At 45.8% G+C, this 126,471-nt stretch overlaps 14 protein-coding genes and 2 long non-coding RNA genes across 29 annotated transcripts in view; 8 read left to right on the top strand and 8 right to left on the bottom strand.

The window, feature by feature from the left end:
- Positions 1-5,647: 5,647 nt before the first annotated feature.
- Positions 5,648-14,138, bottom strand: taf4a (TAF4A RNA polymerase II, TATA box binding protein (TBP)-associated factor). 3 transcript variants are annotated; one of them, XM_029150823.3, is made up of 16 exons: positions 13,589-14,138; positions 12,519-13,447; positions 12,049-12,167; positions 11,732-11,806; positions 10,861-10,950; positions 10,643-10,765; positions 10,433-10,522; positions 10,099-10,311; positions 9,826-9,967; positions 9,669-9,744; positions 9,326-9,495; positions 8,844-8,974; positions 8,521-8,646; positions 7,769-7,825; positions 7,549-7,671; positions 5,648-7,027 (listed from the first exon to the last, which is right to left on the bottom strand). In XM_029150823.3, the coding sequence occupies exons 2-16, from the start codon at positions 13,309-13,311 to the stop codon at positions 6,863-6,865; spliced, it is 2,493 nt and encodes an 830-aa protein (XP_029006656.1). In that variant the 5' UTR covers positions 13,312-13,447; positions 13,589-14,138; the 3' UTR covers positions 5,648-6,862. The 3 variants fall into 3 exon arrangements, with proteins under 3 accessions (XP_029006656.1, XP_029006655.1, XP_029006657.1); XM_029150822.3 differs by having other exon boundaries at positions 13,686-14,138; XM_029150824.3 differs by having other exon boundaries at positions 13,774-14,138.
- A 578-nt stretch (positions 14,139-14,716) lies between these two features.
- Positions 14,717-17,638, top strand: LOC114855568 (protein LSM14 homolog B-like). Of its 3 annotated transcripts, none has more exons than XM_055509043.1 (8): positions 14,717-15,037; positions 15,159-15,322; positions 15,401-15,530; positions 15,626-15,793; positions 15,883-15,960; positions 16,056-16,196; positions 16,281-16,404; positions 17,015-17,638. In XM_055509043.1, exons 1-8 carry the CDS (start codon positions 14,911-14,913, stop codon positions 17,166-17,168), a joined length of 1,086 nt encoding a protein of 361 aa, XP_055365018.1. In that variant the 5' UTR covers positions 14,717-14,910; the 3' UTR covers positions 17,169-17,638. The 3 variants fall into 3 exon arrangements, with proteins under 3 accessions (XP_055365018.1, XP_029006660.1, XP_029006659.1); XM_029150826.3 differs by having other exon boundaries at positions 14,751-15,037; positions 15,608-15,793; XM_029150827.3 differs by lacking the exon at positions 15,883-15,960 and having other exon boundaries at positions 14,723-15,037; positions 15,608-15,793.
- cdh27 (cadherin 27) lies at positions 17,309-22,687 on the bottom strand. The gene is made up of 16 exons (XM_029150825.3): positions 22,237-22,687; positions 21,469-21,591; positions 21,104-21,250; positions 20,886-21,027; positions 20,648-20,811; positions 20,442-20,573; positions 20,161-20,343; positions 19,755-20,071; positions 19,538-19,680; positions 19,244-19,462; positions 18,936-19,157; positions 18,726-18,841; positions 18,544-18,657; positions 18,272-18,382; positions 18,084-18,167; positions 17,309-17,958 (listed from the first exon to the last, which is right to left on the bottom strand). Exons 1-16 carry the CDS (start codon positions 22,255-22,257, stop codon positions 17,755-17,757), a joined length of 2,442 nt encoding a protein of 813 aa, XP_029006658.1. The 5' UTR covers positions 22,258-22,687; the 3' UTR covers positions 17,309-17,754.
- A 148-nt stretch (positions 22,688-22,835) lies between these two features.
- Positions 22,836-29,918, bottom strand: LOC114855375 (dysbindin-like). Its single transcript, XM_029150515.3, has 4 exons — positions 29,734-29,918; positions 23,835-23,987; positions 23,624-23,764; positions 22,836-23,558 (listed from the first exon to the last, which is right to left on the bottom strand). The coding sequence occupies exons 1-4, from the start codon at positions 29,774-29,776 to the stop codon at positions 23,221-23,223; spliced, it is 675 nt and encodes a 224-aa protein (XP_029006348.1). The 5' UTR covers positions 29,777-29,918; the 3' UTR covers positions 22,836-23,220.
- A 2,028-nt stretch (positions 29,919-31,946) lies between these two features.
- On the top strand, positions 31,947-36,867 carry LOC114856061 (uncharacterized). Of its 2 annotated transcripts, XM_029151677.3 has the most exons (4): positions 31,948-32,324; positions 32,596-32,704; positions 33,329-34,417; positions 35,575-36,867. In XM_029151677.3, exons 3-4 carry the CDS (start codon positions 33,467-33,469, stop codon positions 35,938-35,940), a joined length of 1,317 nt encoding a protein of 438 aa, XP_029007510.1. In that variant the 5' UTR covers positions 31,948-32,324; positions 32,596-32,704; positions 33,329-33,466; the 3' UTR covers positions 35,941-36,867. The 2 variants fall into 2 exon arrangements, with proteins under 2 accessions (XP_029007511.1, XP_029007510.1); XM_029151678.3 differs by lacking the exon at positions 32,596-32,704 and having other exon boundaries at positions 31,947-32,324.
- Positions 36,868-37,224: 357 nt separating this feature from the next.
- On the bottom strand, positions 37,225-43,794 carry LOC114856062 (bone morphogenetic protein 7-like). 2 transcript variants are annotated; one of them, XM_029151680.3, is made up of 8 exons: positions 43,655-43,794; positions 43,152-43,547; positions 39,570-39,750; positions 38,475-38,623; positions 38,142-38,348; positions 37,974-38,056; positions 37,794-37,904; positions 37,225-37,705 (listed from the first exon to the last, which is right to left on the bottom strand). In XM_029151680.3, the coding sequence occupies exons 2-8, from the start codon at positions 43,534-43,536 to the stop codon at positions 37,556-37,558; spliced, it is 1,266 nt and encodes a 421-aa protein (XP_029007513.1). In that variant the 5' UTR covers positions 43,537-43,547; positions 43,655-43,794; the 3' UTR covers positions 37,225-37,555. The 2 variants fall into 2 exon arrangements, with proteins under 2 accessions (XP_029007513.1, XP_029007512.1); XM_029151679.3 differs by having other exon boundaries at positions 43,152-43,783.
- A 1,189-nt stretch (positions 43,795-44,983) lies between these two features.
- Positions 44,984-49,259, top strand: rae1 (ribonucleic acid export 1). Of its 2 annotated transcripts, XM_029152056.3 has the most exons (13): positions 44,984-45,140; positions 45,752-45,870; positions 45,948-46,052; positions 46,211-46,303; positions 46,399-46,485; positions 46,570-46,656; positions 46,882-46,953; positions 47,078-47,185; positions 47,274-47,380; positions 47,534-47,609; positions 47,805-47,999; positions 48,126-48,211; positions 48,734-49,259. In XM_029152056.3, coding segments are annotated over exons 2-13 (1,107 nt in total). In that variant the 5' UTR covers positions 44,984-45,140; positions 45,752-45,780; the 3' UTR covers positions 48,735-49,259. The 2 variants fall into 2 exon arrangements, with proteins under 2 accessions (XP_029007889.1, XP_029007888.1); XM_029152055.3 differs by lacking the exon at positions 48,734-49,259 and having other exon boundaries at positions 48,126-48,215.
- Positions 49,260-50,520: 1,261 nt separating this feature from the next.
- On the top strand, positions 50,521-58,801 carry LOC114855760 (RNA-binding protein 38-like). Its single transcript, XM_029151190.3, has 4 exons — positions 50,521-50,971; positions 52,955-53,078; positions 53,537-53,591; positions 57,123-58,801. Exons 1-4 carry the CDS (start codon positions 50,759-50,761, stop codon positions 57,463-57,465), a joined length of 735 nt encoding a protein of 244 aa, XP_029007023.1. The 5' UTR covers positions 50,521-50,758; the 3' UTR covers positions 57,466-58,801.
- Positions 58,802-62,352: 3,551 nt separating this feature from the next.
- Positions 62,353-64,512, top strand: LOC114856359 (uncharacterized). The gene is made up of 3 exons (XR_003786047.3): positions 62,353-62,939; positions 63,042-63,307; positions 63,686-64,512. It is a non-coding gene; the product is annotated as an uncharacterized LOC114856359 (long non-coding RNA).
- A 2,876-nt stretch (positions 64,513-67,388) lies between these two features.
- tada3l (transcriptional adaptor 3 (NGG1 homolog, yeast)-like) lies at positions 67,389-70,484 on the bottom strand. Of its 3 annotated transcripts, none has more exons than XM_029149932.3 (9): positions 70,138-70,484; positions 69,582-69,820; positions 69,257-69,504; positions 69,014-69,119; positions 68,769-68,904; positions 68,559-68,662; positions 68,372-68,478; positions 68,025-68,213; positions 67,389-67,938 (listed from the first exon to the last, which is right to left on the bottom strand). In XM_029149932.3, exons 1-9 carry the CDS (start codon positions 70,202-70,204, stop codon positions 67,746-67,748), a joined length of 1,389 nt encoding a protein of 462 aa, XP_029005765.2. In that variant the 5' UTR covers positions 70,205-70,484; the 3' UTR covers positions 67,389-67,745. The 3 variants fall into 3 exon arrangements, with proteins under 3 accessions (XP_029005765.2, XP_029005766.1, XP_055364722.1); XM_029149933.3 differs by lacking the exon at positions 70,138-70,484 and adding an exon at positions 69,939-70,086; XM_055508747.1 differs by lacking the exons at positions 67,389-67,938; positions 70,138-70,484 and adding an exon at positions 70,108-70,127 and having other exon boundaries at positions 68,021-68,213.
- A 146-nt stretch (positions 70,485-70,630) lies between these two features.
- On the top strand, positions 70,631-72,988 carry LOC114855107 (actin-related protein 2/3 complex subunit 4-like). Its single transcript, XM_029149936.3, has 6 exons — positions 70,631-70,769; positions 71,384-71,502; positions 71,755-71,866; positions 71,976-72,071; positions 72,218-72,388; positions 72,485-72,988. The coding sequence occupies exons 1-6, from the start codon at positions 70,767-70,769 to the stop codon at positions 72,488-72,490; spliced, it is 507 nt and encodes a 168-aa protein (XP_029005769.1). The 5' UTR covers positions 70,631-70,766; the 3' UTR covers positions 72,491-72,988.
- Positions 72,989-74,176: 1,188 nt separating this feature from the next.
- pfkfb4a (6-phosphofructo-2-kinase/fructose-2,6-biphosphatase 4a) lies at positions 74,177-85,777 on the bottom strand. 5 transcript variants are annotated; one of them, XM_029149930.3, is made up of 14 exons: positions 82,968-83,127; positions 79,634-79,750; positions 79,449-79,545; positions 79,279-79,345; positions 79,113-79,187; positions 78,966-79,022; positions 78,752-78,873; positions 78,241-78,448; positions 78,016-78,162; positions 77,838-77,942; positions 77,213-77,342; positions 76,925-76,987; positions 76,759-76,823; positions 74,177-74,815 (listed from the first exon to the last, which is right to left on the bottom strand). In XM_029149930.3, the coding sequence occupies exons 1-14, from the start codon at positions 83,020-83,022 to the stop codon at positions 74,756-74,758; spliced, it is 1,368 nt and encodes a 455-aa protein (XP_029005763.1). In that variant the 5' UTR covers positions 83,023-83,127; the 3' UTR covers positions 74,177-74,755. The 5 variants fall into 5 exon arrangements, with proteins under 5 accessions (XP_029005763.1, XP_029005761.1, XP_055364721.1 ...); XM_029149928.3 differs by lacking the exon at positions 82,968-83,127 and adding an exon at positions 80,554-80,869; XM_055508746.1 differs by lacking the exons at positions 74,177-74,815; positions 82,968-83,127 and adding exons at positions 75,467-76,174; positions 85,066-85,777.
- A 148-nt stretch (positions 85,778-85,925) lies between these two features.
- On the bottom strand, positions 85,926-94,705 carry mapkapk3 (MAPK activated protein kinase 3). Its single transcript, XM_029149934.3, has 10 exons — positions 93,462-94,705; positions 90,249-90,388; positions 88,940-89,004; positions 88,762-88,841; positions 88,554-88,680; positions 88,382-88,457; positions 88,183-88,307; positions 87,609-87,694; positions 87,382-87,462; positions 85,926-86,410 (listed from the first exon to the last, which is right to left on the bottom strand). The coding sequence occupies exons 1-10, from the start codon at positions 93,765-93,767 to the stop codon at positions 86,255-86,257; spliced, it is 1,242 nt and encodes a 413-aa protein (XP_029005767.1). The 5' UTR covers positions 93,768-94,705; the 3' UTR covers positions 85,926-86,254.
- An 80-nt stretch (positions 94,706-94,785) lies between these two features.
- dnah1 (dynein, axonemal, heavy chain 1) lies at positions 94,786-120,514 on the bottom strand. Its single transcript, XM_029149925.3, has 78 exons — positions 120,375-120,514; positions 119,863-120,038; positions 119,712-119,769; positions 119,411-119,585; positions 119,139-119,289; positions 118,918-119,050; positions 118,673-118,834; positions 118,316-118,568; positions 118,049-118,203; positions 117,729-117,940; positions 117,227-117,525; positions 116,896-117,046; positions 116,571-116,764; positions 116,265-116,490; positions 116,052-116,171; positions 115,878-115,960; positions 115,434-115,575; positions 115,015-115,170; positions 114,710-114,908; positions 114,361-114,614; positions 113,796-114,008; positions 113,529-113,693; positions 113,302-113,423; positions 113,055-113,160; positions 112,773-112,952; positions 112,543-112,683; positions 112,217-112,380; positions 111,990-112,103; positions 111,728-111,916; positions 111,507-111,612; positions 111,172-111,285; positions 110,923-111,072; positions 110,596-110,682; positions 110,310-110,496; positions 110,138-110,229; positions 109,905-110,059; positions 109,618-109,795; positions 109,330-109,524; positions 109,101-109,220; positions 108,843-109,001; positions 108,649-108,750; positions 108,417-108,557; positions 108,115-108,275; positions 107,872-108,029; positions 107,618-107,791; positions 107,205-107,383; positions 106,876-107,106; positions 106,575-106,771; positions 106,181-106,316; positions 105,779-105,987; positions 105,509-105,680; positions 105,216-105,407; positions 104,925-105,035; positions 104,639-104,824; positions 104,362-104,553; positions 104,041-104,208; positions 103,754-103,945; positions 103,415-103,546; positions 103,138-103,263; positions 102,887-103,006; positions 102,611-102,760; positions 102,317-102,477; positions 101,281-101,506; positions 100,952-101,147; positions 100,698-100,849; positions 100,397-100,593; positions 100,162-100,306; positions 99,837-99,995; positions 99,324-99,455; positions 98,959-99,129; positions 98,668-98,847; positions 98,211-98,387; positions 97,644-97,814; positions 97,380-97,510; positions 96,466-96,610; positions 95,831-96,037; positions 95,432-95,666; positions 94,786-95,061 (listed from the first exon to the last, which is right to left on the bottom strand). Exons 2-78 carry the CDS (start codon positions 120,025-120,027, stop codon positions 94,940-94,942), a joined length of 12,561 nt encoding a protein of 4,186 aa, XP_029005758.1. The 5' UTR covers positions 120,028-120,038; positions 120,375-120,514; the 3' UTR covers positions 94,786-94,939.
- Positions 120,053-123,992, top strand: LOC114855108 (uncharacterized). The gene is made up of 5 exons (XR_003785866.3): positions 120,053-120,175; positions 120,499-120,642; positions 121,971-122,028; positions 122,304-122,422; positions 122,753-123,992. It is a non-coding gene; the product is annotated as an uncharacterized LOC114855108 (long non-coding RNA).
- Positions 123,993-125,848: 1,856 nt separating this feature from the next.
- Positions 125,849-126,471, top strand: part of si:dkey-202e22.2 (netrin-4) — a 4,579-nt gene continuing 3,956 nt past the window's right edge. The window contains exon 1 of the mRNA XM_029151022.3: positions 125,849-126,471. This exon is cut by the window's right edge and continues 192 nt beyond it. The gene's annotated coding sequence lies outside the window, so the exon portion shown is untranslated.

The raw sequence follows: 126,471 nt of genomic DNA, 5'->3' as shown, positions 1-126,471 counted from the left end.
TGCATCATGGCTACTTGACATATGAAAAAAAAAACAGAAAGTGGGGTTTAACTCGTGGGTTTTACTCATTTATGTGTTCATGATGTGATTGGTTTGTATTTTTCCACCCAACAACGGCAGCCTCTTTACTTTTCTACAGTGCAATAGTGAACATTTAAATGTTAAAGAGTTATGAAGCGCCAGAGGAGCGACTCCCTTTGGAATTGCGTGGTTAATCTTTGGCCCTGTTGTTTGGATACCGCTCCGTTTTCTAATAAAACACCTGCTATTCACGCCGTTATTGCGTTCCAGACAAAAGAGCGGCGAGCGGCGCGTGGGGTCAGGAAGTATATTTGTGTCCATCCCTGTGATTTCAATTAGTCAGCAGAAGCACCAAGAAAACCCCTCAGGGGATTTAAAGGGATTTAATCCTCTCCGGCTGTGTGTCTATCAATTAGCCACACCATTAATCCCCACGGCGTAATCTCATTAGATAGAGCGCCTTTAATGAGACACCCAGAGAGGAAGCGGAGAGCGGGCGTGAAGAGGGAGAGGGAGAAAAATGAAGCGGTGGCGAGATGCAGGTAGGCCGTGTGGAGAGGTGATTAGGAGGATGGAGGAGAGGGTCAACAGAGGGAGGGGGAGGCGGAGGAAGGGGGGATTCAGACACAGCAGGGTCGTCGCGCTACATTTACAAAACGGTTTGTCAGAAAGGTTAAATATGAGGAAGTGGTGGCGAGCGACGCTCCATCTTGCGTCGTCCACGTGGGGCCGGAAGTGAGAGGAGAGGGATGAAGGGAGAGGAAGGAGGGGACTGGATGATGGGGCCTGATCCAGCTGTTAATCCGCATTCCAGCAATGAGAGCGTGTGGTAGTAGAGCAACGTTACCCTTTGCTTTAACACGCTAATGAATTCTTCTGTTCTCAGAGGTGGGCTGGACCGCTCCGAAATCATAATCAGGATGGGGAAAAGTCACCGTGGTCGTAGCCCGTCTGACGATAAGGAGATTAACTTCACGGATGCTGCCTTTGATGGGCTTAAGTGAAGTTCACTTGGTTTCCCCGTGGCTGAGGAGAGAAGAAAGCAAACTCCGGTTGCCCCCTTGATGAATGAGTGGAGACCGAGGGCCTCGCCGCTGGCGCGCAGCCAGAGCCGCGTGCGCTGTAAATAAAGTTGTCCTCTTCAAACGCGTCCACGCCCGGATCCTTTCGTTTCCCTCCCTTGCAGCCGGCCGGTCTCCCGGGTCAGCGCTGGGAACAGTCCGATCTGGAGGAAACACCGGCGGACGCGGCTGCTGCTGGCGCCGCTCGGAGCCCCCTGCTGTTTCAGGGCTCGGGCTGAACCGAGATCAAAGGAGCAGAATGAATCTGATGATCCTGCTGCGAGTGGTGGGTGAAGGAGGGGAGGGGGGGTCTACTGTTTAACGACCGGCCATTTATGATATGGATGGTTGATCCAGTGGAGACGCGCAGCTATTACCAAGACAGGGAGCTCATATCAGTCAGGGATAAAACCCTGTCAGTGCGTTACATAGTGTCTGAAAACAGCGTTTGCTCCAAAGCCCGGACGGTTTGGAGCAAACGATCTTATAAATAAAGGAAGTGATCTGTGCACTGTGTTATTGCTTAGATCCATCTTAACTATTGTCAGGTGAAGTATAGCTAAGTGCAATTACTCATTTTAGACGTCCGTGTTGCTGATGAATATGTTTCATGTTTTAGTTTATGAAATTTGACGACTATAAGATACAAAGCGTGTGCTCTCCTCCGTGTCTGTTACGAACCATAACAAACTCGGTTCCCTTAACGTTTCACCCGGCGCCGGGTCAAAATTTTAATTTGTATCACATTGTGGTTCATTATGAAAAAAATGTGCACACTTGACATTCAATCAGCCTGGAACCTCAAGTTTGTGCTTATTAGCAAATATTGGTATGCTAATGTGGAAAATTAAAATGCAAACAAGGTCTTGTTGTGTTGTGCTCTCACATTTCATATTTGAAGGAAACAGAAAATGCTCAGTCTGGTGGGTGACGGTAAAGTCGTGGCAAAGAGCTTTTTCTGACTTCAGACCCTCTGATATGTTAGTATTTTACTTATTTAGTCTGCGTGAAGACGTCCAATGAATGACTAATGCACCACCTCGGTGCATTATGGGGAATGTAGGAGTCTTTTATTCACTATGTGACATGTTGTCAGTTTCCTATCATATCATTATTGTCCTCCATCACCGCCAAGTGACCCTCCTCCTACGAGACCATGTTTTGACTCGAATACATAAACATTTCTCATTTTCCAGCGAACGCATAATATAATCGCCACTAATGACCCTTCTTTTTGCATCATCACATTGAGCAGCTGCTGAGCCCTTCTGAGGAGAACAGCGCTTCTCTGTGATCGCTGCACCCACGCGCTTTCACCCGGATGCAGTTGTCACCTCAGCCGCTGAGTCGACGCCTCCTCTCCAAACAGTAGGACACAAATCCTTTAGCGCCGGCTCAGTCTCAGGTTTCCTCAGTGTTCAATCAAAGCGTCCTTCCCATCGCTCCAAGACGACAGACAGACACTTACCATGAATAATAGATGCACAGCAGAGGAATTAGTATAAATAAATAATTGACCACCACACGTGTAACAGCATTAGTCTTGTAAATGCAATGATAATATTACAATAACATCATGTGGAGGAATTGGATTATTTAGCCATGGGCCTAAGCTGATTAGTTACAGTTTTATGTCTCTGATCTTATGGGGAAGTATTAGTACAAGTCGGTTTTTTCCACCTCAAGAACACAATTTGCATACGTTTTATGGTAATTTCGCACTAAAGAGCTAGCACTTGTCATACATAATTCATTTGTGTATCTTTAAAAGTACTTCAAGGAGAGGTGAATGATTTGGCCTGGAAGTGTCTGGTGCTGGGTTTTATTTACTCTGCGTGACGGCTTGTACTTGTTTACCATTTCACTTTTTTAGATTAGAGAAAGTTATATGAAATGACACTGTAAATGTTGGATGTATTTGTCACTGCAGCTTTTTGGTTGAGAGGGTAATGCAGATGTGACGTGTCCCAGTGACAGAACTGCTATGAAACTTGGTACTGAGCGTTGCGGGATGAACTTGAAGCTGAAATTGTGCAAGACTTTGATCAGCCGGCTCAGTGCTAATTGGGCCGTATTAGCATGCTAGCATGGTAAACTAAGGCTGGCACCCTTGTGTAAGCACACACGGCGCTCACATATTCACTGCCTTGTACATGCAATATGTCACGGTCATATATTAAGATCAATAGAGAACAAAATGCTTTCAGGTTCAGTCTGAGCACCAGAGGAAACGTCTGTGGGTGTTCAAATCCACCTGAGTGGTGCCTCCGAGATCGCGCTGTCTCACCTTTCTTTGCTCCGACCACAGCTGTCTTCTTCCTCTGTGCCCGTCCCGCCTCGCGCGGGCGCGGGGTGACTTTGTAAATGGAGATGTCCCTCTCCGGCGGGCCGCCGCTGCCTGCTGCTTGGCCTGATTCAGCTCCATTAAAGAGGCCAACAGGCTATTAACCCCCGCATCGATACCTCACAGGTTCAGTCGTGCTTACAAACCCATTTCAGCAGCGGTCATAAACACCGGCCTTATTATAGCATCTCTGGGCCACAGCGGACCGCCCCGCTCGACCTCAACACAAAAGAGTCCTAAAGTCAGCACCGACCTGAGTGAAAGAGGGGCAGCAATGCACAGGAAGTCTAGGCAAATGAGCGGTTGTTGCATGTTATATTACAGGATTAGATTCCTCAGGAGAAGCTGAAAACAATTCCTTTATTTCAGAATAAAAGCGGTTATATAGCCTATTGGATTTGTGCATCTTAATGGATGATAAAGTGCACCGAGTGAATCACACGGTGCCACATCAGTTGATCCAAATCATATCCTCATGTCCCTCATAGGAGTTTTATTCATAAGCTCAAAGCTTAATCAACAATATGCAAGGAGGCGTTGAAAGGATAAAATTAATTAACCGACTTTTAGTATTGCATTTGTCTCACAGCATGAATATGGTGGGATTACAAGTGGAATTCTGGATTCACTGATTTGCAACGTAATGTCAGCGAACGAAATATTTTAGCATTCCTATTCCTCCAGCTATAGAGGTCTGAAGAATTTCACAACCTTCCGATTCATGTAAGAAGTGGGGGCTGGGGAAAATTTAATCAGCCTCTAACCATCATTAAATTTGATGTTCCTCCACGAGCGTAAACAAGCAAAAAAAAAATTAGACTGGAGACTTATCACAAAAGTGCAAGAAGAGGACCCTGCTGTGAAGCGCTATCAGAGCAGTCAAATCCCATCCTGGAATCAAACAAAAGCATCCACAGATAAGAAAAGATGAACAATCAGAGGCTTCAGCATGCCTGCACACACACACACACACACACACACACACACACACACACACACACACACACACACACACACACACACACACACAAATAAACTAGCTTCAGATATGGTTATTATATAATCTCACCCTGGGGTGAAAGCAAAAATGACAACAGTGAATGTAACAAATTAATAACAGCCCCCTTTAATAAATGTCAAGGAAGGAAATGGTGATGGTGCTTCTTTCTTCCTCCCTCTGGCAGGCTCTGGGTGTTTACCCAACACCCTCAGGTGCAGTAACTGAGATGTCGCTAGGCAACCGCACCATCCCTGTTGTTGCTCTGCCTCTGGCACTCAAGTGGGAGCTTATGTGGACTTAACTCTGAAAGAGCAGCAGTGTTGAAGAGTGGAAGGGGGATTACCAGGAAAAATATTGGATTGGGATGAGGCACAAGGGGCGAGGCCTTACCTGAATCATCCCCGCCACCAGAAAAAGACGCCTGTGAGGGACTGTCGGGCTGTGTTGGCTCTGTGCTCCGGGCTTTTATGTGCCTCTGCTTTCTCACAGCAGCATCATGGCCATTAACAAAGCCGAGAACATGTCAGGTGTTGCAGGAGGCCCACACAGGTTGGCCTAGTGCTAAACGGAGAAATACACCTCAAATGTAACCAGCCAACATTAACTATAATTATAAAACCCTAGGACGTAGTTTTAATTTATTTCAATTAAAGGTGAAGGGCTATAATGAGCTACTGCCACCCAGTGGCCACCAGAAGTAATTTCATTATAGAAGTTAAAGTAGTGGTTTATGAGAGAGTTCCAAATGTACACTCGTGTTGTTATATAGTTATAGTTGTTGGTTTGTGCAGATACAAAAGCTGCTCCCAGTCATTGTAACATCAGGCGTCCATCCCAGCAGCACGATGGCCTAATTATTTCAACCCCATTGTTGTCACAGCTGATGTTGCAGCTGTTGCAAATGCACTGTGTTTTGGGCTGATAATGGAGATGGACTCAAACGACACAGCTAATCATAAGCACAGACTGGTAAAGCACTGTGTATGTGTGTGTGTTGGAGGGGCTGGTTAGACCCAGGGGTCACAAACTGTGCACAATATGTGGCTTTGCAGATGGCACATGGTTGTTTAGACATATATGTGAAAAGGTAAGACGTAATTAAAGGCAGCTCAGCTCAGTCAGCTTATTCATGTACAAGAATCACTCAGTGGCCACAGTAGAGCTGGCTCATGATACAATTCTGCCCTCTAGTGTTTAGAAAAAGCATCACAAAGACTAACGTTGCTGTAAAACCGTTATTTATTCAAACTTTTAATAGACAAAATGTTTTATGCTGTATGGGTAAATTCTCAATTCTATACAAAACCATGTGTAAAACTTTAGGTGTAACATTTACAAATATACAGGAAGAAACTCCAGTCTCTTCTGTCCTAGATAATATAACCGCAAGGGGCTGCCCAGTAGCACACCAAAGTATAAGCATACAGAATGATTGGAGGGCACTGGCAGGCGCTATTAAAGAGTATAAACGTGTGAATGTGTTGGTGGGCAGCTACAAAAATAGAAATCAGTTTCAGGTAGATGTATGTTTGGTATAGCGATAAAGGTTAAATGCCACCTGACACCCATTAAACTTCTAAAAATCAATGTCAATGTAATTAAAAAATAAACAAATTAACAGTTTTTTTTAAACAAAACTAAAACCACACCTCTTCAAACTGTGATCGATACAACAAAAAATGCCAAAAACTGATTTTGAAAAATGTCCTATGCAGGTAAATGCACCTCGTGTTTTGGAACTGAAGCTACATGAAACAGCTGAGGTGTCGTGTAAGAAATTAAATAAATAACTAAAACATTAATTTAGGTTTGAGTTTAGTGAATAAATATGTGGAGGAGATTCGAGAAAGAGATGACAAAGCAAGTTCCTGCTTCGGGGATATGACGGGGTTAATAGCTTCAGGATGGCTATATGGCTTATTCGTCGTTAGGAAGGCAACTCAGTAGGATACACAGTTTGGAGTTCAAACTATCTTAATTTTTTAAAAAAGAAAAGAAAACGTGCTCTAATAAAACTTACATACGAAGCCTAATGCACAAACCAATAATCCAAAAATAAACTATGCTGTGTTACAGTGCAAAGTTGTACAAGTAGTTATTTGTTCATACAAAAATCCTTCCTCATAAAACATAATCCTTTTTTTGCACTTTCTTGGAAACAAAGTTACAGGGTAAGTAAGTCCATGATTGTTCGAAAAGAAAATAGGCATAATTTGAGGAGGGAGGTAGAGAGGCCATTCCATGTGGCTACTACTTTGATTCAGGTTATCAGGCATATCTGAAAAGCCTTTAAATGTGCGAAGTCACTGCAATCGTTCCCCTCATCTCCTAAGAGTCTCTTACTCTCCTTCTACAGTGGGAGCAGCTGATCTCTCCACACACTTCATTTACGCCCTCTTACCTCTCCTCCTCATCCTCTCATCTCTGACATCAAGTCTATTTGAGAAAGCCCTTGTAGAGGAAATGGGAGCGACTGGTAAATCTCTCGTTCTCCAAACAGAAGAGCAGGTCCCTGAGATTGACGCGCGTGATGCGCTGCCGCGTGGGTCTGGAGCCCGATGAGCCGGCTCCACCAGACTGAGAGGGACCCGATCCCGATCCCTGCAAGGTGAGGTGAAGTAGGTATGTGGTATCATTATACGGTCTTATAAATCAATCATTTTCAGGTTTAGATTTGCACCATTCAGAGATAAAGCTAAATAGCACTGTTTAACCCCATCTGGCTGCAGCCTTCCTGTGTGTTGCTCTAATAATCAGTGACTGAAGTCATCAACAAACAGCTGAATGCAACAGATAAAGGTGAGAACACTAATCACTTTGTATTAGCTGATAACATGTTTAAATGTTATCAGGTCAATCATTATCATGATTATAGGAGTCAGCTGTAACAATCCATGGGTCTAGTATTCTGCCTGGGCAAATAAAAGCTTTATATCGTCCATGTTTCAGTCGAGTACGGACTGATAAACGGATTCTGTCAGGACTGGGGACTCTCGTTGACACTTTGTGAATTTAGTTAGTCATTCATGGATGTTCGCTTAAGCTAATAATAATGAGACAATCGTTGGAAAGAGTAATTGTGAATAATTAAGCTACCAGGTCATGGTGTTGTTTAATGTTACCTCAGCTGCAGAAGAGGAGGAAGAAGGGTCCAGAATCTTCCTTTTCTTCCTTGGGCCTATGGCTGCTAGAGCAGTCAGGTTGGCCTCCCTCTGTCTCATCTGAGCGAGCTCCTGCTGCTGCATCTGCACAACACATACATGCCGACATTCATGTCAAGCATCTGGTGATTAAACATACAGAAAGTGAGACTTGTGGGCTCTCCTGCTGCTTCCAGCCTACCTCTTTTGCCTTCTGCTTCAGACGAAGCTGCTCTGGGTCTTCTTGACGAGCACGAGACTGCAAGACACATTCGAAAGTGTTGTTGCCAGAGGACAGACTATCAGAGATCGCATACTAAAGCAAAAACCAACAGAATGTCAGGGTGGAAACGTGGAAGCTCTGTGTGAGATTATTTCATTAACAGTGAAAACTGATATATATTTGATCAAATCTAAATTAGATTTTTAAAATTTGTCCCCCATTGTAGGTGGAAAAAGGAACAGAGACTAAAAGCTTCTGGAATGTGGGTAACATCAGCATGTATCAACAAGTGTCCAATATTAGAGCGTTGTGTGAGTGGTTGTTTGTCTACTGTATATGTGTGGCCCTGATGGACAGGCGACCTTTCCAGTGTGTAAATGACAGCTTAAATAGGCTCCTGCTTTACTGCAGTCGTTAATGGGTGGTACCGCAGCTGCATGAAGATTTATTTATTTATTTAACTGTTTTCTTAGTCTAGTCATTTAATGTCATAATTACGCTTGGTATAATAAATACATGTAATTTCACCTATGATATGTTTGTGAGACGCTATTCAGAGTTCCTTCCTAAAAGGGATCATGAGAGTGAGTCAAAATCAGTTGCCCAAATGCTTTTAACATAGCTTCAAACCACCGTGCAGACACACTGGATGAAGTACATTAAAGGTGGTTGTGGAGAGAATAAAGCACAGAACAGATTCTGTTAGAGAAGGTCTGTCTGTAACGCTGTACCTTAGCTGCCTTTAGAAGGATCTCTCTCTCCTGTTCCTCTTTCCGCTGTTTCTCTAACTGGTCCAGCTGCTCGAAGAACTTGAGCTGAACACGAACATCGCTGCTCTGCTCATAGTTGTTGTCCCCCTGGTACAAATTAAAGTTTTACAGTTAGAATCAAAAGCATGACAAAATGAGAAATAGACACATCTGTCACTTGAATTTTAAAGTAATAGACCCACCACTACTACTGTGTGTGCCCAAAGGAATCTGGCTTGTGCTACAGTAAATATAACTAAACCAAGGAAACACAGTGCAACTTCTTCCGTGGATGGAAAACAAACCTTAAAACTGACGTTTTTCTGCTGGGCCACTTGGGAGACCTTTTCAAGCAGCTTCTGAAGATGCTGCTGAGTAGCGTGGGAGACATAGTTTACCACCTCCGCGCCCAGGTCTGTTACGCCATACCTCCTACCTGGAAATGAAGCAGTGTGGAACCTCAGTGCTTTAAAGGTTGCAGTGTGTAGATTTAGAGGTGCCTGTCTCAGATTGACTGTGGTGACATATACGGGACCGCTTGGACGACTAGGAAGAAGGATATAAGGCTCTAAAGCAAACTCAACCTTTGCAGATTGCTACATTTTGACAATGAAGATGAGACATGGGAGAACTCATGCTTGAAATGGGGAGAGGCGGCGTGTGGGGGGTACTGAAATGTAATCTCCAGCAATCCTGCTAGATGTCACTAAATCTTACAAAGTGCACCTTGTCATAAACGGACGACAGGATGAATGTCATCCAATCCTTAATGTTATCAGCGTCTCACCAATCTCCAGCATTCTCCTCTGCAGCAAGGCGCAAGAGATGAAGGCCTCATCCTTACAGGAATGTGTCACCGCTCCCACAAGTCCAGAATTAGTTGCTAAGATGTTAGCACTTTCCTCTGAAAGGTTCACTCCGGCCATCGAGGCCACGTCATTGATATCATCATCATCTCTGTAAACAGAGATGCAGAACGGCAAAGCCAATCAATAGACTGATTATAATGTATCACATCTGCAGGGCTGAGTGTTGAGTTATGTATTTATTTGATTTGTAAAATTATGTTTCCTTTTCAGTTGGAGGTAATGCCTGTGTAATCTGATTTAAACTCATATTTTTATACTTACTTGAAAGTACCACCCGCCTCTTTCAACTTCTTTTGAGCCAAAAAATAAGCTGCAGTGGCTCCTGGCCTCACAGGAACTGGAAGAAAAATAAGACAATGGTCAGTACCGCTGGTCACCCACACACACCCAAGGGCAGGTGACAGACTGACTACCTCACCTGGCTGCAGCTCTTTAAGCTGAACCTGCTGCTGACCCAGAATGATGCGGCCGGGGGCCTGATTCCTGAGAGTCACAATGGGGGTCGTCGGTAATGCTACCTGAGGTCTCAACATTGCTCTCTGCTGCTGAGGCTGAAGAACCTGAAAATACAAACACCCCAATGTAGAAACTATTTCCTCAGTGAAATGCATCCCCTATGTTTTTAAGCAACATCATGCAGGTTTTCAAGTTAAGCGGAGCTGACACCTGTCAAATAAAAAGGTCAGCTTACCAGTGAGGGGGTCTGCCCTGGCTTGCTGACGCCCGGCTGGAGCTGAGGCCTGCTGACTGGAGCCGTGAGGCGAGGGGCTAGGCTGCTGAGGACCACTGTAGCGGGGGAGGGGGAGGTGGAGGACGCTAGACCTGAGGCTGACTGGGGGGTCTGACTCTGCTGGATGAAGGCATCTGAGTCTGGGGTGAGCTGCCTCAACGTCGGGAGGCTTCGCTACAGACAGCAAACAGGTGGACAAACCTTACTGGAATTCACAACATGACATTCCCTTTTCCTACAGTTGTAAAAACGACCCCACCCTTTATACTTAATAATAAAGCAAAACTTTTCTTACCTTAAGAAAAGGCACAAGGTAAGGTTGGGGTGAGGAGTTGAGCTCTTTGTACAATCTGCTGGTGAATTCCTCAGCTTCCAGTTTTCCCTCCTAGCACAATGTTATTTACACAAAGACATGTCTCAATTCTCAGTGGTAAAAGTGCAAACAATATGACATGTTGACATGTTAATATCATTATCGTGTGTCTCTTGGATGAGATTCACTCACCAGCAGGTCCTTGACCAGCTCCTTCACACTGGCTGCAGTCTCGGTTGATTGCTTCCCACTGGACGCAAGCTTTATGAGCGTAGCCAGGAAGTTCTTACACTTCTTCACATTCTCTATTGTCTCCTGCCAAGAACACGCAACGTGTCACTACATCTTTATTGTAACAGCACATACAGGCATCTACTCCAACTTGGTAATGTGGGCTCAACACTACAAACCTTGCTCACTGTTACTGAGGTAACCGTGGTCCCAGTAGCTGGAGCGACGGTTCTGGGTGTCATTCCTGGTACTGTGGCCCCAACTGTGCCCTAGAAAGAGTTAGAACATCATCAGAAAATGTTATTTTGGAGCTGTATTTCAAATATGCTTCTGGATTGTGAGAGGAAACAGGTGCACTTCCACCCCGCTGAATTTCAGATGGGTAATCGTTTGTAAAAAAATCACTTCATTGTGTTTGTTTTCCCCCAAAATACCATGTAATTACGCAGTGCTTCAGTGGTGTGCCATGATAGTTTGTGATCACTTAAAATCCAGCTGACAAATCTGCTGATGCCTTCTGACGTAAAGCCTTCATCAAGGCACGCTCTGATGGAGCACATGCAATATTAACACGCTGGAGGAAGAGAATCGACATAAGCCAGACTCCACGATGACATGCCTACACAGCCCTGACTGATCTCTACCTGCTCTGTCAACGGCATCACTGTAACACTGACACAGACCCATGGCAGCAGTAGTCTGCAGTTCCAACACTCAAACTACAGCAAACATGCTGAGGTAAATATGGTAAAAGCAAATAATCAGCAAATATCTTGCATTGCATTTTTAGTTTCGCCCCCTCTCACCCTTGTATAATAGTAGTATTATATAGTAATATAATATAATAGTATAACTCCTTTAAGTCTGGGTCTCAGGTCTTCTATAACAAATCTGGGAAACTGAGCATGATTATTAAGAAAAACAAACAACTGAAAAACACTGTTTCTACCATTTCAATCAACTAAACCCAGAGTGAGCAAGTTTGCAACTTGAGCAACTACTATAAGTCGAAAGATCAGAATCAGAAATGACAACAGCCAGTGAGTTTACCTGAAGGATTGGGGGTCTGTGAAGAGTAGTGGTGCTAGGAGCAACTTGTCTGGTGATGATGGTGTTTCCTGCAGACTGAGACGAGGCACAAACTATTACCTGATGACTAACACTGACTTCCCTCAAACCCAAAGAGGCACTAGGTCATTACACCGAACACACTGAATTAACTGTATCCAGCATTTTACTCAACAGGTGCTCTAGTATGTTAGCAGGAGCACAAGCAAAACATACTACATTGTAGTAATGTCAAGCTTAATACGAGACACTGGAGTTTTCAACATAATCCTGCTCCTTAGCAGGCTGTGAGATCTTACCGGGCTCGGAGGCACACCTGTTGGTGTAGCGCTCCGCGGTACCTGAGCCTGCATCTGGGCCAGCGCCTGCTGTGGAATCATCAGCAGCTGTCCACTCTCACTGCGAACAAGCACCATCCCTGACATCCCAATGCACACAACACATTTAGTTGTTAATAGTAATTTAATAGAAATACTATTTTAGGTTGATGCAGCATAAATGTTTACTATGAATATTACTATCAAGTATTAGTATTTACTATTTCATATTATTTGTTACAAAATTGTATAAATGAATAGCATCCATCAAGCCGGAAAAAGAGCAATTTATATTGCGAATTTTACCTAGACGCCGCCAGAACATAATAATCCAGGCCTGTATTATTTAAATATTTAGATGTGTTACTCTAAACACTCACTTTATGAGACAAATAACTTAAAGTTTTTGCACATAAGCATCAATTTTCGCTTTTGAACAAGGCTTCACCTACCCGGGGGGATGTGGATGTTATGCACGCTGGGCTGTCCGGGGGAGGTCTGGGGCAGCCTCGGTGCCAGCATCTGCGGAGCCAGGGCTCGGATTCCGCCCGGACCGGCGGCTGCCGTCGCCGTAGGCCGGGGAGCGCCGACCGCCGGCTGCGGCATCGACTGGATTATTGTGGCGGGGGGCTCCGCTTTGATAACGTGCGAGCCCGCGCTGACAGACACCGAGCTGGACGGCGGGCCATTGTTTACAAGTGGACTTTGTACGGTGATACCTGTCTGACCCGCTGCTGCTGCTGCTGCTGCTGCTGCTGCTGCTGCTGCACCGGCGACTACAGCGGTGCCGGCAGCGCTGCTCCCATTCAAAGTTGCGCCCGACCCCGGGGTTTGCATAGGCGGCCTGACGAGCGTCACCGTGGGTCCCGATGCCTGGCTCGCGGCCGGAGCTGGAGCGACAGCACTCTGCGAGTTCACGGGGGGCGTCTGGATTACACTGCTGGACGAAGGGGGCACGATCGCAGCGGGCAGCGCTTTCGACAACGCTGGCCCGCTGTTGACAGCTGTGACGGACGCCGCGGCACCGCTGCTGTTCCCAGCGCCACTTGTCGCTATCGTCCCCCCCGGAGGGGCTGCGCTTCCTGAATGTTGAGAGTTCATAGCTCGGCTCCCATTGAAAGTCTGCGCCGAGTATGAGTCTACTTTCCCTTGGTGATTAGGCGGAGAAGTTACATCGGCGCTAACAAGTGCTTTGCCGGGGTCGTGTCCTGCAGTGGAGTCCGTGCTGGCCGTCGATGCGTCCATAGCTGAACCATGGGGACTTCGTTATGCCGAGACCCCCTGCGCTTCAACTTGTTTAGGAAGAACACAGACACTCTTGGCTGTGATGGGACAAGACTCTGACACATCTAGGGCTTTTCTCTGTCGGCTCCGGTGCTTGCTTCTCGTGTATACCCGGAGAAAAAGAGGAAAAGAACATTAGTAATTACAGCGTACCTGCTTTAGCAATCGTCTTGACCAAGTCCCAGTTGGACATTAGCTCGCGCTACCCCTTGTCCCGGAACTATAGCAATGTAATTACCGGCTGCCTGGTGTTTAGCCAAATTGTTCTTGTGACACAAACCCGACAGTTGTGACGCTACAGACCGGACAGGATGACAAACTACCGCTTTATTCACCTCTGTGTGTAAAAACGGATCGTCCAGCGGGCCGGGACCAACCGCCATCTTCACACTCTTGCGAGTTTGTGAGGAGTGAGGTACTTACCAACTGACGTGCGCGTGCGCACAAAAACCAAACGTCTCCGCGCAGGGATTTTCGCGACCTGTGATTGGCTGTCCTTCATTCTAAAAGGCGGAACCAATGGCTTCAGCTGTCATTCCACGGGAGGCACGAGACGGCACAACGTCGTATCGGAGACGAAATAGTTTCATTAAATGCTACAACGTTGACAGCGAGTTTACTCAACCACGACGCATATTCCGCTTCACAGTCGTGTAGTGTGACTTTCGGTGGAACAATAACGTGGTTTACTACAAGCTAACAAACCGAATTTCAGAGTTTAAACGCTGTCGAAGCGCTGTGCAAGATGGCTGCAGTGTTTTAGCGACCAAGTGAAGTTGCTGTTGCTGTTGGTATGAGGCGTTTGAGGGCGCCCCACCCTCCTTGTAGAAAGGAAATACTTTGCTGTCAGTCCGTCACGGGATTTAGCGTAGTGAAACTCCCACAAGCGCCGGATTCAGCACTTATAAAATGTACTTCTTTGTATTTACCAGTACAACTCCAGACGTCAGACATTTAAATAAGTTGCACATACATGCCACAGGCAAGTCAAAGCACCGTTATAAAACGCTTGTGTTTTAATGATTTATATGCAGTAGGATAAATTTGGTCTGTAATTAAACAAATACAAGAAAAATGTGCTGTCATTTATTATCATTATTATTAAAGGTATTTGAGTTAAAATTGTCATTTTACTCTTTCGTAATTTAACGTGCATTTAATTACGTCTCATTTTTATTAATACAGTATATCATGATGATACGTTATATTGGATAAAGCTGCCTTCTATGGGCTACGAAGGTATATAAAATCTTACACGATTAAGGGTAATTTAATAAGTTGCTCCACATAAGGTGCTCAGCCACCACTGGCACAATATAAGGTCATTATCCAGTTTAAATCGGGTTCCGCGGTGTACGCCGGCTACCTAATGCAACGAACCCTGTTTAACCAGGCGAGCCTGCGGCACAGAGGCAGGGCCTACGCAGTGTTATAAAACGCGCAGGTGCTCGCTGATTGTGCGCTCTGCTAATTAACTGGTGTCCTACGTGTACGCTGTGCTGTAACGCTCTGCGAGTTAACGGCGACTTCTCGGTTGGAAAACGTGTTTCCACTGCAAACATGAGCGCAGGAGGAGGAACTCCTTACATCGGCAGCAAGATAAGTTTGATATCCAAGGCGCAGATTCGGTATGAGGGGATTTTGTCCTCTGTCGACACAGAAAGGTCCACGGTGGCTTTAGCTAAAGGTAGGCCCATAATGTGACCCACGGTATTTTCTCAGTCTTTCCACGCATGGCTTTATTTCCCTAAAATGTTTATATTTTATATGTTAATACTTAAACGCAGTGCTTGTTTAATTTCACCCAGTTAAATCCTATGGGACAGAGGACCGGCACACAGACAGACCTGTGCCCCCAAAAGATGAAATGTATGAATACATCATCTTCAGAGGCAGCGACATCAAGGACATCACTGTGTCGGAAGCACCAAAAATCCACCATGGGCTGCCTCGGGACCCTGCTATTGTACAGGTATCTGACTTGCTGACGCTAGAGCACTCTCTAAACCCTTCACTTTTATTTGCTTTTGGTTTTCCTGTGATCTTCTAGTCATCCCTTGGCAGCCCGTGTGCTGCCTATCACCCACGGTGGAGCCCATACAGGGACGTCATGCCCACCTACAACCAGCTGGCTGCAAGTTCTCTACTCAACCAGCAATACAATGCAGCTCTAGGACTAGGTACCGTTTAGAATACTGTTATTTGTGGCTGTACTTGCCCTCGTAAGTTTAAATAATTAGTTTGTCTTCATAATCAGGGCTCCATGGCATTCCAGTTAGAAGAGCACCCATGGTGGAGCAGGCAGTCCAGACTGTGCCGCTGACCAGTACCACTCAGAAAAAGGGGAAGACCTCCCCCCGGCCACAGAACCGGCAGCCAGCCCGTCCAGTCCAGCGTGCCGCCAGAGCTGGTTCCCAGCTTCAGAAAGAAAATCTGCCAACCAGTACTTGCCTGACTTAATATTTAACACACAATATTAACACAATATTCCATTATAGGCGCATTCCTAAGTTTTAACTTCCTCGCATTTAGGTCGGGCACCATCTCAGCCCAGTGCATCAAAGAATCAAGGCCTAAGTAGTGACAGTCAGAAACAAAGACAAAAACAAGGTGTTAAATTAATACAATGTGCGTTAGTCCTCGCTGGCAGACGCGTACAGTAGCAGTAATTTGTATGTTTGGCATTTCTTGGTGCTCGCACACAGGCAGTCGCAGATCCAGGAACAGAAGCCGAGGACAGCTTCTAGTGAAGAGCTCAAAGCCTACAACTCTGCAGTTTGAGTCGGACTTCGACTTTGAAACGGCAAACGCTCAGTTTAAAGACGATCTGACAAAGGAGGTTGTAGGTGCGTTAACGTCCCAGACCTCAACCAACCGTTTCAGTTGAATAACTAACGTTTGACATTGTATAAAACGGTGTTCTGCTTTAGTTGAGGAGGTTACTGAGGAGGCCCAGGACAACCAGAGCGTGCCGGAGGAGGAACCCCACGGAGATAAATACTACGACAAAGCAAAATGCTTCTTTGACAACATCTCCTCTGATTTTAAGCCCAGGTAATTGTGTGATGGTTCTGCAGCATATTTGGCTGGTATGATTTGTATGTTATTCACTAAAGAAGCGATACAGATTACGCAGTCCCAAATACAATTGCCTGTATGAATAGAGGGAGGGGGTCCTTTAGCTCTTAATGATGGTTGGTCAACAAAAACAGGTGTGTCAGTAAGTCCACATCAGATCTGCTTTGTCTAGATTTCTAAAGGGCTAAACTCTTGACCTCTTAGGGCTGTTAAGGTCAAGTTAATGCTGTAAAATGAAGAAATGTTGCTTCAGCTGCAAAAATAAGATGGGAAGCTTTATTTATTGAAGCACTTGCCTTTGGATGTAAGTTAAACAAACAGTATCTTTTTGTTGGCATAATTATATTTATATGGAGATTGACTGTAAAACTCCACAATCTATGCTAGCTTCAATGTAAATGTACACAGTGGATGCCTAATTAAAATAAATTCATATGGGTGTATGTTTATAAAAATAAAAATGCCGTCACTGGTTCTCTAAATAGCCCTGGTCCTTCTAGAAATCAACTGTGGAATCTGACTCTAGTGAACGGGTGCTGACAAGTTCTGTGACATTACATGTTTGAGTAATTGTTGTCATCCTCAGGAGAACCTGGGCGGAGGAGAAGAAGCTGAACATGGAGACGTTCGGCGTGCCGGGCCGCTTCCTGAGAGGCCGAGGCTTCAGGGGCCGAGGACGCACAGGGCCGAGCAACACGGAGCAGCGCCCCCTCCCTAAAATGGGTGCTGGGAGGGTGTGAGTTTTTTGTTTAATATTTGTTAACGCATGTAAATATTGTAGTTTTCTACTTATTTAAAAAAGAAATGCGCCCCTGTTTTCAGCTTTTGAAACTCTTGAAGCAAATTATGTTTTTTTTTTCCTATTGATGTACAGTTTAAAAAAATGTACTTCACACCCTTAATGTAAAATGGGAGAGCAATTTATTTTTAATCCAGCAGCTGTGCACTTAAGCCAATGTATTAATTGGTTGGTTTGGAAGCATGCAATGTGGATTCTGTTTTGAACAGGCTAGAGAGCATGTTGATTTGTTTTTGATTTTCAAATAGTCTTCTTGACTGTCAAAGTTTATGTCCAAGCTGAACTTGGATTATGATAAAATTGATAATGTCCCTGCTTTTTTTTCTTTTCCCCATTGTAAAGTCAAGCTGTAGAGAAATGTGCAACAGTTGCTATTAAAAAACAGACTCAACAGTGTAAATTGTCATTGAACTCAGTTTGGTACAGGTTTTGCTTCTCCGTTACCCTGTGAATGAGCTCCTGTAGTAGCTCAGCATTTCCTTTGACCCCCTGCTCACAGCAGTTGATGCTTACAGAAGCGCTTGTGTTCAGTTTTTAACTGAGGGCTGGCAAATCGAAGCCAGTTGGTTGAACTTGGAGCCCAAATTGCTCAGCGTTTTCCTGAACAACTCGTCCTCATCGGGTAAGGTGACGTCCTCCAGCTCTAAGAGGTCGTTGGCGTCGCCCTCCTCTGCGTAGACGTGGGGCTCATAGTCCTGATTATCCTCGTTTGCTTGTAGGGTCGAGAGCCTCTGCAGAGGAGGAAGAACCACAACTAGAGGCTTTGACTGCTGTGAGCTAATGAGTCCAACTATAAATTAACACAAGTCATGAGCGATATGCTACACATCACTACAGTATGTACTGAGCTACCAACCCAGTGAAGCAGCGCCAGGACTGTTGACTCCATCATGTAGCTCACGTCTGTTTCGTAAAGGAAATCAGTTGTGTTCATGTCCTCCTGTGCACAACACACACACTTTGATTTGCTCAGTCACTGCCTCCATGTAATGAGCTGTTGGCTGCTTTGGCTTGTCTGGGTTTAAAGAAAGGCGACTTACTAACCTTGACTGAAAACACATGCTGATGGTTCCAGGTGTCACTTGGCTGGAATTGGTAGCTTATGTTTTCTCTCCTGTAGTCCAAATAGTTTTCACAAATGCTTTTTTCCATATGCTGTTGAGGACAATGACAGAGGAAAAGTTTAAAGGTCACTGAGCAAAATGGAAGCTCTCTAAATCCTAAAACAAACATTTTGGGGAGGAATAAGCACCAACTGAACTTTGGGTGTGTCCAGACTGGTGCATTTTTTCAGTTTTACAGAAATTAGCCCCTACCGTCGTTCGTGAAACCGTAGTGCATTGCTCCTCGTTACTGAGATTGTGCCTCTTTGGTGGGTGTTTGTGCTCGACAGAGGACACTACAGGTGAGTGATGAACCCAGTCAGGTACCTTTATGTGGAGGGAAGACAGTCAGTATATATAGAACGGAGGAAGTCGGAGCAGCTGTGCCCTCTGACCTTGCAGTCTGTCCCCGGCGTCTCCGTGTTCGACTCCAGGAGCGTTTCCGAGTCGTCGATCTGCAAACTGGCAAACTCCTTTTTGCAGGAAACGACGACTGCCGTCAGCAGCAGGACTGTCGGTGACAGCAAACAGCGCCGTGAGTAACCGCAGGTGTGACAACAGCAGAGGCTACGACTTCATCTGTGACGGCGGAGGCCGGTGCTTACTGGGGAATAAGAACCACGAGGCCAACATTATGCCTAAAGCGCGAGGGGCTGCTTTTGGGCCGCCGCTCCTCTGGGTTCTGCAGGCGGACGTCCCGGAGCAGTCGCAGATGGTCACACTCAGGTTATAAACCACAAACTCTCCCTGCATGTCGGAGATCTTCAGAGTGATTATGTGTTGGCCAGCGAACACGCCAGGCTGCTTCACCAGTCCAGCCGTGTAACCTAGGCAACGGCCACAAGATGGGATCATTGTTCAGGCAAAGAGCTAAGGTTTGTCTGGCACGTTTACACTGCGTCGGCTCCTCTACCGTACGAAGGCTTCAGTTTCCATTTCCCCTTGACGTCTCCCAGGAGCTCGAATGTGAAAGGCCCTCCGAAGGGACTCTCATCCAGGTCGAAGGCCGTGATGTTGGCGAGGCCGTCGGACTCGCACACGTCCAGGCGCTCGGCTGTCAGCTGCGGCGCGTGGTCGTTCTGGTCGCTCACGTGGATGTGCAGCGTTGTCGTGCCCGTCGCCGGCGGCGAGCCTGGCACAGAGGAACAGTCCCAGCGTTAACCCCTGTTCAACGGGCGCCGGTGCGGCGGCGACCCCGGACTCGTACCGTCGTCTACTGCCAGCAGCACAATGGTGTAGATGCCGTCGACCACGTGGGGAGACTCTCTGTCGGGGGTTTTGATGGTGGTGACGTCGCCCGTGTGAGGATCTACCGTCACCCAGCCGGCTGGATCACTTCCAACCTTGTACCTGGAGACAAACTCGATTAACGTAGGAGGCCTCGGGGCACGTCTCGAATATGTCAGAGTAAACAAGCCACTTACAGGAAACTTCTAGACAAGGTGGCGTCGGCATCCACAGCCGTCACCTTCTCCACCCAGGTTCCGAGGGGCGAGTTCTCCTTCAGCACGGCCTCTTTGGCAGCCACGCTGAACACCGGAGGGTCGTTGATGTCCTCCACCTCCACCGTCACGTTCACAGAGTGAGGCTGAGGCACAGAGTGAGGACCCCCACTCCCACCGGTGTCCACCGTCCAGAGGGGTGACGCCGTCCTCTCCACCACTTTACAGGAGAAGTACGGTGCCTGGTTCTCCACTGTTATCGTCAGCTCCCTGCGCGCTCCCGCTTCAAAGTTTAAAGGCTGAAACCAAAAGCCTTGCGTCAATTGCATGTGTCAGACTAGACGAAGGCGTCCCTGCAATGCGAGGCATGCGTTCCGACAGCACCCACCCTCACTACTGTCAGGACGCCGTCGTTGGTGTTTGGGTCCGTCTCCATCTTAAAGTGCCCTCCCTCGTCACCTCGGATGATGAACCTTGCTCTCCACGCGGGGCTGTTCCGGGTATCCTCGTCGGCCACGTGCAGCCGCAGGGGAGAGGAGCCAGTCTCCTCCTCCCTGACTTTACCGGAGCCCTAATGCAGACGCCCATCAGTAACTGCTGCTGATCACAGTGAGGGACAACAAGGTGCATTTTGAAGCAGAGGTCAGAGGTCAACCCAGCCTCTCTTACCGTTTGACCCACAACAGTTGGGAGGTGGTTGTTCCCATCCTGGATATGGATGACTACGGTGGCAGAACTGGACAGACTGACCACGTCGCCATGGTCTTTGACCTCCACCAGTAACTTGAAGGTTTTAGCTGCCTAGTAAACACAAAGTCATAATCAGTGGCGTGCAAAATGGTAACTAGGCAGCTCACGGTGGATCCGTCGCTTGCCTCATAATCCAAACATCCCCTGAATGAAATGTTTCCAGCTGCGTCTACGAAGAATTGTGTGTCTGCGATGTTTGGAGACGCAGCTTTGATTTCGTAGTGGAAGGTGCTGTTTAGTGTCCCTCTCTGGTCTCTGTCATAGGCGTCAAGTCGCAGCAGAGAGGATCCTGTTGGGAAAGGATTCATAACTGTAGAAGGGAGTGTAGTTGACAAAGTCCCATGTTTTTGTTACTTTATTTACCCTGTTTGCTTCTCTCATTGACTCTGATTTCATAAACATCCCTGTTAAAGCGTGGCGGGTTGTCATTGATGTCCTTAATATGGATTTCAACTCCTAACTTGGTGTCAATTAGGTGATTCCCCTTTCGGACTTCAAATGTCAGCTGTGGAGTGAAGCGTATGATTCAGAGTGAGCCATGAGAAAAAGTACGACTTGTCGTAGGATGCGGTGAGCGTAACCTTAAGGAGCGTCTTCTCCTCGTAGTCCACAGGCTTGTGGACAAACAGAGTTCCTTCTTGGTCGATGGAGATCACTCCCTTTGGGCTCTCGTTCACTCCTTCACCGTAAATATCGTAGAATATCCAGTAGTTCCGCTCAACGTTTATCTGCAATGTTCATTCTTCAATCGTAAGATTTGATTTCACAATAACAGATCTAAATTAAATTTGGACATAAAGTGTCTCTAATCATGTCCTGTATAGTGTCCGGGGCCTCCTCACACATTTTTAATTGAATTTTTGCCTTGCTGTCTAACAAACAATGCTGTTAGTGTTCTTGTTCTGTCAGTAGTCGGACCCATTTGCTAAATTACAGGCTTGCTCACCTTTCCCAGTGCGTATGGGAAGGGCCCCGGGTGCCCCTCCTCGATGGTGAAGGAGTCTATAATCCAAGCCCGCCTGTAACGACCCAGCAACTCTGAGCATGTCGTGCTCGACAAATAGTAAATCTGAAAGACAAACACCACCTGAAGTGTCTTTAAACATCAGTATGCCGAGAAGGATTAAAGACCTTCTCACCTTTGTTTAAGACTAGTCATGCAGCAGAAACCAGAGTTGGTGAACCAGTTCCTTTTCAAAGTGCTCTGACACTTTTTTTCTAGAAACCATAGTATCAAAATCCTTCCTCTATCCTTGTTTTTTTATATGTTAATCTGCTTGGATATTGTTTGGAGATGTTAACCTATGGACACATGAACACAGCATGTGCCTGAACCACAGCAGGAGAATTGGTGGAAGCGCTTCTTTTAAACTGCACAAACAGGCATTATTTGTAAAATCTCTTGTGTCAAAATGTTTGCACTCATCATTTAAAACTATTAAACGAGAAAGACTTTTATTTTTATTTAGTTCATTTGCCAAGTTATAAAATAAACGTATGGAAACGTCACCTCTAGAGTTTGGGCTTGAACTTGAGTGGCGGAGCGCTATGAAACAGCAAGAACAGTCAAAAACACTGCTAAAAACTGAACCCATTACTGTGACTTTCCCCATCACAAAACAATATTCACCAGAAAGTGACACACATATAAAATGATTTCATGCCATTAATTGAATATCACAGAACTAGACATGGAGGTATTATTGCCACCTACCAGGAGCATGAAGCAGAACATGATGCCTCGTCACTGAGTCCAACTCCGAGTGTGAGAACTGTGCATTCTGGCAGCGAAGCAGAGTGAGACCCTGCCCCCTCAGCTCACACACACACACACACACACACCTGATATTCATATAGGTCAATATCTGTATGAACTTGTTCGGCTGCATTGGACAAACCAGGTTGGAGCTTTTGAGGAAGTAATGAAGAGATTTGGGTTTAATGAGAATAGTTCAGTCGGATCAGCAATTCTGACGTCTTCAAGAAAACTGCTCAAGGGCTCAGAATTACTATTATAGTATATGCATATGATATAAATATACACATAGTAAGTACATGTGGTTGTGAGTGCATGTGTTTGTTCCTTCAGTGTTTAAATCTTTCTGAAGCACCAACAGTACGTACTGTACTCGCTGACGCTGACCTACAGCGATCTCAGACGCTGCATACTTGACTTGTTTGAACATTTTTTTATGAAGCTGAACTACAGGTTGGGGCTGAGGCCGCCGTGAGCGTCCCCTGAAGCAGCCTTTTTAAAATCACTGTCTGAGAGCTGTTGGGCAAACAACCAAAAACGTGTTTGTTCACACGACACGTCTTCTGGTCTTTTATTGGTAAACAAGGAAACATGTTCAGTGAGTTAACAACAAAGATTTGCATTGTTTGGAAAATAAGCTTCAATTGGTTTAGAAATCTCATTTTGACTTGATTACTATAAGTATCACTCTTCATCTGTTTTGCTATCGCTAAATATGCTAATATGTTAATGTTATCGCTGCACCAGAGTTATCAGTCAATGATCCTGTGAGGTCAAAAAGAGGGGAACACATCACGTTCTCTAAAACATGCCGAAACAGGAGTGACACCAGATGAGAGTTTGAAGGAAAAGTTCAGTTCTCTGTGTCCAACAGCTACAGGCTAAACGTGAGCAGTCCTACGACGGGGGGAGGCAGTCGCAGAGGAGAGGCCTCTGTTGCTGCTACTGTCCTGCCGTCAGACTCGGCTGCATCTGCGTCTGCGGCTTCGTTTGCGTCTGCGTCTGCGGCTTCGTCTGCGACTGCGACTGCGTCTGCGTCTGCGTCTGCGTCTGCGGCTGCGTCTGCGGCTGCGGCTCCCTCTCTGGAGGCGCCGCTCTCCTCCTGGCTGTGCTGGTGTGTGTCTCGTCGTCATCGGACCCGGCCACGGGGGTGTGGCCTCCGTTGGCGGTCTGGCTGTCCAAGGAGGAGTGAGAAGATGCGGAGGACGTGCGGGACTTGGCCTCCAGACCCTCCAGGACGTGTCGAAAGAGGCCGCTGCTGTTGTTGTTGTTTCCTTTGCCTGTCGGATGAAAAGTGTCATCAGGCTGTGGTTTTGTTGGTGTGCTGTGCTTGGAGGTTTCGTACCCGTCAGCGGCGACGTCAGCACCCCCTCCTCTCCAGAACTGAAGAAGACGTCCAACGCGTCCTGGTCCGAGATGTCGATCAGCTCCATCTGGTCCAGCAGGTCCACGTTCACCTCCATAGACGAGATGCTGCCAATGGGGGCTGAGGGAAGAGAGCGAGATCTGTGAGTTCCGCACGTGAGCCCACGAGCGCTCGCAGAAGGGAAACTCACGCCTCTTGTAGTCTCTGATGCAAAGATGAGCGGACGACAGGTAAACGTCCACGTCGTGCTGGAAGACCTCCTCGAAGAAGCGCTGTCGTTCCCTCAGCTTGAGCTGCTGCGCCACGTCCACATCTGGCAGCCTCTGGCCGCGCTCCGTCTCGGCTGGGGAGCACAGCAAGAGACTTCACTACACAGACCTCACCTCACGCAGACCTCCCCTGTCTGACCTGCCGCACAGCAGGCAAACGGGTCAAACGCTGCTGCCACAAGGGGGCGACAACGAGCCAGGTTTGTTCTGCTAATAACACACCTACAGCATAATACACACAAAAGCTGTAGCATTTAGCCAAAATACACAGACAGACACTATACCTGTCCATTAGCAAAAGTTGAGTAATTAAGGAAACATTTAGAATATTCTACATTTTAAAATACATTCAACCATGGCTTACAAATCTGTTAACCGGCAACGTATCTTAGTAGATGTTGTGTATTTTGTGTTTAGCTATTTATTCCAAGAATACAGACACCAACTAAGCTACTTAGCTTCAGCTTCAGCTATGTTTTTTGTGTTATGAAGAGCCATTACCCACTGGAGTAGATCTGAGCTAATTGAATGAGGCTTTAAAGACACGTCCAAGCTGCAAAGATTATCTGGCCTGTGATGAGAGCGGCTCTATAAATACACCCGTGTGTGTGATGGAGGACAGACACCGAGGAAAGGTTCCAGGGACCGTCTCCGGCAGCATGAAGAGATTCCTGCTGGAGCAGCCTGGTTCTTACAACTCCAGAGGCTCTGAACGGCGCGAGAAGCCTCAAACAATCCACAGATTCCTTCCTCAGAGCCACAGCGGGGCTGCAGCTCTGCTCTCTGTTTGACAGCCTGCCTCCCATCACTCTGGGATCGCGTGGGTGTCGCACCCCCGGAATGGACAGATCTCACCGTGTCTGTTCCGAGGTTATTCCCCATAAACAGGAAAACGTGCCTGACAAAATAAGTCTTTTCCTTCCAGGCTCCAGGAGCAGGCCGGCGCTTCACCTGGAGCTTTCCTCACTCGGTTAAACCCTGATTGATCACAGCATCGACTGCTTCTCCTTAGAGGGGGATCCGGTGGAGGGTCGAAGGCAAAGCTACAGGAGCGTCTTCGCATCGATTTGCTTCCCTGGTCCGTTTTTTCTCCTGGATCAATAAGGCTCCCTCTGCCTGCAGGTGACCCCGGTGACCTCTGATCAGCTGAACCACTCGCACAGGAGAATCAGGCCCTGTACAGTACTCCAGCAGTGCCCATGTGTAGGACGTCACCCAGAGACTCTACTTTCATGCTAGAGGCCTGAAGGGGACGTGGCTGCTCAAGAAGGACGCCCTGTAAACAACCTGGAGTCATAGTTTGACCCAGTATCTGTTATTTCGTCTCTTTGTTTCTTTGCTGTCTCTCTTTCTGTGTTCTGTCTCAGAGTTTTAATTTTTTCCATCTGTTTTTTTATATTTGCGTCCCTAATTCTTTCTTTTAAACCTTGTTTTAGATTCTCTTTGTTTGTCCCTGTAACTGCTGGTGTTTTTTGTGTTTCTTTATGACTCCACCTGCATCTTTGTATTTTTCTACGCATCTTTCTTCTTCTTTGTATTTTTTTCTTCGCTTCTTTCTTCTTCATTTCTTCATCCCTGACCTCACACCAGCCGCTCTTCTGTCGCGCTTACGCTCCGTTGTACATCCTTCTCCTCTGTTCTCTCGTCTCCCTCCATCCCGACCTTCCTCTGTGGGACTTGAGGAAGGAAAGGTCGTAGATCAGGGCTGAGGACTGGCTGGACATGCAGAATGACGGGAACAGACAGAGCTGGCCGGATGCGTTTGTATGCCACTCTGCCTCCCCACACAAAAACAAGCCCGGATCCTCCGCTCAGGGGGCAGTCGGAGAAAGAGCCTATTCAGAGCCGCACAAAGGCAGACATACAAGGGCGCGGGACTGGCCTGCACTCCTTACACATGATGCCAGTTGCAGGAAATCATTTGGATGCAGTAGTGAGGTAATACTCAGCAGTTCATCAGATAATTTAGACGTCAGTGAAAAGCCAAAAGACGTTTCAACTCAATCAATAAAACCCAACCACTCAGCAAAAACAAAAAGAGATATATCATTATACACAAATTTAGTTCTCCAATAAGTTTGACGACATTTTTTAAGCGCGTTACTGTCTGTCTGTTTTGTAAGTGTGTGTCATGTGTTGTCCCCTGTCGCATCTCTAAGGACAGGGCCCTGAGAGGCTGCTTCAGAAGCACCAGTTGCACAAATGACAGAGGCGGCGCGTGAATCTCGGGGCTAGATGTGGAGATAGCATGGCTCAGTGTCAACGAGGGGCTCCCGTTAGCCCGTTACTGAGCAACGAGCAAATGTGAGCTCAGAGGCGCCGCCCCCCGGGATGAGGAAGAGGGAAGGTCAGGACAGAACCCAGAACCCAGCTAAAGAAAACGGCTCCTCCAGGACATCCAGTCGCAGCTAAACAACCCCCTGAGTGGAAGCCATCATTTCCTCTCCGCTGTGAACATACATCTGCTTAAATAGTTCTGACTGTGTCACACACAGGACATCCTTGTGTTAACTTAGCCATTGCACCTTTAGATTAAACACTACAGAGATAAATATATATATATATATATATATAAATGGTACTGCATAAACATACATTGGCATTAAATTATTAAAGAAATTGATAATTATATTAATGAATTCATTAATAACATAAAATGCTTAAATAAATAAAATTCAAATAATATTTTGACAAAATTAAGATAAAATAAACAACTAAATACAGAAAAAATAAAATCTGTAATAATTCTAAAAAAAATTTATATGCCAATATTTATTCACTATTTTTTTTCCTGTCTCAGTACTTTTCCTGGCCCTTACTCAAACACCCTCTGTGGCTGTATATTCATAAAAGCACCAGCTGACATCGCTGACCTTTGATCACCACGGCAGACCTGACGCCTGGAGGTAACAGTTGTTCTGGCCGAGGCCACACGACGTATGGACCGGTCTGCCGGAGCAGAGAGGTTTGATTTCACACGGGCAGCATCCAAACTGCAACGAGGAGGGGGCGCGCTTCGAACACACAGAGGTCAGGGAGGTCACGGATGCTGGCAAAATAAAAAGCTAGAAATGAGAGGAAGCACTTAGAAGCCTCAACGCAAGACTGTGGGTTGGAGAGAAGCTCAGAGGGAGAAGAACCCAGCACAGGTTCCTTAGTTAAGGGGGTGTGGTGTTATTTTTAGAGGGTCTCTCTTCCCTCTACCTTCCAGCACTGCATCGACCTCAGCGGGAGCCGGCTGTTCGCCGTCTGCAGCCGGTCATTAGGGAGTCAGCCGCTCCGCTACGGCTGTAGCAGTAATTAATGCCGTCTCGGTTCCTGAAGAGCAACTGGTTGGCTGCAGCGCTGAGGTTTAAACGCAGCGTTAATTCATTATTAAAACATGAGGCTGAGGACCCGGCGCTCCAACGCGTCCTGCTCAGCACATCCTGAGGCTTTTAGGACGGGAACGCCTCTAAAAGCCCTGCGATGCCAACGCGTGAGATCCGCTGAGCTGAGTGACACAGACAATAAGGAGCTCCAAGACGCTGCAGCTGCTCCGACTCACCGTTTTATTTTTGGTTCCTCTCTCGCCCTGTTTTGTCTCCAAAAAGCCTCCACTTACTGGGCTCCGGTTGCAAGTTGTGAATTATTTATGGCCGCCGTTGATCTGGCTGTTTATGCCGGGACAAAGCAACGTCCAGCACCGGCAGGACAACAGTGACATCAGCGTTAACCCTTTAGTCGCTCTCAACACAGCCACAGGGACAATGGGACGGTCTGTAGGTCAGCGGCCTGTCCCACTGCCCTCCATGAGCTCCAGGACCGTCACGGGTTCGGATCAGCACCGGTGAGCAGCCTCTTTATATCTTACAAAGGTCAGAGGTCAGAAAATGGCCTTTACTGAGAACTGACCAACACTAACAGCTGGTATTCTAATAATCACAGTCGAAAGCTTCACCGTTCCAGGTGAAGGATGATGAAGTGCGTTTCTCTGCCTTTAGGGGTAAAGACCAAGGTTCTCGCAGAGCGAAGCATTTTTTCCCCATGACGACGCGCTCATTGCTCCCAGTCGTTCCTGGAGAGGCTGCACAGCCGCTCCTCGTATTTGTGGAGGAGCTTTAAAGCGCTTCTTCCTTCAGCTGGAAGTAAACAGTGAAGACGTTTGTTTAAAGTCAACACCGTCTGTTGAGACCGAGGCAGCGCGCTCTGCAGATGCTGCACTAGTTTTAGACTGACTCACAAAAACAACAACATTCATTCTTGTTACAATGGAATAAACTCGTTATGGCCCCGCACGTCCACACAAGACTCATGGCTTAATAATAAAGTATGACTGAGCAGAGCTTCACTGAAATGACATAATCAGGTCAAAATCCTAATTGACTTCCTTCTTAGCGCTGATGCCTTACACATGATGAGGTTGTTACACGGTGTGTTCAGTGGGAATGGAGTCATGTTGTCTGTCTGCACCTGACTCTTTAGTTGTTACGTGCTTTGCCTTTTTGACTTCTGAACAGGTGTCAGCGCAAGCTAAACCCCAGAGCCCCAAGTTATTAGTTCTCAGCGAGGCAGGATTTTAAGCTCCAGCTACAGTGTAGTTTTCTAGTTAATCACTGATAGAATTCAAATCTGGGTTTGTTTGGACATGAGATCTAATACATGAAGCTGGTCTGTGTTCTAGTTAAACCTTATTCAGCTTGATCCCAGTTGCCTCCACTTGTGGCTCCGACGTTAAGGTCCAACGACCCGAGCGGAGACGTGAATCCCTTTGGCTGTTATTAATTTAAGGCTGAGACGGAAAATCATATGAACGTTTAGCCTTGAATTTGCTCATTAAACAGTACTTACACAGCATGTGGGTCACATCCAGGGGGACTGAGCTCAGAATACATGAGCAATAGAGACAATCTGAATCTGTGACACCCTTTCAACAGCTGGTCACTCCTTCACCCCATAAAGCACCAGTACAGTATACTGCTCTTTGGCACATTTTCAGCATAATCAAAAAGTGATTGTATAATAAAGGAGGTAAAGAAAGTGAGATCTTCATCCTTTATGAAATCACACACTGATCTCATTGGAACTAATGACACTGTCAGGTCCGATCTGGGTCGGTGTGTCACCGTTGGCCAATCCCATCAAAAATAGGAGATCTTTGTCTCGACCCACGTACTGGCCCTAATCCATGTGTGTGTGTGTGTGTGTGTGTGTGTGTGTGTGTGTGTGTGTGTGTGTGTGTGTGTGTGTGTGTGTGTGTGTGTGTGTGTGTGTGTGTGTGTGTGTGTGTGTGTGTGTGTGGCGACAGCGTGACCTATTCACTTGGAATTAGTGAAGAACATTAGCGAGGGTGATGACTCAACATTCCTGTCTGAGTAGTTTTGGCCGGCGCAGCACTTGGTCACTTCAGGGAACGGCACAAGAGCAGCAGCTATTCAGCGATGACTGAACTGTCACACCGGCTTCCACATTATGCAGGACACACACACACACACAGACAAAGAAGCACACACACACCTCACGCCTCATATAGAACCTAAGCATAACGATTAGAGAAAGCAGAGATTACTGGAGTATATGTGGGCTCGTCCCACAGTTTCTGACTCCAGTCTGTTTAGTTTAACAGAGTTGACACTAACAGAATTTGTGACTGGAAACAACCTCATTATAAGTCATTAAAACATTAAACATTGTGTGCTGTACGTCTGATGGTGAATATTATCCTCTGTGATGTCTTTCTCCACATCTAATAATAAAAACTCTGTAAATCACTCTCTTTCCATTCACAAGTACCTCAAACAGAGGAGTTCGTGCTGAAGGAGCGGTAGCAGAATTACTCACAGGGCAGTCGTTTGCCGTGCAGGTCGGCTGAGGAGGAGCTCATGTTGCTGCAGAGTCAGAGCGCACGGGCGACGGACCAGCGTGCGATGGCCAGACGATCATCTCCCGGCTCCTCTGCTCACTGGAGGCGGCTCCACCGTGGCCCACTGCGCTCAGCCGCCCCACCCCCCCCCCCTCCACCCCCGGAGGATTCCGAGCCTCTTGAATGAGGGACGTGAGCTCCGCGGAGTCGAGCGGCCGACCAATGACAGGGAGAAGGGAGGAGTCGAGGCCGGGGTACAAGGAGAGAAGGTGGGATTTTATGTAACGGAGTGGAAAACACCGAGGATGGACGGACACATGCCTTTGTTATTTTGGTCTCCTTCCACCCCCTCCCTCGCCCTCACCTCCTCCCTTGTGTCTCCCTCTCCCTGTCTCCCTTCTTCTAGTTGAACCCTTAAACGCTCTCTCTTCTGTTTCACCTTCGGGGTCAAGTGACGATCAACAGTTTTTTTATTGCGTCACAAAATATCTAAATAGAATTCTGTTCAGTTTAGAAATCTGGGCACAAGTTTAAAAAGATCTGATTTAGGATTTAATTGACTGAGAGCCAGGAGGTGATGTTTTGTTAAAGGAGAAACGCTTACTATCATTAATTAGTCCTGACTTATGTTCATTTAAAATCCTAATTAATCGCTTCAAGAATCAAAATACAAGCCTCACCAGACATTAGTTTCATCACTAATAAGGTGATTTGATTCATCATTGTCAAACATTATGCTTAGTAATGGTTTCATTTATTACGTTTGCACACTTTGGTTGATACACAAAGTCATTCTGGCACTGAACGACAGCCACGTTTTAAACCCCGCGCGTCCTTGACGCCATCTCGTGGAGAACGGACGTCGGTGCTGGCTCCTCTAAGCGGGACCTGCTGATTACACAATATTTGCATGCAGCAGCTTCACAAAGCAGCATTACATCACCGTCTCTCTTCACTTCATCAGCAGTAGACAAAGACTGTGAAACAGTGTAGTGTCGCGCCTTAGTTGTTAAAGTTGGTGGGAGTCTCCGCAAGAATCACATTCTTCAGTCATGCACAATAACGTAATTAAAATATATAGTGCACCTTTATGATTTTTCATAATTCAAAAGTCTATTTAAGACAGTAAATCTACAAGAGTGTTTGGTTTGTTCATCTACAAATGCACAGAAACATGGTGTGTGTGGGCACTGAAACCTTCACTATAAGTGTCACACTTGGCGTCGGTGCCAAAGTGAAACTGCCAGTGCAGACTATATGGCAGCAGTTGGGAAGTGGTGGGAGTGACCGGCGATCTGTATCATAAAGAAGTGTGTGTGTGTGTGTGTGTGTGTGTGTGTGTGTGTGTGTGTGTGTGTGTGTGTGTGTGTGTGTGACAGACAGAGAGAAAACAGACACAGAACGGGAAAGAGAGAGTGAGTGGGCACAGGAAGCCTGGTCTGACTCAAAGTGAGAAATCCTCTTCACCTCAAACTAAATTATGCGTGGGCTCCCTCATAACCGGGGGTTCACCTGCGGAGGCCCTGCACAATCAATAGCCGGGGCCAAAACAGCCGACTCGTCTTTCTCGAGCCGCGAGACGAGATGAAAGAAGCGGGCGAGCGGCGAGGAAAGTGAGGAAAAATATATAGAAAGCGAGCAGGCAGCTGAGCTGCGCGTGGGTGAGGGCGAAGGGACATTGTTTACGGCGTCTGCACAGCGATGAAAGGCCCCCCGTCCGCGCAGACGACCGCTGTAGCGCTCGACGCTCACCTCCGCGCGCCGCGATCAAAGGCAGTTAGCGGCCGCTCAAAAGCAGCCGCTCCGCGTCACGCCTCCCCCAGCGGGGAGCATCACACGCCGTCAGATCGCGCTCCAGATCTCGGCGCCGCAGCCTTTTGGGTTTGTTTTGTTCTGCGCGTCCGAGGCTGAAGCAACGGGCTTGCCGCCCTCACTACGCCGGGCATAACGCCAGAGCCATCAGGCAGTCATACGCCTACCATCAGCTGAGGAGTTGCACAGCAGTCTCATTTCTAATTATACACCCGACAACAGAGAGAGCGAGGCAGGGAGCGCGTGGAATATGGAGAGAGGGAGACGAGGGCGACTACGGGCGGGAGCGAGGGAGAGGCAGAGAGGGCCACTCAGCGGCAAGCGGCGGGTGAACAAGTTCAGACGTGAGAGGGAGAGAGGGAGGGGAGGGAGGGAGGGAGAGAGAGAGAGAGAGAGAGCGACAGAAGGAATGTGCAGTGGAGGAGAGCCATCAAATCTGTCTGAGAAAGGTTAACAGGACTGACTGACTGACTGAGTGGAGTGGGAGTGTAAAATGTAAAAAGCGAGTAGGAGGGGAGAGAGAGAGAGAGAGAGAGAGAGAGAGAGAGAGAGAGAAAGAGAGAGAGGAGAATAGAAGAGAAAAGAGAAGAAGAGAAGCGGAGCAGATTGTGTCTGCTGAGCTCGTCTGGATCTCTGCTCGCCGTCGCCTTTTCACCTGCCGCCTCGTCAGACAGGTGTGTTGGCGCGGCATCCGTCTTCGTCTGGCCGCCGCCGATGGAGGAGCCGCGGGAGGATGGATGGAGCGAGGCGCGCGCAGGTAAGTTTCCCACGGTGAGAACTTGTTTATTGTCGTGTTTCTGTCCGTATTTACAGGTTCGATGACACACGCGCCTCAGTTATGGCTTCATAAATAAAATCAGCAAGTACAGCCTTGCCATTAATAACGATATGCAAATGATCTCATTTGTAGCACTGGTGTCACGATAGCCTCGAACACACACAACCCACTGTGTGTGTGTGTGTGTGTGTGTGTGTGTGTGTGTGTGTGTGTGTGTGTGTGTGTGCATGTGTACATTTGCTTTTCATAGATTACCAGCCTTTGACTGTAATGAAGCGATGACCTCATAAGGCGTCTGCGTCTGCACAGCGCCGGCCTGTTTGGGTCCAGATCTGATCGCGCAGATGCTGCACGTCGCTGTGAGTAAGAAACCAGCGCCTCGGGCCCAATTTACATGCGCACGGCCGGCATTTAGCTCACAAATGCTTATCTGCTCCTGTGCCGCGATACGGCGCCCGTCGCGTTGTCTGATCCCCCGCGCGCACAAACACCTCGTCTCCGGGTCCGAGGCCCGTCAGACAGACGTCCATTCACAGAGGGCGCTGGGATCAGCTTTGCATTGATGGGCTGTAAAAAGTTGGGCGCCGCTCGTCACCTCGTGTGTGCAGAATCGTAGCGCTAGTGGGAAACTACTGTGCGCGCGTGGCCACAAGCTGCTTTATTTAGCCCCGGCGAGTGGAGTGAGTCACTGCCGTGCATCTATGGAGGATGATGAGGTTTCAGTAGCTCGAGGTGTCGGAGGTCACTTCAGTCCCACGAGACAGCGTGTTTCACATCCTGCACCAGCAACGCCCAGCGTTTGGTGACACGCGTCGACACCTAAACTTGACTCAATCTCTCGTGAACTTTTTGCAGAGTTTACTCATTGTGGCTCTGAATTGCTCACCCATAATCGTTTCAGGGAACGAGCGGCTCGGTTCGTCGTGACATCTCGTTTTGCGGCGACGGCCGACGCGCTGATGTTTGTTTCTGGTATCTCTCAGATCGCGATGACCTTGGATCCGGGATGCTTACCGAGAGAATAATGGAGTCTGTGCCACATAATCACAACACCCCCTCAACGTCTCCGGAGAGACACGCAGTGCGTGCGTGAGCGAGTGAGTGACAGGCAGCTGGAGCCAATGAGCTTCAGGCCCGGCCCTGCTCTGGTCCCAGACAGGGACACGCTGCCGCTCAAGAAGAGGGACCAGCGGCCGGGCTCGCCGCCGCCGCCGCCGCTGCAGGCGTGCGACGCCACCACCTTCAAGACGCCCTACCCCTACAAGAGCCACGGCGAGTTCAAACCCAAGCCCTCCAGCCCCTTCCAGCCGGTGCCCCGGCGGGTCCCCGCCCTCTACCAGCCCTGGATGCCCACGCACGTCCCCTCCGGGTCAAAGTCCCACGTCCTGTCCCCCTTGAGGGAGCATCACGGATGGGCGGAGTGGAGGGACTTCAACCCTCTGCACCCGGGCTGGGACCTGCCCCACCCCTACCAACGCCACGCCCACTTCCCCGGCACCCAGGCCCCGCCCCCCGGCCAGCCGTACCCGGCCCCCAGGCTGGGCCCCGCCGGGCTGGCCTCGGAGGGCCTGCGCGGGATGGGGGGGTACGGCTGGGAGCAGGTCCAGACGCTGAGGGACGCAGAGTGGCAGAGCGACGGCAGGAGTAAAGGGGCTTATGTGAGGAGAAGGGACAGACGGGTTGACGGTGACCCCCTGCTGAGCGCCCGTCCGCCTCCCTCACAGAAGGACCTCCTGATGCAGCACGGTTTGCTGCATAAGTCCTCAAGGGCCGTCAAATATCCCGCCGTTGCGGCCGCGACGGAGGCGCCGTTGGGGTCTGCGCGCACCGCCTCGCCACAGCCGCCCGGCTGCCTCCCCTGGCTGCTGCCCCACTTCGTGGCCGGCTCCCTGATCGAGCTGCGGGACGGGCGGCTGCGGCGCGTGGAGCACCTGCGCACCGAGGACTTCCTGCTGGGCTCGCTGGCCTGCCCCGACCTGCGCCTCAGCTGCTGCACGGTGCAGAGCATCTCGGCGGCCTCCTCCTCCTCCGTCTCTCGTCTGCTCATCCTGCTGCACGATCAGCAGTCCCAGGTGACAGAACAGCGCTGTCTTCTTCTTCACTGTTTTGATTCAGTTGTTTCAGGCCTCCAATCAAGCTTTTAACTTGACTGCATATTCTTAATATAAACACTTGTCTCTACACATTTATCTTTTTTCGTATATATTTATACACGTACATGTACACCAGCTGATCAATAAGAAGATTTATTGATTAAGAATATCTCATATTGAGAATACTTTTAACTTCAGTTGCAACAATGTCTATTTTCACTTTTTACTGGGAAGAAATTGAGATTAGATTAGACTGTGGAGTTTTTTAACTCACTATGCTGGTGATATAAACATACTAAACACTAAACATTCACTTAATTTCACCCATTTTTCAATGATATTTACTTATTGTGTCCCTTGTTGATTTTTAGTAGCAGCTATGGAATCAGTTACATGACTGCACCAGTAGGTGGCAGTAGTTGTGCCAAAAATCAACTGTCCTTCTCTTCTGTGGTGTATTACAATAAATGCAATCACAAAGCCAAATATGATAATAAACGATCAGAGAAAATGTGAATGAAACTGATAATCAACAATTACAACAGATTACTGTTCAAATGTCAGATGTGAATATATTAATAATTTAATAATATATTCAACTTGAACTGGCTAAGTTAAGACACAGTGCATTTACTGGTTACACTATGTAACTGTCCACAACGATATAATTTAGCTAATTTGCCAAGAGCTAGTTTATGATTTAAAACATTTATTAAATTTAAAATATATAGAAGTTAAAAACTGAAGTGCACCACTTTCTTTGCTCCATTGGCCTATCCAGTCTAATAACAGTTGATTCAGCATATGAGCCTTCTGTGATGTCATAAACAGAGCGGTTACATCATCAGTGATGGCACAGCGTTGACACTGTGCCCTCCTCATTACGTTTCACCAGGACCACAGGGGCCACTTTAAAATAAAAATAATATTCAAATTCAGATAGTCAAGATACTCAAACTCATTTGGTGTTCGATTAAGGACAAAATTTAAAAAATAGCAAAATAGACAGTAAAATTAAACAAAAATTTGCCTTTAACACAAGTATTATTTTCATTATTGTAACACTTCCAGCTCCTGGTGAGCTGATCTACGCGCTGCATTACTCTCACTTACATGGCATACATTGTCTCCTCCAGGAGCTGGTGGACGTGTACGTGGAGTATCCGTTCTTTGTGCGTGGGCAGGGCTGGTCTTCCTGCAGCCCTCAGCGGACCGCCCGTCTCTGCGGCCTGCAGTGCCGCCAGCTCAGCGTGGGGGACGTCTGCTTGGCTCTCACCCCCGTCTCCGCTCCAAAGCCGCCGCCGCCGTCAGCCGCCCCGGAGCCAAAGACCTCGCCGGGCGGGTCGGCAGACGAGAGGTGTGAACTGCCACGAGAGCCGCCCCCGCAGGGCGCCCCACAGCCACAGTGGACGGCAGGGGGCACCAGGAAGGAGGCCGAGGCGGCGCGGAGGAGACACTATTCAGCCCCGGAGCTAAGAGGCCCGGGGACTAATTGCATGTAGTGAAGAGGGTTAATGGTTCATGTGCAGGGAGTAAATCTGTGTTAAGCTCTTCTATATTTAGCCCGTGTTTGCTGTATTTTCTACCTCCTGGATCCTGTTCCTGTGCTTTACTGTCTTTACTGTCGTTATCTAAGAAAGAAGAAACAAGGTTGACTCTCAGGATATACAAGAGGTTATTTAGCGCATATCCACTGACTATGTGACCTAAAGAAGAGCCAGACATTCTGTGACACTCAACTAAAAAATACATTTCCCTCTTTTGTTGTGTAAGAAAGGAAAGGACCAAAGTGTAAATGTACATTCCCACAGGGTGCTGCTCCAGTGACACTGAATATGTCAAGGAATAACGTTTTAGTTCGTATTATCTGAAGACAAACTCACAAAATCAGTTCACATCACTCAAAAAGCACAATAACACCCTCCCTCAGGTCGTTCGCGGAGAGAATCCTGACAATATTTAAAGTAGTTCCGTGTTGACAATCAGCACTTCTTTGATTGTATTTGTAGAATTTATGCTTCTACCTCTATTTTCTATTCACAGTGACACATGACCTTTGTTTGTGTGTGGGTCGTACTAAATTAGGCTTTGCTGGAAGCTCTCAGCTTCTGGGTGAACGTCTGCGTGAATGTTTTTATTTGCCTTGTTGCTGTATGCACAGATTGTAAACAGTGTGAGCTTTTCGTAATGTAATATGGAGTCATTTAAAGGCCGGGGCCCTTTTACGCTGGTAAGTTTCTGGATATTTTTTAAAGGCACAATTGTGATCAGTGTATGTGCTATTATGTAAATGATGTCACGTGTTCATAGTTCACATTATTATGAAAAGGGCAAAATGGAAATGTACACAACTATGATGTCATCATTAGGACCGCCCGGCGAGCACACACTGGGCTTGGGAAACTGTCAAATAAATCAGATAAAACCTGCTGCATGGTTTTGGTTTTACAAACGTCTCATAAGCTCATTCACTAGTTTCATTTAGTGACTTTCTGGCGCTTTCAACTTTGCACACATTTTTTTTTTGGATGTAGATGAAATCAAAGAGTGGACTAATGTCTGCTTCGACTACACAGACATCATTTTGCAGACTCTTTCACCATTCCAGTGATATTTGCCAGTATTTTCCACCCAGTTGAACAACCAAAAGGTTGATCTAACCGTTGGAAAGCACGAGCTTTGCAATGTGTTATTAAATTTTAAATGTTATATATTTTATATTCTCCTGTTGCTGAAGTAAATTTCAATGCTGATGTATATACATATGATCATTACAAACAGACAAAGTAATTGTGACCTTTTACATTTAGCCTCAAGTAATTCATGCTTTGTGAAGTAACTTCACATTGTTCCACAAGCTTACAGTCACAGTGAAGAGGACAACAAAGAACGTCCTTTGTTTGTAACCAGTGGTTCTGATTGTAGTGGTTAATATCATGTGAGAAGCTCAGCTGCTGGTCATAAAATCAGAACAGCAGATGAAAGCTCGGTCTGTGACGGGGGCTCCCTGGTGGCCAAGCAGTCAATCCTCCCGGCCCTGGCTCATCTGCCCGGGCCGTTCTCAAGCCCCCGTCCAGAGCTGCAGCGTTGACAGACGTGGGGGGGGGTTGGGGTCCATCAGTGACAGCCGCAGGCTCTGACCACCATGTTGCGGTACTTTTTGAGGATGACATTGGAGCTGTCGTCGAAGTAGAGCACCGAGATGCCGTGCAGCTGCGTGGGGGCACAGCATGGCCGGGGCACCAGGTCTGGGTTGATAAAGTGCACCTGGGGCGACAAGGAACCTGAATGAGGCCTCGCAGGATCTCACGTTTGCAGCCGACCCGCCTGCCGTCCGGGGCCGCTCGGGACTTACCAGAGTCTGCACAATGGCGTGGTATGTGGCATTCATGTAGGAGTTGAGGGGGAAGGCACATTCTCCCTCGCAGTAATACGCAGCGTAGCCCCCTGGCGCGATGATCCAGTCCTGCAGAGTGGACCCACATTCAGTTAACTGGTAACCACATGCACATGTCACGTGAGAACGCCGTCGTACCTGCCACCCCAAATCTCGGAAACTGACGTAAAGCTCGTGTTTCTTACAGCCGTCTTTAGCGATCCCATCTTTAGAAAAGCTATCTAGAAGCGAAAACAAGCAGATGTGGGGTTAAATCCCCATCTGTTCAATGGGTCAAAGTCAATGCTTGGGAGAATTCCGGAGCACCTGTTGCAGCCTTCACTGCTTTAATCGCGTCCTGGACGGTCCTCTGGGGTTTGGAGCGGTTGGACTGTCGTCCCCTTTGGTTCTGGGCAGAGCGCACGCTGCGGAACCGGACCTCGTTCGCTTTGAAGAAGGCGACCATGAAGGGCTGCTTGTCCTGAGGCCCGCTTCCTGTGATCAGCCCTGCCCGCCTGGGATCCCGCCTGTGGCCTACAGGGGGAGACAGCGAGAAGGGCCCAGACTCATTTCAAGGCGAAACGACTGGTAAACTCCAAGGCCACACATGTTTGTTTAACAAGTAAAGTCCTTTGGGGACTCCCGGATCTAGGGACTGACCGTGCTGGTCCTCCAGGACCAGGTGCAGTCCAAGGTTCTGCTCCGGGTTGACCACCCACAGGTTAGTGGTGAAGGTCAGGTCGAAAACCAGCCAGCCCTCGTCTGAAGCCCAAACATCTCGACGGTCCAGTAGCAACAGCTCCACTTCACTATGAAGACAATGATACAATGGACCCACTTAGGATAAAAGCGCCGGCTGAAGAAACTTAAAACAGCTATTTCTGCTATTTGCTGTTTTAAGCTGCTGTCTGGGCTGAACCCGTCAACACATGCAGGACTTTGAGGTTAAAGCATCAAGCTTCAGCCCCACATCTGAACAATCAGAACACGTGGGGTGGGGTGGGTCCTGATTGAGAGGTAATTACTGCAAACAACCATCAGCAAAGTGGGCCCTCAACACCCGAGGAGGAACTCATTTCACTGACAATAACTGTGTTTGCAGATGAGGTTTCACGCCCGCAGGCACACGTCTGCCGCCCGTCGTCTGGGTTGAGCCTTTGTTTGTCTGTGAATGGCAACGCGGGCTTTAACGCCGCCGTCAGCGCCGCAGCCCAGGACCAAAGTGCATGCGGTGGAGTGTTGTCCCATCGTGTGTGGGGAAAAAAATCACGCGTGGAACAGGAGGAGGCTGAAGCGGTCGGTGGTCAGAGCTGCGTGTGATAAATGCGGGTCTCCTGGGGACGGTCCTGCTCCGAGTGTGCGAGAGTAAAGCCGCCTTTCTGTAACTGACGCTAATGTCTGTGTAAACAGCTACGGCGCTGACACTGACATCATCAGCAGAAACAACCTTTGGGGGGAAATGGCGTCGGACGCAGCCGGTGCAGATCTGTCAGAATAACACTCGGTGGCAGGAAGTGTTTATTTAAACCCAGACTGTGTCACTACCAGGAGCGGATGAAGTAATAGCATCTAGTAGAATGTCTGTAATATCAACCAGATTAAATAACAACTAAACATTTGAACGTCTCTAACATGGTCACAGTCAAGGGTCTCACAAGATGAGTCCTAATAACTTTAGGGAAGTGTCATTCTCAGTGAAATGTCTCATTGTTTCAGATTGAAATGCAGCTAAAGCTGAGGAGAAAGCTTCCGTACCCGTTTCCGTGCTGCTGCAGAACCTGGTGGAGGCTGATTCTGACGGTCTCGTTGTCTTGGATGAAATCCTTGTATATCCTGAGCTCCGCTGCTGTGACGGTCTCTCCCTCCGGAATACGGGACAGGTCAAAGCGAAATTCCTTTCGGTGGCGCTTGTGAAGTCGATCTCCGTCCTCCTCCACTTTGGACCAAGACATACAAGTGACAGGACATAAAATGAGTGGGAGCAGAGGTCAGGAACTCTAAATTCAAGACAGCGTTACCATGGTGATTTTTTGATGGTTTTCTCCACATGACCCAACTAAAAGCTTCCTGCTGACGCCCAACGTAGACTTCTGTTCAGAACTTGCAAAGCTTCGGTTGCGATATCTGTCGCATCGTGTGCGTCACTTTGCCCACATCTCGGAAGCACTGGGTCCGAAATAGAGAAAATGCGGCCTGTACCAGTGAAGTAATTGATCTAAACATCACTTAGGCCGAATCTGCCGTACATACCAACGTAGAGGAGAGAAAACAAGCCCAGTTTGGTTCCTTGTTTAAATTGCACACATGTGCTGACCACAAGAAAAGGTCTGTTAAGGCACTGCCCGGAAAACCCCAGCAGCCAGCGTGCTTTTACAAACACACTCACACAAAGTATAGAAACCCACACGCATTTATGTGTGACTTAACTACCGGCGTCTGCAGCAGCCGCGCCGCCCTGATCATTCTGCCATGCATCACCGTGCAGCCATTCCCCTCTGAGGGTGGAGGGCAGGGTGACGCTGCAGCAGCGGGCTCAGAGTTTCCAGGAGAGCGGCGGTCACAGGGACCCCCAGATCTCGCTGACGTTTCCCAGTCTCACGTTTTCCCAGTAATGCGTTTGTCCTGTTTGTTTTTTTTTGGGGGGGGGGGGTCCCCGAGGAGGGCGTGCAGAGCCGGGCGGCCATTAGCACGTCCTGCATTCGCCGTGACATCATCGTGACATCACCTGGCGATCCGAGGGATGCTCAGGACAAACACACACACACGCACACAACTGCACACAGACACACAAATACACGCAAGCCGGTTATGGTTAAAGCCGGCACATTCTGAACCCTGCAAGTCATTTGTTTGACCGCAATTAAATGCTGGAAGGGAACGAGGAGTGTTTTTATGAAAGCAATAATTGCTTGTAAGGACTTGGTGTGTTTACGTTAGGGCCCATTAGCTGCAGAGATCAGACCTCAGATATGCAAACTTCCCTCTGGGAGGCATTTCAACACTTCACATCACTACTGAAACTGAAAGGCCACACAGCCGCGGCGCTATCATTAACCTTAAGTGGGAGGCTTTTTAACTGGCGCATGGGTGGTTTCCACATCCATCACAACGTCTACACACACAACATGGCGTGTATTCATATTAGTGATAAATACTGGCTGACGTGTTTTGTTTAAGAAGGTTAGCGTTTCTTACCGCGTCGCCCAAAGCCTTTCGCCAAACGCACCTTTTCCCCCTGAATCTGTTCTAAATCTGAGCGAGGAGAGGGATGAAAGCGTCACATCTGCGAGGCCTGAAATTACAGCCGAGCGGAGGGCGAAAAAGAAAGCAATTATTTTGCGCCTGGATGTATAAATAACGAGGAGGTTAATGAGATTTTCTGGCAGGGCAGGAGAAATTCTTCATATGATCTCCTTATGCTACCTACGGATCAGCTCAGCGGGAAAAACACATTTCTTCCCGCTCCTTCTCAAAAAGCACAATACTCCTTCTGTTCTCCGCCCAAACGCTCATTCGTCCTACTGTTAAGAAGTCCTTGTGCGCTCGCTGGTTCCTCGCTTTGCTTTTAATAAAAGCCAGTGACATTCTGGGTCATTACCACCGTTTTCCACATGCTGCAGGTGTGTTGTGGTCAATGGACCCACGCTATGCTCAGGTGTACGTGTGTCCAGGAAAAGACTCCAGCAGCAATAAACAAGAGGAGCAGCAGAGCAGAGACTGAAAAGATCAATCTATTTCTTTATATATGGAAGCGTCTAAATGTGCGGGGCAGGAGCAGCTGCCTCCTGTAATGTTGCATGACAATGAGTCGAACGCTTTGTGGAGTATGACCTGCGGTTTGGCATTCCATCAGAAGTAAACATATGCAGCCGTGTGCGTGTATCGGCATGCGCGCAGTGATGAGATACACACAATGTGTGTAGTCTTCAAATATGACTACTCTCAAAGGTTTCCAATAACTGCTAACAAATAGAAACACAGCTCTCGAAATCTTCTGTTTCACCTTCTAACAAACTGAATTTACTGCAGTTCATCTGTTGCTACGAGGTGAAAGAATGGGCAGCTCCGAGCATTCCATCCCCTGGAGCATTTACCTGGGTGCATGGGCAGCTCTAGGGCAGCTTAACCTCACACTGGAAGCTGTGGTCTTTGGAGGGGAAATACCATAATCCAGTTTGGTCTTGAAGTGATTGTCTGGAGACCACCAAGACGGAGCAGCTCCGGTGGGAGCCGGATCTGCGCCAGAAACTCTGCCAATCGTCAGCACAGAAGTCTGAAGAGGGAAAAATAATCTTTCTTCCTCCTTCCCCTTTATAATGAAACTCCTCAGATGTGGAACCGCGCGAGTCTGCTACGAGTTTCCTGACTGAATGTTTCCAGATCTCATTAGTAGGGAATTAAAAATGTTATGTTATACACATGCTTTAACTTATTAGTGAGACTCCTAATTTGCATGTGTTCGGTATCAGTGACAAACAAACAGACCATTACAGGCTCCTCAGATGAACACATACTGTATCATTGCCTCACACTGAACTGGCACCCAAAGAGGACAAGGCCTGATTCTGGGTTCCTCCACATCCGGATAAGAGCCAGAGACATGCTGTCTGTTCATAGTGACATGAGAGCAGCTCCAGGGGAAACAACGAAGGGATTTGCCTTTTTATAAATTCAACAATGTCCGACCGAAGCTCCAAACTCCCACCTGTGACTTAAACCTGTGCAAATAAGCCCACAAACAAGCAGGAGTGCAAGAATGCATGTGCCAGCACCTGCGCCGGCACAGAGATTAGCAGAGCAACGCGGTGTGTGGATGCAGCTTGCAACTTGTCTCGCGCTCTCTGGGGGTTTAGAAATGCCTGTTTAATTCCTAGTCATGCGAAACAAAGCCACCCTCAAGTCTCTCCCCGGAGCTTTGACGGGATTCTGGTGAAATCGGATACGGGCATGTTGTCATAACATTTACTGCTTGGAATGCATAATTCTTGATTTCAAATAAAGAAAGTGACCTAAATGCCAAACGTGTCAGTGACACGGTGGCTTTAAATGACAAATACACTTAACCAGTGAACTCTGTTGTAGTGCGTTGACTGTTAGTGGCATCACAAGCAAATAAATGAATGGTTTAAAACCATCTTAAGTTGATCTGTTACTGCTTATAGGGATGAAACTCGAATCTTAGCAAATGAAGTCCCGGTGGAGAAACAAACTTATCATACGCTGTTTCTTCATAGTAATATCATCAAATGATATAATACTAATCCACTATAAACTCGGTGTTTGTTATTTGTCAAGTGAGACGCAGTGAATGGGACTAACGTAAGATCGGTAACTTACCCAGGTTGGCAAAGCTCATCACCATATCTGCGTCGTCGAGGAACCGGCTGTCCCGTTGTGTGACCATGTGGGAGCCCCGGCCCGGTAAAACGGGCTTGTAATGAGCATGGGCGTCCGTGGAGACGGTGTTGTACAGGTCCATCATAAAGACCGGCGCGGCGTTGTGCTTGCTGTGGGCCGCCGGCCGCGGACGGCGCGGCAGCCCGAGGATGGAGAGGATCTCGCGCTGCATCTCCCTGCGCTCCTGGCTCCGCAGCCGCCGCTGGATGAAGCTGGGGCGCAGCTCGTTGTCCGCGGAGAAGTTGTAGAAGGCGAACTGCGTTGCCATCGCGCAGTGGCCCGAGGAGAAGAAGCAGATGAGGACCGTCGCCCAGACGCCTGTCATCCTTCCACGCGCTGCTCCGAAAAAGTCTAAAGTTAAGAATGGGGATCCGATGCCTTTCAAAAAAAAAAGTCCGTCGGTGTCGGTGTTTCGAGAAGTAAAACAGAAAGTGTCCACTCACAACAGTTTCCCCCGAGCCGTTGCTGTTGCGCGCCGTTCCACGCAGCCGTGCGCTCTTCCACGAAGCAGCTTGGGAATAGATTTTATAGAGACTGTGGCAGAGCAGGAGCGGGAGGGGTTCAGAATGGGATAAACTGGAGACTGGGAGGACTGGGATGACGCGTGGGGGGTGCTCAGCAGACGAGCCGGGATAAGATCAATGAACTTTTCCACCCTGGAAATAAGATGGCTCGAGTATCGACATTTCAAACACAAGCGTCTCTTTGTGTGAACATGATGGATTTGGTATTGATGAGGGTAGAAAGTAATCAGTAGCCTGATATGATTAGTACACGTTTCTGTTACAGGTATAATTTGATCTGTATGATCTTCCAGTCTCTGTTATGATCATCCACCACTCATCAATTAGTTTCCTAATCCTTTTTTTTTTGGTCTGATGCTCTAACACTAAATAATATCCTTAAAAGTAAACTTGGGAAACCCCAGCAGGGAGCAGAAACCTTTGAACTCAAACAATGAACTCAGGCCCACCCTAACCGTTGAGGGGTCTGAGTGATAAGCAGCAGCAGCCCAGGTACATGAAGGGACATGCCAAATGCCCCCATGAATACTACCACAATGCGTAGGGCTGCTTTAATGGAGTTAATAGGGGAGGAAGGAGGTGAATGACAAAGGAGGAACCCAGCGCTGTAGTGTGTACACATAATTACTTTGAGGACATCTGTGACTGGATCCGCTCATAAAACTCAGCGGAAGAGATCATAGATACCTGACTGGAATAGACATTTAAATGTCACTTTTATTTGTTTATCAGCCCCAGTCTCAATGCTCTCAATCAACAAATAGGTTCAAATTAAAATAGTTCAACCGTTTACAGTACAAAAGTGCCAGACGTTAGTCACTAAAGCTGTTTTTCCAGCAAAGGTCACTTGACATGACTCATATAAACTTAAGACTCCTATTCCTATTCATTACAAGCATTTGTAAGTCTTAAAAATCTGTAATAGTAACAAGTGCGTAATTTTTGTTTCGGTCAAGGATAAAGCATGTAATTACAGAATAAATGATCAGGTTGGCTACAGTGGATTTATGGATCAGCCACCCGTAGATTAGCTCCACCTTTACCAGCTACTGTCCATTGTTCCATGCCAAGTAGAAGCAGCAGTTTTTTATCATTAATAGTTAGATTACTTTGTTTGGTTTGTTAAAACAACCTTGTATATACACATTTATGCTGTTATCTTTGCTTTATTAATTAAACTAATAACTATGTCTACTTCTGGTGCTTTGTTATGCTGATTTTGCCGCATAGCCGCACGCAGAGCTGTGGCTTTTTGTGTAGCGCTGCCTCCAAGCGGCACCCATGTAGAACTGCTTTCCTCCTGCGGCGGCTATTACGTCACTAAACCGCGACAAACCGAGGGACAAGCGCCACATTTTTGGCATTTTCAGCGTTACCGCTTTAGCTACCGATTAACAAATCTGGGGTATGTATGTTCATGTAACGTTGGTTATGCGGTGGTGTTTCGAAAGCTACAGACTCTGATGCGCTGTTAAAAGTGTCGCCGCACAGCAAAGTTTTTAATTGAGCAGCTAAGCTACTGGTAACATCGGATGCGCTTGAAAACGGACGTAGATTGGCTAACGTTAATTTGCGCTGCAGTTTTTTAATTCCCTGAATCGTTGAATGGTTAAAATTGGAAAACGGCTGTGTATGAAATATTGCATGCTGTTAATATGTGTATAAGCCTAGCGTAATAAGCTAGCTACCAGCTAACCATTGATTAGGGCTCGTTAACTGGCACGGCGAGTTAGCACTGCAGCTAACTGCTTGTACCGACATTACTTATGTGGTTTTCAAAGTTAAAAGCTCGAACATTACTGTTAAAGTTGGTAAAGATCTAGTAAAAATGAATGCTTTCTAATTTCGACATGTAACGATAGCTGCCTGTCAAACGCCAGCTCTAGCTTGTTGTGTCAGATACACTATATTATTGTCCATTAAGAGCACTTAACTTTCCATCACGTTGATACAAGAATGAATGTATTCTTTTATTTTAAATACTCTCCCTTTATCTCTAAATGCTCTCTACTCAAGGTGTACACTGGGCGAAAGGTTGATGCACAATGAGTTTATTCGGTGCGACCACTGGGTTCGGTACAGGAGGGACTGGTGTGTTCGGAAGCACAACGACAGACAGCCATAATCCCATGAAGGTAAATAAGACGAGGGCGCAAATTATTATTGTGTGTCTGTAGTTTGTTGCTTAGTTACCGATTGCCATTTCCTGCAGGACGTTGAAGTGACTTCACCTCCAGATGACAGCATCAGTTGCCTGGCTTTCAGTCCACCCACCATGCCAGGGAACTTCCTCATTGGAGGGTCCTGGGCCAATGATGTGAGTCATGAATACAGCCATAAACATTGTGGAACATAGTTTTATGTAGGTAATTATAAGTACTGATTTATTATATGATATTTGGATTAAGGATTCCAGGACAAGATAATAAATTAGAAGAACCCTAACACTGTTAGAGTGTGTTAATCTGACCTCAGGTCCGGTGCTGGGAGGTGCAGGATAATGGACAGACTGTACCCAAAGCCCAGCAGATGCACACAGGTCCAGTGCTGGATGCATGCTGGAGTGATGTATGTCTCCTCACCCCATGTTTTCCAAGCCTGCAGCAGACTATGTCTGTTCTGTCCTATAGAATCATTTACGATGTGTTACCCTCTTCAAACAGGATGGGAGTAAAGTCTTCACTGCTTCCTGTGACAAGACGGCCAAGATGTGGGATCTCAACAGCAATCAAGCAATGCAGATCGCACAGGTTGCAGGAGAGATTTCTAATCTAGGACGTAGTGAGAAGAATGATGGAGAATCATTTTGACGCCCCAATAATTCTTCTTCACAGCATGATGGTCCAATCAAAGCTATCCACTGGATAAAAGCCCCTAACTACAGCTGTGTCATGACTGGTAGCTGGGATAAAACGCTTAAGGTACCAAAGCACACTTTGTACTTGAAAATGCAAATGGTCTTTCACATTTCAGATGAAAGACAAATTCACTGCTTGTGGGGAATTACAACAGTGTGGTTTACTGTTAAAATGTCTTTCATAAAACAGCAGTCTCAAATTTGTCAACTAATGATCCCGCTTTAGTTTCTGATGTGCTTGCATTAATATTGACCATAACTTGAAACTGTAACCTCATTTTTTATTCAGTTCTGGGACACTCGATCTCCCAATCCAATGATGTCATTGCAGATGCCAGAGAGATGCTACTGTGCAGATGTTGTAAGTGATTTTTGAGGTGTATGATATATTTATATATATATATTTTAATGTTAGTGAGCTTTATTATTCAGTTGTTTTGTTTGTTGAGTTGTTCTGCTGTATTCTTTCCCATTCTTGCATGTAGGTGTACCCGATGGCAGTGGTTGCCACAGCCGAGAGAGGCCTGATAGTGTACCAGTTGGAGAACCAACCCTCTGAGTTTCGCAGAATAGACTCTCCTCTGAAACATCAGGTGACTACTATTGGCATCAGATACCAGTCATAAGGCTCTTGGCTGCATACATGTCAGTTTACTAATCTCTACTGTCTTTGGCTTGTAGCATCGCTGTGTTGCCATATTCAAGGACAAACAGAACAAGCCCACTGGCTTTGCACTGGGAAGCATTGAGGGCAGAGTGGCCATCCACTATATCAACCCTCCAAACCCGTGAGTTTCTGAAGTACTGTAGAATGTCTTAAAATTAAGGAGATTTAAGACTCTTGGTTCCCATCAGCTATTTTGTTTACATAATAAAACACTGATCTTGCTGCTAAAGTCCTGATGGAAAAGATGACATAAATATCTGTTGATGCCTTTTAGAGCCAAAGACAACTTTACCTTCAAGTGCCATAGGTCTAATGGAACCAACACAACCACTCCTCAAGACATATATGCTGTAAGTTCCAAATATATAGTGCTAAAATGCATACACTTATATTTATATGTATAGTTTTAGGATTTGATTATCTAGTTTTGAAGATTTCTTTCAAAGTAAACCGTTATGTCATATGCTACTTTTCTCCTCTAGACAATGTGATGTAAAATATTTGCAGTAAGTGTATCTCAACTATTTTTCTTTTCCTCTCATCAGGTGAATGCTATCTCCTTCCATCCTGTCCATGGCACACTGGCGACTGTTGGGTCAGATGGGCGCTTCAGTTTTTGGGACAAAGATGCCCGCACCAAGTTGAAGACTTCAGAGCAGTTAGACCAGCCGATCACAGCCTGTTGCTTCAACCACAATGGCAACATTTTTGCTTATGCTTCCAGTTACGACTGGTCAAAGGTACGATGGGGGAAGTCCTATTTAAAGTTGTATGCAGGTGTTTGTATTCTATTACACAGTGAAGTAAAAAACTGTTGGCAAACTTTTTATTTCATACAAATTAGTGATGTTATTTGAATCCCACAGGGCCATGAGTACTACAACCCCCAGAAAAAGAACTACATCTTTCTGAGGAATGCCGCTGAGGAACTGAAGCCTCGGAACAAGAAATGGTGAGAGAAGAACAGTCTCTGTCTGAAAACCTGAAGACTTTCGACTGGGCTGCCCCACTTTCTCAGGGCCCTCGTGAATCATGCTGGGGCCTTTCAAGGCCCCATTCATATGCATGGATGTGGGCAGTCAGGATGATGACATGAGTCAGATCCCAGAACTGTGATAATCTTGCCACAAGAAGCTATTTTGTAGGTTGGGGAGAGAGACAGTCATCTTTGAAGGCTTGTGTGAATTCTGCTGTGATAGTGTGTGTGTATATAAGGATTTTTATTAATATAAAGCCTACTGGCCTGTAAGTTATATAAGATGACAAAACTATTTAAGGACTTTATTTATTTAAATAGGAACATAACATTTTTAGATCCTAGCAATGTTTAAGACTGAAAACAGTCATTTATAGTAAAGAAACCATTGTATGGAAGTGCAATGATTTTCTGCTGTTTATTCAGTCTGAAGGACTCCACGAACACTGAAATAAACCAAAAAAATAATTGTAACTGACCGCTTCCTCCTGTTTTTAGATTCATCGTGCCAAGTCACATCTCTTGTGGGGGAATGCAGAAGACCTGCTGCTTTAGTGTGTATACTCTCGAGACAGACTCCTTCCTTTGGACAAACACCTGGACCAATGCCACAGTGCTTCGTGTACTGTGCATGGACTAATATGAGGGGCCTACCTGGGCTTGGTTCCAGCTGAATGACAGTTGGTCTTCATAGGAGAGGGCTTTACTTGTCACTGATATTGATATTTTGTTATGTGTCCATATCCTCTTTTTTTATGAGTTCCCAAAGACTGCTTGTTCTCCTCTGATTTGCTGTTATTCTGGGTTTTGGCTTCATTACTGGATGTAAAATAAATCAGTGCATACTTACAGGTTTTAACATTTTTCCAACTTGAAGGAGTGAAATCGCTGTAATTTGTTTATTGAAGGTTTGTGGGACCTTATTGTGCATGTAAAACGATGACCCTACGTTTCACCTGTAAGTCTCTCCACCATGAGGGTCAATGACATCGGAACTGTCACTAAATCCAAACGATAAACTGAACATCTGTATCAGGACTCTTACTGTTAACTTGTTTTAATCCAACTCAACCAGCAGATGGAGCATTTTCTCAAGTGTGCCGCTAAGCAGGACAAACTAGATCAAAGCAGGTCAGTGGGCTTCTGCACCCAGCTTCAGTCCTTTTGACTGGAGGACACAGCTGGAAATGTGGGGGTTATCAGGAGTACATGAATGAGTTAATGTGGGCCACTACAAAGGCCATGGGTGAGAAGTGAACCAGTTCATAGAGGAGAAGGTGTGAAGTAAAGGCCTTTTTACTGAGGTCATTAGAGTATCACCTACCTGTTAGTCTTACCCGTGGTACTTAGCAGTGGCGCTCCAATGCACTGTTGGTGAGAAGCTCTGCAGTTGCCACATTTCACTGACCCCTCTAAACCTCATGGTGTAAAACTGGAAATACTCTCAAGCCACCTTTATCTCAACCGTTTTTCAGATGACACTAAATTTCCTAACGGATTTTGGAGGTGGACTGAACTTGCTGTCACACATTGACACACGCTCCTGTTCACCCGTTTTATTTAGACAGTGAAGCAATTACAGCACTTTGTTGGATCGACCTGTTGCTTTGGACCTTTAGATTATTTTATCGCACAAAAGCCTTGAGTCTAAGTAATGTGTGTAGAAAACACAGCTGGTAGACTAACACAGCAATACTTACACATATTTTCAACTTGTCCCAGTATTATGCTCATGAGCAATCTTTCATTAATAACCCTGGGTTTGCTGTGGTACATGATTTTAAAAGTAGAACATATGTGAGACCAGATTAGAAAGCATTACAATAACGTTGTCAGTACTGTACTGCTGATATGTACTGTTTAATAATGTTCTGGTGTAGCTACAGTAGAGTTTTATGTTGTGTTCACATTAAATGAATTAGCTGCACTCTATTAAAGTAAGGTTATTATTAGTGACATCTATAGCTTTAGTTATCTGGACAAGTTGAACGCATCATGTTGCGCTGATAATGTCTTGACGCACAGTTAACTTTAATTATGCTGTTTATTTAATTTTGGAAAAGTGGTTTATAGACGGTACAATCGCTCCTTCGTCACGGTGGGTTTCTCCTGTGTCGTACAAGTTTCCTTTGTGTAGTAAAGGACAAAAGCAGGTGCAGAACACCGAGGGGGAGGGAGGGCCAATAGGAGGAGCCGCTGGGCGTGCCGCCACCAAATAGGCCACGCCGATTGGCTAAGAGTTGTGCGAGGGCGTGGCAAGAGTGCGGGCATATAAAATGAGCCGGCACATTCGCTCACGGGCAGCGCTGCAGAAGTTAGCATCTCGGACGTGGCCGCTGGAGTGAACGCAGCGTGAGTCGGTAGAGGTTGAGGTTCCCAACTTTGTGCGAAGGTCACATTCGAAGAGGAAAACTTGGGCGTACTGCGGCGAAACAGCACGAGCCCCTTCACTCATGCTGGAGCGCTGCTGAGGGCTCAGTTAGTCGAGTTGAGCGCGCCCGCGGTCCTGTTCGCGGCCGACCAATGCTTCTGCATCAGTACATGAACGGAGCTTTGGAAGTCATGCATCCCACACCGCTTCAGAAAGACACCACCTTCACCAAGATCTTCGTGGGCGGACTGCCGTACCACACGAACGATGCCTCGCTGAGAAAATACTTCGAGGCCTTCGGGGACATCGACGAAGCGGTGGTGATAACCGACAGGCAGACCGGTAAATCCAGGGGCTACGGCTTTGTAAGTACAAGTCCGTCACGCACCATAATGGGCATCACGGGACATAAACTCCGCTGTCAATTAACTTTTAACACGGGAGGGGGCATGAGAACTTGCTTGTGTCTTAAATGCCAACATACTGTTAGATCCGCGGGGGATTTTAAAGCAAACAGATGATCTTTGTATTTGACCACCAATCTAACGTATGGTGGCAGTCGGATTCCTGACATAATCCACACAGCCTCAACAGCACCTCGTTGTTGTTTTTTCGCCTTGCTTGCTGTTAGTTTGGCCTAATGAGGATGAGGGATCACGCGAGTTGATGGCTAATTAAGAAGATTATATTTCAACATATGTCTCGTGCATACCTTCGCTAAACCCCCACAATGACTGCTCCCCTCTCTCACCCCTAAACAGCCCAGGCTTATGGCTTTGGAAGTGTGTGTGTGTGAGTGTGTGTGTGAGAGAGAGAGACAGAGAGACAGAGACTTCTTACATGCTTTATATGGTTATTTTGGAGCAGTGGGGAGATTGACCTTGCACAGCCTGCCCTCCATTGTCAAGGACCCGAGGAGTAGGATAGCACATGATTTACATCAAATCTTGGCTGCCGGGACAGAAATTCCAACATCATCGGTTCTCCCACCTTCTACTCTACAAATTTATGAGAAACTCTCCTTGGATCGTGTCTTTTCTTGAGTTGTCAGACAGGGCTATTCATCAAAGGTGTGACATAGTGAACTTTAAAAACGTACCCACAAACAAGTGTCATGAAATGCATCGCCTTTCCTGCAAGACGCATGAAATAAAATGGCGTTCTCTCATCCAAGTCTGCACCAAAAGGTGACTTGGAGAGTTCCAGGCAGATAAAGACAACCATTCTCTCTTTGACACAATGAACAGAAGCGGGTCCAGAAATGCAAACATTTGCCAGAACCTTGGAAAGGCGCATCAGCAGTAATGTACTCTCCGGCCAAAGAAGGAATGGAAAACGGTTATGTGTGCGTGTTTACTTCCAAAGTCACAATTGTAAGACAATTGCTGTCTGTGTTTACACATCAGCGCCGTAACCCGGAGGAGAGCTGGACTGCGAGTCTCGTTTGTATCAAACGGCTGCGTATGGAGGCTGGTGTTTCAGGTTAAACAGGCTCGGGGCTATGTGGGTGCTGCCTGGGGCGAGACGCGCATTCGCGCGGGAGCCAAGCCGTGGGCCCGTCTGCACCCACACGCTGGCTTTTTGTGGGGCATGGGGCGGCCTGCTCGCTCGGTTTCCTGAGCGGTGCGGCCAGATAGGTGGCGGGTGGGGAGGGGGGGTTCAGGCGGCCCTCCCTCAATGCTGAGCGCACCTTTTTTTTTTTTTTTTTTTTCTAAACACACTTCAGAGGTGGATTAGTAAAACCCCCCTCAGCACAGCTCCTCGCAGTGTAAACACACCCTCGCTCCTTCCTGTGTGTTCACAACACAGGCCCTGGAGTGGGCTTTGTTCCAGATCCTCCCAGTACCAAGTTTCTGCTTTCAAAAAAAAAAAAAACGTCCTCTCTTCAACGGTGCGAGCCGTGGCCTAAATTCTCTGCCTCGGACCACACGCTGAGGTGACCGAACCCTCCGAGTTGGCAGATTGTGACGATCTAAACAGAAGGGCCTGTCTAATGCCAAGAGGGGGGTGTGTGGGGGGGCTAATACCAATCTACTTAATATTTTGTCCCTAATTGGATAAGCCCCTTGTTGCTCTTCCTGGATCCATATTTCAGCAGCTCTGCTCGTGGCCGTCCAGTGACTGGCTACTGCTGCCGTGGGCAGTTTTCAAAGCTTATCATTGTGCTTTGTTTGTAGTTTCCCTTTTACTTCACAGAAACAGAAGCTCAGCAGCCTGTAGGGGGAATTTTATGATAAGACCAACAGACTGTAGCCAGTTTTGTGCTGTGTTTGTGTGCGCCCTGACACTGCGACAGAGTCGCACCGCTGTCCGCTCTTGTGACGTGACGCGATCGTTTTGATCTCCAGGTGACGATGACGGATCGAGTAGCAGCGGAGAGAGCCTGCAAGGACCCCAACCCCATCATCGACGGCAGGAAGGCCAACGTCAACCTGGCCTATCTGGGCGCCAAGCCGCGCAGCATACAGACAGGTGAGATGCCCCGTGAATGGCAAATGGAAATTACAGGGCCTCCATTGTACAATGTTGATTAAAGGATTATATATGGCGTATAAATACCCATTAACCGCACAAAATAAAATTTCACCATGGGAACAGCTCAAAACCGAAAGCAGGTGTACCAGATTTAGCCCCAGTGATTCATCTCTGAATTGATCAGGGCACGCCGAGACATCTTCCTTATAAACTGGCTGTACCGTCGTAAACCCAGAGGGAGTCGTTAGATATGTACGTGAGAAAAGAAGTATAAGCTTGTCGTTGCGCTTCACCGAAAACGTTCACACGTCTCTGCACATTCGCGACCGTTGTTCCATTTATCGCTAGGTTTAGAAAAAAGGCCTCTGTCTCCCTCTGCCCTCTGTGGATTGTTTTCTGGTCCTCCTCTGTAAATGCAAATGCGTGCGTCTGACAGCCGACCTCCTATCTTCCAGGCATATCCATTGGAGTGCAGCCCATTCACCCAGCACTCATCCAGAGGCAGTATGGGTAAGTGAGCAGGAGTGGGCGCTTGTTGTGTTCTCTTGTATTACGCTTTGTGCAGCCCCGCTAGGCTGCTATCCCTTTGACAAACGGGGCCTCTGGACAGTACATGCCAGTTTCTGTGTCCACATGCAATCCACCAGCGGTCTATTAGCATATTTGAGTTTGGCAGGCCCGGGAGATGATTCACATATCCGTGTTAATAGGAGCGCATTCCAGGGGTGAATGTGTGACTCGCTCGTTAACTTCTGCGCGGGGCCTCTTGACCCGTGTACCTGCTTGAATGGGCTCTGTCACCGAGAAGGCTTCTCGGAGGCGTCTGTGTTGTAGGAACAGCCTGGGTAGCGTGTAGGAGCCGCGCTCTGCTGAGCAGCTAATGAGCGTTTCACTGCAGTAATGACTCTCCTCGCCCCCCGCAGCTCCTGGAATCCCCCCTTGAGCCACAGTTCACCACTGTTATTTACACACAATAGAAAGTTTAAGAAGAGGTTTTGACCCAGAGAGCTCATGGATATACAGCTAATAAAAACCTATAGTGTGGCTATATAAAATGGTTTATGTTAGTTCTAGTGAGCCAGAACGCTATAATTTAATGTAGCGATTTAACCTTTAAATCAATTTAAATATGTGCAGATATTGTTTTTCTCAGATTTATAAAACTAGTCATGAACTTTCATCATTTTTCATCATAAGCTAATTATTTTCTTAGTTGTAAGCGCTCTAGTTTCTGCCTCACCTCAGCTAATGGTGAGTTTTCTTACCAGGTATTGTACAATTAACGCTTATGGTTTATTGCAGTCCTTTACATCCATAGGACTATAAGCGCCCTCAGCTCTGTACAACATCAGCATGTGAGCATCATACGAATCCCAGGACAACCCATAGGGACAAAATAGGAAGCATTTAGTGGTTGCAGAGTTTGGTAAACTAAAAAAAGACGCCCTCTTGAACCAGTAAGGAGTTGACATCAGCCACTGGCTTCTCTGTTGGATTCCCACTGGTCTGAATGAGAAATCCAGGGCTCCGCTAGGGACGTGTCCAATCCTGTGCCATGACTCGAGGAGGCCACAGGAAAGTCCCTTCTGTGTAGCGTATGTGGTAGCGAGCCCCGAGGGCTGGAGCTGCGGCGGGAGCGCCGTGCTGCTGGTGAGGCATGTGTCTGACAGGTGCTGGCTTACATTACAGCCCGCCGCGCCCCCGTAATCTCCTGTGGCCACCACCCATGAGGCGTCGCGGGGCGCACGCACCACCTGTCCAAGCGCCCGCCCGCCCCCGGCGACCGCAGGCCGAGCACACAAGTGGCTGCTCCAGCTCCTCCTGCGAGGCCCGAAGGAGCTGGACCTGGGCTGGGGTGTGTGGTCAGCAGATGCTGTGGACCGTGGGGGTGGAGGGGTTCACTGAGGCCGGGAACATGGTTTTGATGGGTCATTGTGTCTCTCTTTGCTTTTTCTCCCCACTACTGTGCCACCACTACAAACACATGAGATGGAGACACTGAAAGCTGACACCTCTGTGAGGCTGGGGGTTAAAGAGTTGATTGGGGTGGGGTGGGTGTCTGGGCCGGTATACTGGGACTAATGCTTAATGAGGCAGTGTGCTCCCTAGGAAACGCACCTCTACAGATGTCAAACAAAACACCTTTTTTTTTTTTTTTTTTTCTCCCGCCTCACTCTTCTCAAACAAAGAAGAAAGGAACGACTATCCAGTCCCTAAAAGTCGTTGAATCCAGTCCTGTCCAGTATCAGCGAGTCGTGTGATGAAGTGTGTATGTGTTATCATAAAGAAATATTTAGCTTCTCGCCGTGACCTCACCCATACAGGCAGTTCACATTAGCTCATTATGATGGATACCCCAGCCTGCGTTCAGTGTTTCCGGCCGCAGACCGTTTCGTGTGGAGCGCTCGTCCGCGGAGCTGCACGCCGACCAGCCGTCAGCACAAAAGCAGCTGACCTATGATCTTCTGGCCGTCATCCACGTTCCCCTGCCACAGTGGCGCTTTGCTTTCCAGTTGGCATCTGGCGTCTCTCTGTGGCCCCCGGAGCGTGCTGTTGTCCCCGACCTCCCCCGCTTCCCTTTTTGAGAGATGCTGCGGCCACAGCTGACCTCTGAGATGCCCGTCAGGTTAATATGAGGAGTGGAAACATGGAAGGTGTGAGTGTGAGAGCACCGTATTGGCAAAGTGAACATTGTGCTTAATGGTGGTGGTGGTGGTGGAGGGGGGGGCAGCACATGCCACTATCTGGGTTTCTTCTCTGGCCATGTGTTGTTTCCATATGATATAACGGCTCTTGTGTGTTGTGTCTGACGTTAATCAGCGCCGTGGCCGCTCTCTGCTGCCGCTGACCAGTGTCCCATCAGAAGAGCAGAAGACAAGCGCAGTACGGGACTAGAGGGGTTAGACAGAGCACATGTCTGCTGCCCCCCCCCCTTCCTCAGCCAGCCTCTCTACAAGGTGCCAGCGATGGCTTGAGAGTGCAGTGCGGTGCGGTGTGCTGTGATGGATTGAAGTGCAATTTTATCTTTCCCGTTTTGTGTGATATGAACTGAAGAGGTTGCACTGATTGCGGTGTGACTCTTTCCCTATTATGGCATGGCTTGGGGTTTGCAGTGGTAACGAGCGTGGGTGGGTGGGTGGATTGCAGGGAGCGGTGGACTGATGAGGACGTGCGCGTTGAAGAGCGTGACGACCTCCCCATACGTGCATGCTTTCGTCTCTTGCTGTGATTACTTAATGGCTGCCACTCATTACTGATCATCTTCTTTTTAAGGACTGAGCCAGTGAGGGAAGAAGAGCTTTTTAAATAAAAAATGTATGTATTTTATTGGCACTGAGATGCAGCTGAAGAGCTAAATAAATGTGATCATCTCCCCCCAAAAGCATATAGGTGGGTAAAAGTAATCTATTACATTACATTTGTTTTTTTCCAGACTGCTCATGAGTCTTGAGTAAGACTATTTTGCTCCAACCCTTTAGTTTCCTAATGGAAGTGACCAGGCAAAGTCAGTCACTCAGCCACATCTCAGTGCTGACCCGTGTCATCAGTGATAGTCTGGTGTGAGAAGCAAGAACCAGGAGGCGACAACTTCTGCACCGCCTTCATGTGCTTCCCTTTTTTGAGTGTGTGTGTGTGTGTGTGTGTGTAGGGGGGGGGGTGCACAGTAAGTGAAGAGTAGCAGCTGTTAAAACACTCCGCTGATGCCTGAGCTTGAAAAGCTGCCAGTAACGGCTGACTCTGGTTCATCCACCGGCGCTCGGGAGGGAGGCCCTGCCTAACAGGTTCTGTGGGTTCCACTAACTGACACAAGCAGGAGGTGGAATCATTTCCACCTCCTCTGCCTCTTGTCAATTTAGCCTTTTATTAACAATGGGCGTCCATGTGAGAAGCGTTTAGGTTTAGAACACCTATCGAGAGTTTATATTCCTGACACGCTCGGCCTGAGGGAGCGGTGTAAATAATAGAAACCAGACCTTGGGCTTTCTCTGCTGCGGACCCTCATTCTAACCCTCTCCCCGTTTCCCTTGTGTCTGTGTGCAGGTTGGCCCAGCCTTATGTTTTTCCACAAGCCTTCGTGCAGCCCAGCCTGGTGCTGCCCACTCAGGTCTCCACCTCGGTCAGTACCAGCCCCTATCTGGACTACAGCGCGGCCTACAGCCAGTACGCCCAGGCGGCCTTCGAGCAGCAGTACCCGTACGCCGCCTCCCCGGCCGGCTTCCTGGGCTACGGCTACGCCACCAGCCCCACCGCCGCGGCCGGCCCGGCCGCCGCCGCCTCGGCGCCGCCCGCCGTCCACCCGACCCTGCCCTCCACCACCAGCGCAGCCCCGACCTTTCTGCACTACGCCCCGCAGCAGCACATCCAGCCCGACCGCATGCAGTGAGCCCAGACGGAGGGGGGGTGGGGGCTACAGGCGGAGGAGGAGGGGGTGACGGGTGCGGATCTGTGGACAGAGCTTAGCAGAACATCCTGTGGGGTGACCCTGCTGGTGCCAGCAAGGCATTCAGGGAAAAGGGCGGGACTATTGCACTATATGATTAGGATGAGCCGTGGGCTCATTGGTTAAAGGGTGAAAAAGGGTGGGTAGGGATTTAAGGACTGATGGGGTTCAGGTTGAGAAGCTAACCAGCATTAAGTATGTGGTCGCTTCCAAGGGCTTCCAGAAGCTGACACTTCATTTTTTTTATTATTATTTTTATTATAATTCTTATTGTCCTCAATTATTGTATTAATGTCATTGTCAATGTTTATTTGTAAACTATTATCTATGTTTTTGGCTCAATCAACGTGTACAATGGTACAGTGACTGATCTAAAAGCTGCCTGGGACACGTAACACCTCTTTTCCTCCCAACTTTAAAGTATCTGGAGCGGATGTAAAGGGCACTGCTGCTTTAAGACACTGGGGGAGCGGTCAGAACGCGAAGGCGGTGTGGAGACCACCATCCCGGTGCCGTCCAATGGAACGTGGAGCGTCGCCCCGCGAACAAACCTCCCGCGTCGGGCTCCGCACGGGACAATGAGAGGCTTCAGCTCGTGGACAAAAGCACGTTTCAGTATAAGACTCTGACAATTCAGTTGTTTTGAGGCCGCCTCGACAGGACTACGCATTTTCTTATTCTTTTTATTTATAGGGGCCTTAATATGGAAAGAATATGCACCACCACAAACCATGTGGACATTGCTATAGTCCAGACTGTTTTCAGCGCCGTGGTAATCTTGCCGACTTGGGTCTTGATACTTTTTAGCTAGATGTTGATAATCACATGCAGTATGTGGGAAATGGGGACCAGCAGTGCTATGTAACCATGTATCGAAGGTAGCTTACACTGAGCTCAAGCACCAGTGTAGATTCTTTTTCCTCTCCTGTTTCTCTCTAAAGGACATTCATGTACAGCATTTTCAGTCATCAAGTATATTTGCAATATTTATATGTAGGTATTTATAAGAGGTACTAAGTTAAAATAGGTTTTTTACAGTGGCCATAATTGTGGCACTGATGTCATTTAACCTGCAGAGGCAGATCCAGAAGTGTCATTTTTTTTTTTTTTTTTGCTTGGCCTTTTTCCCCCATGTTGGCGGATCTTGACCGGATGCTGAGCAGCAGCAGAAGATGCTTGTCTGTAGATCTTTGACAGTTCGCATCAAAAATTCTCTAGATTTTTTTTGTTTACAGTCCCTTCAAAGAAGCAATACCAAAAAATAAAGAATTTGTACTTGTTTAATTGTCCTGGCTTCTTCTTCTTCTTTTTTTGTTATTGAAACTACCCTGGGCCGGGCAGTTATTGATTGATCATTTATTCTGAATATTGAGCTGTCAGTATATTTAGAACAGAGTTGAAATGCTGATGTGACTGAACACCCACATGCTGCGAGGGTTCGGTTGTGCCCATGCCTGTTATCAGGGTTCAGTGGGGGTGCAGCAGGCCCAGGGCTTTATCAAGTTGCAACACCACCAGCTGCCGGGGTACTGGGTGTTCCCTGGCCTCACACACTTGCATTGGTGTTGTATGTTTGAAGAAACGGGAATTTGCCAGAAACTAATCCAGTTATGTTAAGTTCTTACTCAGCATTGTAACAATTTAAACATGGCTTTGAGTTTTATGGCTGTTTATGGCTTGTTTTTATAGTCATGTATTTGCATCAAATTTCCACGGGAAGCAACTTTAACTACACGTCACAGTTTCTTGACCATAGGTCTTATCCTGGTCTTCTTTATTTTGTGATCCACTCATCCAGTAGCTGCTGAAATGCTTCACTCGAACCCTCTGACGTGTGGCTTAATACTGGTTTAAGTAAATGTTAAGGCCTCAGCAGAGTCAGTGTGCTTGGTCACTTTAGGGCTGTGGATGTAAAAATGAATGAGCCATACAATGGTTATGATATTAGTCATCAAGAATTAAATGAAAAGAGCAGAGGCATCATAAGTATTTTAAGATTCTCATGTTCGGGATATAAAATAGATTCAAAACCATGTGTAAAATCTACTTTAAAAACAAATTGATTCATAGTCTGAGTTTGTAATTGTTCATGGATTCGTCAGTTTTAAATTTTGCAGCAGAGGAAACAAGAGGCTGGAAAAGTAAGTGACACTAACGAGCAGGTGCTGGAAGAAGTGATGCGGTTAATAACAGGTCAGTAACATAAAAAGAGCAGACAGAGACTCAGAATCTCTTCAAAGTGCACAGTTCGAGTCATATATCAAGCGAGAATAGGATACCATTCCCCTCCACAACCTCCACTACCTGCCCTCCTCAGTTCCCACATGTAGCACTACTGCTCCATGGCTGCAACTTTTCAGGTGTTTTAAACTAATCTAATCTGTTTGTGCTGTTCTGGAGTTAATCAGATTCCTAATTCCTTGCATCATGTAGATCAAATTAATTTGCCTCTGACCCCAGCATCGATGGCACACTGTAATTATGTACTTCATCCAGTTTCGATTTGTGAAATACACCAGCTTTGAGCTGTTTGTGTGTCTACGAGCAAAGGTTTGCGTTAAGACGCTTGCTGTGTGTTAGGAGGAAGATGACTGCAGTCACCGGGTGTCAAACGCACAGTAGATGTTTACCCGGTGGCTGTGGCCTGAGCCAGCGCCGGCCCCCCTTCGTCTCCTCACTTAGTCACTGTTTATCTTCCACTATCTCATCTCCTCTGCTTGTGATCTCACTCACTCGTTTATTTACTCAACTTTTCTGCCTGTCACTTGAGTTGTTGTTCTATTTCTTCCCCTGACGCCCCTCCCCGTCTCCCCCACTTCATGGACGTCCTGTTTCTGCTCACATGCCGTCGTGCCCCCCCCCCCCTCCCTTCCTCCCTCGTCTCCTCCTCAGCCCTCCATCTTTTTCTCCAGAGGGGATCACAACCAGAGCCGGGTGTCAGTTTGATCAGCGAGGTCATGCAGGTTATGCTGAGTCACCACAAGGCCCCTCTCTCTCTCTCTCTCTCTCTCTCTCTCTCGCTTTCTCTCTCTCCCCCGCGCTGTCCCTTACAGGCGCATGCGACTTAGGCTCTATCAAATCTTGCTCATCAAGTCGTGCACCTCTGACGTCAAAGGGCCTCTCAGAAGTCTCGCGAAAACAGGCCCACCTTATCAGACCTCCACTCGCTGAATCACAAACCAGGCGAAGGACGCGTCTCGTTTTATGTACTGTATAAACAGCAAGCAGACAGCGCTGAGTCGCTGAGTCAGCCAGAAAAACCCATCCACCTTACAACATCAACAAGTGCAGAGGCATTTAACACCAGTGCAGATTCCCTGCGCTGCCATCGGAGCACATCTGAGTCAAACTTCTCATGTGTTGCTACGTCTAGTCAGTAACTAGTTAAGGTAGTTGGTTAGTGTGATGGTTTCATCCACAAGGCCAGGCTTTTACATTGTGACACATCACAAGTAAACACAGGATGTTACTGGGGGTTAATATTGTGAGTTGGAAGCGTTTCATTTAAAAGCTGCAAATAACATGATGAACACATGCTCATGTGCTGATATTGATTCATTGTTAAAGGTCAGGCATCTTCCACCGTGCTGGCTCCCATCACTGCAGCTGGGTCCACGGGGGTCTGTGTGGCTCTGTGGCCCGTCGGTGCCACGGTGTCAGATACAGGTTATATTTTACAACACAGACCCCGGGCGCCTGTCGCCTGCTCTCTCCTCTGGCCTTTTCCCGCGCCCGTTCAGATAACGTGCACGGGTCCGCGAGACAAGTCAGTAGGTGGCTGGAGAAGAACAGCAGGGAGGGGAAGCAGAGCTCCACAACGCTCCAAATGACATCCAGCATGGAAGGAAGAGTAGAAGTGAAATAAAACCATCCAAACCCTTATGCAACACAGATGCTACAGTATAATCTGTGAACAAAGGATGGAGAGAAATGAGGAAACGAGGACTGAAAGCAGTTGGACGGGCCACAAAGCTGCCAACAGCCGCTCAAAGCTGAGCAACCTGATCGAACAAACGTGTACAGAAGAATTCAACTGGTCGAGCCAGAAGGACGGGGCCCAGAGCAGAGCTGTGAACCAACACACTGTCTCCTGTAAACACGTCCCTTTTGTCCACGTGACGTTTGTGACAGTGGTGAGTTTAGTCTGATGTCGGATTAGAAAAGATTAGAAAACATGTTCAGGCACATTAAAGAATAGTCGCCTGTGAAATGGAGCTAATAGACTGTAAGAGAAGCCCTAGACATGCATTCATCTGCCATCATCCCATAGTGCAACAAGGCCAAGATTTATGAATCCAACTTCTAATTCTGAGACACAACACGTTTTGTTCTGGGAAATAGAAGCACGTGTGCCGTCATGAGATATTTATGGTTTAATGGGACTTTTCAGAGCTCTGGCAGAAACAAGCACTTGTTCCGCAGCAGGTCTGCGTCCTATCAGCTGCTCCAGTGGCCTTTAAACCACTCTCACACCTCCAGCTCCTCCAGCCTCCACCGAGCCTGCTGATAATGAGACGGGTCGGGGCCCGATAAGAGCTTATCACGGCCAATGGGAGTGAAGTGGGCTTAATTAGCCGGCGAGACCCAAAAAGGACGGCGACGGCGTCGGGTGGAAACCTCTGTCTTCCCTCTCTGTCGTCTGCAGCTCGCTCACGCTGCAGACACGCAAATCATTTTCACCCGCACACAAAATGCATGTGAGCATCTACAGGAAGCAACCTGCGAGGGTTGAGACAATAGAGAGAGAGAGAGAGGATAGAGGTGAGAAAGCAGTAAGTGATGAATCGAGGGTTTATTGAGGTCACAGCTTTGTTTTTTTTAATATTGATGTCATGAGTAAACATAAATAACCACAACACCTCAGACACTTTTTTGTAATATGTGTGTTTGTGTGTGGGGGGGGGGGTTGCTGTGTCATATTTCCTTATCTCTGGTCAGCATGCTTGAACTAACGTGCAGCGCCTCCACCTCGGCCTCAAACCCAGACAGCCGCTGTTGGGGGGCAGAATAGAGGAGGAGGAGGAGGAGGAAGGGAAAAAGAGGTTAACTACAACAGGATCAGCAGAGAGAGAGAGAGCGGGCGAGCGAGAGGAGCCCAGTGCCTGACAGCTACTGACAGCTGAGCTTCCTCCCTCAGCGGGGCTTTCACAACCACAAACCGACACCGGCTCAGTCGCACACTCGCACACAGACACGCAAATCGATTGGCTCCAGCTAAACGCTCACGCACAAATGACGATGATGAGTGCATGGGACGGTGCGGCCCAAAGAGGAGCTCTTACGTAAGCGCCGATGCTCGGCGTGAGTCTGGCTGTGCGATGCCGGCGGGGTTGTCGCTCCTCTCATCGGCTCCTTGGGCACGTGTGCGCTAATGGGTCGGTGTGGGGCCACGGCACAACGCGACGCGAGAGCAACAGGTGTAGAACGGGATGTCAGCAGACACAGCAGGGCTGTCGCTGCCCCAGTCGGACTCCTGAACCTTGGGCAGCTGCCATGTTAACCTTTGGTTACCTCCACAGACCATTATATGTGTGCGACCACCAAGCGACCCCCCGGTGACCCGCCTCATCTGACCGGACCGCTCCTGTGGACGCTGCTTCACAGCCTCCCTGAACAGCTGATGTTGTCATTTAACACAAGGAAAGGGAACAAGGGAAATACAACTGAATGCATGTTTTTATGCTCTAGTGTAAAAGTGGCCTATGTAGTTTCTAAGAGACTTTATTTCTTTCGAGCAGAGCCAGGTGATAAAGACAGCTGGTGGCTCCATGTTTAAGGATATAGGGTAAGTCATTTGCATAAATGCAACTCTTTGCACATTTTGGGAAAAATATCCATAGAGACAAACATAGCGTCTGTATGACCTGCCCTCCCTGCCCATTAATTCATCTGTTTAATCTCTTATGCCTTCCTTGAACTCTGGAGATGGTCACATCCCGAGATCCATCACTTTGCTTCAGTTGTGTGGGGTTTTTTGGGAGATTTCCTCAAACCTCTCCTATTTTAGTATGTTCCGCTTGTCATCCTTTATGTAAAGGATGAAAAAAATCACTAAGCTCCCTGTCCTATCTCATAAAGCGTGTGTGTGTGTGTGTGTGTGTGTGTGTGTGTGTGTGTGTGTGTGTGTGTGTGTGTGTGTGTGTGTGTGTGTGTGTGCCACCAGTTATGGTCCTGATCCCACAGGGAGTGATCAGTGCTCAGTGCAGCGAGGAGAACACTGAACCAGGATTCACCAGCAGCTCTTTATAAGGACAAGGGAAAAATGCCCCGCTGCCTCTATATTTAGACAGACTTTATTGGGCCTCTTGTCTCCGTTTTTCTCCCACCCCTCCACCCGCCTCCCCCCGTGCTGCTGCTGCTGCTGCTGTTAGAAATCTCTCACCAAAGCCATGTGGGCGACGGGCCCTCCTCTCCATCGCAGGGCGGCAGGAGCGAGCTCGATAATGAGCTGGGTGATAATAACAGAGGAGCGATGGGGAGAGGAGAGCGGGAGCGTGACAGAGAAGAGGTGGGTGGCCAGAAAAGTGTCCCCGTTTCTGCTTTTAAGCTATCGCTGTGATCCACGGTGCTGCTGGGAGATGCTCCACCATCCTCCAGCTTGGAGGAGGTCCCAAAGGGGGCACGGTCTCCATCCATCTCGCCACTGGCAACCGAAAGGCTCTCCATCTGCTCCTGCTGCCGTTTACCCACTGAGGCTAATGCTACAGCATGAATATGTATAAATATGAATACCCATGTAGAGTCATTTCATGGGTCTGAATGCCTCCGCTGTTTGTCGTTATCTCCTAAATAAAGATTATTTCTCAAGAGACCTCTGCTGTAGAGATTTACTGCCAGAGAAAACATGGGGCTCTTTCATTCATCTGCTGCATCTCTGTCTTATCAACTGTTTCCTGGTGATTTCAAGCAACAGTTAGTGCCGTCAGTATAGATGAGGGCTGATGGTGCTGTCCCAGCAAGCAGGAGAGTTTTAGCTCGGGCGTCTGTCAAAAAAGCTAAGCTGTTACTAATACTTTTTGTATTTTTATGATCATTGTTTCAAACTTTTTAATTTCACAAACTATATGGTTGTTTTGGAAAACACACGGTGGGTTTGTGCAAGAAAGGTGCATCAGCCTATTCAGACTACCAGAACCATTAAAAATAAAACAGTGCTTGTTGGTGATTTGATTAATCAAATAATTAAGTTATTAGTGATTTTAAACCAAATCTTGAATCTCTGATTTTCAGATGTCAATAAATCAGATGGATAAAAAAGAACAGTAATTGGTGGTAGTGGTATAAAATCATAAATTACTTTAAATGGGGCTCTTCACAAGTGGGAAATATTAACTTCATGGTGGTATTGGATTCACGAATGTCATGACAAACAACAAGCAAAGCCCTGTTGGTGTTAAAATATTTAACACCAGTGTGTAACAACAAAACAGCTTCCATCAAAATGAACAGTGCTCCTTCTGAGAGACAAGTGTTGTCTGGCTGCATTAGTTGCTGTGCTGTGAGTCATAGGCTTGTTTTTCACCAGTGGAGCTCTTTCTCTCCAAAATACCTCGAAGGCTTCGCATTCTCTGAAGGAGACCCAACACTATTTACCTTCACTTCATCGATGAGCCAAGGAACCCAGACAGGTGGGGCCGACTGGGGCAGAAAGGCCCGATTTGCATGTGAGCTACCATTTTCAAGAGTGACACAAGAAAAGCATCAACTGCCATGCAAACGTGAGGCAAATGGGATTCAAAACGGCCCAGGGTGAAGGAGGGGTCAAAGCGATGACAACACAGCCGCGTTTTTGCTTATGAAAAACTTACCTCACCACTTGTGCACGGGGCCGTTTGGGCTCCTGACACGAGCCCGGAGGCTCGTCCAGTTATGCAGCAGCAGCAGCAGCGGTTTGCTGTGGCGAGGACAAACCATGACATCAGAACAGTGGCTGCAGCCCTGGAGACAATGGTCCTCTGTGCGGGAGAGGAGCCCAGGCGTGGCCGGCCGGGCCGGGCTGGGCCGCACAGAGGCCCCTCTGAGCGGCCCGGCCCGGCCCGGCCACGGCAGCTGTCTCGGCCTCTGTCCCCGTCACACTCACACCATTTCAATTCAGCATGAAAGCTGACATAGCGCCGGGACAAAGGATCGACACATTTATGTTAAATCCCCCAGCCCCCGAAGCCCCCCCCCCCCCGGCGCTCCCTCCGTGCGTATGTGTGTGTGTCAGCATCTGCGTGTCCAGTCTGAGCTCAGGAACGCGGGGACGGAGGTGGAGTAGGAGGAGAGTCGCAGCTCACAGAAACCGGCCAAACAAAGAGCCAGTGGACGGACAGGAGGGCCCAATGATAGGAGCATAGATAAGTAGACGCACTACACACAACACAAGGCCTGCCCTCATGACAGCACTGTATGTAGTCTGCGATTCTAAACCAGAAGATGTCAGTTCAAGTTATTTACTGAGGCCCTCGTCTCCTCGCAGCCATTAGGGTTCACAGGCCATGACGGACGGGGGCGAAGTAGCTCAGCTCCACACAGCCTGGGGATGGAGGGGGTGGGGGCTACGTGACGGACTAGAGCGGAGGCCGAGGTCGGAGGCTCGCGGATCCCTCCGGGACGCAGCACCTGGCCGCCCTTTTCAGCTCCGCGCGGGGTGTGCAAACAGCAGACGAGCATCGCTGAGCGTGTATGAGCCGCGTTTTCAACACAAAACCCACCTGCCCTTCAGCTCAGGCCCAATGACAACAAGCGCAACAAAAGGCTCCGAGCAGTACGCCCAAGCTGGAGGGGCCGCCGCCGCCGACGCCTATTCATGCTCCCATTCACCTGGAAGGAGGATTCAATAGGCCGGTATTTTAATAAACGCTTTCATACATGCACGGGGCTGATAGCATTATGAATTTGCGTAAAGGAGGCCAGGCTGCGCCAGAGGGGGTGGTTCACAGGATGATTGGGCCATTGTTGGAACCTCCAGCCAGCCTGTAAATAATATTTTACATGTGTGCTTCGCAAATTGCTGTATTTCGTATCAGAACCGCTTCCTGTTCAAAAAGCAGGCTGACTAGTCAGACAAACAGAGATTTATCCCCAAGGAGACCTGATATGAACTTGTGGCAAATGACGCCTCTAGCTACTGCTTTCGAACGCGTGTTGCCTAAACATCCACGTTTCCTGCTGCTTTTGGAGCCTAACGAACCTTTCTAACGTTGATAGACTACACAGGTAAAACATTACTAATCCAGGCATATTTCTTAGCTATATGCATCAGGTACGGTACAACTCAGTACAGTTTCATTTAGTCTCAATCCAGATGATGTGACCGTCTGTTGTCTGACCCCCGCACTGGAGGGTTCCCCCCGTTTGGACCCAGGGTCACAGCTGCGTACTGAGACACAGCCTTTACCCTGGGATCAAGACCAGTCACGACATGCTCACGCTGGATTCACGCCACAGTGGTCTGTAGGCCTCAGGTGTCAACACCCACGGCCTGGACGATGACTGCCATCTAGTGGAGTCATGGAGGAAGGCGGCTGACAGCTGCCGTCACTGTACTCACATTTACTTGGAAATGCTTTCTCAGACAGAAAACTGGGCCAGAAATAAACTAATTCTAATAGCCAATATCATATTTAAAGATAACGACTATGACTATAAACCTACCACTGCTATTCGTCCATGGAGTAAAAACTCTGTTCTGTTTCTTCTGTTGTTTCATTACAGCAACAACTTACACTGCTGATTTACAATAGTTGACAGTGATTATTTAAAATAACACTGAAAATGTTTTTTGGTTTCTTATCTAGTGAGACTTAAAAAAATATATATTATAGACCATGTTTGATGTTACTGTGGATTGTCTACATTATAGATAAAGACAACGGCACATCTCGGTTTCTTTCATACAAAGAAAACGTGTCTTTTCTCTGTACTTATTTATTCCAACATTTATGTGTATTGTTTTTGTAACACCACAATTGTAAACAAGATGAAATAAAAAAACAACTAACAAAATAAAAACAGAGGAAAAAAGTAGAGTGATGCTTATTATTACTGATCATTTGAACTTCATGCTGCACACCACAATACTACACACAGCCCTGCTTACATCACCTGCAGAATACACACCATCACAGACAACAGTTCACTGACCATAAAGAGATCTTCTAATCGGTGTCGATCTGTGGGAAGAGACCTTTCCTCCAACATTTTTGGGGGTAAAAACCAGACACAAACTGATGCTCCCTCTATCCGTCCAGTAACTTGAGGATGCTTTCCCTCTCCTTCAGAGCTTTCCAGGCCTGGTCCTTCTCCTTCTTGGTTGGAGTGCGTTTCTTCTGTCTGGCGGCCATAATTCGTCGAAACGCCTCCATCACCTCATTATCGGCCACCCTGACTCTCTGCCTCAGTTCCTGCTTACGCATCTCCTCTTTCGCCAAGCTACAAGGGGGGAAGCAAATCAAAAGGCAAATCACGAGCTGATCCAGTACAGCATCGGTACTTCAAGGTATATCTACTGTGCTCACCGCAGCAGCTCCTGTTTACTTTTTCTGTTATGGGTATTCAGGGCTTTTAGCTCCGCTTGCCGCTTCTGCAGCTCTGCCAGGACCTCATCCTCAGAGTCTCCAGGTCCTGGGCGCTCCTCAGAGTCCATCAGCCCTTGAGCTACCAGCTCCTCTTTGATTCGTGCCTCCAGTGAGCGTGTATGTGGGACACTGGAAGAGGAGAAGAACGACAATAGATATATAATAAAGATGATACAATATCAAACATAAATGCGAGTGGTTAGATTTCAAGAATGTGTATGAGAACAGAGACAAGCAATCTACATTTTCCTGATATCTAATAGAATTATTAGGAGTAGCACAAATACCTAAAAGCCTTTCCTTGGCTCCGGGGCGATGTACCAGCAGCATCATTAGCATCCTTCCCTGAAATGTCCGGTATAGGAGAATCCTCCATAGGGGATATAATGTTCTCCTAAAAAACAAATATTCTTATGAAAAAAAAACTCTCACTTGTCGCTAATTTATATTATTTTATATGCATAATCTACTAACCTCAACAAGGGCCTGGAGCAGCCGCTGTGTGAGAGGGCCGAAGGGACAGCTGTCCTCTTGTGATTCGTGTTGGGTTTCAGACTTTTTCAAAAGCGAGTCCACATCTACAGACGATGAACATAAACATGGGGATGAGCCAGATACACACTTGTTGTGCCCACAGTTTGTCAAAGCTAGCTCATATTAGGGCAGACAGCAATCCCCCGTCACCTTTCGCATCCAGTTCAGACAGCGGCCCTCCCATCAGGCTTTTTTTCTTGTCGTTGGCGCGGGCTCCCTCTCTTTGCTCCTCCAGCAGATCTTCCTGAGCCCACCGCTGCGAGTAGTGTTTGCCCAGAGCTGGAATCTGAAGGCAGCGCAGACAGCACCAGAGCTCAGCACATATTCATCACAATAAACCTCCCGGCGTTTTGGTTTGACTGTGGAGGCAAATCCACACGCTTTTCATGACATACTTTGAAAAACTCAGCTTCATCCTCTGGGGGTTTCAGAAGCTCTTCTAGTAATCGTATCTCTTCATTTGTGATATCAGCGCAGTATGGCTCCACTGAGGCCCAGAATCTGTGAACATAAGTAACACGAGATTAACAATGCAATACTAAACACCAACTTTGTTTTAGTTAGCTAAAGCTTAGTTAACAGTTATTTGAAAACTAGCCTTATTAATAAACATGCAGGCATGTTATAATGCTGCTCACCTGTTAGGTGCATCGTTCTTGGGAGTGCGGGGAATGTCTTGCGGATCATCTGTAAATTCATACTCTTGGACTTTAGGCTGCAGGTTTTTGGACTTGGGCCGGCCCGGACCAGGACCTGGCGCGTGACTGCCTTTTCCATCTAACTTCTGCTTCTTTGGCTTGTGGCGATTTGTGGCAGCAGGGTCTGGATCTTTACCCAGCTTCAGAAAGCGCTTGTCTCCTTTCTTATCCTGCCAGTCTGTAAGAATCTGAGATTCAAAGTCACAATGTGAATAAAGGACCGTAAGGTGGCACAAGCGAGAAGCACCAGGGTCTGTCCCAATACCTGTCTCTGCTCCTCCAGGGCCCTGAGGCGGCGGCTGGCCGAGGACAAGAGCGTCTCCAGCTCCAGCTGCAGCGTGTCGAGCTCCTCGATGCCGATGCCATCGTCCTCCGAGCGGCCCAGCACGGCAGTGTAGCGGGGACAGACCTTCACATGCTCGACGGGCTTGAAATCGTAATATTTCAGTGGGGGGCAGTCCTTTAACTCGCTCATGATGCTGAGAGGCCGCGATCGGGCAGTACCTGAATAAATGTATGTGGAGAAGAAATGATAATGTGAAGGATATTGATGAAAGATGAGTTAAAGTTACGGATCCAGTCTGTGTATCTGGTTCTGAGCGTCTCTATCACATGCACGTACACGCAACTCGGTGTCACAGAGAATAGCGCACTGGGCCCAAACTGCTCGCGTTATTCTTATGCTGTAATAACGACAACTGTGATTTCACCATTCTGTACATCGAGGTGTTGCGCGATGGGTTTAAATATACAACAGGTGCGTGGTACAAGCCGAAAGCAAAGAGAGATACCTTTAAATGTTTGAGAGCAACTATATTTACCGTCAGTGAATGGCGTCCATGTTGGAAGAAACCACTCTGTTGAGAGAGGGGTGAGAAATGCAGTCATAGGAAATCATTGCCGAGTTTCGGTAATATAAGAAATTAATTAAAAACGGAATAAAAGAGCACAACAAATCAATTGTATTAAGTAATATTATTTTTTTTTATCTAAACGAGCCTGGAGAGTTGTATATATATCCACATAATACTATAATGGTGTAGTCGGAACAAACCATTTTGTGTCAATGAGCACTAAAGTAAAAAGGCTAGTAGTAAACTTATAATTCAGCGGGTAAACCGTGCAACATAAAAGTAATTGGGAAATATTCAAAGTATTAACGCTACGACAGTGAAATTGGTTCATAAACCAAGATTCGCTGAGCAACTTATCTCCTGTTCACGAGTGGAATGGACGCAACAAGGGTAGGCTCGTTTTACAACAAAAGGTACACCACATGAACGGAGTGATGCGCACGAGCCTCGGCCGTTTAAGGTGAGTGGGGATCGCTTCCTTCAAATGAGGGTGCTGTAGAAAAACGAGCGCACCCTGTCTGTAGTCGCCGATGTCGGATTTACGGAAGAGGAGTCCGAGGCGTGGCTGAGGTACTTCCGTCTTTTACGGCACAAAAATGGTGAGTCTCCCGTAAACTGTATTTCTTACATGTAATTATTTAGCCATTAATTCACTTGAACTATATTTAGATTCCTTGCGATGTTAGCCAGCTAGCATCGCGTTACTCATGGATGGAGTTCTGGTATTGGCTGCGGTGACTTGAGGACGGGCGGGCATCACTGATACTGTCTGCAGTAAATGAAGTGATTTAGCCGAGCTCTCTTTTCCTCTTTGCCCCTGTTTCGGTTTTTGGACTCGTAGCTGTTTCAAAGCTGTGGCAGCAGACAGAAAGTTGGCGAATGCCTATGTCTAACCGTGATTTTTGATGTCTGGTGCTGCTGTTGGAATTTTGGTCAGCTGCATTCTCTGGTACCTGATAACATCTCAGCTGTTACGTTTAGCAGACTCTGGATCAGTTTGATCCGCCACCATAATGTTTATCTAAGATCAAATGCGACAGTCTTCACTCAGTCATTTTCACACATATGACTACATAGTCTGGTTCAGTCAGCTAACCGTTGCTGGGGGGGGGGGGGGGGGTTGCAGTTTAAATAGCAACTACCATCATGCAGAAAGTTTATTTTTCCGTGCTGCGATCCAGCCAGACACTGATCTCAATCTACCTGTTCTCAGACAGCGACCCTGCGCCCCTACTTGAATGCTGTCAGGGCCACCCTGCAGGCGGCCCTCTGCCTGGAGAACTTCTCCTCTCAAGTGGTGGAGCGTCACAACAAGCCAGAGGTGGAGGTCAGGTATGTTTACGCCCCCCTTTACTTCTCTTCCACCTATTTCATATGCCTCAAAGCTGTTTGCAGATTATCTGCCGCTGTCACACAAGCAGAGACATGTGCAAACATGCATAATGTATGAGGCGAAAAATGACACAAGACCAGGCAAAGCTGTGGGTTTGCGGCAGCCTGTCAGTGTTTGCTACAATGAGAACGATGAAGTTCCTTCTTAAAGCCACGCAGGGTTTCAAGCACTGTTATTTGCTGTGGTTGCAGGAGCAGCAAGGAGCTGCTACTTCAGCCAGTGATGATCAGCCGTAATGAAAAGGAGAAGGTTCTCATTGAGGGATCTATAAACTCTGTCAGAGTCAGCATTGCTGTGAAACAGGTCACTAAACACAGCACCAGTAGATAATTGAAAGCTAATCACGTTCACATAAATGCTGTCATAGTCTCAGGTCTTTACATTAAAACAATTTTGTTATGTTTGACTGTAGGCTGATGAGATTGAGAAGATTCTTTGCCATAAGTTCATGCGCTTCATGATGATGAGAGCTGAGAACTTCTTCATTTTGAGGAGGAAGCCAGTAGAGGTAAGTATGTAGTTCGGGTGTAATATCGTATGGTAAAACAAGTAAACAGACTGTGGAGCGGAAATCATATAAGTGCTCATTACCCAACATCTTCTTTCAAATGTGATGACGTGTCCGCTTGTCTCATCTGTGTCATTGTGATTAAGGGATATGACATTAGCTTCTTGATCACCAACTTCCACACGGAGCAGATGTACAAACACAAGCTGGTGGACTTTGTCATTCATTTCATGGAAGAAATCGACAAGGAGATCAGTGAGATGAAGCTGTCCGTTAATGCCAGGGCCCGTATTGTTGCAGAAGAGTTCCTCAAGAACGTAAGTCTGAATGACACACAGCCGGACAAATGTTCTATAGTTTAAAACGCTCAACATGCCAACATAGAAAATGGTTTGTTCCTGTCCTGCCCACAGTTCTGAGGATGTCCGTGGTCCCACGCAAGCTGGATGACACTCAAAGGGCCAATCAGCGCAAGAGTCTGTGAGGAGATGAGAGGAACGTGACCAATCTGGCAATAACACCTGTTTCACCCATCTTGTGTCCCTGTACACATGAATATCAATGACTGTATATAATGAAATATTTACCAGTTTCATTTTCAGCCACTTAGAACAAATCCCCAATTGAAGGCGGGTCCTTAAAGTATTAATCAAGTTGATAGTCATGAATACAGGGCCGTTAAGGATGGGCTGCCACATATAAAAGGGCCAGGGTTTTATATTACGTGTATGTGAGTCTATGGTGTGTCACTGTTTTAGATTTGTCTCCAAATTTCTTTGTTCAGGCAACTCCCATTCAACAAAAATGGCCTCCATGGTGTTTAATCGCATGGAGGCAGATCTGCCTAGAAAGAAGGCCGCCAAAACCCATGTATAACAACAATAAAGCTAATAAAATCAGCGGTTTGTAAAATACTGCATTAACGCGTGGTTCATGGAGGGCTTTTGCTGTGAACGGTAACCATAAATGGATTCGTTGCGCTTCTGAGGAAGTTGTTTCTCGTCAGCACATCTCACCTTGTTCAGTTGTTTCAGCTGCGAGGAAGAGGAAGTAATAGCTTTCAGAATGTGAACCGCTTCTGTGTGGCAGCATAATCCAAACAGTGTGTTTTATTCACACGCATCACCTCATGTATGTTGGCCAAAAACCTCTGGTTCAAGGTAAACTGCATTTCACTGAACCACAAAGAAAACAACAGTGGTTATAAATAATCCGCTGGTCATGTCAGCCGTCATCACTTGTGATAGTAACTTGTACAGTATATATAGAAAACTATTAATGTAGTTGTGAGCCTCTCGTGTTCTGTTAGACTTTCTGCATGTGCTCTGCTGCTTTCAGGAAGAGAACGGATAGAACACAATGACTTAAGATATTTTCTGTTGAATGTGTGAGGTCACTCTGGGTTCAGTGATTAAACAGACAGTAACAGAGCTGGTTCATCGATTTTCCATTCTCTCAGTCAGCAGAACATTGAACTGTAGAACTCAGAACCTGTCAGGATTAATACCTGAAACTGATACTGTAATAATTCTTCATTTGTCATAGCAAAATGACACATCACCAAGTCCAACTCTCTCAGTTTGAATATTTCCTGTTTGGTTTAAATGCCAGTTATTGGATTTTATAAAAGTTGGTCAGAAAAAAATTTAAAGCTCACTCAGGCCCTTTTTTACAGTGTTATAATGTTTTAGGGATCAAACACACACTCAGGTGTATGAAAGATGATCTGGATAATTTTTCTTGTATGTCAAAATCAGTAAGAGGCCACAAATTGCTTCTCCCGTTTGGTATCACTTCACACTTCCTCACAGACCAATTCAGTAAGAGGCTAAAGGAGGAGTGAATGGGCGTGGAACCCATCCTTTCAGCATCACAGAGTCGTTAATCACGTCCTTCCTGGGGAACTTGTGAAGTGACCTGGATCTTTCAAGTGACAGATAAAAATGCTGTGCTTTAAACTGGAGACAGGCTGAGAAGTAGCACAATGTTTAGAAGGAAGAATTAAAAAGTCCAGTAGCCTTAACCTCACCTGTATGTGGTATTTTTCTGTTTTAAATACCTCAGTTGCTCAGATGTGTTTGATTTAATTCAGTGAATTAGAAAAACTAATTAAAAGGTCCACAGCTAAACCAAACAAGTTTTTCATTATATATGAAATTTTAGTTACTGTTTTCACAATAGAAAACGTCATAATCATAACTTTGAACATACATTCATTCATTTACAGATGGTTCTGACTTGCTCATACCTTGAAATTGCACATTATTACTGAAGATGCCTTCATGTGTAACAATGACTGCACAGAGCAGTAACACATCAAACCACCTAAAATACGTAAAACAGTAAATGTTTGTGGTGTTTCTACTGCTGCAGAATATCAGTACACTGAAACTATAATAAATGTTGCAACAAGTGGAAATCTGCTGTGAATGGAGCTATGAAAGAAAACAATTGGTTTCCAAAATAATCTGGACAAGCAACACCCAGTACTTCAAGTTCAAGCTCTTTCAAATCTATTGAAAAAGATGTACATGAATGTTACAGAGGTGTGTGGCAGAGGTAGTGAAGGAGGAGGCACATCACGCAGACAGTGTGAGCAAGTGGGAAAGGGTCAAAAAGAGCACTAGTCCCTCACGAGAGAGAGAGAAAGAGAGAGAGAGGTCCCACATCACAGCAGCAGCCTGTCAGAGGTGAGGGGGGACGGTCTGCAGGGCGTCTGCAGCGGTTCGATGGACGTTCACATTCTGGAAAGAAGAGCGCAGCTTTATCAGAACCATTCTCTTACAGAGTGTGTGGTTATGAGAGATGTCTGTATGGATTTCAACACAACCTTCGCTGACTTATTACACAACACTTTGGTTTAAAGTCTGGAAAAGTGCCACGTTTTAGAACAAGCTGACAACCAGCATTCACTTTAATATGACCCATGGCTGTGTTGGTATGTGAATTAGGCATTTCCTTCATTCATCGTTCATTTTTCTGTACACCGTGTATATAACAAAGGGGTCCGGGAACCCTTTGTATCAATGAAAACAGCTTACACTTTTGAACAAAGTGCCAGTATAACACCAAGTGTACATTTGTAATCGTTTCAGAAAGAAATCTGTGTGGCACAATGAGTTTTTTGTTCAGGCTGATAAATGGCAGCTCTTTTCTCTTTGCCTCCTCAGTGGACTCTCTGCATATGAATTAATGGAAAAACTCTTGGGTTTCCACAGCAGAGCAAAAGCACGGAGGCCACTGCACTACACATCACCGCTCTAATCAGTGTGGAAAAGAATGAAACTTGTGGAAGGACATTTACAGACTAGAAGTAATTCCAGAGTTCAACCCTAAATACTTTCACACCAAAGCTAAAAAATTAAGCACAAGAAGATCGTTGTGAGGATACATGAAATGGTTGAGTGGAGTTTATTTAAAGAGTAAACAGAAATATTTCCTCCTCATCCCAATCACTGATATGTAGTGTTATAATACAAGAATCACATGGTTGGACAAAAAACAAGTATTTATATAATTCCAGGATTTTCATTAGGCAGTGGAGACTAGGGAATAACTTCAACAACAGACAAGAAATCAAATTATAGAGTTGATTTTATGTGCAAATATTAATAAATCACAACTTGGTTTTGTGTTGTGCAAAACTAAAAGTAAATTCCCATCTTGATTACTAACAAAATATAAGGTGATGACAGTAATCAGTTCAAAAACAAGATCAACAACAGAGTTAGCTACAAGTAATAAATGCTTGTGTAAATGTGCCAGAGTTTGCTGCTTCACATTTGGGATCTTCTAAAAATAAAAATAATCCCATTTTTAGAAACGATATCTCCAAAAGTAGGACAATATGCCCGACACAAAATCTGTGCCATAGAATTAATCAAAAATGAGAAACTGGATTCCAGTCAATTACATAAGTTCTAGTGCAGAAATAAAAGCTAAGAATCAATCAAAGGAAAGTGGAAAAGAAAAAGGCTACTGAATAGCAGGTGCATCTGAAGTTAAGGAGGGAGAGGGTGGGGGAGTGGGGTGAGGATACTGCCTCATTGATGAACTGGCACTGTTAGCAAAGCCTCCTCTGACATCCGCGTGACTTCTACGTTCTGTTTGTGAAAAGAACAAAAAAAAAAACACACACACACACACACAAAGAGGGTGTTATCAAATCAACACACATGACACATGAAATCCACCGCACACGCCGCTGAGAGAAGGACTCTTGTGTACAAGATAGAGTTTCATGTGGTTGTGTATTCATGTATGTCACTTGTGTCAGTGTTGGCAGCGTGTTGACAGTCCACATCACAAGAAAAGACAGGACAGCAGACACCTCGGAATTAAACAGGAAATGGTTTAACATCTAAATCGTCCTGTATTGATTTTTAGAGAGTAACATCCTGGTTGTGTATTTCACCATGAACCGCCACGGGCTGTGTCTTACGCTGACTTGTGTTTACCTAATGGGTGTGAAAGGCAAAGTGGAAACACGCTGGCCTCTGTTTTAGCTTTCGAAACCCTATTCTATACCCTATAGTCAAATGTCAGTCATCAGAATGAATATGACTTATGCCTTAACACTGCGGTGGACTGTCGCTTATGACACCAACAAACCAAGACTATTGGTAAGATGTTCGTAGTCGTACCCCAATAAGGAAAACGGGTTATACTGTGAGTGTGTTAAACCCACCTCTGGTTTTTCTCTGTGCGTGTTGACTGCATCCACTTTTAGGCTGATGGACTCCACTTTACAACCTGTGCAATCAGAAAGGAGAGTTTATTGGCTCAGGCTGCAGAAGATTTCATTTTAGTGTGATGAATGGATATAATCTTCACTAATAGGAGGCCCGCCTTACCATAAGCCACAGGTGTTAGCTTTAGCACTGCATGCAGTGGGCACTTCAGGTATGGCAGTTCCTCTGCATTTAATAAAAAGAAATATAACAGATAAACATGTCAGAACTATCACAACAAGCCAGATGAAACCATCCCAACTTGGTACTTGAAAAAGGTGTTCTCACAATGTACTGGATATATTCATGTTGGGTGATTACCTACCCAATAGGCTCTTAGAGAATGTGTCCTATTATGAACCCTGTATTTACAGTAACCCTCCATCATTGACGATCAGCTGATGGACTGACCTGCTGGTTTATCCAGGAAATAGGCCAACAAGCAGCGCATGACAGCCTGGTGACAGATGACCAGAACATTCTCCTGCCTCTCCAGTTCCATGATGACCGGCTCCAAGCGCTGTACCAGGTCCTCATAGGACTGAGTCATATGAATCACAAAGAGAGGCACAAGAGACTGTTTAAAAACAAAAACTCTCATAAGCATGTAAATTAAAACCTCTACTCACAATCGTCCACATGTTGACCATATACATTTTGCTCTATGAGATTAATAATGAGAACACACCAGCAGTCATTCAGGCCCACACTAAACAACCTGACTCCAACCTGGCATGCAAAAGCACACACACATGCACGCGCGCACACACGCACACCTCTGTGTAATCCGGCGTTCAGCCAAATCTGTCTGGGAGGCAGCTCATCCAAGTTGAAACTCATTAGTGTAAGTGGCTGGTTGCCATGTGGATACAGTTTGACAGTGTGTTTGTGCCCACATCGCGTGTGTCATTACGATCATAAAAGGAGGACAGCATTAGGGCATCTCGAATTTCAAACAGAGACACGCTGTCTGCACACCTGCAGCCCCTGATTAGACTTACATCACATCGTTAAACAAAACCCCACAGAAACTGACCTCTCCTTTGGGGTAACGGTAGCGGTATTTGTCCTGGTCCCTCAGGGCAAACTCCAAAGGATAGTTCTCCTGGATCTCCTCGTACATCATCTCCTCACACACACCCTGAGATCATGTCACAGAAATTAGACTAAAACGTCACAATGTGGTGGTGCCTAGGCAGGAGTTTACTACTTACGGCATCAATCTCGTTCAACACCTTCCATTGTTCATAGGGCACCTTGAGAGCCTCAGCTGTCTGGATGGTTCTCTTCATTTGACTGGTCCATACCTTTAGGTCACTGATGCCCTGGTCTTGGATGAACTGGCTCAGCTTGTTTGCAAACTGCATGAAGGAAAAGACACTTAAGTAATCAGCAAATCAACTGCTGTGAAGACGTGACTTGATAGAAGTTTAACACACCTCTTTGCCTCTGGTTGTGAGGCCAGAGTCTCCTCCAATTCGTCCCTTGACGTTGAGCTCGCTCTCCCCATGGCGACACAGATAAATGGAGCGTGGTGTAATATGGATGTTCATGAGGTAGTAGACAATGCGGCTCTGGATGTGATCCAAAACCCTGTTGACCAGGTACCGCTGACCCACGTCCATGATTTTAATGTAGGACAGATCCCTGAGAGAAATTAAACCGTCTGGTTAACGGAATACAGAGTTTTTACACGACATAGTAAAAAGTCTGGTCAGTGATCTAGCAAGACTGTGAGCAAGGTCACATGACCAAAAGCGCTGTTGCCTAAACACAGACTGACTGGTCATCTGGTTGTAAGAGGTGTTGGATAACAGATAAGCTGCACACAACTTCACAGGTTGGCATGTGTCACACAGACTGTTTTAATTAAACAGCAGCATTTTGCGGATGTGTAATTAATAGTGCTACACTCCTCCTACGCCTTTTACACACAACCCAAAAACTCACCTGTCCAGGACTTCATCCAGTGACTCATAGGAATTTTCATAGCACTTAATCCTCTTCATGAAATCTTCTACTGCTTCCTCTGTGTTACAGTTGGTGTAGTCAGGGCTGCCCAGCTTCACTTGCTGAACACCAAACAGCGGGAGTGAGTGACACATGATCAGAGGCTCATTTCAGTTCATCTGCCAACATCATCTGCTAACCAACAGGAACCCACCACTATGTTTTCCTGGATGACATCTGGATCTTCACACACAGACTCAACGAAGAACACCTGCAACATGGGGCGAAAGAGGACCCAATAATGATTAGTGTGCATGTCAGCGTCATTAACGTCTGATCCTAAAGGACTTCATCAATTTACCTTATAGCCATTCTGCTCTGCAAACTGGAGGATGGTTTCCCGTCTTTCTCTGGTGGTGTTTGTTGCATCAAAAACCTATTTAACACATAAAAGCATCACCATTTCATATCAACATTACACACTGTAAAAAAGCATGCATCAACACTTGATGGAGAATTTCATCTACCGCTACATGGCCTCCGTCTTCTGTGAGATACTGCCGCACATCGTTCAAAGCTGCTGAAGCACACTGTCTGTAAAGATGCCAGATAACACCCGTCATAAATGTTGCCACGACGATGACAATAATGTATTTACACTCGCGTTGGCAGGCTAAAGGTCGAAAGACACTCTTACCGCCTGATCTTTAACCCTTCCTCGTTGTCGGGCCGGAAGAACTCAAATGACTTGTAGATCTTCAAACACTCTCTCCTGTACTGGCCGACGTTGAACTCTGGAGGAAAGATCCAGGTGAGCGAAGATCACCTTTCCCTCAGACTTGAAACGCACAAATCCACACTGCTGAGTTCAACTGGACCTACCTCTGGTGGGCACCCCAATCCAGTTGAGATAGCGGGTCAGTTTCTTTGAGATGTAGGTCTTCCCTCTGGCAGGAAGGCCCACTGTCACAATCAGGGTGGGACAGTTGGTCATACATACTGTAAAGAACAGAGGAGGAGAGAATGTAAGCTTGATTTTAGAGCAGTGTGTTTATCTACACATTCCAAACTGTTTTGTTGACAACTGAGAACACGCCTCAGCTCCTTTCACTCCTCACCCCAATGCCTCACATCTGATCTATTAATATTAACACTAGATTGCCCTTATCGGCGTTATCTGCCACAAACACAGATTCAAAATGCAGCATCTGAGAACGCAGTCAGAGGTCGCGGCGGCACCGGGATGTCGCAGAACAGTTGTGACACGCTGTTCTTTAAAAGCGCCAGACATCTGGGGGGTGGTTGCAGCACAGTGGGTGCGCAGATGACTGGGTCAGAGGGCACGCGACTGTCACTTTTATGACTCTGACCACCACTTGTCTGTAAAAACAAATGCAGGGACAAGAATCGTGGTTTTATCATAAGCAGAGCGTTTATCCATCACTAACATCTGTGCCGCTGACCACACAATGAGTTCTGTTTACTATGTGATACTTGACAATAACAGGCTGAACATCCGTGGTACCGGTCACCTCTGCGGTCACTGAACATCCTATGCATCCTTATATAAGCGTGAGAACCCGCTGAACCGCGCTCCCCGCACGCGCAGCGTTAGCTAACGTTAACGCGGCTACACGGACCGACATCAATCCAGGAGGCGCCAACGGGAACAGGTTCGGTTCCCCCCGCGAGCGCCCGCGCGTCTTCGAAGGCGGCCACGAAAGGAATGACAAATATTTGACAGCGGGTAAAGCACGAGGGAAGCGGCTAAGGGCGCACATGCTAACAGTCGTCGCACGCACCGGTTCTCTGGGACGTGTGCGTCTCGGGAAGGCCATTTTTACACGGCATCCAGATCTTCTTCAGCGGGTTCTGCGTGAGTTCCCGCGGGTTTGAATGAGCTTTGTCCTCCATTCCGTCCGCTAGTGAGGCGGAGGCAGCCGCGGCGGGAACGCGGGGCTTCTTCCCGTGATGCTGCCCCGCAGGACTCCGGTGTTTCATCCGCGCTGCTCTGCGGTGATGGGGGGGGACGGAGACGGTCGCGGTCCCTCGGTCTTTCTCCGACCGCCGATGTCACGTGCTCCGATGTAGCCACAACGAAGACCTACCGGCACCCGTAATGACTGCACTACCGGCGCACTCGACGTTCTACGCTACCGTAACTGACAAGAGTTGCGCTCACCCAGAACACGTAAACTAACAAGGCGCGCAAAAAAGTAAAGGTCAAAACGGAAACCATGCAAATAATACAATATTTTATAATCACATCACAATTAATTTTGGGGATTTCACGTGCCCTGTTAAAACACCTACAGATTTTGTAACGATATTTCTAGATGCTCTGATTCGCCTGCTCGATGACAAAGTATTACAAGTAGCCAGAATCAACTTAGTGCTGATATTATGTCAGTATATAGTGTTGCGTTGTATTGTATACTTACTTTGTATTGCTTAGTTCTAATGTTTTTTCCATACACTTGGTTTGTGAAAGTGAAGAGTGAAAATGTAAAGCGTTGAAGCAGCAAGAGCAGAAGGTGAATGAGCACAGAAAGAACCCTGCAGCTGAGTGTATGTAGGCAGAGACCAAGTTTAGAACAGGCGATTCAGAATTTCTCTCATCAGCGACCGTGACCTCATTAATAAAAAATACAGCAGAATTTTCACCTTTCTGTCATCTTGAACCTACAAAAACCAAAAACATTCTAAGCATTGGAAAGTGTGTAGAGCAGAGTTTTAGTGTTGAGTTGTATTGTACACTTAAATAAAGTGTATAAGCGAGTGTATAACTGTAGTTAGCATTTATTTATTTATTTTTAGATGTGGAAAGTGGAGGCGCAAGTTGTACCCGTGGCGATAGGAACACTGGGGGCTGTAACTCCCAGACTGTGAGAGGAGCTCCAGCAGATCCCAGGAACAACAGATCTCTGCCCAAAAGAGTGTCTATAACCATTGTCAGCTATGTGGCAGTCTGTGTATGTGCTGATAATATCCAGCAGATGGCAGCACCGCCCTGTTTTTACTCTATTTATGTTGTAAACTATGCAATCAACTCAGAAACTATGGATCATGGATCTAGCACAGCATTCAGTTTATGCTGAGGGTTCATGCAGTCCAGCAAAAATGTCGTTTTAAAAAACACTAACCATACAAGTATGAAATTAACGTTTTACTGGGTTAATTTTCATATGCAATACGTGGTAAAGTCAGACAGCGTTTACACAAATGGGGTAGTCTGTTCATCAGTTTATTCTAATGCCCAGATTAAATTAATCCTTGGAGTCAGTCTTGGTGATGGAGCAACGTGACCTGTGACCTAAATATGGTGAGATGGAGTTTTCCTAATTAAAACGCTCCTTTACTCTAATTCCCTGTCGTCTGATATATGTCAGGTTCATCAAGTCCACTACCGACGGCTCCCTGACGGCACAGATCCTTTTATGATGTTTGACTTGGTCCTAAACTAAAAACTGGTAACTAAAAACTGTGACGGGAACAGTTTAATTACATAATGGTTTAGTGTAGTTTAGAGGCGTGTGTGTGTGTGTGTGTGTACAGAGTCACTACGGGAAACAACAGCAGGTTGTCGCGTGCGTTGACGTGGGACCTGCGTTACATATCTCTCAGAGGGCAAATGAGGTATCTCACATAGTGAACTTGAGGAAACGAACAGGAAACTGATCCGAGCTCCTCCTCCTCCTCCTCCTCCAGAAGCTGCCAGACTGTGATTGCAGCTCTGAGCCAGCACAGTACGGCGGACTGTATGCGGCACGCTTCAGCCCAACGACCCCCGTTACGACAGATGTTCCCCCGTCCAGCTGTTGCCACCGTCCACACACATACACGCGATATCGACGTCCACCGCGATCCAGCGTGGAGGAAATGAAAATGGGAATGCTATTAATGACAACAATCAGCTCAGCTTCAATCTGATCCGCGTGAAGCGTTTAAACTCCTTTTACCACACACACACACCTGCTCTGGGTCTCAACCCACATTACAACACAACTGTCACACACAGACGAGGCGTGTTTCCATAAAACACGCGGGGCTGTCGTCTGTTTGTTATGTAGGGTAAAGGTGACAGCGCCAAAACACCGACCGCACGTCCGCTCGTGTTTACGTCTACGCTCCGCTTGTCGTCATCCGGCGAAAGATGCGCAAAACGAAGTCCAGCGCACTCGGAGCTAAGGAAACCTTTCGAAGCGACGGCTCTTACCCGCTCGGCCCTGGTTCTGTGTGAGCTTGGCTCGGCTGGAGCAGCCTCTCATCATGGGCGTCTGCCTGATGGAGCGCGGTGCCTGGCGGTGCGTACGTGCGCCCAGCGGCAGCCCTGCGCTTCCACTGATGCTGGCTTCACACACACCCACTGTATGTATGCATGTGCGTGCGCGCGCGTGTGTGTGTGTGTGAGAGAGAGAGAGAGAGAGAGAGAGAGAGAGAGAGAGAGGCTGGGAGAAAGTCTTTCTCCAAAAGTGGATGAGGTGGGAGCCTACCTGCCCCCCCCCCCCCCCTCCCTCCCCCACCCAGCACCCTCCCGTTGACAGCTGGGAAACGTCCCACCAGTCCTGACATGGCTGGAGTTGTGCTCTTTCCCATGACACTGGTGGTTAAATTTAGGCCCCTACGTGTACTAGTGGACCTGTCACAGCAGTGGTTAAACTACGCTGCTCTGTCAGTTGTGTATTGTGGGTCAGTGTGTTTTATTAAAGCATTTATCAGCAATGACACTCACAGTCAGACGACTCCTCTATATTGATTTTAACTAATTATTTATCCAATAATGAACCATTAAAATGTCTCCTTCAACATCAGGGACATTGACAAAGTTTACCAGGAAGAGTGTGACTTGCAAAACTTGTTTAACTGCTCCAGGAGAACTGCTCGCTCCACTCTCAGCTGCACTGCGTTGATTTGTTCAACAGTTTAGTATAATCAGGGTTTTATTACACTCAGTGAGACAAAGAAACAAGCCAGAGACACTTTAATGGCTTTAATGTAAGCAGAGCTTCATAAAGTAAGTGGGACTAACAGCTGAACATCACAGATTGACTTCACAACGGCCGCACCCACCTCCTGAAGCACGGCTGCTTATGATTGCTGTTGTTTTTGTGTGATGTGAAAAGCGATCGATTAAGGCCCATCTGCAGCCAGCGCTGCCCCAGTCACAGGACGGACTCAGGAAGAGGCACGGTCATCACTACGCAGGAGCCAAAAGCCCAGCAATCGGCTCATCAAATACAGTTCGGCAGTGAATCCTGCAGAAGGATCATGCGTAAACGCAATTAAAAACAATAGAATTTGTGTAAAACACAAAAAAAATAGCACGTGCACGTTGAGGGGAAGACTGTTCCACAGTTCAGAGGCTGCTGCTACAGAGCCCACAGAGCTGGTGAGGGGATCAGTCCTGTAAAGGATCAGCAGAAGATCAGAAAGATCTGAAAGCTGAATCAGTCCAATAGCGGAGTGTGGCCAGTCACTATACAATACTGTGGTAAGTAACCCATAATATGATACACGCTGGCGTTCTCTGACCCAGTGAGCCTCACAACCATCTTTAAATCCTATGCTTAACTGTGACTCAGCCTTAAACCTGTATTGTGTCTGGCCTGTGTTTCAACATAGAAGGAAAGAGGAAGCAAAAGTAACGCTGATGAGCATTAAAGTCTAATGTGTCTGAAAAAAAAAACACCTTCAAGTTGTACTACAAAGAAAAGGGAAGAGTCAAAGGAGAATTTACAGCTGTGTTTATCGCCTGTATCAGACCATTGATCCTCTCCCTGGGGAGAAACGGCCATAAGGCTGTGGTTTTGTTTGACCGGGAGAAGCGCACGCAGCTACAACCATGCGGCCCCTCTGGACACAACAGCGGCGTCACGGGACCCGTCCGCGAGGACCCGGGGGCCATTTGAGGGGCAGCGGCTCCGTTCTTATCGTGACAGCGACGCCGCACACAGGAGATGGCGGACGAGGACACTGTGGAGCGGCTCAGGCCGGCTCTGGAGAGCAGGGGACAAATAGTTGAGCGTCACATGTCTCGGCGCTGACCTTCAACACATTCCCGCCTAAAGGGCAAGGGGATTGACCCCAGCAGCTGGACCCCACCCACTGCACCCACTGCGCGTTATCTCGGAGGCAAACGCCAGATAACACACACTCAAACAGTGCAGTGTAGCATGACGTCCGCCGCGAACGCGGATCTGAAGCTGCATCTAGAGAAGCGATTCCTTTCTCGGCCCTTTTTTAAATAATCAATACCTACGTCAGCACAGACCACCTACATGTGGACCTGAGAATCCATGCAGTGTCTTACTCACCAAACCGAGACATCCTTCCTCATCCGTCGCTGGGCTAAAGCACAGGCTGGAATTTGCACCAAAGCTTCGTAAGCAACAGGAAAAGGTTCTTAATATCTATCAGAACGGCGGCGCTCCTGCTCCCACTGACCCCCGACCTCGGCACTGCCGGAGCCTCACCTTCCTTTTATGTTAAAACCAAGCAGAGTTGGGAGGGATCAGTCGCTTTTGTGAGATTACCCAAGATAGACGTGCACGAAACCCTCCTGTGTGTAGGTCGACTACCTATGAGATGTTGCAACGGCGTCGGTGTGAAACACGAAGTGTCTCAAAATGTACCTTTTGCAACAGTTTAAAAGTTCCTGCGTGTGTTACTTTGTGCAAAGATGCAGGGCACCAACATCCCATTAGCTCACGTCCCATATTTACAGCAGGGCGGCCTTGCAGTGTTTTTGATTGGAGTCCCATCCTCCAAATGCAGCGGGGATCATGTGACTGAAGTGGGGGAAAGGTGCCTACGGTATAATCTAAACATAACAATACTGACCTTTTCCAGGAGAACGAGTCAGATCAACTGCTGCTATTTATAGAAGCTACAAAGCCTGGAGGACATGGACACATCAACGGGTCCGGAGGAAATAGAAGCTCCTCGTATTTGAACACTTCTGCTTTATTCTGACTCTATTTTTGTGGAGGGGACAAATGCAATCTGTTGTTTCTGTGTTTAAACGGGAAGTGAAACTTCCCCCAACACACTCACTAATGGCTGCATGTCCTGCAGCCGCGAGGCCCAGTGAAACGTCTCACACCGACTGCTTGCTGCCGTAACGACAAATACCTGCGCGGGCTGAGCCGCGGTTCACGTGGAGGCCAGACGCGTGGACGTGTCGGACTTTTATTCTTTCGAGACGACAGGTTCGTCAGCTTTTTCAGGGCGCCTGTGCTTGAGCTGCACACACGGCTCACGCGGGGCAGGCAGCCTTCAAATACACAAACAAATCATCACAACAGATGCTCAGGCACATCTAAAAATCACATACAGTACATGAAATATCTGAAATCTGCAGGGAGCTGAGCAGTTTATATCAAACAGGCGCGATGTCACGTCTTATAAATAGCTCTGACTCGATTGTCCTTCACTTCATTGTCCTTTCCATCACCCAGTCTCCACAGCGCTGAACAGCTGCTCATGGACCTCTCCTCGGCTCCGTCACTGGCTCTGACACACCGTGGAGCCGCTCTTGGCGCCGGCCGCCGCCTTCTTGCGCCTCTTGTTGAGCAGCGGGTTGCTGGAGGTGTCCAGGTCCTTAATCTTGACCTGGTCGTAGTCCACACGCATGGTGGCGAGGGCGCTGGTCATCTCCTCCTGCGAGGAGCAGGCCAGAGGGTCAGGGTCGCATACAGTAACGCACAGAGGCACTGGTTCATCACAATTAGCTTTCTTATGTAGAATGGGTCACTGCAGCTCTGGAACCCGGGTCACGACGGGCTTTTTCCACACAGAACGCGAGCTCCTCGCTTTGCGCCGGTTCAGGAGTGCAGCGGCTTTTACGCAACGCCGATCGCTTATTGTATTGTGTGCGTATCATCTGCGACTTATCGCCGCGACCTCGCTCCTCCTGCCGGTGCGGAGGAACGCGCGGCTCCGCTCACTCGTTGCGCAACCTGCGCGTGTAGTTGTGAAAATAACCCCGCGGTGACTCGATGGCAGCAGACGGACCTGTTGCTCCTTAAACACATTTCTGTGTTTATCCAGGACCAAGAATTGTGAAAAGAAAGATTGCGTCTGTGTCTGTGTTCCCTCTGCTGGTCATCGGCAAAAGTGTGATGCAAACAAACCTACAGTTAAAATGATTTTTTTTAATTCTGTGAAAAATGACTCTGATGATGTCGGAGTGAAGTTATTTCAGGCTCCAACTGAAAAGGTTTGTATTATTTTGATGCGACAAAAGTACTTTTAGGATGTTGGGCGTCTATGTTTACACATAGTCAGAGCCCAAAGCTTGAGGTAATTCTGTGTAATTGTGTGTAATTGTGCTTTTGCATGAGGTGTTTCAACAGATTTAGTGTTTCAAGATGTTGCACAGGATGACGCCAAATCCATGTAGAAATCCATAATTGAGTTCAGCTCAGGCATCAACCGTGTACAGACCTTTTTTGGTCATGAATAATAACCTTGGTCAAACCCTGACACAACCAACCTCAACTAACACAACAGAACCAATAAACGTCAGGAAATTTACACATTCTTTCTTATTGGGGCCTGTATTGTCCTGCAGTGACATGCTGTAATATCAAGACGCGACCAGAAGAGGTCGCTGTTGTCGCGTTGCTGACCTTCACGTCCTCCCACATGTCTCTGTCTTCAGTCAGGACCCGGGTGGTGTGGAGAGGAGTGGAGGGCACCACCATGGACTGCTGCGGAGTGCAAACACACACACACATGCACATGAGCAAGGAGACGCGCAGACAGACAGACAGACAGACAGACAGACAGACAGACAGACAGACAGACAGACAGACAGACAGACAGGAAGTAAACGGCGCCTCTGCGTCAAGCTTACATTGATCCACGGGTGGTTCATAAATTGAGTGATGGTCATTCTCTCGTTGGGGTCTGTCTTCAGTAGCTGGTGGATCAAATCTTTTGCTGGTGGAGATGATTATCAAATATGATTAGATTATTAATAGCAAAACACACACACACACAAATGCAGGAGGGCATTGAATTATTGGACATAGAACTCTGATCCTCAGCAGGTGACTGGATTTGCTGAGTCGCTCCAGACCTGCATTTAGCCACGGAGGCAGACGGCAGTTTGTACGTGGGAACGTCTTCGAGACGGTCACTGTGTCAGAGCGGGGGCGGCGCCGCGGTTCGCTCGCTTCCTGTTTTCTACAGCCACAGCTTCCGAGTGAGGCATGAGATAAGCCCGGCGTGACAAGTGACGGCGCAGCTCGAGCGTTCGTCAGAGCCCTCGGCCTCAAGAATTACTCAGGAAATTCACGCTAAAGTTTCCTTTGCTGTTCGTGATGGATAAAGCATTTTCGTTCTAATGAAGAGTTCTTTCTGGTCCCGTCATTTTAGGGCGGAGAGATAAATAAGCGCTTTGTGGGTTCTTCTGTGATGATTCTCACCTTCCTGTGAAACCTCAGCCCACTCCGGGTTCGGGAACTCATACTGGCCCATCCTGATCCTGCGCTTCATGCCCGGGGAAATGGCCTGACCCGTGTTGGAGTAAAACGGGGGGAAGCCGCATAACCTGGAGGGAGAAGCAGGGTGCACGCTTAGGATTCCGTCTGCCTGAAGCCCAGTCTGACCGCGACGAGCACTCACAGGATGTACGTGATGACGCCCAGGGACCACATGTCGCACGACTTGTCGTATTTCTCCGGGCCCAAAACCTCCGGCGCTTATGGATCACGACGCACGCAGACACACAAACACACAGGGATTAGCCGGAGCACGTGACACACGGCTCATCCGGTGACACTGCCAATCGACATACCCACGTAATACGGCGTATAACAGGGGGTCTGTAGTGAGTTGTGTAGCGTCGTCTCCTTAGCGAAGCCGAAGTCGGTCAGTTTGAGGACGCCGTTGCGCTCTTTGGTGTTGTACAGCAGATTCTCCGGCTTTGGGGAAAATAAACCCGTTTAATGTGACTGTGCCGCGACGGCGAGGAGCATAGATGCCCAGGAAGTGAGGCCGATCACCTTGATGTCTCTGTGTGCGATGTTGATGTTGTGTAGAAACTCGATGGCCGTGCCAATGTCTCTCATGATCTCAGACGCCTCTGGGAAGAAAAGAGGAGATCACCCTCAAACAAGTTCTGACGCCCGATGGTTCCTGCAAACGTTTCCCTGCATTCCAGCATCCTGCACGCGTCCTCACCTTTCTCAGTGAAGGCCTGGTCTCCTCTGGCCTGAATCCGGCTGAACAGCTCCCCTCCCTCCATGCTGGAAACAGGAAGAAGCCTCATGTTAAGTGCAGTAACACCCTTTTTGTGTGTCAATAAAATAAATGCTATCCTAATATAGACCATTTCTTTGCCATTCATCATTAGACCTGTGACCTGGTACATGTTCCACTTTCAAAATTAGACGTCTGCGCCGCACACTCCTCGCTTTCACAACCTCTAAACTCACTGTGATGTGTGATGAGCCTGCGTTATGGAAGGGTGGACTTTTTGTGGTTCGTAGATGAACAGATAGAAGAGAGACGAATGAGTGTGACTGTACACGACACACACACACACACACACACACACACACACACACACACACACACACACACACACACACACACACACACACACACACACACACACACACACACACACACACACAGGACGGTGTGACTTCGCTGCTGCTCCACCTGTAAACTCTCAGTGATGAAGTTGAACAAAGAATCAAAAAGCATGTAAATGAGCGTGTTAAAGATGTAATGGCCCCGTTGAGCTCCCTGCAGGCGTCTTTAATTCTAGCCTGAGGTTTGTTTTGGTGTGAGACAATCCTCCTGCCTAGATCTCGACAAAGAGCTGACCTTTGACAAACAGTGTCTGTTGATAAGAAGAAACTACATCATGATAAGCACCGTTGGTGGGTCTTTATTTAACCCAACTAACAGGTTAAACAGGATCCACTGGTTCTAACATCTGGAATAAGTAACTCTGGCCATTTGCTTCGCTTCAGAGGTTATTTCCCATATTTATACAACACTAGGCTTTGTTCTTCAATGTGCTTCCCTCTGAACGCACAATGCAATATGCTGTCTAATGTCTAATGACAGTGGCTGAAAAGTGTCTGATTGATTCTGATTTACAACAAAACAAAAAAAAATGCAAAGGCGGAGCCCCGCGTGGAGTCAGAAGCTTCCTGTTTTCACATCAACAAAAACACAGCAGGTTTGTTAAAACTGCTTCTGAGGTTAAATCTGTGAAGGCTGAATCTATGTATATGTGACATGATGCGCTCGATTATATTATTAGACACAAGGGAATTTAATCAGTCAGTGTATGTAAAGCACCAAATGTCCCCAGAGACGGTGTGTGTGTGTGTGCGTGTGTGTGTGTGTGTGTGCGTGCGTGTGTGTGTGTGTGTGTGTGTGTGTGTGTGTGTGCGTGTGTGTGTGTGCGTGCGTGCGTGTGTGCGTGTGTGCGTGCGTGCGTGTGTGTGTGCGTGTGTGTGCGTGTGAATCCTACCACTCCATGATGATGAGCAGGCATTTCTTCCCGTGATGCATGTTCTCGTACAGGCTGAGAATGCGAACGATGTACGGCCCTCCTGACACCCGCCAGTGAAGCTCCACTTCCCTCCTCGCTTTGGGGCTGTCGTAGAGGATCTGCCAGAGACGGGGAGTCGTCAGTTAAACCAAATGGACTTTTGATCAAAGGAAACGTCTGAATGAAAGGTTTTCAGTGCATTTTGATCTAAATCTTCAATTAAAATTTATCTAAGTATTTTTTGGTAGCAAAAAGGATCTTAAATAATTATACTGCTTAAATCGGAGCAAATACTGAAACTAGAACTACTGAACAAGTAGGACAAAGTCTGACACCGCTGATGTTCTACAGGGAAAAGCAGGGAGTTGCATGTTGAACGCGTCCACGTGCTCTGAGCTTAATTCAGCGCGGTCACACAACACGATGCGTGTTTGACACAAGCAGATGCACACGCCGCAGGCTGCAGGCCTCCACATAGCACACGTCTTCGCTCCCAGTGTATTTTTAGTTTGGTCACTGATGGAGTGAGCTGGTCCTCACCGGGTCTGGCCAGACCAGCCTCGGTGCAGGTCACACACGCAGGCGGACTCACAGAACCTGTGGCGTAACGGTCGTCTGATAATATACATGAAACATTAAAATTATTTTCCTTCACTTTTACATTCAATGGTTTGAATGGTTTTACTTTTTGCATTTCCTATAAACACTAAGGGTCAGAGACAACAGCTCACAAGTGGAACGTTGCGTTTGATGTCAAAGAGGAAGTGAGGAGTTCCGAGCTCTGCAGAGTTTTGAAAGTAGAAACTGAGGTTTCCGGTGGCTGACGTATCTGATCTGCTTTTATGTGTCCTACTTTGGTGAAGTCGAACTTGTAGCCAGGCAGTGGGACGATGTGTTTCTGCCTTGTCATTTATAGCTTTACGACTTTTATCACAGCTGACTTCATGCGAACGGGTCGCTTTAATTTCCTGCAGTGCAGCAAAAGTGGCAATAAAACACAGACGAGCGTGTAGACGAACGCATTAAACCTGAGGAGACACAGAAATGATTGAGAGAGTGAAGCAGACAGAAGAATTCAGAATTCAACACACACACACACACACACACGCACGCACGCACGCACACACACACACACGCACGCACGCACACACACACACACACACACACACACACACACACAACCTTTTGCACACAGGAGGTTAAATGACATGTTTACACTAATGTTGGACAGTGAATATTAGGGGCTGTTAGAGTCCTGGCCTTTATATCCTGATGATAAGACCATTTATCTTTACAGGTCCCACCAATAAAGCCTGGTCCATCCAGCAGCACTCACACATTAGGGCAATTCATTCAAAATGTGTCTGAAAGTGAAACTACAGCCCAAGATAATGTCAGACCACTTTGAATCAAAGACTCAAAACCCCAGTTTTTCACGACATCCTTTGTGAAATCCTCGGCGAATTTCCCCCGTTTGTGTGACGCTCTAAAAGCTGAAGCAGGAGTGATGTCCAACAATACAGCCTTCAGGTCGTTGGGACACTTTAATGATCAGCCGCAAAGGCCAACGAGGTTAGACACCCGAATTCAAGACAACCCCTCAAATACAAAACAACAGCTGACGTGTGGGAGTCACGTTTCTGTCACCGACACCGTCGTTTAACAGCGGTTGTGTGCGACTGGCGTTCTCCGGTCTCGGAGGATTTTTAATGACCCTCAGGTCGTCGTGGGGAACCCAGATGTGCCACAGACGTGCAGCAGCTGGCCACAGAGGTGACGCGTGCCCTGTAAGGAAGGCCGTGCTCCTCAGCTTTCCATGTGTTGAGCTTGAAGGCATCTCAGCCTCTGCCGGAACCATCCCCGGTGTAGCAACGCTAATGCTAGCGCCCGAGCAACTGCCAAGAGCCACGGGGCCCTCTCAGCTCCAACTGCTCCCAGGAGTGTGATAAAGTTGAAAAACTCCTAATGGCTGTAAGTGGGTTATGGCGGAGAATGGCTGCCCTCCAGCTCTGCTCCATTCACTGTGTCTAGCGCTCCGAGCACTTCATTAAGAAGCCGGGGAGCTGCTCAACTCTCAGCGTGTGATGCTTTCCGCAAGCCGAGGTCACGCTGACCTGGAGTCAGCGCTGCTCAGTGGAGGCGGCGACGCTGCCGTGGGTGCAGTCAGTGGAAACACGCGTCTTTGTGCTGCGGCACCACGTCGACACCTGCGTGTGTTAACTGTGACAGAGGTCTCGGCTTCAACGGAGCGAGCAGGATAAACACGCGCTTCTTATTGTCCTTTGCCTCGACTGACGTGCTGCAGTCAAGCTGTCAGGTCGCTCCTTTATCTGTAGCTGGCAGCGTAAGGCTTTCTGCTGCACCCCTTCACTTTCTCTCATCCGGTCTCTCCTTCCAACTAAAACTCGTCACACCGGTCACAACATCAGAGCCTGATAGATCACCATGAGCCCCTACATCTGAGTCTGGGGTCTGTGACAACCTGACGACATGTGAGGATGAGGTTTACCTGAATCTCCACAGGTGTTAACGTGCTGCACTGTATACTTTAAAAAGTAACAATGAACGGAAATGATGAATAAGTAGAAGTGTCTTCAAGATCCCTCAAGGAGCTCGATGGGCAACTTACTGTATGAACCCCCCTCCCCCACGCTCACACAGGCAGTTTATTTACGCACTGTGACTATGAAATGATCACATATTTCCATATCACGAGCTCAGATTTTATGAGTCACCTCAGACAACTCCTGTGTATTTGTATGTGACAGAGGTCTGACCTCACTAAAGGTCACAGAGTTTAAACACACCCGCCTTTGACCTCTTCACACTAAGACGTAAAAGTTCAGACAAAGCTCAATAATAACGTTCACCTTATATAACTTAGAAACTGAGAGGAACGGGTAATATAAAATATAAAACTGTTTTTTACTCTGGTTATTCAGTTATTACGGACTATAAAATTATGCAACCAAACGAATCATGGCTGTAAATAAAAAATAATGAATCTAGGCTAATATCAGTGTATTGGTTTTATGGCCGCTTATGAACAACCCAGCAAAGCCTATTACAGGTAAACAAGCAGGAGTAGATAATTAATTAACGAGCTCAGCGAGGGATCGCGTGATGAGCGTAAGCTGAGCCCAGTGGGTCCGACCCCGTTTAATAAGCGGCGCCCGGTGATTGGCTCCGTACCTTCAGCGCACACTTCTCTCCGGTCTTCTTGTTGAAGCACTCCAGCACTTTGCCGTTGATCCCTAAGCCCAGCACCTGAGTGGAGATCTTATAATCGTCCGTGACCGCGTTGCGCCTTATCTCCACTTTGGGATACGCGGGCAGCGGGAAGTGCGTGGGCTCCGGTTCGGGTTCGGGCTCGGGTTCGGGCTCCGCCGCCTGGGCAGCGGGCGGCCGCCGGGTCGGGCTGACGGACGGGGACACCGGCTCCGCCTCCGCCGTGGGCGCTCGCAGCGGCCGCTCTTTCCCGTTTCCATTTTGCAGCATGTTTCACATCAGCTTGTCGTCACCAGCGGCGGATGAGTAACGCGCCGGAGCGGAGCGGTGACTCTCGCCGACCTCCGGGAACTGCGTGAACCCGAGCGCAGTCTGTGCGGGACACCGGCGCTCCTCCGTGGACCCCGCAGCGTAGCTCCACAGTATTTAATGCGTAACTTCTTCAACCAAATACAATTGTTTACACCGCCGCGGATTTCGACCTCAATTAACACCAGTACCCGCCTTTTGAAGAACCGCTCGACGAACTTTGGGTCGAAATCCAACAGTAATCACGGAAAAACAAAACAACTTCCGTCAGAGGTGTTGAGAAGATTCCGCTCAGTTTCCCATTGATGTGGAGTCCGACGGTGGTTTCTTATGATCAGTCAGTGTCACCGTCTGGTTAAGCGCCACCCTCTTTCAGTTAAGTGATATTTCTCAACTGGCCCGACGTGTCCGCCTTAAAGGAGCAGGATCTGCAGTGAGCTCAGCTGAATGGAGGAGCAGAGATGCTCTGGAGCGGTGCTTCTCACGTGATCCGGCTTCTGGACCCACCGTCACCCCTTAATGACAAGCCGCGACCCAACTCCAGAAAACCAAAAAAAAAAAAATGCATGTAGTCATAAGGCTGATAAAGCAATCAGAACATTTCAGCAACATTGTTCCTAAACGTAACAACAGACTCAGTTGATGTTTTTACGTAAAATGCACCGAGTGAAATGTGTGTCTTAAACTGAGATTACTTCACTAAACAACAGTCAACAACCAACACTGCATCATGGAACAATTCAGTTTCATTGTAGCAGCAGGGAGTCAGGCTTGAGTTTCGCCACGTTCACTTAACATGTGGGTCTTCTTGCGTGTGACCCACTTTTGGGTCCCGACCCACCAGTTGAGCATCACTGCTCCAGAGTGAAACTCAACTAGAAAGCTGCAGCTTTTAGGGGGGAAACCGGTGGAGCCGGTTTCTTCAGACCAGCCCGAATTTAACTAATTCACTAGTAAAAAGGGCAATTTTACCATAACATTACAATGTTCAAAAGTGTTTATTAGACAAAATAAATTACAGTTTGAACGGTTTTTCTCAGTAATATTGTTTTTGTGTCTTTCTTTATTTCCTGTTCAGACTCATGTTATTAAGAGACTTGTTAATTTAGTCTGCATCATTTCAAACTGTGTGTTCAGTAGTCCAGGGCACATATGAGGGCAACGCCCCGCTTGATCCAGTGTCTCGGACTCTGATCTGTTGGCAGCTCCACTGCTATTACATAGTTGGTAGAATGTCCAGTAGTGGAGAGCGTCCCTATAAGGACAAACAGTAACACAAAATAGAAATTTAAAATGCGTGCATTTTCCCAGTGCGGTACTGGGTTACATGTGTCTGAGCAGTCTAACGTATCAGCATACGGTGCTGGCTACGTGCTGCGGGGTGGAAAATACAGCGCTCCATGAAACAGGATACTAACTGGAGTCTATTTTGGGTGAGTGATAAAACCGACTAAAGGAGATGCACACAAACACTAGAGTGAACACCCCACAGAGATCAGAAAATAAACTAGGAAGTACATGTGTTTCACGGACGTGGATTTTTTTTTTCTTACAAATCTCTCAACTTATTAATTAGCCACTGTTTAATTTACAATACAGGAGATGAATCCAGAGACGGGACTGACCGGCACGTGTGAGTGTCTTGTAAATAGGGCACATGTAGAACCCCGATGTTGGAGGCTTGCGGTTTGGCTTGGGGATCAGCCACACGACCGCCATTTCTGTGTAGAGCTCTTTGGGCCTGGACTCTGTGAGCTGACCTGCCCCGTGATCCCAGCGAGCCCCCTCCAGGAACAGGCCGTGGATGTAGCAGCCCGTCACGGGTTTCTCTCTAATCTCTGACACTGATTTCGTTATTACCTAAGGGAGAAAGGATTGCAAAACAAATGGGGAAGAAACATGTCATTACTGATTGAGTCAATTGGAAGGATGGAATATGCACAATTTTATCTGGTGACCAAACATTTAAATGTGTATTGGTGCAGCTAGTGACACATTGCCAGACACAGTGATCACTGTCTGACCTCAAAGTCAAATCCAATTGTGTCAATGGAGGAGCCAGAGTGACGAGCGTAATTCTGGAGGGTTCCGGTAAGAAAGGCCTGCGGGAAGAAGAAGCCACTAATCCAGAAGACAGGTGGAATGCCTTTAGAAATCCATCTTTGCAGAAATGTGATCCTCTGAAGTAGGTCTGACACCCAGGAGGACAGAGGTTTCAGAGAGGGGTAGGCCTGGAGAGAGAGAGACGTCAGCAGTCAAAAGATTGATGTATTCTTTGAAAGCAGAGCGTGCAAAGATCAGTGCACACGTGTCACCAATGATTTATCTGATGTCACATATCAAATGTTTATGACTTAAAGAGTCATCCTTATATATGGACATACTGTATGTCAAAATGTTGGTTCAGTGTAAGGAACACTGTCAGGTGTGTGTGTGTGTGTGTGTGTGTGTGTGTGTGTGTGTGTGTGTGTGTGTGTGTGTGTGTGTGTGTGTGTGTGTGTGCGTGTGAGAGAGAGAGAGGGAGTTTCTGTTTCATCCTCTGTTGTTTTAACTTCTTTTACATCTGCCAAGCGACAGCCCCTAATGCGTGCTGCTGTTTTGTTGGGCAGAGGTTGTGACACTGGTTATGGTAATAACTGCTAAGTGCTCGTGCTCTTGCCTTGGCTTTCCACATGTCAGGCACCGCGTTGTTAAACAGGCTGTTGGCCATAAGCTCCAGTTCAGATGACATCACCACTAAACCCTTTAGAGCCTTCACAATGTCACTGAGGCTCTGCGAGATAACCCCGAGCAACTTGTTGTATCTAGAAGACAAGTGATAAAACACAACAAAGAAAATGATGACGAATGATAAAAAATCCCTAGTTGAATTAAAATGTGTTAATTCCTCAATCAGGCAAAATGAACAGTACATCAAATTAATGTATTAATTAATTAATTAACTAATTACTTATTAATTACAAAAACAGAAAAAATAAGCAAGAGGTTGTTGATCAATAGCATGACTCACATACTATACCAGGATGAAGCATTTCTGACTTTGACTTTGGACTAGCTACTGAAATCACAGGCAACATCAGCCCACACATCACCAAATTAAAAATCTGCTACTAGTACAGTATGAGTACATACCATATCATTATGGTCACTGACTCAAGGGGGGAATTTCAGGTTGCTTTAAGTAGTATTATTCTAAACCTGGGTTCATTTAATTACTGTTTTCATGTCAGAATCACTGACCCATCCCAAAACAGCCATTTTATGACTTGAACAGAACAGAAAAAGTATTTGGGTTCATCACTATATGAATTACTGACATTTGTTTTTTAAGGAGTATTTTACAGATAAAATTATGTTATAATAAACAGTAATTGTCTAAATTTCCCTTACTAATTGAGCTGGTGGTAGCATTGCGACATGTATGTCTTTATACACAGCATCGTTTGTGATGGAGATTATTTCTATCCACCTGTTAAGACTGTTCTCGTGTTTTACTTTGGTTTTGTTTCTCTTATAGTTAAGCTATAGCTATAAAAACATGGACACATGTTTTAACAGGAAGGCCTGTGTTACCTGATGACCTCCTGGATGAGCACTGTGTTCATAGACTCCTCGTAAAGGACCGGGTACTGTTCCATCACTTCCTGGATGTTAAAAGGCGGAGGGATCTTTTCAGCAATGCCCACCACAATGTCCTCCACTATCTGCAGTGGTAGGAGAAGGCAAATTACCAATAGGCTCAGAGGTACACCTGTACAGACTTACTCAATCAAACACAGCATATACATAATATAAAATAACATGACAACCTAAGAGCAAATTGCTCAGTATCTTTACCTCCTCCAGAGTTTTCCCTCCGCCAGAAGCAGCTCGAGGCTGCAAACGGGCCACGGCTCCCAGCAGCACAAAGGTCTCATTTCGGGCAAAGCTGATGTTAGCGTTGTCATGTAGACCGAATATTTCAGGTGTGTCATTTATGGGCAAGTCCCAAATGTATGCCAAGTATTGCTAGAATAAGAAGATGCAGTATAACATATGTAAAAGAAAGGAATACCCAGAACGTCTGTGGTCCAGACTCAACACTTGGAACATATACTGTATACAGTAACCTGTGTAACTGAATATACTTATATTCGAAACATGTCAAATACTTACAATCTTGCTTCTCATATTCCTTGTTTTTAAAAAGGCAGCACAAACAGAGAAACATTTTCTGTTATTGTGAACTCTGATCTACTAAACTGAAACATCAAAGTGGGGGCATTCGCAATGATTCCTCCCTTTTCTTTTAGATGTCCTTCTGTCAATTGTGAAGTCTTGTAGACATTTTAAGTCTCTAACCTCTGCACCTCTAGTGTTACAGCTTTCTGCTGAAACCTTTCAGTGTTCTGGCGTTTTTCTAACCTTGATATCCAGCCTTGTGTCTATCTGCCGGTAAACTCCGGAGGCAGAGTAGACATGTTCATCTTGTAAAACAGCAGGACAGTAGAAATCCTCCAATACGTTAAGAAGACATCTTCTGTCCCAGTCGTCTGTCACACGACCACCATAATTAATCTCGCCTGCTGTGTATTTCAACACCTTAAAAGGTAAGAGACAAGGCATGTAAACACACAATGTAGATTGATACAGATTCAATTACCTTAGTTTTGCACTGTGATGATTAAGTGTTTTCTCTTTGAGCAGCGTACATACAGTACTAGCTTAGCTCAAACCTCTTCCTACCCATGTGTCTGTGTATTTATATCTTTACCGCTTAACTTTTACTAATAACAAAGAGAAAAAAAAAACAAAGACAAACAAAAGCACGGTGTTAATTGTGCTTTTGTTTGTATGTGAACAGAAGTCTTCTCTTCACTACCTTGTATGGGACGTCCTGGTACTCATCCAGGAACATTTTGAGTTGGCTGATGCAAATGTTCAAGTCGCCATCAGTGAACTCATAGGGAATGTTGAAGCCCAGAGGGCCAAACTTCCTTCGCTCCAAAGCTATTCCATGGAACAGACACAGAGAAAGGAGCAACGATTTGAAGTTTGATATCTGAAGTGGAAACAGGAGGACAAGAAAGGAATAGGTTTGAGATAACATTAGACAAACCTGCATGGGTTCCTAAAGTAAGTATAACTTTTTCATCATGAGCAGACTGCTTACTTTGGTGGAAGAGGAAATAAAATCATCAGTCAGCCTCAGGTAGGTTTTCTGCAAATTGGCCTTAATGCCTCTTGGAGGCTCAATGGTCATCTTGGAACCGTTTTGGAGAATGGAAACAGGAAACGTGCTGCTGGGAAGACTAGTGAGCCACAAACGAAAATCCTTGTGCACCTGTGGAGGGGGGCAAATGGAGAAGACAATTCTGCATATACAGTAAGAAGATAAAGAAGACGATTATTATCACAGGAAGGATGTATGCAGCTTGTCTAACATACAGTACGTGTACTAGTTCTGTTTTAGTCCTCTTGTCTATGATTTCTTGTGTGTAGTTTTGTGTTTTGTGCAAGCATACTGTATGTTCAGACCTTTGCAGAACTTATGTTTTCAATCAGTCTCTCCAGGGAAGGCATCCAACTAGGCGCCAGGTGACAGTTCTGGAAAAATACCCACTGACCTCTTTCCATGGCAGCATGCATCATAGTCTCGGCCCAGGGGCCCTGAGTCATACGAAGAGTAGAAACAAAAACATGTGATATGCCAATTAAAGTCAGATTCATGCAAACACTGCCCATATTTCCTAAAGGCTTAAACATCCTCAGGTTGATATCAATAGAAAATTAAAATATATTGAACAGTCAATATTAACTCTTATTATTATTTTCTTGCTCACATAATGATATGAACATAAGCATAAGCAGCATTGTGCATTGCACCTTCCTTAACACTGAGAAGATCATTCTCATTCAAGACATGTAAGAAAGGAGCTGTTTTGTGAAATTTACATATCTCTCAATAAATACAAGACGCACAAAGAGAGAGAGACGGAGACAAAGAAAGAGAACTGGATCCCTGAATCTCCAGGGCCAGCAGGCTCTGACCTGGCCCTGGCCAAGGGAGATGGCACTCATTTTCTTGGAGAACTGCATGACATCAGCAAATTTGTAGAGGTCTGCAGCAGGGTCAGTGCCAGGAGAAAGGACAAATATGAGTGGGGTGGAGGGAGATGACTCAGTGAAGACCACGGACAAGTCTGAAGTCTGTGAAAACATGGTAAACTGTAATTTACACATCTGCATGCAGTAGCACAAAGCCCATAAATATTCAAAATACCAAAACCAATTTTGCATCACAGCATTACACTGTGTATTAACATTAGGACATATTGAACCAATATTATGTCATAAATTAGAAAAATGACTGTACCTGAGGTTCTATAAAGCGCTGACCCAGGTGAACTGACACAAAGTCCTGCAGGCCTTGAATGAGGCAGTCAGCCCTCAGACAGCGTAGAATCAGGAGCTTCTGGAATGACGTCAGGTCTGTGGCCCACCCACCAGGAAGTGTCTCCCTAGAGGCAACACATACAGTAAAACACTGACAGCTTCTGCGCATTGCAGCTTAAGACATGTGTATTTGCGGAGACGTTCTGAAAGCTTGCCTGTGAGGCTGACTACTGTCAAAAATCCTCTTGAATGTCTGCAGATGCTCAGTGAAGCTCTCTGCCAAGTTCCTGAAGTTGGGCAGAGCAGCGAGGCCCAGAATGTCGAGCCAGGCTCGCGCCGATAGCCAGCTCGCTGCTGGATTGGTGAGCGTTTCGACAGGAGTCCCCCCAGAGAGAAGGTAGCGCCACTCAGCCTGACAAGACAGAATGGAGGATCATCGAATGTAAATACTGTAGATTAGCTACACGGTTTTACTGTACAAGCTCCCTGAGAAACAGATAAAGACTATGAACCTACCATGTCAATTTTGCTCTCATTCATCATGATGCGAGCACATAGGAGGAAGGCAAACATAAGCTTGTGCTTCTCAAACAAACTACGGCACACATTACTGTACAGGCTGAAGGTAAAGAAATCATTGATGTTGGCGATTCTCGTCTCCACGGTATCTGTAAGAAACAACAGGAGAAACTGAGAGGCAGAAAACTGTTTTACATGTAGTGTTGAGTGTCTTTTGACAGTACATATATTACAGTGGAACCACGTTCTACCTGCTTTCTCAGACTTGGTGATGCCAGCCACAAAGATGCCAAGAAACCATTTCAGAGAATACTGGTACATTGGGTCAACGTTAGACAGATCTGACACACAGAAGAAGAGGATCTGTGTGCGCACAGCTACTGGAACATACTCCAGTCGGGTCGCATCAATGTCTCGTTCTGTTTTTTCTGCTGCCATCACTTTAGCCTGTCATTTAAACCAGCTCATGTTAGTACAAAATCCAAAAATCGCACATTATAAATTGAGTAAGTAATTTCTCAAACATTACAGTATGAGGTCTCAGAAGAAGCTGGAGGTAAAAGCTTGCCCAGTGCCTAACCTTGATCTCTCCGGCTTTGATTTTTGAAGCCTCCAACACTTGAATGAGCTCCTCGTTGTCCACGGGGTTTCCCTCTGTGGAGCTGAGCCTGAACAGGATCTCATCCTCAATATCTTTCAGTTCCTGTTTCATCCTGGCATTGCTGATGATCAATTGATTCTTAGCATCTTCAAGGTCTGGTCGTTCTAGTGCCACCACTTGGCCCAGCAACTGGTCCTGTAAACCACTGCATATATATACACAACACATATTTATTTACACAACACTACTTACAACAGTAAATTGCTTTTTTTAAGATATATATAATCATATTCTAAACAATAATTGGGTTGCACATTCACATCACAAAAAGTGCTTCACTTATTCTTAGTAACCAGCCTTAAGGGTTCCAGGTGTCCATCTTAGTCATGATCTTCAATCTCAGGTCAGCTCTTCTTGCATTAAGCTCTGTTATTTTTGGGGCTTGAAACCCAATTTCAATTTGTGAGTAGGATGATGATGATTTCCCCTGTAGCATTTATGTTGTACATCATCAATTTCTAGTTGTGACATCAGGTGTGTTTTGCGGATATTAGAGCACTGTGCTACAGTAGTAGTTCCCACATCCTCTTCATGTAGCCCTGCTAAATAAGATAACTAGTGTAGTAGCTGTTCTCCTCCTTTGTCCATGAAAGTCTTATTCTTGTTCCAGTAGCCCACTTCACATCAGTTTGCCCTGGTTCCCCAACACCTGACGTGGACCTTGTTGACCCGGGCAACGTCCGAGCCGGTGTGACTGGTGTTTTTAAAACTCTCATTAGCATAATAAGGTCAGCAAATAGCATTGAGGGCCTTTGGTGCACCCTACCGTACCAAATTCAGCGGCACTAACCACTATCTACTATATAGCACAACTTGAATTCAGTTTATATATGTATATAAACGGATATCTCCAATCTTTGTATTTGACAACAGAGAATTATTTTATATTCATTCAGATAATAAAAAAATGTGATTTTAACACAAAAATCCTTTCATCATAATAAATGTACCTTACCTGGGAGACAGGGTGAAATTAATAATGGTCACTTTGCTGGAGACCTCAGGGGCATAATGTGGGTTCGGCAGCTTGGTGGTCATGTACAGTTTGAAGCTGCCATGGTAAGGGATGACTGAATCCCCCAGCTTCAGCACCGTGCTGCCCTGCTGCTTAAACGTCTAAAAGTCATAACAAGAGTTAAGCAGACATATGTATTATGGAAATATATATGTGTTACATTACTATAACATTGCAATACAGGCAGGTTTATAAATATACAGTTTATATGTATGTATGTAAGTATATATTCACCTGTTGCAGCAGGACAGGTTCTAGAGCAGGATCTAACTCTTCTCCTACATTTTCCAAAAGGCAGGGTTCACCGAAGCGAATGGCATTTTCAAGACTGCGGAGGAAGTCCAGGTCGCTGAGCTTCATCACCTTCAATCCATTATCCTGTTCCTGCACAACAACACGAATGAAACATGAATATAATATGAAAAATAATAATAAAATAATATAGTTTTGATGTTAAATAATACAGCTTTCTTTTAGCCATGTCACTGGCACAAGCTACAGTATTTTCACCATGTTCTTGATCCACTTGTTGGCTTGTCGCTGAGGATCAATGAACAGAGTCCATCGGAGAGAGTACTGGGCAATCACACCGTTTTCCACTGACAAGTTGTCCTTTGGCAAACCACATATCTACAATATAGTATAAGGAGAGTATAACACACGAAAAACGTCTGCTGTATATTCTAGATATTACAGCTATCAATAAAATGTGCATTCAGAAACTTTATCTCTACTGATCTGTTGACACTTTTGGGTCTGACCTGCCAGGAGTGGATCTTGACTGGGTCTCCTAGAGTGTTGATCAGGTTTGGCTCTTTTGTGTGTGGAACACACAGCTCTTTTAAATAATGCATACATTCTTCTGCCATGGCTGCCCGGTATTCTCCCTGAATGTAGAACCGTTATCAAATGTTAATTATTCTGATCAAATTATGAGATCCATAAAAACACTATATGTTATGAATATGTAGATATTATATACCATACAACCTTTTAATGTGTCCACACTCATGCACTCACTAGTTACATTGTACTTACAGTGAACGGTCCCAAATATGCAACGTATCCTGCAGATAGAAACACGTCGCCGGACACATTATTGACCATGTAATCCAGATGTTGCACGGTTTCCTTCCAGCGGACCTTTTCATCTGCCAGTGCATTGATAAGCTGAAAAAAATGTATATTATCTTAATAGCTAACATTTAAAGTAACAATATCGTTTTTTAAGATGAAAAGCACACTTGTCTTGGTAGTACACTGTACTGACACGGCTTAATTTTTCATCCATATTTTGTGTTCTATAGTTTCCTGTTCCCGACCACCTTTCTGACTTCTAGTGCTGCTGTAACATCTTATCCTATCCCTACTCCTGACCTTGGCTGCTCGGGCAAGACGAGTCTCACACAGCTGATATTTGTTGTCCAGCTCCTCTTTCTTAGCCAAACAGTCCTGGTACTTGGCCTGCAACGTGGCAATGCCGCTCTCCACTGCGGCCAGCTTTTGCTTGGCGTCATCCAGGATGCGTTGGGTTGCTGCTAAGTCCGTCTGGGCCTCTTGAAGAGCTTGCTGCACAAATGATTGCAATTCTAAAGATTAGCTTACCTTTCTTAACAAAGAAAATAAATAAGCGTGGTGGCTCTAACATGTATTTCAGTTTTTACCCTTTTAGGTTCCACAGCCTTGGCCACAAAGTGATACACATGCATGGCTCGCACCCACTGGCAAATGGAGGTACACGCTTTGGAAACCTTGGCAATGGAAGCTGGCTGGAATTCTTCATTATTCATGTAGGGCTGGACTAAACTGATCACATTATCTGGTATGTTGTCCTGCAGAAACAGTGGCAGAAGAAGCTGTTGCTAATACCAGTATTACACAAATGAACACCAAGTGAAAATGTAAAATGTTCAAGAGGCAATAATCTGAAAAGAAAAACAAAAGTTCCATACTGTAGCAATATATCCATTAAATCGTAGTTTTACCTTGTCATATTTGAACAGGCCATCCAGAAACTTGCCAGGATCCTGTAGCAGAGCCTTGCCTGGTTCCCAGTAGTCATCGACCTTGGTGCCAGGCTTTTCGCCAGGTACCTTCTTGGGTTTGATACCCTTCATAATGCACACGGCTTCAATAACCAACTTCACTCCATGCGGTGGACGCTGCATTGCTCTGACCTATAAAGCAGACAATTGTCATTCACAGTAATCATAAAAATGAACCAGTCACCTAAAAGCTAACAGTACATTATCTTGACCTGACCTCAATAACATCATTCTTATTGAGAGACTTGAGACTGGTGAGAGCAGCATCCAGGGCAGGCAGCGCTTCGTCCAAGTCCCTCTGCGCGTCTGCAGCGATGGCACTTGCATAAGAGGCTTTCTCCGAGGCCTTTGCTTCTTCTTCCTGCACTGCTTTTCGAGTCTCCTCTGCCACCACTGTGTCTTTCTGCCAACATCAAATACTTTTTATTGTGCTACACAGCTTATAGAACTAACTACTATAGAAGAAGTTACAGATTGTCAGGTGTATTGCATATTATTCTTACTTTGATTGTCTCCATAGTGACTTCCGTTTCCCTAGAAGCCTCTTCCAAAAGTGGTCTCATTGTCTCCAGCTCCTTCTGCATTTTACTTACATCATCTGCAGTGCTGAGGAGCTAGAAGTTCACCATATGGCACAAGTTTGGATAATGGTACTAATTATCTATGTATATAAATTACATTGACATACACTGAAGAGGAGAGATAACAGAGTAACAGTAAAAGTGTTGTAAATAAAACTCAACAAGTTAGTTGTTGTAGGTTCTATTAATGTAATTTCTTCTTCCCATTACTACCTTGTCCAGACCAGTCTTCATGCGCTGGCGGGCACTACACAGTTCTTGCTTCTTTTGTCCAATGAGAGCTGAAAATATTTTGAGCAGTTCCAGGTAGCTCTTGGGTGTGACATAATTGTGTCGTGAAAGCTCAGCCAGGTACTGTTCACATTTCCTGGCTACCATCTGGTGCATCTTTACACACATCATTGTCTGGAGAAGGGAACACGTTTGTAAGGGAAATTACTTTTAAAAAGTATTTTACACTTGTGCAACATTCTGACACCCACCCACACACAGACACACATCCTTACCAGTCCTTCCATGGTTGTGGGGCTGGTTTCCATCTCAGGCAGGTCATTAAGAAAGGATGTGGCTACAGCCTGCAGAGCCTCCTGTGGCCAAGCGCTAAACCAGTCTATAGTACAACAAGTCACCAGTGAAGGAAACTGCCTCAGTCGTGCACGGAACACCTCCCCGATAGGACTGCAATAAATACAAAATATGCAAAGCGGGCAAAAGGTTCAGTAAGGAAAAGTAAATAATTAGTTTTGACTAAATGAAAAAACTGTACAATTACAAACCTCATGCAAAGTACAGTATGAATGTTGCTGCGAACCCTTCTGACATAAGCAGCCATAAGATTGGCTTTAGTTGGCTGCTGACCCAGGTCCAGCACCACTGGCTTCATTGCTGAGAGGATGCGTTCCTGCTCTTCGGTTGCATACAGGTTGGGAACGTCCCCAGAGTTCAAAATATTGTTGATATCCTCAAGGAATGACTCCATCTTAATCTGGCACAATAACATAAGTATACTTATGTAAAATTATGCATGATGATGTTTGTGCCATAACTTAAATATTGGTGCAACATTATTTTTAGCAAAGAGGTACCACCATAACAGTAGAGTCTAATAGTAAAATTGAATGTATGATATTGGTGCTGTGAATAAATGTAGCAGGTTGTAAGAAAGAGCTACTTTTTACCTGTGTATCTGCAAAAAGAAAAGTGATTTGCTGGTCCTTGAGACCAGCTTTTAGCATAATGCTTTTAATATCTTCCCTCCACTCAGTTTGACCATAGTTCTTAGACAGCTCAATCTGGAAACATTCATATTCTGACCTGAATGTGGACAAATGAGTCAACGTCAATGTTATTCCTAATCGTGTATAATGTAAAGCTAGCATGTAAAAACTCAACAAAAAAACAACTTTGCTCTGAGGTCACAGTATTTATATATACTATACGGGTGTTTCTTTAATTTTGATTTATTTCTACACCATTATAAAGATATAAAAACAGGCATTTAACTGCAAAACAAAGAAACTAAATTATTTAAAAGAGTACAAAAAATATGTAAAATGGGTGTAGAAGTCTTACATAAACGAGGCCAGTTTAGTGAGTGACTGGCGCCCGCTGCCACCCACGCCTAGCAACAAGGCATTGCCCAGGGGCTGGCGTAAGATACGGCTGATACGACACACGTGTTCAATGGCATCCATAAAGAGCACTAGCTTCATCTTAGTGGTACTGACTTGGTTGTATTCTTCCATGTATTCTTCCATCACTTTCATCAGCTACAGAATAAAAAGAACATAATGGTATGGCATGGTGATTCATAATATACCTTTTTACAAAGTGAGAAATATATCCTAAAATTGTAATGGTTGACAATGCTAACCTTTTCCTTATCGCCAATTAGTGTGTAGACTTTGTGGTCAGCCCCAGGAATCATAAAATCTCCATAAAGAACAGGTTGGCAAGACACAACCTCTTCAAAGCTGCAGTTAAACTCCTCCACGCACTCCTTCAGGAGCTTGCAGAACCAGTCCCGGTCCTCAGTACACACCAGACGGTCTTGGAAAATCCGGCAGCTTTCGTGGTACCACAGCTGCAACAACTGCATTTTGTTCTAAACAACAATAACAAAGTAGCTACAGTGTTACAATAGAATTCCTATGCCAATGCAGTCATCTACTATTCATTTGATACTGTCTTTGATCTTTCTACCTCTATCATGCCAGCCTCAGCCATGAGGATGCCCTGGAAGACCTTAGACAGGTCTCTGAGGTTGAAAGTGTAATGGGACTTGGCTGGCGTTGGGAGAAGCTGAGAGGTAATAGTGGAGTAGACTCGGATAGTGGACTTTACAAGAGGCTCATTTAGTGATTGGATCGCAGGCACAGGTTCTGATGAAAGAGAGAAAAAAGGTAGAAGTGAGAAGGGACATTAAAATCAAGTGAAAATCAAGTTTAGGCTTTTCATACAGGACTTTTTGTAAATCATAAATGTATAAGATATAAAGCACTGAAGTGGTGTTTCTGTTTAAACCAGACACTAAAGTTGCTGCTATTCTTTGCTATGCTATAACTGTTCTACCACTACAGTTAACATAAAGTAAAACCACACAGCAGATGACACACCCATCCAACTGCCTAGAATAGTGGAGAAAATATTTTTCTTGCTGGCATCGTCCAGTTCAGTAAAGGACAGGAAGTTGAAGTGGCGAGTGAAACGCTGGGTGACAGGGTTGCGGCCTCCACCAGGGGGTCCCATGGCACAGGCAAAATTTATGTCCACTAAATTTTTGAATGTCCCTGTGATAAAAGGACAAAGTATTTTATAGTTTTCAATTTGAACTAAACACAAATCTAAATAAAACAAGCAATCTGCCTACCGATCTGCTTTCTGTCATACCACCCGCCATGATCCATCCACTGGCGCAGCAGTTCAATAGGAGGCTGGGCACCATAGGTTTCCAACATGGGCATGTTTAGGTCATCAATAAAGAAGACAAAGTATTTTCCTATTGGAGGTCCAAACACACCTTTACGCCTGATGAACAAGCATAAAAATAAGTTACAAATGTGAATAGTAAATTAGTTCCAGTTCAATTGGCTATGTATCGCAGTGATGTTACCTTTTGTCTAGTTTATTGTCAATGTAATCTTGAGTCTGGTTGGCTGAGGTGCGGGCAGAGAACATAAGGAAGTGTGTGATGTATTCATCAGGCATAGAATTCAGTAGCTTGTCTGATATGGTGAGGGTCTTTCCTGTGCCAGTTGGTCCAACACAGAGCACCTGGATTTCACATATAGACAAATGTAGATCTAATGCAACAGAGCAATGTAAAGCACTTATTATCAGATTATTTTCTGTATCTCCTCTGACAAAGCATCTATAAACATACAGTGGGGGATGAATTAGAATCAAAGGACTTACAGGTTTTCTATTTATTAAAAGCATCTCCACCAGGAAAGACATTCTCATTGTGTCAGCAGTGGGAACTATGATGTCAGCATAATTTGTCTCTGGGGTGATTACAACAGTCTTTGCATCTTTCATCCAGCTGACCCACTGGACCTAGAGTATAGGCAAAAAATTAATGAAACAACCGAAAGAGTATATGACAGTCCAACAAGTGTATAACGTGTTAGCTAATGCTAAAGGTTACCTTTCTTTGATCATCTTCATCTCCATCCTCCAAGGTACTAATCCCTGCATCATCCAGCCTGTAATCATAAACCAGACCCTCCTCTGGAAAACATAAACTGATCTGAAGGACAAATGAATTCAAACCTTCATTCAAAAAGAAATCCAGATCAATTTACTAACAATGGCATGTTAAAGTAGAAACACTAATCTAACCTCCTCTTCTTCCATTTTGCTCCTGAGCCAGGTACTGAAGCGCTGGCAGCTGGTTGCATCTCCTGTGGCTCCTACACTCCACACCAGAGAGAAAAAGAACCAGGGCTCAATCAGTTCCCCTAATCGGTCCAGTTTCCTTTGTGGTGGTGCCTTTTCATTCTAAAAGAAAAAGAAGGACTGGTTCAACACAACACAAATTATAACATAGTGTAAATGCCTTTTTAAAATGTATTTTTCAGCAAACCTGCACACACAAACCTCTTTAGTGGCAAATGGATTGAAGAAGCAGTCCATAAGTTTAAGCAGACTACAAGCAAGATTACTGTCTAGGGACGTGATGACCTCCTTTACTGATGTGCGGACAAACGTGATGGAGACCTTTGTAAAAGCAAAGAAAAAAGTGTCAAAAGTATTACTATGATCTATCATCTATCATCATCAGAAAGGCTCTTTTATTCTGATCTCTAAATTACAGCTTCTGTCTCACCTGCAGGAATGTGGCAAACAAAAAACTGAGCTTCTCTGTGTACGGTTTCAGAACTTCAGGAACCTGCTTAAGCCAGCACTCTGTGAAAGGGGTGAGGCCCAGAATGCTGGGCTCCAAATAGACCATACCACATCGAGACACTGTGGCTGGGGATGCCACAGCTAAATCCTGCACTTCAAACATAATGGTCATTACCTGCAGGGGGAAAACATGGAACACATTAACACACGAGACAGAACACACATAAACTCACACAAACAGGACAAAATCAAAAATATAAAACCTTACATCAGTGAGCTTGATGATTTCACCAGAGCTAAGACACAGCTTTTTGTTGTCATCTAGCACAGTATTCATGTTCTCAATCCACACAGCATCAACAGGCCCATCAAACATATACCACTTTTTCTCTTTGTCCATGGATGTTGCACCTCCACGGATAAGAGATGAGAGAATACCATCTGTCCTACAACAGAAAAAAAGCCAAAATGTGTGCATGTGTATTGCTGTACAATATATAGGTTTGTGTTTGTTTATAGACATACAGTAGATTTCTTGTGTAAAACATCACTTACCACTCGTGTGTGAGCAAGTCATACTCCCCATAGAGCTGTCCCATAGTAATAGACTTGGGGTTGAGGACATATATCTCAACAGGCTCATACACACCACCGCTGACAGCTGGCTGACCTCCAAGAGCTGTTAGTGCTGCACCTAATATTTCATAACACTAAGAGCCATAGTTTATTAACTAGCTCAAGAATACATTCAAAGAGGAATATACTGTACATTTAGAGTAAAAACTCACCTTGGTTTTCCCTGATCCAGAAGGTCCCACCAACATAAGGCCATGTCTCACCACAGTTGTCTCATACAGCTGGATGCACTTATTTATATACCCTTAATGAATGACAAAACTGTCATTTACTCATTCTAAAATGACAACATCTGACATCTGATCTAATACAAGAGTCACTAACCATCCACATCTTTCAGGTTCTTCTTCCTGCAAACCTCACGCATGAACTCTTCCAAAGCACCATAGTTTATAGGCTCCTGTTTTGTCTTAGGGAACAGGTCAGACACAATGCCGTTGAAGAGCTTCAAGTCGTCCTGTAAAAACTTTGGTACATTTACATCTTGAATGGCTCGCAGACAGATCAACTCCTGGTAGACAGCACAACAATAAGAATAAAATCAGATTATTCAAAGCATCAGACTGAATAACTGCTTATTGTTTACTTGAGTCACATCTCAAGTTCTAACCTCTTTCATGTTGGGATTTTCTCTCTTTAGGTTTCCAGATGCTGAAATCACAGTTTTCACAGCTCTCATTCCAAAATCATAATGATCCTTTAAGTAATTAAAAACAAATATTAGCACATCTTTAAATAAATTGCCCAATATACTGTATTAACTCCCTATTTATCACTTTAAGCATGTGCAATATAACAATTGGAGGAAAAAAAATTTGACCAAAAGTTTCAAATAATGATTGATATGATTATGACATTAATCTGCTCTACTAAATGAATTTAGCATTTTTCCGTTTGACACTAACCAAATATAATTCTGGTGTGCGCCAAAGCATACCTGAGAGCTGAGCTGCTCTGAAGAGAGCTTGAATGTGGTGGTGATCTTCTTGGAGAGGACCTTAGCCTCACTGAAGCCAAATGAGTACAAGGAGATCTCAGCTATCATTGCATAGTCAGGGACCATCATTGCCACAGGACGAAACAAAGCCTGATAAAATACCAGATCAAATAATCAGACTACTTTAAACTCATCTTTGTGTCTATACAGTGCTATACAGACATTTAACACTCAGCTATCAGTGCAAACCTTTAGATTGTCAGGCAGTTCTGTGCGACCAGCATAACCAGGATTCATGGTGATAAATACAGCGCAGGAAGGAACAAGAGGGATCTCTGACCCCTCAAACACAAATCGCTCTGCCTAGAAACACAACAAACATACAGTACAGCCATTTAAATAAACATGTGACTACCTGATTAATTTTGATTATAAATGTTCTATACAGTATAAAGAGTGCTACTGTATAAAATGTATATTTATTTAATTATTTTATTTTTATTATAGAGCAAAACTCTATAAAAATGCATAAAATATACAGATAATAGCTGAGTACAATGTATTTTAATGAATGGGGATCTCACCCTTTGCTGTTGTGCCTTTTGTATAGTGGTGATCTGTTGTGCCACAACAGACAACACCTCCACATCAATTCGATTAAACTCATCAAAGCATGCCCAGGCCCCAGAGCTACAGGATGAGACACAGAAAAGAGATGTCACAAGAAGTAAAATCAATTAAAGGTTTGTAATGTTGTTTTGAACAAAATTAATCCATTAGCCTAAATCATTAGACTGCATCTTACCTGGCTAGTCCTTTGAGGAACTTTCCCATCGCAATAAAGTCCAGTTGATCTGAACAGTTGAAAACCACAGTCTGGATGGCCAGAGCCTTCCCCAGGTCTTTAGTGGTTTCCGTCTTTCCAGTTCCTGCTGGACCTGCAGGCGCTCCTCCAAACTTCAGGTGCAGAGCTCCTGTCAGAGTCAGGTAGCATCTGAAAGACCAACAGAAAGTTGCGTATTTCAGAGACCGCAAAGCATTCAGGCAGTAACAAAGCTGAAAATTACCTGTCAGTGAGTGGGGTGATAACCAGTCGCCCAGAGTTACCAAGGTACTCATATCCATACAAGAATTCTGCATTCACTGCTCGAATGTACAGGTCATTGTTTGCCCAGTAATATCTACAAACAAAATCGGATCAGTATGACGCTCCAACAATACTTCAAATGATGCTATGTCAACAAGGTCAGAGACAAAGAATCAAAACGAACAAAATGAACAGATCGAAACAAACCTAAGCTGGCTGATCCACTCAAAGTCACTGACACTTGAGACCTCCTGCTCCACCAGTTTAGCAACAACGTCCTTAGCATGAACTTCTATGACAATGAGGGCTGAAAGCACAGCTCGTTGAATCTTAGAGAGACCTCCTCTTACAAGCTGCACCAAGTCTCCTAGCTATACAGAGGAAAGCAATTTACTAAGAACACAGATATTGTATAACACGTACACTGTCATGTCCGCAATAAATAAGTACAATGTATATATTTTACAAATAGTGGTTGTGTATATAATGTAGTGTTAACTTTAATCTTTTACAGGACAATATAAATTTCACACCTGCGTCTGTAGTTGGGGCTGAAGGCAATCTGCTAAAGCTCCCTGATCTAAAGCCTCAGACACCTCAGTAGTCCAGAAGACCTGACAGCCAGCTATCACCACTTGACCAGGCCATGATAACACCCACTCCACACGAGGTTGCTGTAGGGTCATAGAAAACACAAAAAACTCTGCACCCTGAAGTAGAAGAGGATATATGTGAAAACCAAAAAACTGAAAAACTGTCAGACCTCGGGGTAAACTTTAAGAGAGCGGTCAATGTTGTCCCTCAGTGTGGCTTTCATTGAATTCTCTACATCCCTCAGCCAGTGCTCTACGTTCCCTTTGGGCCACATTGGCAGGAACAGCTTCACCTCCTCCCCCTCTCCAGAGTACATATGTGTGATCTGCAGATCTGTCTGGAACTGAAGCTGAAAAGCAACAATTTTCTCTCTCATGTTGCATGTATGTTTGTAATAATACAGTATATACAACAAACAGACAAATCCATAAAACGACAAGCAGAAACAAACCTGTGCGATGTTCTCAAAGCATTTACGCAGATGTGGTTGAACAGCAGTGGGATCTTTTGTCTGGGACAGAATTTCTAGTAGCTCATCATCCGACAAGAAGTAAAACCTACAAACAAAAACCCACTGTATAGTACACCGTGCTGCATGTGTGTGTTTGATTCAGGGCTTTTTCAATTTTATTTGCAATAACTCTGACAATTCTGTTGCCATTTGAAACAAAAAGGGTTCAGGACGTTGTCACTGTTACCTGGGGAATGCTGCTCGTTTTGTCTCCAAGTACTCACTCAGACCCTTCTGCACCTGCTCTAAGAGTGCGTTGCACTCTTTTAGTTTTTCTAGCAGACGAGCATCGGGACACAACTCAATCACCTAGAAGTGTAAAACAGAAACAAACACTTACAATCTACAACAAATATGTATCACTGTCTACTTTCAAGCTCTGATTCTTAAAATAATTTTTCTGAATGTCCAGACCTTCCGATTATTAACAGCAATTTTCATTATTCTCCTCCACGTTTGCTCCATTTGCTGATATCGTTCTCCTTCCACCTGCAGCTGCTGGTTGATATCTTCAGAGCTGAAGATGGGCTCAAGATAGAGCCATGAGCGCTGGCATGTCAACCACTCCTCAAGCACATCCTGCAGGCACCAGAAGAGGGCAACAGCACATCACAAGTCAATGACTGACAAACACAGAGCGTAAACAACTTGTGCCATTTGCATGTGGATGCGTGTGTGTACTTGAGTCATTCTGAGCTTGGTCTCCCAGGTGTCGATCTGGGCCTCAAAGGCTTTCTTGAACGGAGAGAAGGACATGCTCTGTGTCATGACAATGTGGTCATCCAGCAACTGGGAAGCTTCATCTGGGCTCTTCAAAATGTAGGTGCCAGTCTCTTTGTAGGGTAGCACATCAAATTCCACTGTCAACCACTCATTTTTCATCTTCTCCAGTGCCTGGATGAGGTGTGAAAAGGTGATAGGTTTAATAAAGATATGGTCACACTGAAACTGAAAGTTGAATTATGGCAACTGAGCGTCTTTCTTGTTAGTTTAAAATGTTTCACTGCTCATCCAAGCAGCCCATCCGTCTGCCACGTTTCTAATTCCAGATAACTACCACTGGATGAATGACTTGTCATAGCCTAACTCAAGTCATGTCAAGTCATATATTTTACAAACATTTTGTCAGTCTAAGTCTTTTGAAAAAATTGTTTCAAAAAGACACATGACCTACACTTTAGTTAAAATCATGTATACGCAACAATAATTTAAAGTATTCTCTGCCTTTACTTCAGATGTACTGTACCTGTTCAATGGTGTATTCTTTCCCGGCCACCTCACCCACTTGAGCAACAACATCCACATGGTTCTGTAGGCCAAGCTCAAGGCAGCGGGAAAATGTCAGGTTGGCTTTGGGCATGACTTTCATCTGAATGCGTTCAGAAAGCATTTCCCAATGGCGGCTCTTCATCCCCGGGTTACGCAGACCCTGAATTAGAGGGATGTAGGGACGGAAGTCCTCGATTTTGTTGCAGACTGTAGTTGCCACCATCTGGCAGTCTAAAGCAGTGTGCCAAAAAGAGTGGACAATAGAATAACAGGCACAGGAATACACTTTACTGTCATGTCTAATTAGTAACAAATGAGTAACCTACCAGGAATTTCTTTGAAGTGTTTGATACATTTGTGCATGGTCTTGTGGGCATCTGTGAAATTGTGCTCAAGTTGCTCAGCATCAACCGAAGAGAGTGGGTCATTCATCCAGCTCTCATGCCAACGAAGCCAATCAGAAGTGGTGGTCCACAGGTCTTTAAAAGGCTGAAAGTCCTTTACCAGCTTCTGCAGACGATCGTACTGTAATAGATAAATATATGTTATCATCTGAGGAAAAATTTGAAATAGTTCTTAATAAAGACAAAATAAAGGGATTTTTTTGCTTCATGAGCATGTTCATGCTTACATTTGTGACGGGAAGTCCAAGCAGGCGTTCTCTACTGTTGTAGGTCTGGGCCATAGTCTGACACTCCTTCAGTTGTTTGCTTGTACGCCTTACCTCATTGGCCATCTCATGGGCATGGTCAATGTCTACATGACCGGCATAGCCAGCAACCAACATCTACAGTATAAACAAAAACATTCAATTTAATTTACTGACAATGTGAAAAGATATATTAGTATATTATATATATTATATTAGATATATTAGTATTAAAATGAAACATATCATGCCCTTTCTATTTTAGAGGCTGATTACAGTTGCAATCACAATCAGAATGCACTATCACTCTAATAAAAGATTGTGAGGAGTACTCTATTTCCAAAAAAACATTCTAAAAGCTATCTTAACCTCATCTGGTGATGTGACAGAGCTCAGCTGACCTGTAGTGAGTCTAAGCGCTCCTCAAAGTTGTTCTGATCAGCTAACTGGATCTTGTGAAAGTGTTCCTCATCCTTTACATGCCGGAGAGCTACTTCTTCCATCTGGTTGATTATTCTTTGGGGCCATCCAATAGCTCTCCACCTGCAAAAATGAACAAGCAATAATAAGTCAAGATCCAAGCTTCATCTATTCACTGTGTCCATTATGAATCTAATCACTCTAATCACACATTTCAAACTAGTTTTACAAAGACTGACAAGACAGTTGTACAATTGGGGTGGTGCGATAGTATAGTGGAAAATTCACATTTTCTGCATTTGACTGCATTGGTTCTCTCCAGGTACTGTGGATTCCTCCCACAGCCCAGAGAAAGACAGTTAGGTAAATAAATGTATGCCTTAAAATTGCCCATATAGTAGATGTGTGTTAGTGTGTATGGTTACCTTTTATTAACATCCTCATCTGAAAGACAGTAATGAAATTCCTCCATTAACTCATAGTCTAATAAGGTTTTGTCAATACGTTCCTGATGAAAAAAGATTGACAGACAATTGTATTGGAAAAGTCACCTTTCATATCCCGTATACAACAATTTGCCTAATTTCTTTAGTCTCCACCTTGTAACTCTTGAGTTGTTCATGGATTTGTTTCATCCAGTCCCTCTTTTCAGTCAGTTCCTCAATGCTGTTGGGTTTCTCATGTAACTTTCTACTTATAATGTTACATTCTTCACATGCCTACACACAACAGATAACATTCATAACAAGCACAGCATAATTTGAAAAAGTAAAATGCCTAAATGTTTTTGTTGTTTTTGTTAATTCACTTACATCATCAATCTGCTTGCGCAGATTCCCAGCAAAGTGATGCAGCATTGCATTAGCTAAGGTCTTTCTTTTGTTTGAGAGAGCTTGACGTACAGCCTCAACACGAACAATAAAGGGACCAATCAGGATGGACGACGGCAAGGATTGTTCAATCGCTTCCTTCTCTTGCAGATGTTGCTGCACCTCTTTCTTCAGTTCTAGGGATGTCTGTTCTGGGTGTAGGTAAGAACTGTGTGCAAAAACAGAGGCACAACTGTTAAACTTGTAACAGTGACTTGTGGCAATTGAACAATTTTAAATAAAACTTACCTGAGAAGAGTTTCTATGTCCATGGTATGTAGTTCTAAGTATTTCACATATTGAGCAGCATAAGCCCGGAGAGGGATGGCTGCTTGAGCAAGAGCATTGCCGACCTGCTCTCTCAGAGCTGTTACTTCTGGTTCCCAAAGATTCACAGACTCGAGCAATGGATCCTCCAAAATAAACAACTTCTGCATCACAGACTGGCAGGTACAAGGCAGAAGTAGTAAATCATAAAGACAAGACCACAATAGAAATAAGTGTATTGTATAACTTTATTATGACCAGTGGAAAATTCCACTGTATCATTATTAAATGCATTTTTTAAATTTACCTTATCAAGCTGATAAATATTGTAGGTGGCTTGAATGCCTTTATCAAACAAGTGAACTATAGATGTCACAAAATTCTCAGGCATAGTACTGTAATGAACCCCACTCTGGTCCAGAACCAAGTCCACCAGGAACAGAGGATTCTTTTTTGGCCTACATATCAAAGACAGGCAAATATTATCAACAGACGTTTGAGTATTTGGAAGAGTCATAGGTAATGTCACATGGTAACATCAAAAACTGAACAAGCAAGCATTACTACAGCAAGAGTAAAAACAACCTATGTATATGATCAGAAATGTACTTCAAAATGTTTATCTCCATGTGTCTTACTTGTATGGGCTAGTGATCAAGTTGCTCTCCCATACGAGATCCTCAGGACAGGTCAGCACACTGTGGCAAGCGTCCAGCAGAAGGCGGGTCAGGCTGGCTAGTGAATTTTGCACAAGGTGCCGAAGCGAGTCCTGCATATTCAGGCGTAGCAGTTCCATCAGCCTGTACAGCTTGGAAATCGTGTACATTTCCCACTGAGACTGATTTAAATTGTAGGAGCCCCTGCCTATTCTGCCCAGATTAGAACGGATGCTGTTACTCAGTGTCGCTCTCCATGTCTCTCGCAGAAACAGGTTTATCTGTAAAAGAAAGAAAACTTTCAATTATCCTTATTGGTGTGAAGGTCAGGTTTGTGTTATGTCTGCAAAGTCTGTTTTTCCACTAATCCCCAGTTAACAATATCCATAGGACATTTTGCTAAAAAGCATTGTACACAGCCCTAGTACCATAATATATAATAAGAAAAAGGATCTGATCATAATAGACATTTAGGCTACAATACCTGAGTATGCATCTGAGACTGAATAACTTCAAACTCCTCTAGTCGCAGAGGTTTGACTGAAGTGATGCTGAACAAGCTCATGTTTGCAACCTTGTTGCACTCAGACCATATTTCAGACAATGCACAGATCACTTCAGGCTTTGTGAGCAGGGAGCGTGAGACAAATGCAGCCTGGTTCTTCTTATAGGCAGCATAAGGAACTGGAACACACCCTTTAGGTAAGACAGCAGCCTATTTTAGTTTAAGGTCAGATTATGGGTGGTAATACAGGTTTTTTGACTACAACCATGCAAACATGCATATAAGACTAACTCACTCACCTGTTTGTGGTGCATATTCAGGGTCTTTCTTTGGCAAGCTGATGTGTGAAAACTCTGGGTGGCTCATCACTACTTTATCAAAGCTCATGCGATTCATAGTACGAACATATTCCAGTTGGAGCTCTTTCTCCAGGTCACCCAAACACTTCTCCACGCTGCAAACATAATATTGATATTTTCACCCTTTATTAGTCATTTCTTGAATGAGATCTACTTATAGTAGATTAGCTCAAAACAAAGTTACAACATTAATATGACATTACTGACATTTTTAGCCTGAGTCCAGGTGCTAGAGCTCGTTTTTTCATACTCTGAAGACTGTGGGTGTCAAGAGATGTTGTTCCCCTCCAGAGAGGCATGCAGTCCACGGACAAATGGTAAAGAAGCAAAGCCTCTGTATTTTTCCTCCAGTTAAAAGCAAAGTTAATGCGTTCCACAAATTCACGTGGGTCTTCTGCAGTGAACAGCAATCTGATCCTGGGTACCCAGTACTTACTACCTGCAGCCAAGCGATGGACGTCTATATGCAGCAACAGAAGAAAATGTTACACTTTCAACAAACTAAAGCAGATATTATGAGACAATACTGTACAGATATTTTGATGTAAGAACATAAAAACCAACCAGAAATCTTTCTTCTTTTGAGTTCTTTATTTAGAGCAGGTCTTTGTTCATCTTTGCTGCTTTGGTGAACCTTCTCTACCAAATACTGGTTTTTAACTTTACTGTAATCAAGGACTCCAACTAAATGCCAGCTGTACTCCAAGCAGCATTCATTTGTTTCGTCTTTAAAAGGAAAGGATTAAGTAAAAAAGATTAAACAAAATCTATTTCTTCTTATACATAAAGCCTTTTAGAAGATATTTTACCTGAAAGAATATTGTCATTTTTAGGTAGTAGTGCTTTTGCAGGTATAGGTTTTCGATGAGATGATCCTTCAACATTGCCTAGGGCAAGCCAGCCTTCTGGAGTCCGACAGTCATACTCCTCATTGTCAAATATCTAAGTTAGAAACAGAAAACCTAAACCAAAATGTGGAGGGCAGCAGTTCAGAATGAAAATGCCACTGATAAGGCTGTAGTTGACCCACCTCTAGTGGAAGATAGGGTGACACATGGCTGTCTGGTGCGTTCACACACCCATCTCTACTGTCTGCAGTCCTTGGCATTATAAGTCTGGAGTCTATACCTTTTTCCACTAGGAGCTGTTCAACATCTAACTGCAAGTACTCCCTCCGAAGCCTACAGGAAAACAGTGGAAAACAGTAGAACAACAGGCTGTAAAAACAGAGAATGCACTGAACTGACAGTGTCAGAGATCAAACCTTATCTTTTGTTACATGGAGTGTGCAACAGTATATACCTCTCTATCTGTAATTTGCGAGGTATCTGGCCTGGCTTGGTTTGGTAAGGTATCTGGACTTTGGGTTTGTCTCCAGTTTGGCTGAAGTAAGAATTCTTTAATAGGAGTGAGGTGGGTCCAGAGTTATAGTGTTCAGCAGCATGATGATGATCCAGTGACGTCTTGAATGGTGCAACTAAATAATGTAAAATAATGTTCAACGTTTATACAACATATACGGTATATTTCACAGTATCACAAATAAATGAATCTGGCTTATCAGATATAATTATCAAGAATGTCACGTTGTAAAGTATCTCACCTTTTAGTGGTTCAAGTCTGGATTGACCCTGCTGGAGTCCAAGACCCACTGTAAGAGGCTAAGCAACACCCCATGTCACAGCACTATAGTATTTTGCATGAACGTCATAATTTCAGAATTACTGTAAATGCTTTGGCTTGTGTGTTTTTACCTGGAGCTTAGCTGTGGTAATGGCATCTGAACAGATGCCCCTCTGCTCTTTTAAACTGCCTTTTCTGATTGGAGGCAGCCTCAGGGGTGAAGGTTTGGGCTCTGGAGGTTTGCTGGGGGGGTGCGGCACCAGCAGACCGAAACTAGGCACGTTTCTGCCGTCCATGTTCTATCAGACTAAACATAGTTTACGCCTGAATAACACACCTCGATTTTTTTTTCAAATTCTAATGTAAAGCTGCATCTGAGACACCTGGCAGCAGCTAACTACTAGCTACAGGGATATGTTAAAGCAATTAAAACAACGTCAAGAGGTGGAAGGCTTTTGGTGACTTTTTAAGTTATAAACGCTAGTCACTGGATTTTAACTGAAAAACGGAAGATGTTACTCTGTCAGGAGTTACCAATTAGCTAAGCTAACAGGCTAAGTATTTAACTAGCTCAGGTTGCTAGCCGTTTCATGCTAACTAACTTTAAACTAGTGAGTTACGGGCTCACATTTTGGAAACTTACTGTGACGTATCCGTCCTTGTTGTAGATATAGTTGCTTAGTTTTGTACTTTAGTTTTAAATGTTCAGTTATCCAAGGCACTGGTTAACGGAACAACGAATGTCTAAGTTTCTAAGTTGACTTTAGTTGACCAGAAAACCACTGATATGAATGCATGACGCGGCAACCGTTGCCATGGAAACGGAGCTCCGCTGCGACGCCGCCGGCAGAGAGTGCGTCTGGAAACAGACGGAGGAAAGTTGGACCACGTTCACAGACATAATCACTCTGGTTTGTAAATTACCACATAATACGTGTAAACACAACTAAATGCTGGTACAGCTCTGCCATTGGAAGTTTGTTAGACAGTGTTTAGATCGCTTGATTCGTTAGTTCCTGCTCTGCAGCGATTTTGTTTTTTAGTATTTTCCAAATTAATTCTTTGCTTCTTCTCCTGTTTTTCAGTGACTGTGTTTTCTCAGTAGTTCAGACGTTTGATCATCTGTAATTCAATTGTTGTCTGCTTTGTGCAGCGCTTTGTGATTTATAGTTTTCCTAAATTTAGAATTTATAGTGATTTATTTTAGTTCTAGATTAAATTCTTAAATAACAACTTGACATTTGTCAGTCGCGTTTGTGACGATGGGAAAACATCACAATCCTGGCACACACACAGATGTTTTGGTTGTTTTGAGTATTCTGTCTTGTTGCTTTGCTACTGACACGAATGAATTGGCCACAAATGAATGTGTCTGGACTAAATTAATAAGCACTTAAGGGCAACAAAGCATCACTAACAGTTAAACTGAACTTGTTACAATTCTGTCTAAATTATTTAATCAATCAACCTGATCTAGAGGTCAAATAAATAAATTATTAGACAAAAAATGTTCACAATATCAATCCAAAGACGCTGTCAGGCCTGGAAACCAGAACACTAGAAAACCTGACGAACAAACTTATCAAGAAATATATAAAAGTAGTAAACCGGAGGACTGAAATGTACCTGTAAAAGCAAGGTACTGTATAGTCTGGAGGGACCGGACATGTGCCTGGCTGTCGCCTGGGTCTGGTTAGGATTAAATAGAAGCTATTGATATTGCAGTTCTCAGCCCCATTAGGTCATTACTCTATATAGGCCCACTGAAGCATTTAGTGAGAAATATTTAGCTTCATTTGAGTTTAATCTCAAAGCAATGACATCACTCGCCCAAATGAAAGACTTCCACGGGCCTAAATAACCCACATCTGAAAATGTCATTATCACATCAGAGGGTCCTGACCACAGCAGTTTAATAATTCCCAACACATGCCACTTCTGAATGACTAAAAATATCCGGGGCAACGGGATCTACACAAGAACCACAAGAGGTCTTGAAATCATGGTCAGCTACCACGTCGGGCAGCCGTGGAGCCAGACGTCCGCCACAGTGGTGGCAGCTGAGTGGACGAAGTGGAAGTGATGAAACCCCAACAAGCTTTGATCCACTAGTGTTCTTTGCATCTCAGCAGCCTATAGTCAGATAGAACATATATACTGTACAGCAGAAAATCTACATGAAGTGGTCACATTAACACATATGTGTGTAATCTAACCTCTCTCCTTTTTATCCCTAAAGCCTCAAATTATTCATGGGCTCAGGACGCGGCGAGGATCGAGCCTCTGTGAATTTTACGGTAATGACTTCAGCATGTGCGGCTAACTTTAGCTCATCCTAGGGCCAGATATTGGCTGACAGGACTTAGAAATCACACATACTCCAGCGTACCTCGTGCCCACAGCAGAAACCCAGACTCCAGCCTCGAACGTGGGTACGCCGCTATATGCTGCAGGGTGGCTGTATTTTAGCATTTGAACAAAAGTAATGGAGACACAGGCTTTTTCTAAAGTTTCCAGTAAAGCCTCATTAGTCCTTTTGTAAACAGACAGGCATTTTGTTTTGTTGCTGCAGTGATCATCTGTTACCTGGGACGCAAACACCGACATCATGGACATAGAAAAAGAGGAAGTCATTTACAACTCAGAGACTAACACTTACTGCTAGACTACATCATCACCGAGCAGCAGCAGGTATTGCACACGTGTGATCATCAGTGTATCTACGCAGCTTCCTCCATGCAGGTTTTGTTTTCCACTGGTCGTATGTGGAGCCGCTCGTTTGCCCTCCCACACCCGTGACTGACGGCACATTCACGCTCCCGTCCTTGTGCGGGTGATTCACAGGTTGACTTCATGGGCAGGCCAATAAAGGCATGTTTAATGAGTTGAGAAGGGGACCTTAAAGCAGCAAAGTGGCCAGACATGAGAGGGAATGGAACCCCCAACCTGCGGCGCAGGACCTCAGACAGCTGCGTTCCATTTATCCTCTCATTGACTCACATTTCTCATTGTGACTTTTAGGAGGAAAAACAAAGGCAGACGCCACGGGCCGTAAAAACCTTCAATACAGTGTGAGAACCTCAGCGATGCAAAGTTAAGTGTTTAAATGTGATTAAAACTGTATTTGTGGCTGTTTACGTCTAACTGATTATTTCATTTATTTGACTTTATTGGTGAACTGTTGGCTTTTGATGACGCTTTAATGTGAAATTGTAAAAACTGTAAACTTCTTCTAAGCTGGTTGAACAGAGATGATGATAAGTCACGTCTGTATGAAAGAACAAGAAAGCAGTGAGTGGAATCTTCTTCACACGTTTCTTTGTGTTTTGGTGGCAGAAAACCAGTGTGTGCACTGGCACCACCAGTATTTGTACTGTGCGTGGGTGGGCTTTGGAAACACGAGAAAGAGCCACAAAGAAGTGTGTGTTTGTATCAAAATCCATGTCTGTGTGTGTCAGTCTGTTTATGTGACTGATTCTGTGACACGCGGGTAAACCTTGGAGCTTGTTGGTTGAAAACAGCATAAACACAGGGGCAGAAACTGAAGGGACCACCGTAGGGGGCCATGTTTGTAAGAGGTCTTGTGGGTGGGAGGTTAATTTATCATCCAATATTAAATCATTGACACTTGTTAGCATCCCTGCAATTTCTAATTGTTAAAGAACAAAACATATAGTAGAAAGGCATACGATACTGGTTTAGCTGTTACGGCTCCACAGAGGCCTTTTGTCATATGTCATCTGGCCTTGTCTGGTTTCTATCAGTTGTTGGTCCAGCGTCTTCATCGGTGTCATCTGTTTTCTTAGATCAAACAAACACAATGCAATCAAAACCCATCACATTGCACCAGCAGTACACACGAACCAGTTAACAAACTAACTCTAAACTGTCTGTGTTGAATTAATAGCCCCTCATGACACGAGGAGCGTTGTTAGTGCAGAGTTGATGTATGATGATCATGTTAGTTCTCTCACGGTTTATCTCCCACCGCAGGAACTGCACAAACTCAAAACATCTTAGAGTCTTGCCTCATTTATTGCACTTGCACTTTATTACACAGTTGACCTGCGACCTTGTCATATGTTCAAACTGTCATCTTAGTTATGTAGGGAAGCATTGTTATGCTAAAATCTGCAACTGTCACATCTACTGCAGGAATGGCAGATATGATATATATATATGATCTATATGATGTCAAACCAGTATGATTTTAAACCAGTATGATATCAAACCAGTATGATATCAAACCAGTATGATGTCCAACCAGTATGATATCAAACCAGTATGATGTCACACCAGTATGATATCAAACCAGTATGATGTCCAACTAGTGCTGTGTTGCTTATTTTTATCATTTAAAAATTCAGGCAGATAAATAACTCTCCTTCACTGGCATCATACAAGACTACTAGTGCTACAGCCTCCTTTACCAAAATGACCTGTTTTAGACTGAGCCATATCTACAGCACATATATAATATGTTTTAAGGTAATACGTTAATGACAGCTGTCATTTAGACATGCGGGAGAGAGAAAAGGGATAAACTGTGCTTGTATGTATGAGTAGCATGGACTGTGGGGGTAATGGGGGGGGGGGGTCATCTGTTTGCCCTGGCTCCCATTAAACCCTGCAAATGAGAGAAAGAGCAGAAATTAGAGAAGCGGTCAGGGGGCAGGTAGCAGATCCCTGCGACCTTTTCCCGCCTGGTATTTGACCTCTCACATCTGGGGGGCGTTGGCGAAGATACACCCCACACACACACAGAAGCGCTGGGGAATGTTAGAACGAGGCGGCCCTTTCCCCCGAGCACCTTTCATGTGACGTGCTGCACTGTGGTCTGTGCTGTTTAACCTCCTTGATATGCACGTGTTTTATTGACCGCGTTCCTCGAGCTCAGAAAGCTTCCACTTAATGACACAATCAACAAGTCCTTTGCGCTTTAAAGCTGAAACGAGGACCCAAACTTAGTTTACTTGCACTTGGACCAGCTGCTCTTAAAATTTTTACGGCTCTACAGCAAACTTTGACCTCAAACCTCATTTAATTAAGCTTAGAATCCTGTAGCCTTTGTTGCATTGGCTGCAAAGAGTTACATAAAGGACAGATCCTGTAAATGAGGGAAAAACCGGTCCTGGACCGCGCCGATGATTTGACTGTTTTATCCATTACCCTCCTTCCCCAAACACACACAAATGCACACGGGCCATGTCGCGCTGCAGCCTGGGAGGAGATGTGAATCTCATTCGCCCCAGTCCCAGGGAGCCAGAGCTGAGCATTAATCATTAACATAAACAGCGCTCCCTCGCTCAACCGTGGAGCTATTCTTGGCACGTACTGCACCTGAGAGCGAAGACACTGTGAAATGTGGAGGCAGAGACGGAGAGAGCCTCTCCGGGTTGGGTTTTTGCAGAAGACTGAGGAACAGAGAGTCGAAAGACACAGACATAAAGACATTATGTTACACAGTATTTGAGTGGAACATGGGTTTGCAGAGAAGCTAGAGATTTAGGTGGTTAGACACATTAATAACTGGGACAAAACTGAGCAATCCGCTGTTGGCTTTCACTTAGACATCATTATTTCTGCGAGTATAAACATAACACAAATCATCATTCTCACTGGCTCATGCTTTTCTGTTTCTTTATTCTGAGGAAAGGCAACAAAGAGACAGATCTGTAAACAGTCTGTATGACATTTAAGACATTTATGGAAACCAATCCGATCCTGCATGTCTATTCCAATTTTCTGAGCCCCCTGTATTTGATGTGGAGCCATAAAACCGGAGAGACACGTTTGTTCCAACTAGGACTGTGTGTGTTTGCGTGCCAAGACGGAAAAATACATCAGGCTCCGCAAAGAGCAGAATCTCCAGACGTGTGTGGCCCGTTTCTCGTCCAACTCATTTGCATGGAACTTCAAGCTCTCAGATTCTTTTGAATCAACGCTCCATCAAGACGCACATAACGGCGCGCGGGACCCTAAAGAACGACTGCAGCTGAAAAAAGGGAGTTAATTTCCTACTAACGGTTCTGGTTCGGGCAGAATCTCGGTTCAGGATGTTTTATGCGTCTGGGTCCTGCTGCAGTGGTGCTGCAGGAGGTTCTAAATCAACACATTCAAATGTGAAGCCATATGAAAAGCTGCTGTCTCACGGTTCTATTCCTGAGTGACCTGGATCTTCTCTTCCTCATCCTCTCATCCTCTTCCTCTCTGTGCTGTCCTTGTGCCTCATGCAGCAGCTGAGGATGAATCGCATCTGTTCGGTTTCATTGAATAAGTTGAGTGAAGTGTCAACAGTTTGTTCGCTCAACATCTTCACGTCGGGGCAGCTCGTCTGACAAATAAAACTTACACTTGGTAAAATGTCCACATTCAGAATCTGTTTTCATAAAAACAGCCTAAAATGTCCTGTTTTCGACACAGACGGCTTTTGACGTAGTGGTGCACGACATCATCCCCACAGGATGAACGCGTGTGGGCGGGGGCATCCGGGATAAATAGAGCGCACCCCTGTTCGGTGCGTAAATGCGCAGCGCCAGGCGCCAGAGGATGAGTGTCTGTTATGGAAAATACGCCTCACGAATTAATTAGCATCTGATCGCTGCGTGACACGACTAAGGACGAGATGAAAATTGCTAGACTTCATTTAAACCAATGTCGGCATTCATTCTTTCACTAATTCCAGCTGCACTGAGGGCGGCTTTGAACCTGATCAAGGAGTTTTCCATCATTTCTCCGGT

Source organism: Betta splendens, chromosome 5 (assembly GCF_900634795.4).
Source record: "Betta splendens chromosome 5, fBetSpl5.4, whole genome shotgun sequence".
NCBI lineage: Eukaryota > Metazoa > Chordata > Actinopteri > Anabantiformes > Osphronemidae > Betta > Betta splendens.
Note: the sequence above shows the minus strand (reverse complement) of the source record. Positions and strands in the feature narration are given on the sequence as shown.

Bases quoted from the DNA above. Each gene is read 5' to 3' on its own strand.
- LOC114855568 (XM_029150826.3), top strand. From the start codon at position 14,911: ATGAGCGCAGGAGGAGGAACTCCTTACATCGGCAGCAAGATAAGTTTG. The intron at 15,038-15,158 runs GTAGGCCCATAA...AATTTCACCCAG, and splicing joins CACGGTGGCTTTAGCTAAAG to TTAAATCCTATGGGACAGAG. The intron at 15,794-15,882 runs GTACTTGCCTGA...CCTCGCATTTAG, and splicing joins GAAAGAAAATCTGCCAACCA to GTCGGGCACCATCTCAGCCC.
- mapkapk3 (XM_029149934.3), bottom strand. From the start codon at position 93,767: ATGCTGCAAAATGGAAACGGGAAAGAGCGGCCGCTGCGAGCGCCCACG. The intron at 88,681-88,761 runs GTGATCGGCCTC...TTTTCCCCAAAG, and splicing joins TCGCACACAGAGACATCAAG to CCGGAGAATCTGCTGTACAA. The intron at 87,463-87,608 runs GTAAGCTTGACG...TGCACTCCGCAG, and splicing joins TGAACCACCCGTGGATCAAT to CAGTCCATGGTGGTGCCCTC.
- LOC114855375 (XM_029150515.3), bottom strand. From the start codon at position 29,776: ATGAGCTCCTCCTCAGCCGACCTGCACGGCAAACGACTGCCCT. The intron at 23,988-29,733 runs GTGAGTAATTCT...TGTGCTCCCCAG, and splicing joins GCACGGCAAACGACTGCCCT to CCGAGACGGAGCGCGGCCAG. The intron at 23,559-23,623 runs GTACGAAACCTC...TTCATCCGACAG, and splicing joins GCTGACGTCGCCGCTGACGG to GCAAAGGAAACAACAACAAC.
- LOC114856062 (XM_029151680.3), bottom strand. From the start codon at position 43,536: ATGACAGGCGTCTGGGCGACGGTCCTCATCTGCTTCTTCTCCTCGGGC. The intron at 39,751-43,151 runs GTAAGTTACCGA...CTTGGTCCAAAG, and splicing joins GATGAGCTTTGCCAACCTGG to TGGAGGAGGACGGAGATCGA. The intron at 38,624-39,569 runs GTACGGAAGCTT...TTGTCTTCATAG, and splicing joins CTGCAGCAGCACGGAAACGG to TGAAGTGGAGCTGTTGCTAC.
- LOC114855760 (XM_029151190.3), top strand. From the start codon at position 50,759: ATGCTTCTGCATCAGTACATGAACGGAGCTTTGGAAGTCATGCATCCC. The intron at 53,079-53,536 runs GTGAGATGCCCC...CCTATCTTCCAG, and splicing joins GCCGCGCAGCATACAGACAG to GCATATCCATTGGAGTGCAG. The intron at 53,592-57,122 runs GTAAGTGAGCAG...GTCTGTGTGCAG, and splicing joins CTCATCCAGAGGCAGTATGG to GTTGGCCCAGCCTTATGTTT.
- rae1 (XM_029152055.3), top strand. From the start codon at position 45,781: ATGAGTTTATTCGGTGCGACCACTGGGTTCGGTACAGGAGGGACTGGT. The intron at 46,486-46,569 runs GTTGCAGGAGAG...TCTTCTTCACAG, and splicing joins AAGCAATGCAGATCGCACAG to CATGATGGTCCAATCAAAGC. The intron at 47,610-47,804 runs GTAAGTTCCAAA...TCCTCTCATCAG, and splicing joins CTCCTCAAGACATATATGCT to GTGAATGCTATCTCCTTCCA.
- tada3l (XM_029149932.3), bottom strand. From the start codon at position 70,204: ATGACTGCATTTCTCACCCCTCTCTCAACAGAGTGGTTTCTTCCAACA. The intron at 69,821-70,137 runs GTAAATATAGTT...ACATTTATTCAG, and splicing joins ATGGACGCCATTCACTGACG to GTACTGCCCGATCGCGGCCT. The intron at 68,214-68,371 runs GTATTTGTGCTA...CTCCTCTTCCAG, and splicing joins AGCCAAGGAAAGGCTTTTAG to TGTCCCACATACACGCTCAC.
- cdh27 (XM_029150825.3), bottom strand. From the start codon at position 22,257: ATGTTCTGCTTCATGCTCCTG. The intron at 21,028-21,103 runs GTTACGCTCACC...TTCACTCCACAG, and splicing joins AGGAGAAGACGCTCCTTAAG to CTGACATTTGAAGTCCGAAA. The intron at 18,383-18,543 runs GTAGGGGCTAAT...TGTCCTCAACAG, and splicing joins CTACGGTTTCACGAACGACG to CATATGGAAAAAAGCATTTG.
- LOC114856061 (XM_029151678.3), top strand. From the start codon at position 33,467: ATGAGCTTCAGGCCCGGCCCTGCTCTGGTCCCAGACAGGGACACGCTG. The intron at 34,418-35,574 runs GTGACAGAACAG...TGTCTCCTCCAG, and splicing joins TGCACGATCAGCAGTCCCAG to GAGCTGGTGGACGTGTACGT.
- dnah1 (XM_029149925.3), bottom strand. From the start codon at position 120,027: ATGGACGGCAGAAACGTGCCTAGTTTCGGTCTGCTGGTGCCGCACCCC. The intron at 109,796-109,904 runs GTAAGTGATGTT...TTTCTGTTGTAG, and splicing joins GACTTGCTCACACACGAGTG to GACAGATGGTATTCTCTCAT. The intron at 100,850-100,951 runs GTAGAACGTGGT...TGTTTCTTACAG, and splicing joins CACCAAGTCTGAGAAAGCAG to ATACCGTGGAGACGAGAATC.
- LOC114855107 (XM_029149936.3), top strand. The intron at 71,503-71,754 runs GTATGTTTACGC...CTGTGGTTGCAG, and splicing joins AAGCCAGAGGTGGAGGTCAG to GAGCAGCAAGGAGCTGCTAC. The intron at 71,867-71,975 runs GTCACTAAACAC...GTTTGACTGTAG, and splicing joins TCAGCATTGCTGTGAAACAG to GCTGATGAGATTGAGAAGAT.
- pfkfb4a (XM_029149928.3), bottom strand. From the start codon at position 80,752: ATGAAACACCGGAGTCCTGCGGGGCAGCATCACGGGAAGAAGCCCCGC. The intron at 78,449-78,751 runs GTGAGTTTTTGG...AATTTCTCTCAG, and splicing joins CTGGATGAAGTCCTGGACAG to GGATCTGTCCTACATTAAAA. The intron at 77,943-78,015 runs GTAAGTAGTAAA...ACATGATCTCAG, and splicing joins TGTTGAACGAGATTGATGCC to GGTGTGTGTGAGGAGATGAT.
- taf4a (XM_029150823.3), bottom strand. From the start codon at position 13,311: ATGGACGCATCGACGGCCAGCACGGACTCCACTGCAGGACACGACCCC. The intron at 10,523-10,642 runs GTGAGTGAATCT...ACATTGTGCTAG, and splicing joins AGCTGGTCAAGGACCTGCTG to GAGGGAAAACTGGAAGCTGA. The intron at 8,647-8,843 runs GTTTGTTTTCCA...AATTTGTACCAG, and splicing joins AGAAAAACGTCAGTTTTAAG to GGGGACAACAACTATGAGCA.